This window comes from Xenopus tropicalis, chromosome 10 (assembly GCF_000004195.4).
Source record: "Xenopus tropicalis strain Nigerian chromosome 10, UCB_Xtro_10.0, whole genome shotgun sequence".
NCBI lineage: Eukaryota > Metazoa > Chordata > Amphibia > Anura > Pipidae > Xenopus > Xenopus tropicalis.
The window spans coordinates 41002018-41146196 of NC_030686.2; the positions used below are offsets into that span (position 1 = coordinate 41002018).

At 43.0% G+C, this 144179-nt stretch overlaps 5 protein-coding genes across 9 annotated transcripts; 3 read left to right on the plus strand and 2 right to left on the minus strand.

Annotated features, from left to right (window-relative positions):
* Positions 1-5805: 5805 nt before the first annotated feature.
* zhx3 (zinc fingers and homeoboxes 3) lies at positions 5806-27604 on the minus strand. The gene is given in 3 exon segments (NM_001006838.1): positions 5806-6323; positions 11095-14030; positions 27507-27604. Coding segments are annotated over 2 exon segments (2787 nt in total). The 5' UTR covers positions 13881-14030; positions 27507-27604; the 3' UTR covers positions 5806-6322.
* Positions 27605-33959: 6355 nt separating this feature from the next.
* rab5if (RAB5 interacting factor) lies at positions 33960-39444 on the plus strand. The gene is given in 4 exon segments (NM_001016462.2): positions 33960-34097; positions 37404-37507; positions 38204-38333; positions 38643-39444. Coding segments are annotated over 4 exon segments (387 nt in total). The 5' UTR covers positions 33960-33986; the 3' UTR covers positions 38685-39444.
* A 3819-nt stretch (positions 39445-43263) lies between these two features.
* Positions 43264-58418, plus strand: ggt7 (gamma-glutamyltransferase 7). Its single transcript, XM_031894650.1, has 15 exons — positions 43264-43462; positions 47620-47846; positions 49443-49594; positions 50291-50408; positions 50505-50572; positions 51092-51165; positions 52479-52672; positions 53587-53674; positions 53943-54070; positions 54260-54348; positions 54489-54641; positions 55325-55442; positions 55723-55860; positions 56253-56352; positions 56857-58418. The coding sequence occupies exons 1-15, from the start codon at positions 43306-43308 to the stop codon at positions 57018-57020; spliced, it is 1968 nt and encodes a 655-aa protein (XP_031750510.1). The 5' UTR covers positions 43264-43305; the 3' UTR covers positions 57021-58418.
* A 6609-nt stretch (positions 58419-65027) lies between these two features.
* Positions 65028-83653, plus strand: ncoa6 (nuclear receptor coactivator 6). Of its 4 annotated transcripts, none has more exons than XM_004918530.4 (15): positions 65028-65192; positions 66987-67105; positions 67206-67466; positions 67595-67750; positions 67836-67955; positions 68816-68944; positions 69181-69987; positions 70284-70430; positions 70784-71849; positions 73027-73136; positions 74903-77635; positions 77843-77911; positions 78112-78139; positions 78515-78636; positions 81358-83653. In XM_004918530.4, exons 3-15 carry the CDS (start codon positions 67241-67243, stop codon positions 81402-81404), a joined length of 5760 nt encoding a protein of 1919 aa, XP_004918587.2. In that variant the 5' UTR covers positions 65028-65192; positions 66987-67105; positions 67206-67240; the 3' UTR covers positions 81405-83653. The 4 variants fall into 4 exon arrangements, with proteins under 4 accessions (XP_004918587.2, XP_002932921.3, XP_012808163.2 ...); XM_002932875.5 differs by having other exon boundaries at positions 69184-69987; positions 70781-71849; XM_012952709.3 differs by having other exon boundaries at positions 65029-65221; positions 70781-71849.
* Positions 83654-90275: 6622 nt separating this feature from the next.
* Positions 90276-108965, minus strand: tp53inp2 (tumor protein p53 inducible nuclear protein 2). 2 transcript variants are annotated; one of them, XM_002932876.5, is made up of 4 exons: positions 108805-108965; positions 96299-96568; positions 94427-94736; positions 90276-94070 (listed from the first exon to the last, which is right to left on the minus strand). In XM_002932876.5, the coding sequence occupies exons 2-4, from the start codon at positions 96414-96416 to the stop codon at positions 93821-93823; spliced, it is 678 nt and encodes a 225-aa protein (XP_002932922.1). In that variant the 5' UTR covers positions 96417-96568; positions 108805-108965; the 3' UTR covers positions 90276-93820. The 2 variants fall into 2 exon arrangements, with proteins under 2 accessions (XP_002932922.1, XP_004918585.1); XM_004918528.4 differs by having other exon boundaries at positions 94427-94559; positions 108805-108962.
* Positions 108966-144179: the final 35214 nt, after the last annotated feature.

The following is a 144179-nucleotide window of genomic DNA, read 5'->3' on the forward strand; positions in this document are numbered from 1 at the left end:
GCAGGGGAGATGGGACTAAAACACTGATGTTAAAACTTGTAACAAATACTCCACAGTTACAGACAGCATGCAGGAACTACATAACCCACAATGCATTGGACTATGATGTTTCTTTACTTATTGACATCACATGTGCAGGGAATTGTGGGATTGGGAGGATGCAGGCTGAAGGCAGGCTGAGGACAATCAACTACTGATCTATTTTATTTGAGTCACAAAGTAGGCAGCCAGATCAGCAGGAGAACAGGGGGGGCGGGGCTTAGGTAACTGTTCCCAACCATATTATAACATTGAAAAGGCTGGATATTTTTTTAATTGATGTATATTGCAAAGGTGCTTTGAAATCATGTTTTTAAAAAGCTTAAGCTGTGTTTGGGTGGAGTTCCCCTTTAATCAGAAACATTTTTATGTTTTTTTAGGGCAAACTAAGGTTTTATAGTGATGATAACACATACAGCTGTTGTTCTTACTGCGAGAGAATAAAATTCTGTGTATGCAGATTTCCCCAAAGAGCCCCCCTGTGTTGGGTGGTCACTACTGCCCGGGCCTTGAGGGCAGTGCCCCCTTTGGCTGTAAGAGCAGTTCTTTGTTTTACTGTGCTGTGGAGAGATCGCTCTGTGCTCTCCCACCGGTAACTCCCTCTTGCTCCCATACTCCTTTATAACGTTCCCATGTAAAAGTCTACAAAAACTCTGTGGTTTGTTTGTCCATTGTTCAGACTCTAGGTGAGCTCAGAATCCTTGGAGCTCATGTCAAATAAACTTTGTCCTTCACCTCAAGTGGTCTCCGGTAACTAAACTTCCCCAACACTAGAAACATCAAAACTGTTCAGAAGTTGGCCCTCCAGTCTTCACCCTTCTTTATTCATGTTACCTGTGCCAACTCAAAATGTAACTGGATCAACTGGATCAGTTCAGTGCTGTATAACTGCCTGCGCCCTACCCTGCCTGCCCTATGCTGCCTGTGTGTGCCATACTCTGCCTGCCCTATAGTGCCTGTGTGTGCCATACTCTGCCTGTCCTATGCTGCCTGTGTGTGCCATACTCTGCCTGCCCTATAGTGCCTGTGTGTGCCATACGCTGCTTGCCCTATTCTGCCTGTGTGTGCCATACTCTGCCTGCCCTATGCTGCCTGCACGTGCCATACTCTGCCTGCCCTACGCTGCCTGCGTGTGCCATACTCTGCCTGCCCTATGCTGCCTCTGTGCCATACTCTGCCTGCCCTATGCTGCCTGTGTGTGCCATACTCTGCCTGTCCTATGCTGCCTATGTGTTCCATACTCTCCCTGCCCTATGCTGTCTGTAAGAGGTGAACCTGGCAGGGGTTTGTTCTGGGAGTTTGATAGCATTTGGAAATAGTCATTATATGGTCCCCAAGGTGTGTAACTATGGGTGTTGCTGTGCTATCCAAAGGGGAAGAGGAGGCATATGGATTTAAGGGCGTAATAAACTTCTTTTACATATAAGTGATGGGGGATATCCCTGCAGTGAACACCAACCATTTGGGTTTTTGCTGTGCTACCGCCATTAATGTGGGTATGGTCTTAAAAGCTTTTGTGATAACATGGGTGTGGTTTGAAGCGGGTGCAGTTTAAAAAAAGGGGAGTGGTCAAAACTGGCTTCCATTTTCAGGCCTCAACCAGGTAGGCTTGAAAAATCCTGGCCCTCGGTACCACAGAAGTTGGACAGCCCTGAGCTATATGATTAAGTCAAACCTGCACACTGGGGACCTTCAGCACAGGGAGTGGCATTAACTGCACCTAAATATTACAGAGGTAGGCCCCAAAAGAAGAACCAGGAAGGTGTGGTTAGTAGGTATGTAACTTTATCTGCATACATTCTGTTTGTAGCAGTTACTATAGCAGCCCTATCAGTGTTCTAGCCCTGCTTACGATACAAAATTCTTTGCCTGAACCCTCTTCTACTACCTAAACAGGCCCCAAAGTCTCATAAAATCCTATCTTTTACCACTGAAAGTTATGTCACTGAATGTGAACCTTTTCCCATGCACAGCACCATTTATTTGTAATAAACTGCTGAATATTCTCTGCTCCTGCTCATGAAAGCCGTCACCTTGTATCTTTAGGGTGAAGGCACACGGAGATACTAGTAGCAGCTACTTGTCATGGCTACTAAAATAGACAATGCTGATCGTTTACTGATAATTGTCTCTACATGTGTTTTAATAGAGGCAATTCTCTTTATGGAAGTGACTTTCATAAGATTGGTCTCTGCCAACTATTTCATGTTCAGAACATCCTCAGATTTGTTATTTTTAGGGCTTTATCCTACAATTTCAGTCTCAATGTTAGTTAGCAGCTTTTGAGAAAGTGGCGTGACGCCACGAAACGCATCAAGCGTATAATCCCCATTTTTGGGACACTCATATGTATTTTAAATGATTACAATAAACGGTGATTTTATGCAGCGATGTTTGGAGTTGCTCCGTGTATTTTGCTTTTCGATGGATCCTTGCTGTTTGGGTGTCAGCAACACGTCTGAGCATAAACAGAGCTGACCGGTAAGTGCTCCCGTGATATGTTTTTGCAGTCTGAATGCTAGTGTCAGATAGTTGCATGTAAACGTAAAACTGATATCCGAACGTTCGTCGGAAGACGACTAAAATCTGAACGTGTATGGCCACCTTAAGTGTTTCACCGACAGGCTCGCTATTTCCTGCTAATAAGTATATTGGCTGTACTGGGGGAATGTTAAAGCTGAATCATACAGGCAACAACGGAAAAGATGGGTTAATATATTGGGAAGAAACTCAACTATAATTCATATTAGACCAGTGTGTTTTGTTTTTTTACTCCAATAATCTTCTACCAGCTTTAGGTGCACTGGCATATTCACACTGTATCCCACTAACATCAATGATAGTACTGTTCTATAAAGTTTGTGTATGCAGGGACATGTTCTGGCCATGGATATAGGATGAAATCTGAACACACTGTACCTCAACAATCTAGTTGATGAGGTTTAGAATTAATATGTAGCCAGACCCAAAATAAGGACAGTCGTAGTGACACATGCTTAGAAAACTCTTTGTATGACCTTTATTACCCTTATCCAATCACTAAGCTAAGTATCTCTCTTTAATTTCAATATATCCATATTTTAGATAACGGAATATAATATTAACCCTTGGGATTCTTCTGTCTTATCTTGTGTTGCCCTTTCCAGATCTTAATGAGAGCAAACATCAACTATGGCCCTTAAGGTCCCCATACACGGGCCGATAGTAGCTGCCGATGTCGGTCCCTTGGACCGATTCTGCAGCTAATCGGCCCGTGTATGGGCACTTCCGACAGACCTGGCAGGTTAGGAAATCTAGTTGGATTGGGGACTGCATTGGCTCGTTGATGCGGTCCCCGTAGCGACTTTTCCTATGCCCGTCGTTATAATTCAATCGTTTGGCCCCAGAGCCAAACAATCAAATTACCCTGGATTCTCCCGATATCGCCCACTCGTAGGTGGGGATATCGGGAGAAGATCCACTCGCTTGGCGACATCGCCAAGCAAGCGGTTCTGCCCGTGTATGAGGACCTTCAGGCTGATGCCACACATGGCGTTTTTACGCTGCGTATTTTCTAATTCTCTCGGCGGCTGAAAAACGCACAAAATCATCATCCATAAAACTTGAAAAGACTCGAAGGAAACCACACTGCGTAAATACACTAGAAAACGCCTTACCACGGATTTTTCAAGCGTTTGCCGAAATGCGCCGTTATTTGCACTGCAATCTATTCCTATGTATTCACAAAAGCAGATGGAAACGGGATTTGCTACGTCACCAGTACTAGGCTGAAAAACGCCATAGTCAGGGGCTGTGTGGCTTGTGCAGCGTTTTTAGGCTGAGAAAATACGCAGCGTAAAAACGCCACGTGTGGCATCAGCCTTACTTATGCTCATAATTGAGAAGTATGATGTTGGCAGCTGCTGCAAAATGTAGCTTATAAAGCCTTGTTAGATTACTGATATTAGTTTGACTGGCAGTGACATTACAGGTATAGTAACAGATCCAATAACATATAGGCATCATGTCAGTGTGCTTCAAAGATGCCAGTCATACTTCAGACTCATGCTATCCTTGCTGGTGCTAGACTCTGGCTCTTCCTTGAGGCCACTGCCTGTGCTTTCACACATTAAGATGCTGGTAAGCTGCTCCCTCTGCCTCCAAATGCACATGGCTGTGATGCCTGTAAACCAGAAGTCGCAAGATATAAACTCCTGTCCAGGTTCCTGTTCTGTTTTTCCTAGTAGCAAACCTCTGTCCATGTTGTCCGCTAGGCTCTCAGGTCCACAAACCTAGCACGCTCAAGCCATGCTTTCTACCTGTCGGAGAAGTCCATCCTCTGCTGAACAAGGTGCTGTGACGACTATTTAACTGATCAGAGTCACTACACCGGAATACCATGTAGACCAACATATTCATTGATCCAATATACCAGTGCTGTCCAACTGGCGGCCCGCGACCCCCCTCTGTGTGGCCCCCCACTTGTCTGGCTGCTTTGATGGCTTACTCTTGTGTAAGCTTTAAATGCTATCAGTACTGTGATTAACTGGCCCCCCTGCATGGTTCTCACCTCAGATTCAGGCTGAAATCCCCCTGTATTGTTTAAATATGTAATCCCCTGTGTTGTTCACACCTTTTAATCTCTGCATTGTTCACCCCCTGCAGTGTTCACACCTCAGGCTCAGGCTGTAATCACCCATATTGTTCCCCTGTTCACACCTCAGGAGCAGTAGAAACCCACAAATAATCCCTGCACACTACAAAAAGAACATATACTGAGGTGGTACTGCAATTAAAAAGTTTAATATATAGTTATTGTGCAGACTGTAGGAGCAGTGCCAGCATTGTGTCACTGTAGGCTGCCTGTGTGTGCCATACACACAGGCATCATAGGGCAAGCAGAGTATGGCACACACAGGTAGGGAAGGCAGAGTATGGCACACACAGGCAGGGTAGGGAAGGCAGAGTATGGCACACACAGGCCAAGTATGGCACAAACCAGCCAAGAATGGCAAGCACAGTGAAAGTATGGCACATGCAGGCAGGGTAGGGCAGGCAGAGAATGGCACACGCAGGCAGGGTAGGGCAGGAAGAATATGGCACACACAGGCCAAGTATGGCACAAACCAGCCAAGTATGGCACACACAGGCAGGGTAGGGAAGGCAGAGTATGGCACACACAGGCAGGGTAGGGAAGGCAGAGTATGGCACACACAGGCAGGGTAGGGCAGGCAGAGTATGGCAGGTTTTTGCTGTCCTACAACCATTAATATGGGTATGGTCATGTGATAACATGGGTGTGGTTTCAAGTGGGTGCGGTTTCAAAAAGGGGCGTATTTAAAACTGGCTTCCATTATCGGCCCTCCACCACGTAGGTCGGAAAAATTCCGGCCCTTGGTACCACAGAAGTTGGACAGCACTGCAATATACAATATGATGTAGGTGCTGAAAGACACTGGACTGAAGGTCCCCATACACGGGCCGATTGTAGCTGCTGCTATGGGTCCCTTGGACCGATTCGGCAGATTATCAGCCCGAGTAGGGGCAGAAACGTGGGTCCTACCCGACCGATATCTGGCCTGAAATTGGCAATCTCGCCAAGTGATCGAATCTTCGCGTGTATGGGGACTTTTAGAATATCAGACACAACTTTATCTTTACAGTAAGGATAAGCTTCTCAACAGAAGCTTGCCAACCCCTTTCCAGTAACGGTCTTCTCTGCCGTCAGCAGTTCTATTCTGGTTTTAGTTCTGCCCATAAACGACAAAAACACTGAAGCTCTAAAAGAAGATTTCATTTCTCTTTACTCGTTTACCTACATTTTATGTCCAGTGGCAAAATAGCAAGGGGAAAAAAAACCTTTATTATTTATAACCAGTTAGTCCAAACAATATTTTTCACTAGAAAGTTTTGTAGTAAATTACTAGGGCATGAATACTAAATTTATTTTTTTTTGTAAGTCTGTAACTGTTATATAAATAAGCTTCTGTACCAATACAATACCTTGAACGAGAAATGGAAATTTGGAAAATTACAAAGCACAAGGATCACATGTCATCTGAAAAAAGTAGAGTCTGATAACTTTATACACTCGCTGAAAAGTCTTTTGCAGTAAGAACTTGGCTCGAGGCAATGAGTGCCCAAAATCCCTTTGCACATTGCCAGAATGCTTCTGTCTTTCCATTATTCTTCAATCCAGTTGTGCAGTACAAAATGAGCACTCTGTGTCGACGATCATCCCATAACAGATAGGATGTAGAGTAAATATGGTGCCATGTCTTGATTCATTTATTTTCAGTCTGCCTCTGAAAAAGAAATATATACTTCGTTTTTTGGGTTTTGTTTTTTTTTTTTTTTTACAATCTCTGGACATTTCCCAAAATAAAAACTATTTTTTACTATTTAATATACTTACATTTGATGCAAAGTGCTGCTTAAGAACTTGTCCAACTGCTTAGAAGCTAACTGTCGCAAATATCTTTTCACTCATCAGGCACATACTGTAGCTCTTTAAAAACAGACTATTTGCTGCACTGTAATATCACTGACATTCCTACCGGCACCGGGGAAGAAGTTACACGCTGACCCCTCTCTTTCCGCAGAATGCCCAATGAAAAGACATTATTTAATTGAACGTTATTTATCTATTGTACTGATCAGGGAAGTGCCAACCGTATATTCATTTATATTTTCACATCTGCATTTGTTTCACATTTAAGTGAGCTCTCCAGCTTTTTGCTTACATTTGTATATTTGCACAATAACAGGGATTTGTAGTTCAAAAAAACAAAAAATCAGTAACAAAAGTGTACCAGTTCAATGTTGACAAGTGCAAAGTTATAATTAATAGAAATAATATACATTTGAGTTATACACTAAATGGTAGTATTTTGGGGGGATCCTTAAAGGAGACATATCCTATAAAAATTATGAATGTACCAGGGAATTATACTCCTCTAGATATAGAAGGATTGTGCTTAAAAAAGTTGTGTTTCTGACTGATTTATTGAGAAATTCCACAAAAACCCCACTAGCCCCGCCCATCTGTTCCACTTCCTGCTGGCTGAATTCTCTGGATGAGCTGGGGAGCCGGCGGCCCTCCGTACCCTGCACTGTAGGATAGGAACCAATCAGCAGCTAGGCTGACCTGATAGGGAACTAAAGCCTGTCTTTGCTTGTGTGAGTGCAGGGCTGTGATTGGCTCTCCCCCTCCTACTGTGCTTCTGGCAGGGACCGTTAGGACACGCCCACTCTTCATTTCAAACTCGGACAGAGAAGTGACAGGATCTATAGGGAGCTCCAATAAAGGGGCCATTGTTACAGATAGGATTAATGTTTAGCCCAAAGGGAAACCAGCACCGGATATTATTCATAATTGCCTACAAAATTACCTTTTTTTCCCATTTATCCAATATGTCTCCTTTAATGGAGAAGGATCTGGGGTTTTTTGTAGATAACAAGTTGTGTAATTCCAGGCAGTGTCATTCTGTGGCTACTAAAGCAAAAAAGAGTGCTGTCTTGTATAAAAAAAGGGCATTGACTCGGGATAAAAACATAATGTTGCCCCTTTATAGGTCCCTGGTAAGGCCTCACCGTGAGTATGCGGTGCAGTTATGGGCTCCAGTCCTTAAGAAGGATATTAATGAGCTGGAGAGAGTGCAGAAACTGCAACTAAACTGGTAAAGGGGATGGAAGGGTTAAACTATGAGGTTAGACTGTCAGGGTTGGGGTTTTCTTCTATGGAAGAGAGGCGCTTTTGAGGGGACATGATTACTCTGTACAAGTACATTAGAGGGGATTATAGGCAGATAGGGGGTGTTATTTTTTCCCATATAAACGCAACCAGAGGCCCCCCCTTTAGATTAGAGGAACGGAGATTCCATTTGAAGCAGCGTAGGGGGTTCCTCACGGTGAGGGCAGTGAGGTTGGGGAATGCCCTTCCTAGTGATGTGGTAATGACAGATTCTGTTAGTGCCTATAAGAGGGGCCTGGATGAGTTCTTGAACAATCAGAATATCCAAGGCTATTGTGATACTAATATCTACAGTTAGTATTAGTGGTTGTATATATAGTTTATGTATGTGAGTGTATAGATAGGTAAGTATAGGTTGTGTGTGCTGGGTTTACTTGGAAGGTTTGAACCTGATGGTCTTTTTTCAACCCTATGTAACTATGTAAGTTTGGGATTGGACTATGGATTTCCATGTGCCTAATTGCAGAAAACTAAAGGTCTGGATGCTGGTTTTTCCCGACCACAATAAAGTTTAAGGAAAGGTACTTTTGCAATTATTTAACATTGTAACACTAATCAGAAAGGTCTATGTAAATACAGCCATAACCACTTACAGAAACGCTGCACTGAGCCCTCTATCAAAAGAAACACAGGATTTCTTTCTTCTTTCGTGTGAACATATTCTTCGGTATCGGACTTTTCTCTTGGAAAAATCCTTAATCCCCAGGCCAGAGCCTGTGCAGCTCTCTCCTCTCTCCCTTCTCCTTTTTTGTAAACATGTTCTTAGGGTATCTGACTTCCTCTCTCAGAAGTCCTTCATTTCTGGGGCCAGAGTCTGCACAGTTCTCTCCTCTCTCCTGCTCCCCACTCTCAAAAGAATTCATAAAACGCACGCCCCCCCTCCCTTAGGAATGTGAGCTATAACAGCTAGAGCTGCAGCAGGAAGCTACAGGGAGACCAAGCTAAAATGGCAGCTGCTATCTTAAACAAACAGAGGGAGCTTCTAGGGCTCTTTACTCAGGTGTAGTAATGCTTTCTGTAGAATAAATATATTGTTCTAGGTGTCGCTAATGTGGCGAATCTATTGGCAGTAAAATGCCAAAATGACTTTCCCTTCTCCTTTATATACAACATACAAACTATACCTGCTGCATAGTTATTTATCAGTGTATGGCAAACCAGGATGACTTGCTTTGAGTAAAAAAAATAGTAAACAAGAAATCTGTTTTTCATGAAACTTCAAGGGCACGTGCAGTCCAATTTGTGTGCCAGCTATTTCATGCAAAAAGTTTTATTGCCGCGTACGGGAAGTGTTGCAAAAATTTGAAGCAGAGAAAATATTTGTTGAAGGTTGGAAAGACTCTTTAGGCCCTGTTGTACCAGTTATTATACAGGAGAAAACCTTGTCCGGTATAGAGCTGGCGTTACATATATCTGAAATCTATTTAAAAACAAGCAGTTTGTTCTTCTGAGCGAGTCGGCTAACTAGGCAACAGATACATAGCTTGGGCTGGACAAGTAGGAAAGTTGTTGGTTACTGTGGGGAGTAGAGAGTGTAAATATTTACCATACAAGTCCCAGAAAAACAAACCGGGGCTACACAGCAGGGTATTTATATAAACTATAGTAGGGTTTCTGTAGCAAACACCCCAGCTGTACCAGTGCAGGAATGGCTGCCCCCGGGGCTACACAGCAGGGTATTTATATAAACTATAGTAGGGTTTCTGTAGCAAACACCCCAGCTGTACCAGTGCAGGAATGGCTGCCCCCGGGGCTACACAGCGGGGTATTTATATAAATTATATTAGTGTTTCTGTAGCAAACACATAACTTTTAGGGCTGTGGCACACGGGTAGATTAGTCGACCGCAACAAATCTCCGTTATCGCAAGCGACTAATCTCCCCGCAATGCCATCCTACCGGCTAGAATGTAAATCGGTGGTGGGATGGCATACGCGGCGCCACAATTTGTCGAAGTTGCCTTGACAGGTAACTTTGCGCCAATTTACATTCTAGCCGGTGGGATGGCACTGCGGGTAGATTAGTCACTGCCCTAAAGGTCCCATAACCTCACACAATAATGTGCTGCTCTTCCATGGATATGAATGAGCTTATTTCCACAAGGTTATCCGTAGCAGCAATCCCCATATGTTTCCATGTACCCAGCAGTAACTGTGCTGCAAGGGAATCTGCTCAAAACGCGACTCTGGCCTCACATGGTGTAAAGCTGACGTGCAAGTTCCAGCAGACAAGCACGAGCATCACTGGACAGAATATGGTGACTACACCCAAGCAACAAACATTTACCCACAAGCTAACTGGCTGATTTAAGAACAACCTACTACTGTGTGAAGAACATCAAAGCGCCAATACTGATGAAATTCTACAAAATGGCAATCCTATGAATCTGAAGGTGTGAATGTGATTTCAGAACTACAACACAACTGCAGAATGGCATTATACATTTTAAATTACAGGGATTCGCCACCCGTACACTTTTTATGAAATAAATGTAAGAAGTATGAAGTAAATTCTAAGAAAACTTTCCTAAATACATTCATTAAAAATGTTTAGTGCTTTATTTACTACTCATACATTGCATCATTAGTCAGCTCTCCCCCTGCCAATACTCCAATTGCCTTGAAAGTTCTGTAATTAAGAGACTGGCTAAGCAGGAGAATAACACGTGTGCAAAGGACTGTGGGAACCCGAGTTTGGCTGCTGATGAGTTAATTACTGAGAATAGCACAAACAGACAAACTGCTTCACAAATCATATTTACATGTAACTTTAAAAACACTATGAAAAAAAAAATTATCTATGGGAGATGGTCTTCCCGTAATTCAGAGCTTTCTGGATAACGGATTTCCAGATAACTAATCCTATACCTGTATTCTATGCACATGCCCCATGAGAAGCAAAAGGTATGTTCTGTGGCACATAAATGATACTTGTTGGTTATGTTTCTATTCAGAGCAGCGGTTCTCAACCTGTGGGTCGGGACCCCTTTGGGGGTCGAACAACCATCTCACAGGGGTCGCCTAAGACTATCGGAAAACACATATTTACGATGGTCTTAGGAATAATTCCACAACATGAGGAACTGTATATTAAAGGGTTGCGGCATTTGGAAGGTTGAGAACCACCGATTCAGAGCATATCCTATGCACCTCTGGTCTGCCACTGAAACTGCTGGTTGCATCTTGTTTTCCAGCACAGGTTAGCAGCACAAAAACTTAAATCCATGCTACACAAGCCTGTTACCAAATGCCACATATGATACAAATGCAAACTGTGTGTATGCCTGTGAGCCCTGCCTGCTCAGGAAGAGAAGGGCTACTTACCAAGTTGACTGCTGTTCCGTGCTGGACTGCTGCTCTAACTGGACTGCTGCTGTGTGTGGTTCCGGTGCTGCTGGCTCCCAGGATTCGCTATTTTCGGACATTTCAGAAACCCCGTCGTAAGTTTCCATCTGGGCTACTGCCTTGTCGCCAATATCAGAGTGCAGTCCCTCGCCACCTGCCTCTGACACAGCACGGGCTTCTTCCTCCATCTTGTGTGCAAACCAAGACTTCACCTCTTCGGCAGTCAATCCCGTCTGCTCACAAAGTCCATCGAGGTCACAATCATAAACCAAGTGATGCTGGCTGTAATAGTCCAAAAGCGGCTGACAGGAAACAGGCTTTAATTGTGCCATGCCTCTTTTGTACCGGTCATACCATCGCAATTGTCCATTTTTAAAGGAATACCGGCAATCCCCAAACCAACGCACAACGTCCGTTCTTGACAGTCCTGTTTGTTCAATAATATGATCGTATTCGTCATTAGTTGGCCACTGTGTCTGGATAAACATATGCTTCAAAATTTCCCTCTGCTGAGGAGTCTTTTTAATATGCCTGATTTTGGGGGACGGAACCGCAGCGCTCTCCACATCGAAACTCATGCTGTTGTCATTTTCACTGGACATCTCCGCGCAGTCATTGGACTCCGTTACTCGGAGATCCTTAAGATTTATTTTGATCGGATTTACTTTTCTCTCACTAGGGATGTGAACTATGCTCTCTGCCGGCGGTGACCCAATGTTCTCGGAAATAATCAGTTCATCAGCGGAATCCTCAATTTCGTCAAAATCCTGATCCCCTATTTTTGCTTTTTTATTTTCTTCAGCCACCCTTTTGCGCTTTTCGGCGAACCAGCTGTCAATTTCCCGCCGGGTCATTTTTGTCTCACTCCTTAAACGGTTTACCTCTTCCACAGTGGGAAAGCTGCTTTGGAAGAAGCTTTTCTCCAGAGCCCGAACCTGTTCAGGAGCCCTTTCCTTGTATTTTGGAGTAAAGTCTGGCGTTGGATTCCAGGAGTGCCTCCTCGTTGTGTGCGATGAAGCGGAAGCATGTGTTTGTAGTGCCAAATCGTGCTCTTTTAACATGGAATAAGTAATGTCTGCAGAGGTATCGAGCATACTACTGCTACTGTCAATCGCATTTGTTGCCTTGTTGCGCCAGTGATATCTCTTATCACTAAACCATTTCCTAACATCCCTTGTGTTGAGTCCTGTAATTTTTGTTAACCTGGCAACTTCCCCGTGTGACGGAAACTGACTCCTGTAAAAACTATTTTTCAAAGCGGTCAACTGCTGTCTGGATTTTTTGGACCTGTTACTGGTGGAGTCATACAGGCTTTGTGACAACATGGTTGGCGATGTTGGTGTTACAGGGCGAGTGGAACCAACAACACGTATAGCTGGAGATGAAGACATGGTCTGCGTAGTGGCCTGATGTGATGGGATGTTTGTCATACTGAGCGATACAGCTGTGCTGGCTGCTTGAATCCCATTTGGAATGATAGGTTGGGTTACAAGTAAGCCACTTGCTCCTTGGGGTTGGTTAACAATGTGACCGGGCAAAGATGCCTGAATAAGAGGCTGAACATGATTGGTATTTGTAACAAGTGGAGCATTAAGAACAGTTATCGTTGGTTGAGGCATGGGCTGTGGGATGGACTGGATGATTGTATTAAACATTTTTTTCCTGGAATCTTCAATTTCTTCAGGTGTCCAGCTGATACCCTGTTTTAACCTCTGGGCGGTAAACCAGATTTTTATTTGCTCTTCCGGATATTTTGTGACCACTGTTAAATAGCAAAGCTCGGCCTTTGTGGGATAAGGAAACTTGTTGAAAGAGTTTTTCAGGAAACAGTTGGAATCCATGGAAACATTATAGGTTGGAATGCTGCTTAGGGGAATCATTACTTTAGGGAGGTTTTTGGCTGTAGGTGGCTGCGTAATATGATGGGACTTTGGGGCAACATATGGTTTAGTCAGAACTGGAGAGATTAAGGTTGGGAGTTTGGGCTGCATTACCGACTGTGAGGGGTCTATGGACAGCAGTTGGGTGACCCCTGTTTGCAGAAGTGGAACAGTCCCTATGATTGATCCATTCACAACTGGAGAAGAACCGACAACTTTGTTGATTACTTTGTTGCCCGGTAGCAAACCATTGCTAGACAGAAGGTGGGGCTTTTTCTCCACTTCTTCCGACAAATGATTAGAATCTTTCATCGCAATTATTTTTTTCGTCTCGGGCTTGTTTTTCCTAATCTTCATTATAGGCGTTTTTGTAATGGAAATTTCAGAAAACTCGTCAACACCTTGTTCAGGAAGATGCTGAGCCATGATTGAGTCCGTGTTATGGTCGGTGAGGCTTTGCTCAACAATAGTGTAACTCTCATGCTTTGCCACGCTCCAAGTCAGGTTCGACTCCAGGTGACTTTCAGCATTGTGACCTTCCAGTTCTTTATAGTCCTTTACAAGGAAGCTGCATGCAATACAGACATAAGAAGGATCTTCTTTGAATCCAGTGTGTTTTGAAAGCATGTGTTCGATAAACGGCTTTGTGTCGTGAGAACCAAAATTACAGTATTTACAAAAATACTTGTCCCCATCAACATTTTCATGTCCATTAGACTGTACCACATTACTGCTTTCACTCAGATCTAAAGCTTGCAGAATCTCTTGGTCTTCTTGCTTGGCAGATTTCTCTTTGCATTCTTCAGAAATGTCTGTGCCTCTATCAGGCGCTAGAGTCTTTAGAGGTATCATACACGGAGTGGTAGATTTACGTTTGCTGGCCATGACTGATGCTGAGCCAGCAAATTAATTCTTGATAGCAAGCTGATGTCCCCCAGTTTCAGACAGGACACAATTCCAGCTGGTCTGTGAAGCATTAGGTGATTCGGTTAAAGTATGACTTGTGCCCAGGCTTCAACTCTGCCCAATTCAAGCCTAAGTGGAAAAAAAAATGAAGTTATTATCCAGATAAAAACCAAAATGAGAGAATACTTTCCTAAGTTCACATTCCCTTTTTGTTTTTCTTTATAAGGAACTGACTTGTGTTCTAACAGTTAAATTGAGAGAGGTTTACTGGGCAAGTTTTAGTATCGATGACCTATAAATAAAATGTTTAATGGCCATCCAAAATGAAAATTTTTTTCAACATACATAAAAAAAAATCGTTTTTTCAAGTTAAATGTTAATGTAATTGCAATTAAAAGGAGTATCTGTTATTCCTCTCTGTCCCATCTTTCTTTTTTCTTGCAATTATGGAAACAGTATTTTTATTTTAAAAAAAGAAGCATCATCTGGGAAAACTGCTGTAGCACGCAGGGCTGGACCGACAGCAAAGCCACCACAGAAGAGCTGTAAATTTCAAAAGCAATTGGAAAGAGAAGAATATTTTAGTCTGTGCCGCTGGCGACACTTGCAAAATAAAAATTCATTTTTGTAAAACTATCCGTACATTTGACTAAATTAAAAAGAGGCCCAAGGAAGAAGGCCAAGCATCCAGAACACTGAGTTCCACCATCAACACCGCTTGGAGCAAAATAAAGAGCGGTTATGTGCTAGCATCTACACAGTGTGCCCTGAGAACAAAAATGTCCTCAGAACAACTAATGAGGAACAGTAGGTTATAAGGTGGTCATTCTTTCATATCCACTAACAATATTAGCAGCAATGCATAACTGGGCTTTAATTACATCTTATTTGGGATCAAGTACAAGTTACTGTTTTATTATTACAGAGAAAAGGGAATCATTTAACCATTAAATAAACCCAATAGGGCTGTTCTGCCCCCAATAAGGGATAATTATATCTTAGTTGGGATCAAGTACAGGTACTGTTTTATTATTACAGAGAAAAGGGAATCATTTAACCATGAAATAAACCCAATAGGGCTGTTCTGCCCCAATAAGGGGTAATTATATCTTAGTTGGGATCAAGTACAGGTACTGTTTTATTATTACAGAGAAAAGGGAATCATTTAACCATGAAATAAACCCAATAGGCCTGTTCTGCCCCCAATAAGGGGTAATTATATCTTAGTTGGAATCAAGTACAGGTACTGTTTTATTATTACAGAGAAAAGGGAATAATTTAACCATGAAATAAACCCAATAGGGCTGTTCTGCCCCAATAAGGGGTAATTATATCTTAGTTGGGATCAAGTACAGGTACTGTTTTATTATTACAGAGAAAAGGGAATCATTTAACCATGAAATAAACCCAATAGGCCTGTTCTGCCCCCAATAAGGGGCAATTATATCTTAGTTGGAATCAAGAACAGGTACTGTTTTGTTATTACAGGGAAAAATGAATCATTATTTAAAATTGAATTATTTGCTTATAATGGAGTCTATGTAAGACGGCCTTTCCGTAATTTGGAACTTTCTGGATAACAGGTTTCTGCATAAGGGATCCCATACCTGTATTGATTACACTACAGGTGAGGACTCCAATATCCAAAGTCTTGCAAACGTGTGCCGATATGGTCAACTCTGCGGACAATTTAAAGGCTTCTGAACATGCTTATAAACTTCATACTCTCCAATATTGTTCCTACCGCACTGGAAATCCTTCAACATTTTCTAATATCTCTGCCTGGAAACCATTCAGCAAGCAAGTCTGACTTTCCATACAGCCATGTTTTCCTTAAGGGGAGTTCAGACAAATCTATCTCATGACTCATGCGAGAGTATTGCGGAAGGTGGGGGGGGGGGACCACACAAAAAAGCCCTTCTCGTAAAAGCATATTAAACCTCCATAAACACCTAAGAATACCCCAACTGCATGGGTCAGTGGGACCCTAGCAACTAGGTAACAGTTTAAAATCCGGAGTAGGAGGTTGCACATTTATTTAAAAAGAAAAAAAAAAAAAAAGGGAACGTTTCCACTTAATACTGTTCAATAATTTAAGCTGTCTGCAGTGCCAATATCTACGTATATCTAGTACAGGTATAGCAGCTGTTATCCAGAATGCACGGGACCAAGGGTATTCCGGTTAAGGGGTCTTTCCGTAATTTGGATCTTCATACCTTAAGTCTACTAAGAAATCAATAAAGCATTAATTAAACCCAATATTTTACATCCAGTAAGGATTAATTCTATCTTAGTTGGGATCAAATACAAAGCACGGTTTTATTTTTACAGAGAAAAGGAAATCAATTTTAAAAATCTGAATTATTTGATTAAAATGGGGTCTATGGGAGACAGGCTTTCCGTAATTTGGATCTTTCTGGATATTGGGTTTCCAGATAAGGGATCCAATACCTGTATAAATAAATCTAAAGCAACTGGACTTGTTAAGTCCAGTTGCTTTAGATTTATTTATACTAGATATACCATAACCTGGATGAATGAAAATCTTCATAGTCATATCTACATCTGTATCTTCAGTTGAGTTTCCTGCCGTAGGCAGCCGTCCACCCACTATTCAATCAGGGGTGCAGTACCCATCGAAGAGTGAAAAACTCCATCCTCACGTCATTAGAGACATAAATACTGGACAAGTAATAGATTTTGGGTTTTTTGGCTACTATGTGCAGGGTGGCAGTGGTTAAAAGCAAAGGAAAACCAATTCAAATTGAAACCAGAGGGTGGCTCTTTCACTAAACACTCACTTTGATTTAAAGGAAATCAAGCCTGAGGGAATGAAAAATCTGAGCTGTCAATCATATATTGCCTGCCCCGCCTCTATGCTTCAGGCATAGAGGCATGATTGACAGCTCAGATTTTTTAACTGCAATTACTATAATTTTCCATTCAGAACTTCCTAGATATCACCTAGATGGCAAATGGATAAGATTTTAGGGTGATAAAAAACATGCAGCATTCACAAAATGGCGCCGGCCTGATGGCTGTGACTGTAAACTCCAAGACTGAACGGAAAAAATTAAATAATTTAAACATCATAGAAAAGGATTTTGAATTATTTCATAGGGTGACAGGTCCCCTTTAAAAAAAAAAAAAAAAAAAAATTAATCTGATGTTGCAGCCTAAAACTGTCTCTGTTCCAGCAAGGCAGAATTCAGCCATTTTGCTTTCCAGACATTACTGCCACAATTACTCATGTGATTGGGCTGCACACTGGCCATATAATGTAGGGAACGCCTCTTGCTGTTGATTGCTTTGCGTGGTATTCACCGTAGGAGAACATTTAACGGGGTCTTCACATGGTGCACTCTGTTTTTGCAAAAGGCCGAGGCTTCTGGGACCCCCAGAATGAATACTTAACCAACAGATAGTATATATAATGTTGTGACCTATTAAAGAATCTCGCCAAACTGGAACATATATATCAGTAAATATTGCCTTTTTACATCCTTTCCCTTGAGCCGCCATTTAGTGATGGGCTGTGTGCCCCCTCAGAGATCAGCTGACAGGAAATAATGCCGCTCTAACTGTAACAGGAAGTAGTGTGGAAGCAAAAGGCACAACTCTGCCCATTCATTGGCTGATGGGGCCTAGCATATATGTGTGGCATGGCATGTATAAAATAGCAATTTTCTATTTAGGATTAGCCAATGGCACATACTACTAAAATAGTATATTTTTATGAAAATGGTTTATTGAGATGAAGCAGGGTTTTACATATGAGCTGTTTATGCAATATATTTTTAGAGAGACCTACATTGTTTGGGGGGGGGGGGGGGTATGCCATTAAATCATTCAGTGCAAAAGTTTCATGTTGCTGAATTTAAAGTCATTGCACATAAAAAGCTGTATAATAAAAGTCCTTAAAAATTACACATGAAACCCAAATTTTTTTAATGAAATCATCCATCCATATAAATGGGTTTAAAAATCTGAGCTGTCAATCATATATTGCCTGCCCCACCTCTATGCCTCAGATTTTTAAACCCGTTTATATGTTTTTATATGTTTTATAACCCGTTTATATTTTTAAACCCGTTTTTGTATGGATGATTTCATTAAAAAAAAAAAAAATAATTCAGCAACATGAAACTTTTGCACTGAATGATTTAATGGCAAAGCAGTAGCTAACTTGGATAAGAGTAAGGCAAGAAATGTCTTTTTTTTTTTTTGGCTCTGAATGAAGCTTTTGGACGCCAGCAACAGCAGCACCAACAAAGGTCCGTGACAGGGTTAACAAAAAGCTGCTATAAAAAAGGCTGGGGGATGGGACGCATGGATGGGGTAAATTTACAGCACTAACGATCTTTCCCACGCAATTTATGGAGGGAAGAGGTTTAACCCCTATATAATAGTTATACATAATTTCGGTTAACGTAAAGCGCTGCGCTAAACACACACACTGGGACCCCAATATAAGGAAATTCCACCAGGATTTGAGAGTTTTCTAAGGCAGGGCGACTGACAACGCACACATGATTAATCATCAGGTTTCCCAACTGTGGAAAGTCAAAGCCAATTTACCCAGCAGTCAGGCAGTAGCTGAACCAAAGATTAGAAGAATAGGAAAGAGCTTGCACTTTTTGGAAAATAAAATATTTACTTTTGCTTTTACTAGTTGCATTTTTGCACTTGCGACGGCAGTTTGTGTCCTGGTACGCACAGCTATATCCTTTACAAGGGGTGGTTAACGTGTAGTATTTTATAAAATGGACAAGTATATATTTTTTTTAGTTTTTAAAATGATCTGCATTCCTTTTCTAACTCTTTCCAGCTTTCACGGGGGTCACTGACCCCAGTAGCCAAAGAACTATTGCTCAGTGAGACTAGAATTTTATTACTTATCTTTTTATTCAGGCCCTCCTCTATTCATAGTCCTGTCTCTTTCAAACAAAGGCCTGGTTGCTAGATTAAATGGGACCCTAGCAACCAGCTGATGAAATTCTGGAGCGCTGTTGAACAAAAAGCTACATAATTAAACACAAATTAAAGAAAAAAAGTAGGAATGCACCGAACCCAGTTTTTTGAGTTCGGCCAACCCCCCGAATCTACCTCGATAGATTTGGCCGAATACTGAACCTGAATCCTTCCTAATTAGCTTATGCTAATTAGGATCTGGAAAGGTTAAAAATAGCAGAAATCTCCCCCTAACATTTAACACTTTCTAATGCTAATTAGCATATGCTAATTTATGCTAATATATGCTAATTGTGATTCGCCCAAACCCTGCCTAAAAATACTAATTGCAAATTGTCTCAGAGTAGCATTCTCAACATCATTCTGAAAGTTAAATTTAAAGGTGAACAGTAATAAGTAAAACAGCAGCACTGGCTTGCTTTATGGCAAGGATTCAAGTTAAGCAACGTAGGATCCAACCAAGCACTTTACCAGGCACAAAGGGCAGAAATGATTTTAGAAAGACAAAGATAAACTGGTAAATAAAATGGATGATGCACACCGACAGAAACCTTGGTCATTTTTTATTTTGCTTTACACAAAAAAAGTCTGCATTTCCATCTGACTGCAAAGATCGAACAAGAAAAATATGATAAAACCAATACACACTGCACACATCTAAAAATTAAGTGAAGTTCACCTAAAAACTTAACCTAAATCCTTATTACTAGGATTAAGGTGGAACTACAGTCCCAAAACAACTAATACAGGTAGGGAACCCGTTATCCATAAAGTTCCGATTTATGGAAAGCCCATTTCCCATAGACTCCATTATACACAAATAATTCTACTTTTTAAAAGAGATTTATTTTTTTCTCTGCAATAATGCAACAGTTCCTTGTACCTGATCCAAACTAAGATATGATTAATCCTTATTAGAAGCAAAACAATTCTGTTGGGTTTAATTAATGATTAAATGCTTTTTTAGTAGACTTGAGGTACGGAGAACTAAATTACGGAAAGACCCCTTATCCAGAAAACTCCATTTCCCCAGAATTCTGGATGACAGGTTCCCTACCTGTATATAAATAAGGAACCTTGACAATGCTATGATAATGCTGCAACACAAAAACAAAAAAGCATCATCTCCGCATATTCAACTTGCCTCAAACCCCCATTATAATCACATGTAAGAGAGAGAAGAGGCTTTTGCCCATGCTCAGTGAGAACCTACAGTGGCCCAGATTCTGTGCTGCCAATTCAATCAGGGGACTGACCAAGCAGAAACATCTCACATTTCAGTAGTGAGCAACAGAGGGTGAAACCTTCCCTGGCACTGCTCTGGTTCATTATCTAAAATACGCTTTATTTTACAATAATCTGATCAATTCTAAAGTAGCACAGACTCCCTGTAGGTACATAATTAGTAGGTATGTGTTCCACTGTGTAGTAAAGACTTTTATTTTTTTTACCATGTGTCTAAACACAGGCCTGAGAAACAGCCCCTCCTATCGTAACCGTCTGTGTCTGCAACTAGAGTCACTGAGTCTGGGTGCTGACCCATAGTGAATTTCTGCGTGAAAATGCTTTGTGTCCAAAACGGCTCCGTCTGTCTGCACCCAGGCCGACACAGCTACTGAGTGCAGACAAAGGAGACAGTAAATGCCATGTGTTGCTTAGTCTCAAATAGAAAAAGTTTTCTTGAGTTGGAAGACTACAATTATTCACCTAGATAAAGTATTTCTTAAAAAAAAGAAAAAACATGGCGTAAACGTAAACTCTTTCTCTCTCTCATATTATATATAACTGATACTACTGCATCAATTAATGCTTCAGTTTACAGCAGGGTTGCCCAAAAGGCAGATCACATACTAACTGTAGATGGCCAAAGTCCAGAATGGTCTACATAATTTTTTTTATAATCTCTAGGCATTTACCATCATTAAGATTCTGAGTAGCCTGGCAACTAGGTATTTAAAGACAATAATATGTTTTCTTTAATGTAATTCACCAGTTACATTACCATTTGTAACAAGGTGGTAGAGCCCTAAGGGATGCTTTTACTAAAAGTAGACCCAACAGACTGGAAAGTCTGCAATTGAACTACAGAACAAAAGTAATTATTTCATTGCTTATCCTTATTTATTTGGTATGGTTTTAATTGCTTGCCTTACTTATCTACCGATTTCAAGCCTGCAACTGAAAAACCTGTTTTTATCATTTATATTCCACTGTTTAGTTTTTTCTTTTCAGAAATACTCCTATTCATCTTTCATATTGCTGCCTGGTTGCTAGGGTGATTAAGACCTAACAACCAGATAACCATTAAAATGTCAAGCCTGAAAGCTGCAGAGCAAAAATAAAATAAAATGAGAGATGATTTGTTTTATCATTGTTCCTACAAGTAACCGGGAGTTTTTCAAGAGACGTTTTGCTCCATCCAGTTGCTGTTATTCCAACAAGCGAACACAAAAGCAATATGCTAAAGAGCGCTCGCCCATCGGGCTGGAGCGAAAAGACATTCATTCGACCTATTCACTTGCTGATCACTAGTCCAACTGCATACTGTTTTGGAGCTGGAGGCCGCCCCTCCATTCCTGATCCAAAACTATGAATGAAAAAAAAAAATCAATCTGCATGGTCAGATGCCTGCAAGTGAGCAGAGGGCAGCGAAGCGTGCGTAAGAGATTACCCACAGAGTCAGCCTCCATGGCCAGAAAAGAATGAGGTGGAACAGATTGAGGCCAGCAGACACTGGAGCACTCTGGGGCCCACATTACAATGGCGGCAAAAAACACCGGCCCATTAAACACAAACAAAAAACACATCAAAATTTTATGGAATCAGCAGAGAAAAAGTGTCTTCTGCTCCGATGTAGCTAAATGTGCAGAAAAAAAACTTTACCTTATAATATAGATAAAACATACCAAGCGGTTTCTCAAATTACTACCTAAATAGATAGTAAGCTCTTTGAAGCAGATGGCTCTGTTTGGCAATTAACATCTACTCCTTTGTCTATATGCTGCAAATTACACCCTAATTAGTCTTCAGTCTGCCGGCCCCGTTGTACCTGTACTTGATCCCAACTAAGATATAATTACCCCTTATTGGGGGCAGAACAGCCCTATTGGGTTTATTTAATGGTTAAATGATTCCCTTTTCTCTGTAATAATAAAACAGTACCTGTACTTGATCCCAACTAAGATTATAATTACCCCTTATTGGGGGCAGAACAGCCCTATTGGGTTTATTTCATGGTTAAATGATTCCCTTTTCTCTGTAATAATAAAACAGTACCTGTACTTGATCCCAACTAAGATATAATTACCCCTTATTGGGGCAGAACAGCCCTATTGGGTTTATTTAATGGTTAAATGATTCCCTTTTCTCTGTAATAATAAAACAGTACCTGTACTTGATCCCAACTAAGATATAATTACCCCTTATTGGGGGCAGAACAGCCCTATTGGGTTTATTTAATGGTTAAATGATTCCCTTTTCTCTGTAATAATAAAACAGTACCTGTACTTGATCCCAACTAAGATATAATTACCCCTTATTGGGGGCAGAACAGCCCTATTGGGTTTATTTAATGGTTAAATGATTCCCTTTTCTCTGTAATAATAAAACAGTACCTGTACTTGATCCCAACTAAGATATAATTACCCCTTATTGGGGACAAAACAGCCCTATTGGGTTTAATTAATGGTTAAATGATTCCCTTTTCTCTGTAATAATAAAACAGTACCTGTACTTGATCCCAACTAAGATATAATTACCCCTTATTGGGGGCAGAACAGCCCTATTGGGTTTATTTAATGGTTAAATGATTCCCTTTTCTCTGTAATAAAACAGTACCTGTACTTGATCCCAACTAAGATATAATTACCCCTTATTGGGGGCAGAACAGCCCTATTGGGTTTATTTCATGGTTAAATGATTCCCTTTTCTCTGTAATAATAAAACAGTACCTGTACTTGATCCCAACTAAGATATAATTACCCCTTATTGGGGGCAGAACAGCCCTATTGGGTTTATTTCATGGTTAAATGATTCCCTTTTCTCTGTAATAATAAAACAGTACCTGTACTTGATCCCAACTAAGATATAATTACCCCTTATTGGGGACAAAACAGCCCTATTGGGTTTAATTAATGGTTAAATGATTCCCTTTTCTCTGTAATAATAAAACAGTACCTGTACTTGATCCCAACTAAGATATAATTACCCCTTATTGGGGGCAGAACAGCCCTATTGGGTTTATTTAATGGTTAAATGATTCCCTTTTCTCTGTAATAATAAAACAGTACCTGTACTTGATCCCAACTAAGATATAATTACCCCTTATTGGGGGCAGAACAGCCCTATTGGGTTTATTTCATGGTTAAATGATTCCCTTTTCTCTGTAATAATAAAACAGTACCTGTACTTGATCCCAACTAAGATATAATTACCCCTTATTGGGGGCAGAACAGCCCTATTGGGTTTATTTCATGGTTAAATGATTCCCTTTTCTCTGTAATAATAAAACAGTACCTGTACTTGATCCCAACTAAGATATAATTACCCCTTATTGGGGGCAGAACAGCCCTATTGGGTTTATTTAATGGTTAAATGATTCCCTTTTCTCTGTAATAATAAAACAGTACCTGTACTTGATCCCAACTAAGATATAATTACCCCTTATTGGGGGCAGAACAGCCCTATTGGGTTTATTTAATGGTTAAATGATTACCTTTTCTCTGTAATAATAAAACATTATCTGTACTTGATCCCAACTAAGATATAATTACCCCTTATCGGGTGCAAAACAGCCCTATTGGGTTTATTCAATGTTTAAATGATTTTAAGCAGACTTAAGGTGGCCATACACGCACCGATATTATCGTACGAAACCTCGTTTCGTACGATAATCGGTGCGTGTATGGCATGTCGGCGAGTCGACCGATATCGCAGGAAGCTGCCGATATCGGACGACTCGCCGATCGGACAAGTTTGAAAATTTTGATCGGGCGCCATAGAAGGCGCCTGACCAAAATTCTCCCTTCAGAGCTGAATCGGCAGAAGGAGGTAGAAATCCTATTGTTTCTACCTCGTTACCTGCCGATTCAGCCCTGAATGGTGTGTGGCGGATCTTACGATGTTTCGTGCGACCGATGGTCGTAAGAAACATCGTCAGATCGCCACGTGTATGGCCACCTTCAAGGTATGGAGAGCCATACCTGTACTTTAATCCCCTGGGGGTTCTGAGGTCAATTCTGACATGGACACTAGACAAGGAGACCTTAGATAAAAGATCAACTGAGGTTACAGATAAGGCAGGGAGGGTGTAAAATGATGACCAATGCCTGTAACTGATACATAAATGCACTGGTATAATATAAACTATATTAACACAGCTGTTAAATTCACCAAATTAAAAAAGGATTAATTTACGCAGCTTTTATTTAATGTGAATGTTTATAGCCAGTTTTAGAGAACTCCCACCCTCACCTTAGCCCTGCTGAAGTCGGCAATTCCCTCACACCTCAGTCTATTCATCACATGAGCACACCCAACCAAATAAAGGCACCGCTAACAGACAGCCATTTTGTCCAGCTGACCTGTCCAGGCAATCAGACTCTCATTCCATGTTGTTAACCTTTTTAAACACAATGCCAAACCGTGCTGACCAGATGTAACGTACATAGTAGCCAATATTTCAACAATACAAAAAACTTTGTAGTAACTTCTCTCCTACATACACAATTACCGGTATGGGATCCATTATCCGGAAACATGTTATCCAGAAAGTTCCAAATTACAGGAATGCTGTCTCCCATATACTGCATTATAAGCAAATAATTGTAATTAAAAAAAAAAAAAAAAAAAAAAAAGATTTCCTTTCTCTCTTTAATAATAAAACAGTACTTTGTACATGATCCCAACTAAAATGTAATTCTTCTTATTGAAGGCAAAACAATTATATTGTGTTTAATTAAAGTTTAAATGATTTTTTAGTACAGGTATAGGACCCGTTATCCAGAAGGCTCGGGACCAAGGGTATTCTGGATAAGGGATCTTAACGTAATTTGGATCTCCATACCTTAGGTCTGCTAAAAAAATCAATAAAACATTAACCCCAATAGGATTGTTTTGCATCCAATAAGAATTATTTATATCTTAGTTGGGATCAAGTACAGGTACTGTTTTATTATTACAGAGAAAAGGGAATCATTTAACCATTAAATAAACCCAATAGGGCTGTTCTGCCCCAATAAGGGGTAATTATATCTTAGTTGGGATCAAGTACAGGTACTGTTTTATTATTACAGAGAAAACGGAATCATTTAACCATTAAATAAACCCAATAGGGCTGTTCTGCCCCAATAAGGGGTAATTATATCTTAGTTGGGATCAAGTACAGGTACTGTTATTATTACAGAGAAAAGGGAATAATTTAACCATTAAATAAACCCAATAGGGCTGTTCTGCCCCCAATAAGGGGTAATTATATCTTAGTTGGGATCAAGTACAGGTACTGTTTTATTATTACAGAGAAAAGGGAATCATTTAACCATTAAATAAACCCAATAGGGCTGTTCTACCCCAATAAGGGGTAATTATATCTTAGTTGGGATCAAGTACAGGTACTGTTTTATTACTACAGAGAAAAAGGAAATCAATTCTTAATTATTTGATTTAAATGGAGTCTATGGGAGAAGGGCTTACCGTAATTTGGAGCTTCTGGATAACGGGTTTCCGGAGAAGGGAATTACAGAAAGGTCCCTTATCAGGAAACCCCCATGTCCTGGAATGTAGATTATAGGTCCCATACCTGAGCACTGCTTACAAATTCTTATGGAAATGAAAAGAAACAAACTGGACCTACTGAAAGCTTATTATGCAGCTAATGCACCCAGTTCCCAACACAAGAGCCATAATAATGAACCCTAACACACAGCCACATTGCAACTAGTAAGGAAGTTTTAGACAGGCAGCTGCACGAATGAGAAAACCTTTCCATGCAATTTTAACACTGAGTTTTCCTGTCTGTTTAAAAGGATGATTTCATCAAAAGCCAATTTGCCAGTAGATATCGGCCAGGTCACAACAGAACAGAGGGCCCCAGGGCGGAAGCTACATAGGCAGCATGTTACCCATATTTGTTGCTGGTGGGGGCGCGGGGGGGTTAAAATAACAAACCCGCCCTTCAGCTTGCTTCAAAAGCGCCTTTCCTTACACTGGGGGGGGGGGGGGGGGGGGCGGCTCCCCTTAACCAGTCATGTCTCCACCAAAGCAACTCTTCAATAGCATGAGGCAGCTCCAACCCTCACCCAGTGGGTGTCCCCTCAAGGCAGCACCCACCCTCACCCAGTGGGGCATCCCCTCAGAGCAGCTCCAACCCTCACCCAGTGGGTGTCCCCTCAAGGCAGCACCCACCCTCACCCAGTGGGGCATCCCCTCAGAGCAGCTCCAACCCTCACCCAGTGGGTGTCCCCTCAGAGCAGCTCCAACCCTCACCCAGTGGGTGTCCCCTCAGAGCAGCTCCAACCCTCACCCAGTGGGTGTCCCCTCAGAGCAGCTCCAACCCTCACCCAGTGGGTGTCCCCTCAGAGCAGCTCCAACCCTCACCCAGTGGGTGTCCCCTCAGAGCAGCTCCAACCCTCACCCAGTGGGTGACCCCTCAAGGCAGCACCCACCCTCACCCAGTGGGTGTCCCCTCAGAGCAGCTCCAACCCTCACCCAGTGGGTGTCCCCTCAGATCAGCACCCTCCCTCACCCAGTGGGTGCCCCAGGGCAGCCCCTCTCTCACCCAGTGGGTGCCCCAGGGCAGCCCCTCTCTCACCCAGTGGGTGCCCCAGGGCAGCCCCTCTCTCACCCAGTGGGTGCCCCAGGGAAGCCCCTCTCTCACCCAGTGGGTGCCCCAGGGAAGCCCCTCTCTCACCCAGTGGGTGCCCCAGGGAAGCCCCTCTCTCACCCAGTGGGTGCCCCAGGGAAGCCCCTCTCTCACCCAGTGGGTGCCCCAGGGAAGCCCCTCTCTCACCCAGTGGGTGCCCCAGGGAAGCCCCTCTCTCACCCAGTGGGTTCCCCAGGGCAGCCCCTCTCTCACCCAGTGGGTGCCCCAGGGCAGCCCCTCTCTCACCCAGTGGGTGCCCCAGGGAAGCCCCTCTCTCACCCAGTGGGTGCCCCAGGGAAGCCCCTCTCTCACCCAGTGGGTGCCCCAGGGAAGCCCCTCTCTCACCCAGTGGGTGCCCCAGGGAAGCCCCTCTCTCACCCAGTGGGTGCCCCAGGGAAGCCCCTCTCTCACCCAGTGGGTGCCCCAGGGAAGCCCCTCTCTCACCCAGTGGGTTCCCCAGGGCAGCCCCTCTCTCACCCAGTGGGTGCCCCAGGGCAGCCCCTCTCTCACCCAGTGGGTGCCCCAGGGAAGCCCCTCTCTCACCCAGTGGGTGCCCCAGGGCAGCCCCGTATGACAGAGCGGTTGGTGCCATTACAATGAGAGAGCCCCACGCGGTGCCGCACAAACTCCCCCAGGGGAGCCCCCCCCCCTCTCTCTCCCAGTTACACACAGTAACTTCCCCACAGTAATACTCAGTAACACTATAGTGGCGTGTTTTCCCCAAGCCCTGCAGGCTACCCCGCCATACGCCCCACCCCCAGGACCCATGTACTTACCTCTTCCCGGTTCCCTAAGCCGCCTGTCCCCCCCACTCTCAAACGTTTCAGGCCCCGGGAGGAGGCGGAGCCGCTTCAGCTTGGCTGTGAGAATCCCATCTCCAAACGCCGATTGGCCGCTCTATACCCACGTGACGAGCTCTGGGCTCAAGGCTGGACAAACACAGTCCTACCCAACCGAGGCCGCGGAATGGGCTCCATGTGAGTGAGCAAAGGGCGGGGCTAAAGAAGCACCACAAGCGGCCTTCACTGCGCAAGTGCAAAACACACGCATAGAACTGATAGTTCCTATTCTTTTACTGTTATACTGCCCCCCAGCGGCCAAACATTAGTGGAAACCAAAAACGGCTGTTTGGCTTCAGTGCAGCTCCCAGTAAAGAAAATCCCCTGAGAGAAAAAAACACTGGTCTTGAGTATTCTCTGCCTTAGAGGGGGCCAAACAAACATTCAAAAAGTACCATGTCATTTCAGTATATGGTTATGGTAGGCATCATCTTCTGTGATGGGCCCTAAAGAAGATTCAAGGGGATATTTGGAGAAAATATTCATTTTTTTAATTATTTTGCTTTCTGGTTAGTAGCTGTCCATAAGGGCATTTAAGCAGCTACCAGGTTGCTAGGGCCCAAATTACCTTAGCAACCAGGGACTGAATGAGACACTGGAATTTGAATAGGATAGCACCTGAATAGAAACATAAGTAATAAAAAGTACATATACCAATTAAATCGTAGCCTCACAGAGTGATCATTTTTTGGCTGCTGGAATCAGGCACCCCCCATTTAAAAGCTGGAAAGAGTCAGAAGAAGGCAAATACAAAAATAAAAATGAAGACCAATTGAAAAGTTGGCCATTCTATAACATATATTATTATATTCCGACACTCATAAAGGGTAGAGTACGCATGCTTGGGGGAGGGGGTTGGGCGGTGGGGGAACAAGGCAGTGGCCCTTTGGGGGGGGGGGCCCTGGGGCATCAGCCAGTCCAACCATGTGTACCTGTGAGCCAAAACCAGGACTCAGGGCCACTGCTCCCTATAAGCAGAGTATGCAGTCTGCATAGGGCACCAACTCCCAGGGGGGCACTATCACAGCTGCTCAAAAAATAGTTTTTATATATTATAACATACCCCCCAACACTGTCCTGCCGGTTTTTATAGCGCATCCCGCTGTCCCGGATAGTTCAATCAATATATGGGGGCAATTGGGGGCACTTACTATGGGGGCATTGTCTATGGGGGCTATTGGGGGCACTTACTATGGGGGCATTGTCTATGGGGGCTATTGGGGGCACTTACTATGGGGGCAATTGGGGGCACTTACTATGGGGGCATTGTCTATGGGGGCATTGTCTATGGGGGCTATTGGGAGCACTTACTATGGAGGCATTGTCTATGGGGGCTATTGGGGGCACTTACTATGGGGGCATTGTCTATGGGGGATATTGGGGGCACTGTGTGTGGGGCCCCTATAGTAGGTGTTTTTTTTTTAGTTTTACTTCCGTAATATTTGGCGGAGGGGGCACAAAAGTAAATTTCTGCTTAGGGCACCCATTTGGCCAGCAGCGGCCCTGCCAGGACTGCACAGCCAGTGGCCACCATATTTGATCATGTCACTTTCTGCTTTAGGCTCCACAGCGGTGGTGACTGACTAGAAGGATGCTGGCTAAGTGCAGGGCCAGCTCAGTTATCAGTACACAGGGGCCTTTTTACTGATTGCTGCTGTGGAGTCTTCACAAACATGGCCGCTGCCAACCCCTTGCCCCTTGTTGATGTGGTTGGGAGCCGAATATAGGGGCTTATGGTTTAAAAATGACTTTAGTTTCCCTTTAAAGATATTTCTAAAGGAGATATTTCTAAATGAGACAAGCAGGTGATTTTATATACATTACCCAAGCCTATGTAAGCTCTTTTGGGCAGGGCCCTCTTCACCTCTTGTATCGGTTATTGATTGCTTTATATGTTACTCTGTATGTCCAATGTATGTAACCCACTTATTGTACAGCGCTGCGGGATATGTTGGCGCTTTATAAATAAATGTTAATGTAATGTAATGTAATGTATATTTCTTACCGTTCATCCCCTGGGGAGCAGCTTTTCCCATCCCCCATCTCCCTGCCAGCTATGGGAGGTGCTCAGTCAGCTTGTGCGGCAGACCGCTGGATGTGTACTGAGCCCCTGGAAAGGCCAATAATGAGGCTGAGTAGTCATTTCCTGACTAAACACGCTGATTTATGTGTGAAATGAACTTGTTAGCTGGAAAGCTGTAGAAGCTGTGTTTGAAAAACAAATCTAAGCAATGATATATATATATATATATGTAAGGTGCCATAGGCAGTCACTATTTATTGGGGACTGTGTTTGGGCCTCTGAAATGCAAGGGCCTATTTTGAATACCAGTTAAATCATGTAAGGCAATTGCATGACTATATGGGTCCAGGTACACCTTACGTCTACTAAAAATCATATACAGTAAATGTGAAATAAACCCAATAGGACTGTTCTGCCCCCAATAAGGGGTAATTATATCTTAGTTGGGATCAAGTACAGGTACTGTTTTATTATTACAGAGAAAAGGGAATCATTTAACCATTAAATAAACCCAATAGGGCTGTTCTGCCCCCAATAAGGGGTAATTATATCTTAGTTGGGATCAAGTACAGGTACTGTTTTATTATTACAGAGAAAAGGGAATCATTTAACCATTAAATAAACCCAATAGGGCTGTTCTGCCCCCAATAAGGGGTAATTATATATTAGTTGGGATCAAGTACAGGTACTGTTTTATTATTATAGAGAAAAGGGAATCATTTAACCATTAAATAAACCCAATAGGACTGTTCTGCCCCCAATAAGGGGTAATTATATATTAGTTGGGATCAAGTACAGGTACTGTTTTATTATTACAGAGAAAAGGGAATCATTTAACCATTAAATAAACCCAATAGGACTGTTCTGCCCCCAATAAGGGGTAATTATATCTTAGTTGGGATCAAGTACAGGTACTGTTTTATTATTACAGAGAAAAGGGAATCATTTAACCATTAAATAAACCCAATAGGGCTGTTCTGCCCCCAATAAGGGGTAATTATATCTTAGTTGGGATCAAGTAAGGTACTGTTTTATTATTACAGAGAAAAAGGAATAATTTTTAAAAATGAGAATTATTTGCTTATAATGGAGTCTATAGGAGATGGCCTTTACGTAATTTGGAACTTTCTGGATAATGGGTTTCCGGATAAGGGGTCCTATACCTGTAATACAGAGCTGTCAATCCCCCTATTGTTTCTGGAGTTACCCGTTTTTGAAGGTTCTCCTCCATTTTCCTGTCCCCCAACAGCATCCTCCTGATTGCAGTGAATTTCACAGGTAGATTTTTTTCGGCTTCAGCAGCGATTTTGCGCATTTGTGTGACGTCTGTGACATCATTTACGGCAGCGTTGGGCCAAGTCGGCCAGGCGCCCTAGACCAGACATCCACGTTTTTGAAAGGGCTGTACAGGCTAGGTCAGTGGGACACCCCGCTGTCCCAGACCCACTGCTTGCCCTGTGGGGACATTAAATGGTGGAAGCCGCAGGCACAAGGAAGAGGAAACACACGGTGTGGGGCAGGAAGTACATGTTGGGGAGGAGGGTTAGCAATGGTGTAGGGGGCCTCTGTGGCTGGGGTGGTAGGTCCTCGAGGTGGCAGCCCCCATGCACTCATGACAACTCAGTTCGACATTTAATAAAATCATATTCTAAGATGGTGTTGGTTTTACTATATTCACTTTTCAAGCTGATTCATTGCTCCACAGGCCTGGGCCTGAGTGGGGGGGGGGGGAAGAAGAGAGGGAACATGTGGTGCGGGCCACAGTCGAACAAACTTATTATTCCTACTTCCTGAGGCCCCCAGCACCATTCCCCTTTCATCTGGACAGACATGACAGTCTTCCATGTTTCCTGTGGCCCTCCTGGCTCTTCTGCCTGCCTGCACCCACATAAGTGGCACACACTTTCGCCAGGGGGGCATCAGCATACCCAACAACAAATAAGTGTATACCCCACACTGTATCCAGTGTCGTAGTGCGAGTCATATCCCAGCATGAGCACTAATCTCACTGGGTAATAGATTACTTTATTTTAGAAAAGATATGCATGTATAGAAATCCCATATCTGGAAACCCATTATCCAGAAAGCTCTGAATTACGGAAAATGAATTTCCCATAGAGTCCATCGTAATCAAATAATTCTCATTTTTAAAAATGATTTCCGATCTCGTTATAATATTAAAACAGCACCTTGTACTTCTTGATGGTAACTGAGCTGCATGAATTTATATTGGGGCAAAACAATCCTATTGAGTTTATTTCATGATTAAATGATTTTTAGCAGACTCAAATTATAGAGATCCAACTTACAGAAAGATCCCCTTATCCAAAAAACGCAGGTCCCAGGCATTCTGGCTAGTAGATCCCATACCTGTAACATCCACATATAGGAAAGTACATATTATACTACAAGACACATACTGCCTCTATAGGGGTATACATATCATAAATTGACCTTGTGGTCTTTTCAAACATAAGGCTGTTCAGCTGGCCATTCATTATGAAATCTACATGTTTGGGCTGATCATGCAAAGGGCTGGCAGAAACCTCTCAGATAACACGCCAATATGATTCTCGCCCAATGGGATTTTCTAATGTTTTGTGCAGGGGGGGCTACTGCCATCTTGTATCAGGCTCCCATGTGGTCCCTGTGCTGATTTAAGCTTGGTGTGTGCATAGTAGAGAAGTCTGCAAAAAAGCCCTAATGTGCTGCCGATGGCAGTGGCAGAGATACCAGTGGGAGCCAAAAAAAGATGGCAGTGGTGCCCTCTGCACAAAAGGTTTGAAAATCGTGTTTGGTGAGAACCATATAGGCTTAATAGAGGTCCTCAGTCGCAGGTTGGGGGGAGGACCACCTCCCAACTGTCCCATTTTAACAGGTCAGCCTGCAGTCCCGGATACTTACTGAAAAGTCCTTCATTTCCCTACAATGTTTCTCAAACTTAATTAAATAAGTAGCTTTTGGCAGAGCCCAGAATACTCAACACCTGCACTGAGATACAATTGTAACTAATAAGCTAAACAGGTCTTTTGGGGAAACTGAGACTTGCAGCTAAGGCTGATGCCACACGTGGTGTTTTATCGCTGCGTTTTTTCTCAGCCTAAAAACGCCGCACAAGCCACACAGCCCCTGACTATGGCGTTTTTCAGCCTAGTACTGGTGATGTAGCAAATCCCGTTTCCATGGTGTTAATAGTGTGAAATAGCAAAAAACACTGCGTATTTCCGCTAGGTCTGGCATCTGCCTTTGTGTATACATAGGAATAGCTTGCTGTGCAAATTTCGGCCAATGCTTGAAAAATCCGCGCTAAGGCGTTTTCTAGCGTATTTCCACATTGTTTGGTTTGCTTCGAGTCTTTTGAAGTTATTTCTATGGATGATGATATCGGGCGTTTTTCAGCCGCTGAGAAAATTAGAAAATACGCAGCGTAAAAACGCCAAGTGTGGCATCAGCCTTAAGGGGCGTGACCCACACGGAGATTAGTCGTCGTGCGACAAATCTTTGTTGTCGCGGGCGGCTGATCTCCCCGCAAAGCCATCCCACCGGCTAGAATGTAAATCGCCAGTGGGATGGCATACATAGTGCCACGATTCGCCAAAGTTGCCTTGAGAGGAAACTTCTGTGAATTCTGCAAATCGTGGCGCTGCGTATGCCATCCCACTGGCAATTTATATTCTAGTTTGTGGGATGGCATTTCGGGGAGATTAGTTGCCCGCGGCAACAAATCTCCCTGTGTGTTACGGCCCTAAAGGGCAATTTCACCTTCATAACCGTAATAACACATAAAACAGGACCCCAAAACCCCCAGAAACGTGTTTAAACTGTAAATATCCTGCCAAGTGGTAGTGGTATTTAGGAATTGTGGTTGCAAAAATAGGCATTTCTTTTTGTCCCTCTTTACATTTTATGTTGGGAGGTATGCCCTGCCAAAATATAAAACACATTTTACATTGACATCATATATATATTTTACAATGATTTTTTTTTTCTTGTCCTTTATTTTGGGCTCAGTGACGTGAAACAGCGACACCGTGCGGATAATTCGACGATTTGCACTTTCCATTATATTTTACAGCAAATCTGTCTTGAGAATTTCACTTTCAAAACACTTCAGTTTTGGCACTTTCCCTATCGGAGGGGACTTATAAATCTTCCCGAAGATAGTTCACAGTCTCCTCCCCCTACAGCGTCCCCTCACATGTGACCGTTACGTTCTACAGCACTGTGGAAGCTGACGTAGAATGCGCTGCGACGCTTTGACAGTGCGTCGACGTCACATCCGGAGTGTGCTTGCTTGTGCTATCGTCAGCTAAGCAGCCACTTGTGATCTTAGGGGAAAAGGTCCCGGAGCAGCTGTGAGGCTCAGCCCCATATCGGTTCCTTCTATCGGCAGGATGAGTAGCGGCAAGCGGAAAGAAGAGCAGCCCGTGTCCAACGGGGGAGTGAAGGTGAAGGGGCCCCTGTGGAGCAAAGCCCTGCGGGGACACTCTACATGGGAGGACAAGGTAATGGCACAGGACGGGTAGAAGCGCTCATACCTAGCTGATAAACTTCCTTGGTTGTGGGATGGTGGGAGTTTTAGACGAACATGAACTATGAGACACATGGAGAATGAATTCACATTGTTGTAATTGGGAATCACTCTCTTTACTGCAGTGCTGTGATTAATGCCTTTGCCCTGCATGATTGGTGCAATATCCTTTTACTATAAGCAAATCCGGGGCAACTGGCTGTATTTCTAGCCATGGCTGTGATCCCAAGGCACATTGCAGCTTGAGAGGATTAAGCCAAGCCAGTGGCACAGGCATGTATGTAGGTTTATGGCACAGGCATGTATGTAGGTTTATGGCACAGGCATGTATGTAGGTTTATGGCACAGGCATGTATGTAGGTTTATGGCACAGGCATGTATGTAGGTTTATGGCACAGGCATGTATGTAGGTTTATGGCACAGGCATGTATGTAGGGTTATGGCACAGGCATGTATGTAGGTTTATGGCACAGGCATGTATGTAGGTTTATGGCACAGGCATGTATGTAGGTTTATGGCACAGGCATGTATGTAGGGTTATGGCACAGGCATGTATGTAGGTTTATGGCACAGGCATGTATGTAGGTTTATGGCACAGGCATGTATGTAGGGTTATGGCACAGGCATGTATGTAGGTTTATGGCACAGGCATGTATGTAGGTTTATGGCACAGGCATGTATGTAGGTTTATGGCACAGGCATATATGTAGGTTTATGGCACAGGCATGTATGTAGGTTTATGGCACAGGCATATATGTAGGTTTATGGCACAGGCATATATATGTAGGTTCATGGCACAGGCATGTATGTAGGTTTATGGCACAGGCAGATATGTAGGTTTATGGCACAGGCAGATATGTAGGTTTATGGCACAGGCAGATATGTAGGTTTATGGCACAGGCATGTATGTAGGTTTATGGCACAGGCATGTATGTAGGTTTATGGCACAGGCATGTATGTAGGTTTATGGCACAGGCATGTATGTAGGTTTATGGCACAGGCATATATATGTAGGTTTATGGCACAGGCATGTATGTAGGTTCATGGCACAGGCATATATGTAGGTTTATGGCACAGGCATATATGTAGGTTTATGGCACAGGCAGATATGTAGGTTTATGGCACAGGTATATATGTAGGTTTATGGCACAGGCATGTATGTAGGTTTATGGCACAGGCATGTATGTAGGTTTATGGCACAGGCATGTATGTAGGTTTATGGCACAGGCATGTATGTAGGTTTATGGCACAGGCATGTATGTAGGTTTATGGCACAGGCATGTATGTAGGTTTATGGCACAGGCATGTATGTAGGTTTATGGCACAGGCATGTATGTAGGGTTATGGCACAGGCATGTATGTAGGTTTATGGCACAGGCATGTATGTAGGTTTATGGCACAGGCATGTATGTAGGTTTATGGCACAGGCATGTATGTAGGGTTATGGCACAGGCATGTATGTAGGTTTATGGCACAGGCATGTATGTAGGTTTATGGCACAGGCATGTATGTAGGGTTATGGCACAGGCATGTATGTAGGTTTATGGCACAGGCATGTATGTAGGTTTATGGCACAGGCATGTATGTAGGTTTATGGCACAGGCATATATGTAGGTTTATGGCACAGGCATGTATGTAGGTTTATGGCACAGGCATATATGTAGGTTTATGGCACAGGCATATATATGTAGGTTTATGGCACAGGCATGTATGTAGGTTTATGGCACAGGCAGATATGTAGGTTTATGGCACAGGCAGATATGTAGGTTTATGGCACAGGCAGATATGTAGGTTTATGGCACAGGCATGTATGTAGGTTTATGGCACAGGCATGTATGTAGGTTTATGGCACAGGCATGTATGTAGGTTTATGGCACAGGCATGTATGTAGGTTTATGGCACAGGCATATATATGTAGGTTTATGGCACAGGCATGTATGTAGGTTCATGGCACAGGCATATATGTAGGTTTATGGCACAGGCATATATGTAGGTTTATGGCACAGGCAGATATGTAGGTTTATGGCACAGGTATATATGTAGGTTTATGGCACAGGCATGTATGTAGGTTTATGGCACAGGCATGTATGTAGGTTTATGGCACAGGCATGTATGTAGGTTTATGGCACAGGCATGTATGTAGGTTTATGGCACAGGCATGTATGTAGGTTTATGGCACAGGCATGTATGTAGGTTTATGGCACAGGCATGTATGTAGGTTTATGGCACAGGCATGTATGTAGGTTTATGGCACAGGCATGTATGTAGGTTTATGGCACAGGCATGTATATAGGTTTATGGCACAGGCATGTATATAGGTTTATGGCACAGGTATATATATATAATTGTATATGGCAGGGTTAGGGCTAGACAGAGTTTATTAACAGACTATAGAGCCGGGGTGCCCAGACTTTAGCCATGAAGGTTCTGCTTTAGTGTATTTAATTGAACTAATCCTATTACTAATTTATATGAAATCAATATGATAGCTGGGCTGATGGGACTGTGTGGCTACCAGTGGGCTGTTGGGTGCTACCAGTAGGTCACTATCTACCCTTTAGTTACCCCTGCCGTCCAGGAACTGAATGTGTCCATAGTTGGATATAATATCCAGTAAATATAATAATTCCTATCGATAATGAGCTCTAAATATTGCACATGCTCTTACAGCTAAAGCTTCTTAACCCAGATTAGGGATTAGTCTGGCTGTGAATGCTGACTGTGTGTGTTGGGCCTGCCTTGCAACACCTGTGCCGGCACTAGGCTGCAGAGTCACAGCTCTCCCCCCTCCTTCCCCTATCCACTTCATGATAATAATTTGTTTGGCCTGGGGTCAGCCAGCTGCTATTCTGCTGTAGACTAGGAGTTCCTATTTTAACTACAAAGAGTTAACTGACACCTTTGTTTTTGTGTATGAGTAAGAGCCCTGTTTCACTTTAAATACATACAGTCCTGGCATTCGCCCCCTGCCTGCATCCTTCTCTAGCCCACACAAGTCCCTCATGTCCCCCCACTCCCTGCCTGCAGGTAGGAGAGGGGGGGGGGATTTATTTGCAACTGTGAAGGAAGCAGACCCCCATGGCCCCCATGTGACTGCATGGATAGGGATAGCCTTACATTGGGGCCTCACTGGGGCTTGGAATGATAAATAATCTCAGTAACCATGGTCCCTCAACTGGATAGTTATCACACAGTTAATCCCATTATTATGGTTCTATTTCTATTAATTCAAGGAACTGTCAGATCCACTTTCTTACCATCAATATCTGTCTCTTTACAGGACGAGTTCCTTGATGTGATCTACTGGTTCCGACAGATTTTGGCGATTATTCTGGGGGTGATATGGGGCGTTGTCCCTTTGAAGGGTTTCATCGGAATTATTATGTAAGTATTTTTATGTCGGTGATACTGTCCTGGAGTTTCCATATAGTTGGGCAGGTATTCTCTAGCATCTGTCCCCTGAAAAGGTGGTATAATGAGTTTAAAAGCTTCATGTTTGTTTTATGTGTGGTAACTGCCATACAGATAGACCTATGAAAATGTCACTTAGCAAAACAAACAAAAAAAAATGGAGTAAAAAAAGGCAACAATCAGGTGTTAGAAAATGACAGCCCCCGGCATCCCGCACCAACTCAGCTGTAAGGGATGCTGGGAGCGATAATCCTGTTTCATGAAAAATCTGTTCTTGCTATTTTATAATCGATACAGGGAATCTGAACCTTCTCCATGTTTGCTCCTTTACGAGGTAGATCATTAAATTACCAGTATACCAACCTCTCTCTTCCTTTTGTTGTGACTGTTTTGTTAGTACAGGTCTATTATAAAGAGGGATTATCTGTACATTGGGAATATGATTATCTTCCTCGCAAGGACCAAACAGGGAGGAGCTTCATTCTCCCTGTTTAAGAGATAACAAAAACATAGATACGCCATCATTAAAACAATAGATGTTCAGAGCAAGCTTAACGGAAAAAGGGGGGTGTTTTCCCTTTGTTTCCTCTGACAATAATGAAACCTGCATAATAACTACATGTTCACTCATGCTTTCAGAATGACTTATATCTCTGCTTTCTTCCCTAGTTTTTGCGTGATCAATGCCGGCGCACTCTACCTGTATTTCAGCAGCTTTCAGCAAGTAGACGAGGAAGAGTATGGAGGAACGTGGGAGCTAACAAAGGAAGGATTTATGACGTCATTTGCACTCTTTATGGTACCAATATTGTTTTTTTGCTAATCATTATTTTATGGTTGCTATTAAAGGAATACTGTCATGGGAGAACATGTTTTTTTCAAAACACATCAGTTAATAGAGCTTCTCCAGCAGAATCCTGCATTGGAATCTGTTTTTCAAAAGAGCAAATCGCTTTATTTTATATTTAATTTTGAAATTTGACATAGGGCTAAACATTTAGACATTAGTTTCCCAGGTGCCCTCAGTCATGTGACTTGTGCTCTGATAAACTTCAGGCACTTAATACTGAATGCTTCTAACACCCCATCATTTATTTTCCTTTTTCAGGTGGTCTGGATCATTTTCTACACTGCAATCCACTATGATTGACGATGATTTTATTTCCCCTTTGCCAAAATTTCCCAACATTTGTTTTACGGACCCGTTTCTTTTTTTCTCTTTTTTTTTTTTTTTTTTTTTTTTTTTTTAATGAAACTAAAATGAAGCCTGGAGGAGTTGGACTGTTTATTTAACAGCATTAAGCACAGGACTGAACCTTCATGGGAACTGTGGCTGGCAGGGTCTTGTGTTTTTTTTACTGAGGGGATTAAAATCCTTTTCTTTTTTTACACCTGGAAACATGCTGTTAGCGTTTGCCATTGATTGGACCCCCGTTATCTTATACCATAACATGAGACCTTGATCACCAGTCTCTCTCGTCTTCCTCGTAATTGTCCATCTGTCCGGGAGCAAGCAGCCAACCCACTGTCCTACAAATAACTCTGCTGCTACACCCTTACTGGACCAACAATAGAACGTCACTACACGGGAGCCTTGGCACGGCAGCTATATTGGAAATAGGCAGCAGAAAATCCCCAAAGGGCTCTGATTCTAATAATTGCTTGAAATGACCTTCTGTGGTTAATAAGAGGAGGGCTGCAGTTCTGTTACATCCTATCACACTTTCTAACCATTCAGCTGTAGAATTATCTACAGCCACAAGCTATGAGTGATGCAGCTGTCCCTCCTGGCACGGAAGGGGTAAACTTGAACCTGACTTGTTTCTCACTTCAAGCTACACAGTATTTAAACAAAAGTAGTATTTAAGCTGATGTGAATGTGTTTTACAATTAAAGTTCTGATTTATTGAGTCGTCTTCTCCTCCTCTTCTTCATACTCAGAACTTGGAATTCAACTTAATACTGGTCATATAGAATAATATGCATTAAGGCAACGGCATATGTATTGGTTCCATGGCTTTTAGACTCCCAGGCAATTTATAAGCTTCACAGGTAGACCCATTTGTTAGATCCAGGTTTTGATACTATGCCATGTTCTGCCCCCATGATTCCAGACGATTTCCATTAGAAATCACAAGCAATATACAGTGCATTTGCACCCCCACGTACCTGACAAAGCTATTAATTGCCTGCAAAATACCCCTAAATGTGCAATTTCCCTTACCCACAACTTACCTGCTTGCACTGCTTACCTTTGACTTATAGCTGTCTAAAGCCAAGGAAATACCTTTGGGCAGTTTGGACAATACCAAAATAACTGGGACAGCATCTCTTGTGTGGGAGACTAAAATCAACACTGGTAAACTTTATCAACTAATAACTTTATCAACTAATAACTTTATCAACTAATAACTTTATCAACCATTGTTGTGCTAAAGTCACAGATATTCCTCTGTACAAAACCCACCCCTTTCTGGTCCTGCATTTGCACAGGTCCCTAAATAAATACATCCATCCCATAATAAGTATGTTGTCATGGTTGCAGAGATAACAAATAAACATTTAACCCTAAATTAGTCTTACTGGCTTCCAGGCTGTGCCCAGTGCATCAAGCTTCAGTAGAAGGACCGCCGCACTTGTCTAGGTTACTGGGACAGAAGACACTAGAAGAACAACTGGGAAAGTTGATTAGATGTAACTAAAGCTCATTCGAAACTAAACCCTAAAAATAAATATGGCTAGGAATGCCATATTTTATATACAGAACTTATTAAACCAGCCCAAAGGTTCAGTATCTCTATCTTAGTAATGATCCAGTACTTCAAAGTGGTCACAAGGGGGGTCAGCATACTGGAATATGTTAGAAGTGTCAGTGACACTGCACATGCTCAGTGTGCTCCGAGCATCTGTTGAAAAGCTAAGCTTAGGCTGGCAAATTATAGAGGGTGATGCTACAGGGCTTTATATTGGTACATTTTTTTATTTTATACATACAGTATATTGTGTGTCAGTCCCTAAGCTCAGGTAACTAGAGCAGCCCAGACCATATACAGTGAATCGGCAGAAAAGAAGATGGGGGCATCTATAGAGGGACAGATCTTCATTGCGTAAAGGGCTACGATTGCCTTGGGCTGGTACAGAAGCCCAAAACATAATGAACAAAATTTCTAGCCTATTTCTGTAGTTAAGCTTTAGTTCTCCTTTAAGACAAACAACTGCCATTGCTGTTTGCGTTGATGAAGGTGGTCTCCATAGAACTGCACCCCTTGTGTTTATGGGAAGAACAGATAAACCTTCCTTAAGGGCTCTGGCACACGGGGAGATTAGTCGCCCGCGACAAATCTCCCTTGTCACGGGCGACTAATCTCCCCGAGTTGCCATGACCCGCCATCCCACTGGCGAACAATGTAAGTCGCCGGTGGGATGGCACACGCGGTGGCGCGATTTCGCGCAAATCGCCGAAAAAGACTCGCTAGTCTTTTCCGGCGATTTCCCGAAATTGCCCCGCCGCGTCTGCCATCCCACCGGCGACATACATTGTCGGCGATGGGAAGGCATCTCGGGGAGATTAGTCGCCCGCGAACAGGGAGTTTTGCCGCGGGCGACTAATCTCCCCGTGTGCCAGAGCCCTAACTGATGCCCATCGGCGTTGGAAGAGGTTAAGCAGATGGCTTATAATGTGGATTTTGAAAAAGAATAAAATGTAACTGGCAAGCCTTTTAATTAATCTGGGTGCGGCTCAACAATTTGGCGATCGTGTTACGGTTGAACTTTATTTTACCCAGCGGAGAGAAACCTCTTACATAAACTCTGATACTCTCCTTACTGATTATTAGATCAAATTAGGACTGGTTTTTTATTTATCACTTAGTACTTAACATTCCTGAGCATCTGGGGAGGTAAGAAATCCCTGGGACTATATAGGAATGTTCTGAATGACTTATTACAAGGTTTATTTTCCCTTTACATACAAACACGCAGATACATTTAAAAAATAAGCTCAGGGGTTTTCAGAAGCCTTGTAAGAAACATAAAAGTGATTTTACAGCACAGTTTATGCTGCTGGCTATGCTGTCAAAGAATCCTTTTGAGGTGCATATATAACAAAGGATATGAAATGGCTTGTTTTGATGCACAGAACTGCCAACAGCTCTGCCCTTACAACTAAAGCAAAGCTCTCACGTTGTACATCCAGCCATCTTGGGTGGTGATCCTGTAGCTGCTTCTCAACCTGTTGGTGAGGAGGCTATTATCCCCCCCACTGCTACTGTAGGCACCATCTCTCCCTACTATACCTGCTATCCCACAGCCCCAGTCCCTTCCCAGTGGCTATTATCCCACTGCTACTATAGGCACCATCTCTCCCTACTATACCTGCTATCCCACAGCCCCAGGCCATTCCCAGAGGCTATTATCCCCCCACTGCTACTATAGGCACCATCTCTCCCTACTATACCTGCTATCCCACAGCCCCAGTCCCTTCCCAGAGGCTATTATCCCCCCACTGCTACTATAGGCACCATCTCTCCCTACTATACCTGCTATCCCACAGCCCCAGTCCCTTCCCAGAAGCTATTATCCCCCCACTGCTACTATAGGCACCATCTCTCCCTACTATACCTGCTATCCCACAGCCCCAGTCCCTTCCCAGAGGCTATTATCCCCCCACTGCTACTATAGGCACCATCTCTCCCTACTATACCTGCTATCCCACAGCCCCAGTCCCTTCCCAGAGGCTATTATCCCACTGCTACTATAGGCACCATCTCTCCCTACTATACCTGCTATCCCACAGCCCCAGTCCCTTCCCAGAGGCTATTATCCCCCCACTGCTACTATAGGCACCATCTCTCCCTACTATACCTGCTATCCCACAGCCCCAGTCCATTCCCAGAGGCTATTATCCCACTGCTACTATAGGCACCATCTCTCCCTACTATACCTGCTATCCCACAGCCCCAGTCCCTTCCCAGAGGCTATTATCCCCCCACTGCTACTATAGGCACCATTTCTCCCTACTATACATGCTATTCCACAGCCACAATCCAATTTCTAGTATAAATAATGTAAACAATAATATATAGGTAAGAGGCCATAGAATCTGTATTTTACATCAGGAAGTATATGTTTTTCATAATACATAACATGACATCATTAACCACTGCTCATAAGGATATATATTATAGGATATTTATATGTGTGCATTACAAATAAATTTAAGGTAAATGACTGGATTTTCCCCAGCACTTCCTTTCTACAACTGGGTCCCATGCAGGTCCCAGGGCTGTTCCCCTTAGAATTCCCAATAACAAGTCTGCCCCCTTCTACCTGTGCCTAATATCAGTCTATTTAGTAACAGCTGCAAATGAACAACATGCTGTAGGTAGGATTAAGGTTATCCTTTCTGCCTTTGCAGTATTGCTTATGTGCTTTTCTTTTTTACATCATTATAACTTAAATGTTGAATAAATACAAGGCAGCAGCTTACTAAGGGGTTACACACACACATTCAGTATGAATATATACATAAACTCAGAGCTATAGGCTCTGCCTGACCAGGCCAGTGATATATATATCAATAAATACGGTATATATAAAATATATATAGGTACTATACACCAAGATCCATCCTGCCCTAAATGCCACCTGTCTGTCGAATGACGTCACACCCAATCCCCCTCTGGCCAGCTCCAGGGCTGGATCCAAGCCACGCCCCTGGGATCTGTCAGCCCAGCCCCCAAACCGTGTTGGTGACGCCACAACCTGGAGAGATGGCGGAGCAGGGTTCGGGCCGTTCCTTGGGCTCCTATTCTCCCGTGGATTATATGAGCATTACCAGTTTCCCCCGTTTGCCCGAGGAGGAGACCGGGGGAGAGCAGGGCCCTCGGGCTGGAGAGGAGGATACGTTCCTGGGGGAGCATGACTCGGGTAACCCACCGTATAGCGAAACTGCATGTCTGGGGGGGGGATTGTTTGGGCTGTGATCCCTATCCGCCTGGCCATGTGTGCCCCACACAGTGTCATCTGTCCCTAATCTCTCCATCTGGGTACCATGGCAGCCCTGCATCCTCCCTTCCTGGGTACCATAGCAGCCCTGCATCCTTCCATCCTGGGTACCATGACAGCCCTGCATCCTTCCATCCTGGGTACCATGACAGCCCTGCATCCTCCCTTCCTGGGTACCATAGCAGCCCTGCATCCTTCCATCCTGGGTACCATGGCAGCCCTGCATCCTCCCTTCCTGGGTACCATGGCAGCCCTGCATCCTCCCATCCTGGGTACCATGGCAGCCCTGCATCCTCCCATCCTGGGTACCATGGCAGCCCTGCATCCTCCCATCCTGGGTACCATGGCAGCCCTGCATCCTCCCATCCTGGGTACCATGGCAGCCCTGCATCCTCCCATCCTGGGTACCATGGCAGCCCTGCATCCTTCCATCCTGGGTACCATGGCAGCCCTGCATCCTCACATCCTGGGTACCATGGCAGCCCTGCATCCTCCCATCCTGGGTACCATAGCAGCCCTGCATCCTTCCATCCTGGGTACCATGGCAGCCCTGCATCCTCTCATCCTGGGTACCATGGCAGCCCTGCATCCTCCCATCCTGGGTACCATAGCAGCCCTGCATCCTTCCATCCTGGGTACCATGGCAGCCCTGCATCCTCACATCCTGGGTACCATAGCAGCCCTGCATCCTCCCATCCTGGGTACCATAGCAGCCCTGCATCTTTCCATCCTGGGTACCATGGCAGCCCTGCATCCTCCCATCCTGGGTACCATGGCAGCCCTGCATCCTTCCATCCTGGGTACCATGGCAGCCCTGCATCCTCCCATCCTGGGTACCATAGCAGCCCTACATCCTCCCATCCTGGGTACCATGACAGCCCTGCATCCTTCCATCCTGGGTACCATGGCAGCCCTGCATCCTCCCATCCTGGGTACCATAGCAGCCCTGCATCCTTCCATCCTGGGTACCATGGCAGCCCTGCATCCTCCCATCCTGGGTACCATAGCAGCCCTGCATCCTCCCATCCTGGGTACCATGGCAGCCCTGCATCCTCTCATCCTGGGTACCATGGCAGCCCTGCATCCTTCCATCCTGGGTACCACTGTATAGCGCTTCATCCTGGGCACCAGTACATTATTCTGTTTCAGCCCCAAATAAAAGTATATCCTTTCATCCTTGGTACCACGGCACCCCCTCCTCCCAGTACATCCCTTACTCATGTATTAGTCATTCCATTCATACTACTGATTAGTAGGGCTTCTCTACCTGCCAACGCTTCCTTATGTCTTTTCTTGAGTATCAGTGGGTACCTTTATCCTCCTGAGTACCAGTGCATGCCCTAATGCAGTGCACCAAGCCATCCCTCCATTCTTTGTGGTAACAAGGTATCCCTCAATTCTCTTGAGTACTAAGACACCAGTATATACAAGTTAGCAGTGCAGTTATTCCATCACAGAATAGTACTCGTTTATCCCTCTATCCTCATGGCCAGTGCACCCCTCCATCCTGGGTACCAAACCATTGGTTCATCCTCAATATCAGTACATCTCTTGATCTTCCTTGTTAGAAGAACATCTTTCCATCCTCTATAGTACCAGTGTGTCATTCTTTTCCCTCCCTCCAGAGATACTAGTGCCTGTACCACTGCAGTTCTCCATCCTGGGACAGCAATGCATTTTTTCTGGGTAGCACTGCAACACTCCTGGGTACAGGTGTATCTTTCAGTTCTGGGTATTATTGCATCCATCCATTTTCGGTATTAACCTCTCCATCCTGGGTACCAGTGCATCACATCCTCTTGGATAATAGTGCATCTATCAAAAGTACCAGTGTGCCCCACCATCCCACCTTGCTATGACATCACTTAGAGGTACCAGTGGATCTCTCCATCCTGAGAAACCATATATTCCTTCTCCATGGGAACCATTGCATCGCTTATTCTTGGGTATCAGTGAATGCATCCATTCATGTTGGGTATCACTGCATCCCTTAGTCCTTGGAACTAAAACAGTCCTTCAACTGGGTACTGGTGCATCCATCATGAACACTAATGCATTGCTTAATCCTGGGTACCACTGCATCCCCCTCTATTGATTTCCTGTGCATCCTTCCATTGCTGATTACCAATGTATTATTCCAGCCAGAAGTGAATCCATCATCGCTACCATCCCTCCATCCTGAGAAACACTCTGTGCCTAACGTTTGTGAACCAGTTCATCACTTTGAACTAAAATGCATTGTATTTATTTTGGTCATCCACATCCAGTGCATTCATCAATCCTGGTTATAAGGATTTCCTTCCATGCCGAGAATCACACGATCCATTCACCAGTGCACCCCCCATCTGGTCGTGTGCATTACACAAGCAATGTGATGTCTGATCTGATTAAACTCTCTGTATAGCCTTATAAAATATAGCAAATTGTATATTAATGATATACACTTATCTTAAGGAATAATGTGCATTTTTGTAACATATAAGGGTAGGAGAGGTAATAGGGGTTCTGTGACCATATAAAGGCACAAAGAGTTATACAGGGAACTCTGAGTATCACTCATGTATTATAAGGGATAATGTACCCCCTACTGTAAATGATAAGGATATTAGCAGTCCCTGAGGGGTTCTGTGCCCATATAAAGGCACAAGGCTGCAGGCTGAGTTATACAGGGAACTCTGAGTATCACTCATGTATTATAAGGGATAATGTACCCCCTACTGTAAATAATAAGGATATTAGCAGTCACTGAGGGGTTCTGTGCCCATATAAAGGCACAAGGCTGCAGGCTGAGTTATACAGGGAACTCTGAGTATCACTCATGGATTATAAGGGATAATGTACCCCCTACTGTAAATGATAAGGATATTAGCAGTCCCTGAGGGGTTCTGTGCCCATATAAAGGCACAAGGCTGCAGGCTGAGTTATACAGGGAACTCTGAGTATCACTCATGTATTATAAGGGATAATGTACCCCCTACTGTAAATAATAAGGATATTAGCAGTCACTGAGGGGTTCTGTGCCCATATAAAGGCACAAGGCTGCAGGCTGAGTTATACAGGGAACTCTGAGTATCACTCATGGATTATAAGGGATAATGTACCCCCTACTGTAAATTATAAGGATATTAGCAGTCACTGAGGGGTTCTGTGCCCATATAAAGGCACAAGGCTGCAGGCTGAGTTATACAGGGAACTCTGAGTATCACTCATGTATTATAAGGGATAATGTACCCCCTACTGTAAATGATAAGGATATTAGAAGTCACTGAGGGGTTCTGTGACCATATAAAGGCACAAGGCTGAAGGCTGAGTTATACAGGGAACTCTGAGTATCACTCATGTATTATAAGGGATAATGTACCCCCTACTGTAAATGATAAGGATATTAGAAGTCACTGAGGGGTTCTTTAACCATATAAAGGCAAAAGCCCAAAGGGCTGAGTTATACAGGTCAGTGAACATTGAGTTATACTCATGTAGCATAAAACCATAATGTATGCTCCCTGATCTGTGTATAATCTAGATACAAGCTGTACCAAACACACTGAATACAATATGAGATTACATGAGACTAGTACACAAGCCAATCACTGCAGACTAAAAGCAGAATTCTGGCAGAGATTGTAGAAAAAAGAAATCCGATACTCCCCTGTGCTCCTGTATTAGTCTTAAGGCTTTCAGCTTTAATCTTACAAAGTGTTCCATGTATAGAAGCACCTGTGGCTGGGAAAGGTCACTTGCACTGACTGCCTATAACCTGCTATGAATAGGGGACGTGTTCATTGGGTTCCTTGAATGGATTAGGGGCTCATCCTACAGGAGAATACCTACAGGAATTTGGAAGCTGGTTCTTAAAACGTAGAAACTAAAGAAAGAAAGAAATCCATTAGACTAGTGAGCTCGCATCTGTGACGCCTCAGCTGCTGCTGAACTACAACTCCATTCTCTAATTTTTAGATTTTTTTCTTATTGCTCACCCAGTTGGAGGTGGATCCACTATTATTTTATATCAAAGTGATTTTAGCATCATTGTACATTGGAAGTTTATACTAAGCCGCTTTCTGCTTCTTCCCTCCCAGACCCCGACGCTTTCCTGAAATCAGCCCGCCTACAGCGGCTTCCTTCTTCCTCCTCTGAAATGGGGAGCCAGGATGCCTCACCCCTCCGAGAGACCGTCAAGGACCCTTTCAGCTCAGACTGCAGTTGTAGACAGGATAGCCTTACCGTTATCATTACGGCTTGCGTGACTTTTGCTCTTGGGGTTACCATAGCACTTATCATGCAGATCTATTTTGGAGATCCACAGGTGAGAACACATGAAATGGGGACGCAAGGGTCTTTACATAGGTGTGTTGTGTTTATGTGTATATGTCACCGAGGGGTTCTGTGACCATAGAAAGCCACAAAGCTGAGTTATACAGGGACCTCTGAGTATCACTCATGTATTATAAGGGATAATGTACCCCCTACTGTAAATGATAAGGATATTAGCAGTCACTGAGGGGTTCTGTGACCATATAAAGGCACAAGGCTGCAGGCTGAGTTATACAGGGAACTCTGAGTATCACTCATGTATTATAAGGGATAATGTACCCCCTACTGTAAATGATAAGGATATTAGCAGTCACTGAGGGGTTCTGTGCCCATATAAAGGCACAAGGCTGCAGGCTGAGTTATACAGGGAACTCTGAGTATCACTCATGTATTATAAGGGATAATGTACCCCCTACTGTAAATGATAAGGATATTAGCAGTCACTGAGGGGTTCTGTGCCCATATAAAGGCTCAAGGCTGCAGGCTGAGTTATACAGGGAACTCTGAGTATCACTCATGTATTATAAGGGATAATGTACCCCCTACTGTAAATGATAAGGATATTAGAAGTCACTGAGGGGTTCTGTGCCCATATAAAGGCACAAGGCTGCAGGCTGAGTTATACAGGGTCTCTAAAGAAAGCGGCTCACAAAGCACCATGGTCAGCCAGAAAATGGATAAAACTCGAACTTTATTTACATTCTTAAAAACCCAGAACGCCTGACGCGTTTCGTGCGTACCCGCACATAGGCAATGCCTCCAAGCACCCGAACCAAATTTCGGCATCAGTGAGTGTGTGTGTATATTTATGTGATCTTCACTGCATGTGTACTAGCATTTGAAATATTTGGCGAGGGACCTGGGGTATATACACCCAGGTCAACACCTGTTTTAGGTAAAGATTTTTGTCTCTGACTTTGATCTCTTTTGTAAATTGTCAAGTTAGACTGTGTTAGCACACTATATATATATATAAATTTTATTGAATTGGGTGTATTCTTTGAGGATTTAGTGAGTTATACAGGGAACTCTAAATATCACTCATGTATTATTATAAAAAATATTTCACTGGAAAGTTATGTAACCCTAAATATAAGGGAAGTCATAAGCTGAGATGTACAGGCCATTAGGGCAAAGACACATGGGGTGATTAGTTGATCGTGGTAACTAATTACAGTGACTTTCCTTCCACAGAGTACTGTATAAGTTGCGTGCAAATTTTCACTGAATGGATTAGTCACCACAGGTGTCTTCGCCCTTAAGCTACAAAAGTCTTAATATTGTTATAATATTCTTTAACACTGCCAGCAGAGGGGGTATAATATGATTATTATTATTGGCATCCATGGTGTACTTTGGTGTATTATCACCTTGGCAGATGTAAGTTGTAGAATTGTATGGGGTCTTGACTTGCTTATTGAGCCTGTAAATGCCAGAGATAGAAATTTGTATCAGAAGGTCCATATGCTCTTCCTCGATCAGCTGCCTGAGTTTTGTGCATTCTGCCAGACCTTTTCTATATATTTTTGTTTCATATATTCTATTATTCTATTCTGTATATATATATATTAGTGCCTTCTTCTTCCAGATCTTCCACCAAGGGGCAGTGGTGAGTGATGCTTCCAGATGTACTGCTCTGGGCATAGAGGTATTAGAGAAAAGGGGCAGCTCCGTTGATGCCGCCATAGTGACTACCCTTTGTCTTGGAATTGTCAATCCTCACACATCTGGTATTGGAGGGTGAGTACAGAACTCAAGACTTGCAGACAGTAAACAAGACATTCTAGCTGATATCACTGTTAAATGGGAACTCTTCTATACAAAAATTTGTCAAAGAGCCTCACACAACACAGAAACCCCTAATATGACTGTAATCTGTTACCCTAAAAAGTATGAATAAATATACTAAAATCCAGCTGCAAAACATATCTTCTCATGCTGTATCATTTGAAATCCTGTGAGGGGAGGAGGGACTAAAACACTGATGTTACAAATTGTATCAACTTCTCCACAGCTTACAGACAGCATGCAGGAACTACATAACCCACAATGCATTGCACTGGGATGTTCCTTTCCTTATTGACATCACGTGTGCAGGGAATTGTGGGATTGGGAAGGTGCAGGCTGAAGGCCGGCTGAGGACAGGCGACTACTGTTACATTTTATTTGAATCTCAAAGTAGTCAGCCAGATCAGCAGGGGAACAGGGGGCGGGGCTTGGGGAACTGTTCAAACCTATATTATTACATTAAAAATCAAGGCTGCATATTTTGTATATTGCAAAGTTGCTTTAAATTCTGTTCACATAAGTTGTGTTTGGGTGGAGTTCCCCTTTAAATGAACATGCCTTCGTTTGCTGCCACAATATATTAAGAGTTGAGTACCGTACTTGTTATGTATTTAATTATTTACAATGCTAGTTTATTGTCAATAACAGAGGCGGAGTGATGCTTATTCATGACATCAGAAACAACATATCAAATGTTATTGATTTCCGAGAGACAGCTCCGGCTTCTATCCATGAAGAGCTGGTGAGACACTACTGGAAGGAGAGGGTAAGGGTCTGTTGTGTATATATGTAGGGGTTAATCTCGCTGGGTATCGTTTGGACTGGCAAGCCAAATCTTATGCTCGTACCTTTTCATTTCCAGCCTGGAATTTTGGTTGGAGTTCCTGGAATGCTGAAAGGCCTCTCAAAAGCCCATGAGATGTATGGGAAGTGAGTACATTGTACACTTACATTGGCAGTTTACTTTTAAATTCATTTTTAGTATGATGTAGAGAATGCAATTTGCAATTGTTCATTTTCTATCCTTGGCAATTTTTATATTATTCGGCTTTTTGTTCAGCAGCTCTCCAGTGTGAAATTTCAGGAGCTATCTGGTTGCTAGGGTTCAATGTAGCCAAGCAACCAGGCAGTGATTTGAAAGAGAGACAGGAACCTAAATAGAAAGATAAGAAATAAAAAGTAACAATTACAATAAAATTGTAGCCTCACAAAGGAATCGATTTTTGGCTGCAGGGGTCAGTGACCCCCATTTGAAATCTGGAAAGAGTTAGAAAAAGAAGGCAAATAATTGAAAAACTATAACAAATGAAGACCAATTGAAAGGTTGCTAAGAATATGCCATTCTATAACATACTAAAAGTTAGAACGTGAACCACCCCTTTAATGAGGCTGACCATTACTGACACTGGCTGATTGTAACACTGAGTCTTATTAATCCTTCTCTTCCAGACTTCCGTGGCAAGAAGTAATTTCTATGGCAGCTGAAGTGGCACACGGGGGTTTCAATGTGACCCACGATTTGGGTAAGGAAAATATTTTAGCTTCCCGTCCTTAGGGATAAACTAACTAAAGTAAAGTAAAGTGCATGTTACTGCTCTAAAATAACAGAAGAGCTAGCCCTCATGGTAGTTACCCTTCTGCTTGCTTTTTGGAATAATTCTCCAATACTACAGAAAGGCACAGTCGTATTGGTCAGGGAGGTAGGCAGACCTGTACCCTGATTTGCCCAGAGAAACAATCTGTGACTGAGATTCAAAATAAGCCCTGACATTCCAAGTACCCAGAGTCCCAAACAGCCCCCCCCAGCCCAATAAATAGTGACTGTCTATGGCACCTTACAGCAGCCCCTCTGGCATTTGCCTGAACCCACAGATTGCCAGTCTGGGCCTGGGTCCTGGCATTCCAAGTACCCAGAGGCCCAAACAGCCCCCCCAGCCCAATAAATAGTGAGTGTCTATGGCATCTTACAGCAGCCCCTCTGGCATTTGCCTGAACCCACAGATTGCCAGTCTGGGCCTGGGTCCTGGCATTCCAAGTACCCAGAGGCCCAAACAGCCCCCCAGCCCAATAAATAGTGAGTGTCTATGGCATCTTACAGCAGCCCCTCTGGCATTTGCCTGAACCCACAGATTGCCAGTCTGGGCCTGGGCCCTGACATTCCAAGTACCCAGAGTCCCAAACAGCCCCCACCAGCCCAATAAATAGTGACTGTCTATGGCATCTTACAGCAGCCCCTCTGGCATTTGCCTGAACCCACAGATTGCCAGTCTGGGCCTGGGTCCTGGCATTCCAAGTACCCAGAGGCCCAAACAGCCCCCCCAGCCCAATAAATAGTGAGTGTCTATGGCATCTTACAGCAGCCCCTCTGGCATTTGCCTGAACCCACAGATTGCCAGTCTGGGCCTGGGTCCTGGCATTCCAAGTACCCAGAGGCCCAAACAGCCCCCCCAGCCCAATAAATAGTGAGTGTCTATGGCACCTTACAGCAGCCCCTCTGGCATTTGCCAGAACCCACAGATTGCCAGTCTGGGTCTGACAATCAGACCACAAAACAATGTTCAACACCACTGAAAGCCCTTAGGTGTGTTCAGGGCCATATTAATACAGAGGTGCTGTCTATCAGGGGATGGCCCTGAGGTGTCTCTATAAAAAATTCAACCAATCTTAACACTGGACACTTCTGACTAAACTTGGTGGTGGAGCTAAGGGGAGGGGTAGGGTTACCACTCACAAGATCAGTTATGTGTATGCTGACCCGCGTCAGCCATTGTGGGGTCGGGTTGGGTCACTTTAATGAATGGAGACAGTATTGAAACGTTAATGGACTTTTTTTCAGCTGAGGCAATAAATGAGTCCAGGGGCCAGACTTTCTCAAACACCTTCTTGGAGACCTTTCTACCAGATGACAAACCGCTTATGGCAGAAACGTTCATCCGGAGGCCGGACTTAGCAGCCATTTTGTATGCTGTAGCAAAAGGAGGGATAGAAGCTTTCTATAGCAGCAACCTGACACAGGAAATGGTCTCAGAGGTGGGTGGGACAAAATGGCCGCTTTTTTATTTACTTCTTGCTTCAGTGCAAGCACTGTTCCTTTTCCCCAGATGCTTTATTTTCTTTTTTACACAAAAAACAACAATTTGGGACATAAAAGGGTATTTCCCAGTTTATTTTAAATTTCCTAGTATTCTAGGATTCAATGTTTGATTAACCTTTACTGTTGCTAAGGGTCTTATAACTCTTAAAAGGGTCCTAAAGAAGTAGTTCACTTTTAAGTTTGTTCTTAGTATGTTATAGAATGGACAGCCCTTACCAACTTTTCAGTTGGTCTTCATTTATTAATGAATAATTTATAATAATTTGCCTTGCTCTTCTGTTTCATTCCAGCTGGCAAATAGGGGTTACTGACAGACCCTTTGCTGTTCAAGTCTTTCATTTAAACTACTGCCTGGTTGCTGGGGAATTTTGGACCTAGCAACCAGACAGCTGCTGAAATTCCAAACTGGAGAGCTGCTGAACTAAATGCTAAATAAGACAAATGAATAATGATTTTTTTTTTTAATAAAATAAAGACCAAGTGCAAATTGTCTCAGAATATAATGCTCTATACCTTACTTAACGTTAATTGGTGAACCATCCCTTTAAAGGAATTATAGCAATCACAGAAGGGGGGCCATCCTATTAATGAAGACTTGGCTAAAGTGATTAAATATTGATATACTGATAACATCTGCCAGTCTTTTCAAGTCATTATAATTGCAATTAAAGGGGAACTAAACCCCAAAAAAGAATTAATTTATATGTTTGTTTCTGAGATATTAGCAGCTTTATACTGCCAGTTAGGGTGAGAGAAATGGTGCATGGGTCATACAATTTCCAACCACCCCTAACCAAATATTATGGCGTATGCTGTATTACTTTCTAATGTAGTCATGTTTTATCTTTAGGTAAATGCATATGGGGGTGTCCTGGCAGAAGAGGATTTCAGCAACTACAGTGTTCTAGTAGAGAAACCAATGCAGACCGTTTACCAAGGTATCCACTATGCCAATTCATGATTGTGACAAAACCCATTGGGCCGTAGATATTAGTTTGTAATCTGCACTGGCTTTGAAGGGGAATGTATGCCTAATGTGAATTTGTAATAGGGAAATATTATTTACTGCTTTCATATAGCGCGTGACTGAAAGGGTTTACAAGAAGCAGCAGTGATATAAAGCCATTTGGCAAGTTTGTCACATGATTCGTATTTATCATATTATGGAAGAAAAAGAAGGTAACTTATTGCTGTTTCACCCAACAGGCCACCTTGTGTTTGCACCACCAGCTCCAAATGCCGGCCTCGCCCTGATAACGGCCCTCAACATCTTAGAAGGGGCAAACCTGACCAAGCAGACTCCCCGTGCAAGTGCCCTTCACTGGATAGCTGAGGTGACATAAGGGAAGTTGCCTCTAGGGTAGGAGCGGCCATGGGGCTGGGGAGGTGGGGGGGTCACAAATACAGTGCCGAACCATAATGTAGGCAGGAGTGAAATATGTGCAGTCATAGATCACAATCACAGAGTTTTGGGCTATGTTTGAGAGCAAAAGTTCATTTCTTCCTGTTTCTGATTTGTACAGACCCTCAAAATTGCCCTTGCCACAGCTAGCACTCTGGGGGACCCCACACATGACCCCTCAATGCCCGGCTTTGTGAAGGAGATGCTGAGGTGAGTGTTTCTACATAGTTAGAAATATTGTGGGCCCGGCCATGGCTGGAAGGCTAAATAACAGTAAAAAGACCACTGACTGGGCTTCCCTGAATTGGGTCCTGGAATTCTGAATAACAGCTTAAATTCTTTTCTCTCAGAGAGTCTGAGATCAATTTCCTCCGTCAGCGCATCAACGAGTCCCATGCCGCCCCCACAGAACATTACATGCCCTTCTACAACCTGGAAACCGGATCTGCTTCCAGCCAGGCCTTAGTGGTCGGACCAGATGATTTCATTGTGGCTGTGGTGAGGTGGGTACATTGCTTTGCTGGTCCTTTTTTATTGTATGAGGGGGGATAAAGCATGTCCTGTATTTTGATCTCTTGATTTTAGTAGGCCCAAATGAGCTAACAGTAATAGAGAGAAATATGAGGAAATTTATAAGTCTTAACACAATGGGTTGTCTCTTATGGAGAAGACACACTGACCTGGAGGCAAAACTTTTATGGTTTTAGCTCACTGAGGGTAGGGTTGCTGCCTTTTTTGTGATGTAATACTGAGCTTTTGGTGAGGAAGTAGTAGATGATGTCAAATGGGCGGGGAAATGGATGAACTTGGCAGGAAAATGGGCAGGGCATAGGTGGGACTGTCCTTATAAGTGGGTATCCAGCAGTGGACAAGGTCAAGGAAGGGAGGGATTTATAGGGTATTACAAATTTGTAATTCTGGCCCTAGCTGGAGATTTACCATCTGGGCGGCAAGTGAGGGATGTCTAACACATTGGCCGCAGTGATTTTAGGTTTCCTTGCCCTTTAATTTTGTGAATATTTCATGTAAACAGCACATTTCATTCACTGCCATAAAGCATCTACAGGAAGTTATAGATATGGCAGCTTCTATTTCTAGAGAGGAAAACAACAATTACCCAGTTGGGAGATACTGTATCTGTTTTATTGCATGGGTTTTATAATAAATGCTACTTCTTTCTATACAGTTCCCTGAATCGTCCTTTTGGCAGTGGAATTATGACATCCTCCGGCATCCTTCTTAACAGCCAAATCCTTGATTTTTTCTGGAGCAACAGAAGCAACAGAACCTCATTTCCCAGCCCTGTAAGCCCCTTTTTTACCTTGCCCTTTGCCTACCCCTATTTTTTTCTTGTAGAAGGCTCGCACAATGGATTATTATTATTATTCAAAGTCCTTTATTCTCTATCAAAACTTTAAAACCACCCTAGTTCTGGCCCTGATTCAAGGATAAATATACACTATAAAAAATAGGGTTTACAATCACTTAATTTAGTATGAATGTTTATTAAAACATATAATTGTCATTTTGTATGCATAGGGAGTCCTATATAGATGCTCTAAATGTGTATATATGTTTCTGCAGAGTAATACAGTTGAACCAGGAAAAAGGCCTCTGTCCTTCCTGCTTCCCACAGTGGTACGGCCAGCTCATGGTCTGTGTGGGACCTACCTCTCACTTGGGGGGTCAAATGGGGACCGTGCTTTGACTGGGATTACTCAGGTAAGTTGGGCACAGATATTTTAAGCAGGAATAATTCTCCTTTGTTTGGACATGGTGCAGTTAGGGATGTTATTTGTGGTGGATACATTTTTACTATCAAATCAAAATGTTCTAGGTCTTCCATGCAGCTCTTATCAATAATTTCCTACTTGTGACTCTTTTACAGCCATGGCTGCTATTAGCCTACCATGGCCACATGTTGCCGGTAGCCTGCAGGTTCCAATTGCTGCTGGCAGCCTATAGAGCTTACTTATTGGAAGCAACTTATAGTGCCATCTGAGTGGCTGAAGTTAGCATGTCATTCCCAATTTATGATGGAACCATTGTGGCTGTATTGTATTTTTACATAGTATTATTACAAACTGTACCTCTTTCTGTCACCTCTGCCCCAGGTCCTGCTTAATGTCTTGTCCTTTAACAAGAACCTGAGCGACAGCGTATCCAATGGGAGGCTTCACCCTGACCTGCAGACCAGTCTTCTGGAAGTTGATGGTAAGAAGCCATTGGACTCCCCCTGTTATAGCTTTTTGTAGGGGAAGGTCCTCCAAGACCTTCACCCATTTTGAAAGGAGTCAGGAAATCGCAGTAATAGGTCAGACGGGGTCAACTTTTTGCCCATTCTTCACAGAATGGTTTGATATTATCAACCCAGCCAGTGGCTGTACACAATGGATCACTGCCCCAATTTGACCACCTACATGCATAGCCAAATCAGGCTGATTTTTGTGGGCCCCTGACATACAGGCTTATACAGGCCCATCAGTAGAGAACCACATCAACTCGCCGATGCGGTCCCTGACCAACAGAATTTTTAAACATGCCAATAAATATCTGCCCAATTTTTAATTTTCTATCGGAAAGGATGTCGGGGAACTCCCATACAGGGGCTGATAAATTTCCCTCTCACTCTGAAGGGGCCCATTCAGCAGCTATAATGTACCGGTGTATGGCCAGTTTAACTTCAATCTAAAAATCTCTTTCTCCTTTGCTCCTCAGGAGACTTCCCAGAGAACGATACCCTGGGCCTGGAATCCAAGGGCCATCTCCTCCGGAAGATACCAATTTTGTCCTTAGTTCATGGTTCACGGAGGAGCAACGACCTCATTATCGGAATAAAGGACCCACGCAGCAAAGACGCTGGAGCATCCACTATCTTGTAGATCCTTGCAAGGTGCACCTACATGCACCATTCTGAAATGCACCCGTTTTTGGGAAGCTCACCTGGCTTATCGGAGGCACTTAATTAAAGGAACAAACCACCATAAATACCAGGGATTGGGTTGTGCAGAAACACAGTATGCTAAAGGAAAATGTCTTTGATTCAATTTCTCCTAGCATAGCAATTTGTCTCAGTAACACCACCTTGATTAAATAATACAGACTTATCTTGATAAAGAAAAATCAGTTGTGACCGAACACATGGAAGAGGCTGTGGTTTTCTGTCCTTAGAGTTCTAGGCTATTGGTGGACTACAAATTCCAAATTGCCCAGGTTAGTGAGCGCTGAGAGATGGCGATTGATATATTATTTTCCAGACCTTAGTTGATGTTGATTGCTACTTTTATTCTCAAATCTGACATTTTACATCACTATAGTAACTGCTGCTCTCTGAAAGTAGATATTTTTTCCCCATTTTTCTCTTTCTATTCTAAAACTCAGCGTACATTTTCCCTTAAGGTGGCCATACAAGGGCAGATTCAAACTGCCATTTTGGACCCTACAGACTGATTTGGCAGCTTATCTGCCTATGTACAGGGACCTACACCAGGCTTACCCGACCAATATCTGGCCAAATATCAGGCAGATGTCGACCGGGCAGGTTTGATTTTCCTGTCGGACCGAGGACCGAATCAGCTCACTTTACAGTCCTCGCCCTGACGGCTTGTATACCAATTGGTGCCCCATTGTTGAAAGATCCACTCGTTTTGGGATCACCCCAAACAAGCGGAACTTATAATGTATGGCCAGCTTAAGATCAGAATGGACCAACATGATGGTTGCAAGAGTCTATAGTTACATGGGGTGCTCACAGGAAAATGTTTCCTTGTTTATATTGCATTGGTCATAAATACATGTTATTACACTATTACTACATTAGTAAAATTGGGCATAGTTGATAGTGACAAGATTTAAAAAGCATTGCCTTCTTCAAGAGCTATTTAAATTCCCAAAATCCAGTGCTCTTTGTGAGATATGTCTCCTTGTGGTTGGAGACTTTGGAGACAAAAAGAAAAGGGCAAGTCACCTTTTTGCCTGTGTAACCTGTGGAAGGAACCACGGACCATGCCTCATTCTGTAAGTATTGTACGGGTAGGAAACGTATCTGCATCATGTAGAATATTTCGTGCCAAATGTATACTTAGCATGAGTCCAGACTGTGCTATTTGTCTTGATCCTGCTGTGATACAGAACTGATTTACTAAGAAACATTTCACTTTTGGCCCAGGGCAGAGACTGCCGACGTCTCTAAATGTGACTGTCATTTTGCCTTTTAATAGCAGCAAGTCTGTGATTCACAAACTGCATTTGAAAATAAAATGAATTTCCTGATTCGAGGACACTGCTGTCACGTTTTTGGTTTTGTTTTGCTTTAGTGACATATTTAGTAGATACACAAATGGAAACTACTACAAATACAAAGCAGCGCTGAATTTCTTTAAACAGAAACCAAAAACACCTTAGAGGTCAAGTATAAAATCAGCCCCCATCCATACACACTTATACAAAACAAGATGGAAACAATAAACATAGATCTCTTTTCTTTTGTTACAATCTGCAAATAGCTGCATAATTGTGCTCATTTTAAAACCTTGAGCCTTTTTGTGCCAATCTTAAGTTTGATGGTTGTGCCTACATTTGAACTTATAAATAAAAACAAAGAAGGCTTGCAAATGAGGACCAGCAAGTATAGGGGGCAGTGAAATGTGTCTGATAAGCAGTTTCAGTATATGTTTATTAAAAAGTGTAATCCTAAAGTTAGGGGGGCCCTATAATCATGCTGCTATGGGGCCGGTAATGGTTTGTTACACCACTCACACCTCTCCCCGTCTCCCATAGTAATAGGTCTGTCTCTTGCTGTCAGTAATGTGCCCCCAAACCTGACTTACGTCATTAAAACACATAGAATCGTCACCCAAAGTCCTCTGATAATATCCAGAACAATTCAGCAGGGGGCAAGACAGGGCCAGGAGAAAGACAAATGCAAGATCCAAGATGCCCCTGGATCACTTTAGATTGGGGTTGGTATATCTGCTACAGGCACTGACAGCCGGCACCGGATTTCAAATCCGGGCGCCCCTAGGCCGCCCCCCATTTGCGCCCTGCCACCCCCTGCGCATGCGCAAACAAATTCACCTCTCCCGACGCAATCGCGCATGTGCAGGCAATTCAACTCCCATACGGAGCAGTGGGGAGAAGTCCGTTGCTCCGTATGGGAGCGAAATGTCACAATTTTGTTGCGGCGGGCAGCCCTAAATTTCTGCCGCCCTAGGCCCGGGCCTTTGTGGCCTCGCCACAAATCTGGGCCTGCTGACAGCTGAATAGTGCAGAACTAAAAGGCATGTAAGTGAACACTCCTTACACCAGGCTTCCCCAACCTTTCTTACTCGTGAGCCACAGTCAAATGTAAAAGACTTGGGGAGCAACACAAGCACCATAAACGTTCATGGAGGTGCCAAATAAGGGCTAAGATTGGCTATTAGGCAGCCTCTATGCACCCTATCAGCTTACAGGGGCTTTATTTGGTAGGAAATCTTGTTTTTATTCAACCAAAACTAGCCCCCAAGTCAGGAATTCAAAAATAACTCCCTGGTTTGGGGGCACTGAGAGCAACATCCAAGGGGTTGGGGAGCAACATGTTGCCCCTGAGACACTGGTTGGGGATCACTGTCTTACACTATAGGCACAAGATACACCTAAATGCACCTCCTGTATTTAGCAGTATTTTGTTGGGTGCTCAGATCTCCTTATCAAATATATTCTAATGTTCAGAATAAAAAAACTGTGAACCAAATATTGACGTTTGCACATTATTTTTTCAAAGCTGGACATCTATACGACCTGGGTGGAAAACTGAACTTTGACAAAGGCAACTGTAAAGAAAGTTCCATGTTTAGAGTTATGTTCAGTGCAGCTACCTGCGTGCAGTTTATTCAGGGATATCAGGTTTAAATGTTTATATAGAAGAACCTACAGAATCTTATCATGAAACCCTACTATAGTTTATATAAATACCCTGCTGTGTAGCCCCGGGGGCAGCCATTCCTGCACTGGTACAGCTGGGGTGTTTGCTACAGAAACCCTACTATAGTTTATATAAATACCCTGCTGTGTTGCCCCGGGGGCAGCCATTCCTGCACCGGTACAGCTGGGGTGTTTGCTACAGAAACCCTACTATAGTTTATATAAATAAGCTGCTGTGTAGCCCCGGGGGCAGCCATTCCTGCACTGGTACAGCTGGGGTGTTTGCTACAGAAACCCTACTATAGTTTATATAAATACCCCGCTGTGTAGCCCCGGGGGCAGCCATTCCTGCACTGGTACAGCTGGGGTGTTTGCTACAGAAACCCTACTATAGTTTATATAAATACCCTGCTGTGTAGCCCCGGGGGCAGCCATTCCTGCACTGGTACAGCTGGGGTGTTTGCTACAGAAACCCTACTATAGTTTATATAAATACCCTGTTGTGTAGCCCCGGGGGCAGCCATTCCTGCACCGGTACAGCTGGGGTGTTTGCTACAGAAACCCTACTACAGTTTATATAAATACCCCGCTGTGTAGCCCCGGGGGCAGCCATTCCTGCACTGGTACAGCTGGGGTGTTTGCTACAGAAACCCTACTATAGTTTATATAAATAAGCTGCTGTGTAGCCCCGGGGGCAGCCATTCCTGCACTGGTACAGCTGGGGTGTTTGCTACAGAAACCCTACTATAGTTTATATAAATACCCCCGCTGTGTAGCCCCGGGGGCAGCCATTCCTGCACTGGTAACAGCTGGGGTGTTTGCTACAGAAACCCTACTATAGTTTATATAAATACCCCGCTGTGTAGCCCGGGGGCAGCCATTCCTGCACCGGTACAGCTGGGGTGTTTGCTACAGAAACCCTACTATAGTTTATATAAATAAGCTGCTGTGTAGCCCCGGGGGCAGCCATTCCTGCACTGGTACAGCTGGGGTGTTTGCTACAGAAACCCTACTATAGTTTATATAAATAAGCTGCTGTGTAGCCCCGGGGGCAGCCATTCCTGCACTGGTACAGCTGGGGTGTTTGCTACAGAAACCCTACTATAGTTTATATAAATAAGCTGCTGTGTAGCCCCGGGGGCAGCCGTTCCTGCACTGGTACAGCTGGGGTGTTTGCTACAGAAACCCTACTATAGTTTATATAAATAAGCTGCTGTGTAGCCCCGGGGGCAGCCATTCCTGCACTGGTACAGCTGGGGTGTTTGCTACAGAAACCCTACTATAGTTTATATAAATAAGCTGCTGTGTAGCCCCGGGGGCAGCCATTCCTGCACTGGTACAGCTGGGGTGTTTGCTACAGAAACCCTACTATAGTTTATATACAGTGGTGTGAAAAACTATTTGCCCCCTTCCTGATTTCTTATTCTTTTGCATGTTTGTCACACTTAAATGTTTCTGCTCATCAAAAACCGTTAACTATTAGTCAAAGATAACATAATTGAACACAAAATGCAGTTTTTAAATGAAGGTTTACGTTATTAAGGGAGAAAAAAAACTCCAAATCTACATGGCCCTGTGTGAAAAAGTGATTGCCCCCCTTGTTAAAAAATGACTTAACTGTGGTTTATCAATTTCAATTTTCAATTTCAATATCAATTTCTGTAGTCACCCCCAGGCCTGATTACTGCCACACCTGTTTCAATCAAGAAATCACTTAAATTGGAGCTACCTGACACAGAGAAGTAGACCAAAAGCACCTCAAAAGCTAGACATCATGCCAACATCCAAAGAAATGCAGGAACAAATGAGAACAAAAGTAATTGAGATCTATCAGTCTGGTAAAGGTTATAAAGCCATTTATAAAGCTTTGGGACTCCAGCGAACCACAGTGGCAAAAACATGGAACAGTGGTGAACCTTCCCAGGAGTGGCCGGCCGACCAAAATTACCCCAAGAGCGCAGAGACAACTCATCCGAGAGGCAACAAAAGACCCCAGGACAACATCTAAAGAACTGCAGGCCTCACTTGCCTCAATTAAGGTCAGTGTTCACGACTCCACCATAAGAAAGAGACTGGGCAAAAACGGCCTGCATGGCAGATTTCCAAGGCGCAAACCACTTTTAAGCAAAAAGAACATTATGGCTCGTCTCAATTTTGCTAAAAAACATCTCAATGATTGCCAAGACTTTTGAGAAAATACCTTGTGGACCGACGAGACAAAAGTTGAACTTTTTGGAAGGTGCGTGTCCCGTTACATCTGGCGTAAAAGTAACACAGCATTTCAGAAAAAGAACATCATACCAACAGTAAAATATGGTGGCGGTAGTGTGATGGTCTGGGGTTGTTTTGCTGCTTCAGGACCTGGACGGCTAGCTGTGATAGATGGAACCATGAATTCTACTGTCTACCAAAAAATCCTGAAGGAGAATGTCCGTCCATCTGTTCGTCAACTCAAGCTGAAGCGATCTTGGGTGCTGCAGCAGGACAATGACCCAAAACACACCAGCAAATCCACCTCTGAATGGCTGAAGAAAAACAAAATGAAGACTTTGGAGTGGCCTAGTCAAAGTCCTGACCTGAATCCTATTGAGATGTTGTGGCATGACCTTAAAAAGGCGGTTCATGCTAGAAAACCCTCAAATAAAGCTGAATTACAACAATTCTGCAAAGATGAGTGGGCCAAAATTCCTCCAGAGCGCTGTAAAAGACTCGTTGCAAGTTATCGCAAACGCTTGATTGCAGTTATTGCTGCTAAGGGTGGCCCAACCAGTTATTAGGTTCAGGGGGCAATTACTTTTTCACAGAGGGCCATGTAGGTTTGGATTTTTTTTCTCCCTAAATAATAAAAACCCTCATTTAAAAACTGCATTTTGTGTTTACTTGTGTTATCTTTGACTAATAGTTAAATGTGTTTGATGATCAGAAACATTTTGTGTGACAAACATGCAAAAGAATAAGAAATCAGGAAGGGGGCAAATAGTTTTTCACACCACTGTAAATACCCCGCTGTGTAGCCCCGGGGGCAGCCATTCCTGCACTGGTACAGCTGGGGTGTTTGCTACAGAAACCCTACTATAGTTTATATAAATACCCCGCTGTGTAGCCCCGGGGGCAGCCATTCCTGCACCAGTACAGCTGGGGTGTTTGCTACAGAAACCCTACTATAGTCTATATAAATACCCCGCTGTGTAGCCCCGGGGGCAGCCATTCCTGCACTGGTACAGCTGGGGTGTTTGCTACAGAAACCCTACTATAGTTTATATAAATACCCCGCTGTGTAGCCCCGGGGGCAGCCATTCCTGCACCGGTACAGCTGGGGTGTTTGCTACAGAAACCCTACTATAGTTTATATAAATACCCTGCTGTGTAGCCCCGGGGGCAGCCATTCCTGCACTGGTACAGCTGGGGTGTTTGCTACAGAAACCCTACTATAGTTTATATAAATACCCCGCTGTGTAGCCCCGGGGGCAGCCATTCCTGCACTGGTACAGCTGGGGTGTTTGCTACAGAAACCCTACTATAGTTTATATAAATACCCCGCTGTGTAGCCCCGAGGGCAGCCATTCCTGCACTGGTACAGCTGGGGTGTTTGCTACAGAAACCCTACTATAGTTTATATAAATACCCCCGCTGTGTAGCCCCGGGGGCAGCCATTCCTGCACTGGTACAGCTGGGGTGTTTGCTACAGAAACCCTACTATAGTTTATATAAATACCCCCGCTGTGTAGCCCGGGGGCAGCCATTCCTGCACTGGTACAGCTGGGGTGTTTGCTACAGAAACCCTACTATAGTTTATATAAATACCCCGCTGTGTAGCCCTGGGGGCAGCCATTCCTGCACTGGTACAGCTGGGGTGTTTGCTACAGAAACCCTACTATAGTTTATATAAATACCCCGCTGTGTAGCCCCGGGGGCAGCCATTCCTGCACTGGTACAGCTGGGGTGTTTGCTACAGAAACCCTACTATAGTTTATATAAATACCCCGCTGTGTAGCCCCGGGGGCAGCCATTCCTGCACTGGTACAGCTGGGGTGTTTGCTACAGAAACCCTACTATAGTTTATATAAATACCCCGCTGTGTAGCCCGGGGGCAGACATTCAAGCTGGAAAAAAGGAGAAAAGGCACAGGTTACATAGCGAATAACAGATAAGCTCTGTAGAATATAATGGGGCTTTATCTGTTATCTGCTATGAGCCTCTGCCTTTTCTCCTTTAGGGCTCTGGCACACGGGGAGATTAGTCGCCCGCGACAAATCTCCCTGTTCGCGGGCGACTAATCTCCCCGAGTTGCCATCCCACCGGCGAACATGTAAGTCGCCGGTGGCACACGCGGCGGCGCGATTTCGGCAAATGCAGTACATTATATCTTAATTATTTTTATACACTTTCATTTCTTGGTGTTACTGTTCCTTTAAGAGCTATAACTCTCAGCATTCCTTCATGCCGTTTGCTGGATCTATTAACCAGAAACCCATCTCTGGAATGTTTTACAACATGTGCTGTTTCACACAGAGCCCTATGGTTGCAAAAATGTTTCAATAATTTTTCTCTCTGAAATAATAAAGCAGAACAATAAACTTCAAAGAAAATAATCTGCATAAATCCATTTTGGTGGTTTTTTTTAAAAAAAAATGTCTTTTTTAGCAGCCTTAAAAAAAAAACCACCAGAAAGGACCCTTATCCATAAAAGCCAACTTCCCAAGCCTGAAGGCTGTATTAGCAGAACATCCCAAGCGCTAAACTATAAAACATCCCTAAAGCTGTGGGACAGGTGTCTCTGTCCCTGTCATGGAGGTCAGACGGTGTCAGCATCCCCTCCACACTGAAACACTTCCTTTCATTGCGCACAACCTCGCCCATTTTCTGGCAAGTCCCGCCCACTTTCTGGCAAGCCGTAGCCCTGCCTAGCACGGAACTACCCCCGTACTCCTCTCCTGGGCTCAGCCGCACTGACGTCACGCCTCTCGCCAATCCATTGGTCGGGCGGACTCTACCATTTTGACAGGGGTGTACGCAAGCGCGGCTTCCTTGCAGTTTAGTGCTTATTGTGAGGTCAACACCCCCCTGCCGCTTGCAGCTAGTGGTACGGGCTGGGCCTCGTTGCTGTTCGTTGTTCCCGGGAGCGGAAGGAACCAAGTGTCCGGTGCGAGGTGAGGGGGGTGCACAATAATGAGAATGGGTATGTTTGTTATATGCATGCATAACTGGGCCTGTATGGCGAAATGTAAACATTGTAACTGTGCATTTGGTCTTATATCTGCCATTAACACCTATTCGTACCTACTGGGTAGCTGGAGTCCTATGCACTGCAAATGTCTGCTTGCATAATAGACAGTGTGTGTAATGAAGGCATTTTACTTACCCTTTAATGTTTCTTTATAGTGGGATTTAGGTACTGTGGGGCTGCACTAGCCCTTATGTTACAACCCTCTAGTGTAATTTATATTTGATATTGACATCCATCATATAGATATAGGCATTATGGTTGAACGTGATGGACGTATGTCTTTTTTCAACCCAACTTACTATGTTACTATCATTAGGGTGTGCTTATTTACAAGGACATATTTAACTGTAAGCCCCATCAGCATTGTGATATAAGTGAGATATAAGGACCCAGTGGCTTTATTAATGTCCCCCCTATCCTATCCTTTTCACCCTGTGGCTGGTGAGGGCTGCTGGGATATGCAGCAAAGGGTTGGGTGCTGTTTATAGGGCTAGAGCATCAGGCTTTACACCACATATTGCTTAATAAAGTGCTGCATAACGTGTTGGCGCTTTATAAGTAAATGATGATGATGTCTCCAGATCCATAGAAGTGGCAGGTATAGAAGGTCCCACCAATTTGCCTTCCCTCTTTCAGTGCTACGGGGGCTGTGAGTGACCAGTTATGGACTTGATAAGAAGGTAGGCAGCAGGCACATCTTTGCTAAACTATATAATAATGGTGCTTAGTTGTCACCCCTGTGTCATCAGGTAGATAATGACCCAGGCCTGGGTTTATTTAACCTTCTTCTCCTTTACAACAATGGCAAGTTTACAGATTTATGAAAACGTTCATCCTGCGATTGTTCCAAGAATGGCTAGGAACTTATGTTGCTCAACATCATGGTCTTCAAGGAATATCTAAGCCAATCATCATGCATCCCCAGTCTCACCCAAACTGCCCTTTAGGCTGGGCAAGGCAGGGGCTAATGTGATGAGCTGGTATAGTTACTGATGTACTGATATTAGGTTTTAGTTTGAGGATTTGGAAGAAGTCAAAGCATTAAGTATCTTAAAGAGGTGAAATATTAAATATAAGAAGGTTGCTAGGCTAGGGCTGGAGGGGGTCGATATGACAATAACGAGACACGACTAAGGCAAAGTTGATGCACTCTGAATTGTACAAGTATTTGAATTGCATTTATAAATATTTGTCATTTCAGTTCACATCCATAGCCAACAGCATATGCTTACGTACCAATGACTAGCATATGTTTAGCCAGTGATGTTGTAAGCTCAGAGTGCCTTCAGTGAAGGTCGTCCTATCCTCAGAATATACCAAAAAGTCTTTCCTTTTGTTTTTCTCCCAAATACCCTTGAGATAACTGGTTATCTGGACATGCATGCTATGATCTGCTTGTTTAGCGCTAACCCCATGGATATTTGTCCAAATCACATGATTAGTCTCCGCCTGGGTAATGTTGAGGCCTGTATAGACCTATTGGGAATGGACCAAGGTGGTCAGTTTTTTCAGCTAACCCAGTTAATATCTGTCTGTCTGGCCAAATTGCATAATACTCAGTGGCCATTGTTTAAACACTAAGGGCAGTGCAATTTACAGCTGAGATGGAAGGGGGAAGCAATTAGCCCTCCATAGACTTTTGTGGTTATCACCAGTGAAGGGGGGGGTAAATTTTTTTCTTCACTCGTATCTAAGTTATTTATAATTTTCTCAACAGGCTAACAAATTGGAGATCCTGGTAGTGGAAATAACTGAAGATGCCTGCCTCTGCCATTCATCTGACAAAATCAGACGGTGTAGAAACGTAGGAAAAGGGAAGAACTTGGAACATTATTGGTAAGGGAACTGCAAATCCAGGTTGTACGTTTGTACATTTATTTTTTATAGATATGAGCTCTGACATTTTGTGTGTTGTGTTTTTTTGACTCCTCAACAGAGTGTCATTGTCACAGAGTTGGAAGACACACGGTCATGGCCTCCCACTACCTTCCTGACCCAGGAGAGCCCCAGACCAGACCTCCTGCGTCCCCTTCACAACCGCAAGATGGAGACACCGACTCCGGAATAGAAGATGAGCTCAGATTAGAAGAAGCAGACTCTACCATTTTCTTGGCTTTCAAGGGAGATATTGGAGACACTGATTTCCAGCAAAAGCTAGACAAGATTTTGAATACTGTTCCAAGCCTCGTTAGCATGGGTATAGTAATCAACTTATTCAGGGGCATGGGGGGTGGGGGGGGCAAATACATGATCTCCCTGGGTTTCCCTGTGCTAGTCGGTAACATGCAAACAAACTCATTCAAATTGCATGTCCTCCCTGTGTAGAGTCCGACCAGCTGAGAGTTCAGAAGGTGGAGCCATGGAACAGCGTCAGGGTAACGTTCAACATCCCAAGGGAAGCGGCTGAGCGGCTGCGCCTCCTCGCTCAGAGTAACAACCAGCAACTACGGGACCTAGGAATTCTGTCTGTCCAAATTGAAGGTATAACCGTATTGCTTCTGCCCTTGTTTTTTGTCTTTTTATAATTGGTCCTTTGCATATTTCCTTACGCTGAAATATATTTTAGGGGAAGGTGCAATAAACCTCGCCTTGCCCCATCGGGCACAGGACATACGGATGAATGGTCCAGTGGCAGCAAACAGTGCTATGAGACTAGATGGCAATTTTGCAATGCAAGGCGGAACGGGTAGGTCAGAGCTCTTTAAACATTTTGGGTTCAGGCCCCCCTTCCTGTTTCAACATTTGGTCAGACCACTTTGGTTTATAGGAAGGTGAAATGGTCTTTAACGGCCGTTCTTATAGTTCCCAAGATAGTAAATAAACCATATTTTGACCTTAAGGTGAAGACCCCTCCTTTTCCACTGCTTTGGGCCCCCTAACTTGGGAACTACTGGGGTAGGTGATAGAATATCCCCTTCCTTGCACTTAAATGAAGCATCTGGCGCACACACAGCCACACCCCTAGCTTTTGAAATGGTATAATATATATCTAGTATAAATAAATTTAAAGCAACTGGACTTGTTTAGTAATCATTGAAGACGTTTCACTACTCATCCGGATGAGTAGTGAAACGTCTTCAATGATTACTAAACAAGTCCAGTTGCTTTAAATTTATTTATACTAGATATACCATGACCTGGATGAATGAAAATCTTCATAGACAGGTATAATATATAAATACCAGGTATATCGGTAAGTTCTGTTCCATCTTCAGATGTATTAGTATAGCTGGGAATCTGAATTGCTTTATCTAGACATTTACCCCTTTAGTTGGTTGGTAACTGGTTGACAGGGTTCTAAAACACCTGGAGCGCTAAAGTTAAACATTCTGGTACCAAGTGGTCTGTAACTGTTGTTTATCCACCATCTGTGGTAGAGGTTCTAGCTGAGCAAGGGGTTGGCTCAGTGAATGCATTGCTACCTTGCAGTTATAGGGGCATTGAGTCTGATTCAAACTTGGGCACTGTCTACAATGGGTAAGCATGTTCTCCATTTGTCTTCCTTCTTGATCCACCAAAATATTCCCTTTTTTTTTTATTGCCTAGGCATCATCCGGATGAACAACCCTTCCATGGCTATGATGTCTCAGGGTGCTCATGTCTCTTCTGCCATGATGACTCCTGGTGGAAGCAATGAACTTATGCCAAGAACACCCAGGCCTCCCTCTCAGCAAGGTACACATAGGATCAGGGTTGGAACCCCCTTGCTATACATATTTATTGGGTTGTGTTTATTTGTATTTCTTGGTTTTATTATTATTGTAGATAGCACTGGGATCTCCCTGCTATTGAACAACAGGGAACTAAGGCTGGTGCTACCTGCTAAGTGACTAGTCATTAAGTGGCTGGATCTTTCCCAGTGAGTTCTCTGTGGAACAAGATGGCTTCATATTATTCTTTTTATCCCCCAGCAGATACAATCGATCCTCTTGTGTCCGGCTTGAATGTCCAGCAATCGAATCACCCATCTGGTTCCTTGGGTCACCAGATCCATCCCATGCAGAATGTGGTTGCCAACCGACCCATGAATTCGGCCAACTTCCAGCAGTTTCAACAGCAGACTCGGCTTCCCCAACATGCCCAGGTCTCCCAAGGGATGCGCCAGTCCTTTGCCGGTCCATCACAAGTTCCAATACCACCCGGCTGGAACCAGCTTGCTTCAGGGGCTCTGCAGCCTCCTCCTGCCCAAACAGCCATTGGGACACTAAACCAGGGATGGAAGAAGTCTCCAATGAACACAGGTCCAGTCCAACAACAGCAGTTCCCTCAAAGGCCTTCATTAGCCACAGTGCAGACGCCATCCCACCCCCCTCCTCCATATCCATTTGGAAGCCAGCAAGCCACGCAGACTCACACCAGTTTTCCTTCTATGGCCAACCCAAACCAGTTCAGTGGCCCACCAGGGAAGCCTCTGCAGGGGGGGCCATCTAGGGTCACCACACCTCTGCAGCAGCCTCATCTTAGCAAGTCTCCTGCTTCATCTCCATCGTCATCCTTTCAGCAGGGCTCTCCGGCCTCTTCCCCTACTGTGAACCAAGTACAGCAACAGGCCATGGGGCCACGCTCAGGGCAGGCCACACCTATGCCACAAGGTTTCCAGCAGCAGCCAGTCAGCTCACCCAGCCGTGGTGGGATGATAACACAGGGAACTGCTGCCGGGGGCTTCATGATGCAGCAGGCACCGCAACAAAATCAGGGGCCGCAGACTATTCATGCAGGTAAGTGCTTTCTGGTTGGGTGCTCTGTTAGGACCAGAACGTGTGGTAGGGATGGAGGAGATGTATTCTACCAGCTGAATATTTTCCATCCGTAGTAGTGAAAGTATTATAGTCGGGCAGGAGCGCCTCCTGTTGGTTAGAAAACATTATATAATAACATTTCATACTTAAGTTGTATTAATTCTAAATCTGTAAATCTCACAATGAAATCTGTCACTACACTCTCCAGGCCTCTGTACATTAAATGTAGGAGTAAAATGTTTTAACTACAGCTCCTTTTGCTTTATTTTTTTTAGGAGTTACCAAGCGCCTCCCCCCAGGTTTCCAAGCAGGTCAAGGAAATGCTAACTTTCTGCAAGGCCAGACCCCACCTAGCGCAGCAGGATCACCTTCTAATGGGCCAGGGCTGCAGCAACAAGGCAGTACAAGTGGACAAGCAACAGGTACACAATATTAGCTGGAGGTTCTGGTCACAAGCCCTTGTGGCTTAGGCCCTGTGACATTTAAAAAATAATTCTAGAAAATTCTACCATCTTTAGATAGGGTGGCATGTAGCTGTTCTTATGCTTGCTGTGAGTGGCACTTATACATATACCCTGAACATATATAATAGCCCACAGCAAAGAGATAGAGGGAAAGCACTGTGTAGGGGCTCCCTCTAGTGGTAAGAAATAGTATAACATAGTCATGGGAAGGATAGTACAGCTAATAGCTTTGTCACTTTTTGCTTTAATTAATATATAATATAGTGCTATAGAGTGATTCTGCATTTTATCTTTTTATCCATGTCCAGTAGGGGGCTCAGTGAATGGATCCTCGCACAGTCAGATGCAGGTGTCGCATGGTGGTCCAAATGTAATGCAGAACAACCTGATGGGAATTCACAGCAACCTGAATAACCAGCAGGCTGGCGGCAGTGTAGTGAACCAGGTGAACATGGCCAGCCTGCATGGACAAAACCAGCAAGCCAATCAGTCGCATCTACTCAGCATGCAACAGCAAATCATCTCTTCCCAAGGCCAGATGGTGAACCTTCAGGGGCAGGCCCCTCTAAACACACAGGCTCAGCAGCTGGTACTCTCTCGGAACCAGCTCATGCCCCAGGGACAGATGATGGGCACATCTCCGGGCCAAAATATGGGGCAAGCACCTCAGCGCATGACCCCACCCAAACAAATGCTACAGTCACACAACCAGATGATGACACCCCAGGGTCAGAGCATGATGCAGCAGATGGAGCAGATTATACAGGGTAATAAGCAAGGATTTAATGCACAGAGCCCAGCAGGGGTTATGGGAGGACCCAATCAGATTATAAGGGGAGCAAACGCTGGACTGCAGAATGCCATGGTGCAGTTCCCTGGACAGGTTTCTCAGCAAGGGGCTGTAAATAACAGTTCCCAGGGGGTGAACATGCAAGGACAAGTACTTAGAGCCCCAGTTCCGGGGCAACACTTGCAACAAACACATGGAGATGGTGTGGCACAGCCTGGCAGTGATCTAAACTCCTTACTTCCTGATCTTTCCATGCCACCAACTGGCAACATGGCACCACAGCACATGCAGGGCATGCCAGGGGGTTCTGGGCCAGGGCAGCATTTTCCAGGTCATGGGCTACCCTTCGGCTCGCCATTTGGCCAAGGGGGAAATGGAAATCAGATGGGGTGTGGCCAGAACCCGTCCTTTCCTCTTAATAAGGATGTGACACTGACCAGCCCTTTACTGGTGAACCTGCTGCAGAGTGATATCTCGGCTGGGCACTTTGGGGTTAACAACAAGTCAAACAATAACACTCCGGCCAAACCCAAGAAGAAGAAGCCACCAAGGAAGAAGAAGAACCAGCAGAGCGAGGAACAAATGAGGTGGGTGCGATACTATATCTAGTAGGGATGCACTGAATCAAGGATTTGGCTGGATCCTATCACTTTTTGCAGATTCATATTTGGACCTAATCCTCTGTTTTCAAAAATCTGAACCTGAGAGTTGGACAACTGACAGTTTTTTAGGCAAATCTTTTGGTTTCGTTATTCAGCCAAATTATAAAATGATAGATTTAGTGCATCCCTAATCACCAGCATACACAGTGACTCCTCCCTTTCCCAGTACAAATTCCCTTCTCTTTATTTTCTTATATAGAGAGTACACTGGGTATGTGGCTTTTTTGCCTGCACAACAGCTGCCATGTTCTTTCTCTTAACATGTAGTCCCATTGGCAGTAGAGAATATTTTGTTGTTGCTATAGCAACACTTAATTGATCCCTTCTTGTTATAGTTCTTCTATAATACAGGTATGGGACCTGTTATCCAGAATACTCGGGACCTGGGGTTTTCCAGATAAGGGATCTTTCCGTAATTTGGATCTCCACAACTTAAGTCAACATATAAATCAGTTAAAGATTGAATAAACCCAATAGGCTTGTTTTGCCTCCAATAAGGATTAATTATATCTCAGTTGGGATCAAGTACAGGTACTGTTTTATTATTACAGAGAAAAGGGAATCATTTAACCATTAAATAAACCCAATAGGGCTGTTCTGCCCCCAATAAGGGGTAATTATATCTTAGTTGGGATCAAGTACAGGTACTGTTTTATTATTACAGAGAAAAGGGAACCATTTAACCATTAAATAAACCCAATAGGGCTGTTCTGCCCCCAATAAGGGGTAATTATATCTTAGTTGGGATCAAGTAAAAGGTACTGTTATATTATTACAGAGAAAAGGGAATCATTTAACCATTAAATAAACCCAATAGGGCTGTTCTGCCCCCAATAAGGGGTAATTATATCTTAGTTGGGATCAAGTAAAAGGTACTGTTTTATTACAGAGAAAAAGGAAATAATATTCAAAAATTAGCATTATTTGCTTATAATGGAGTCTATGGGAGATGGCCATTCCGTAATTCTGAACTTTCTGGATAACAGGCATATATATGTGTATAAGCCCTGGGTTTATATATATATATATATATATATATATATATATATATATATATATATATATATAATATATTTTACTGTTTTAATATCTTTTTTTCCAGTGCCCCTGAACCTCGCATGGAAGACCCAGACCCCTTGGGGATAGGAGGGGAACAAGGAGGTGCTGTGGAAACTGCACAGAAACTCTCTGAATTTCCCAACAGGCCAGCAGGTGAGAACCTACATCCTTCTATCTGTGATAATGCCCCAAAGTTGTTTATCATTCCATTTTTATAATGCAGCAATGGTTATTATCTGTCCCTGCCTGTCTGCTGTAGTTGCTGATGCCTTGTTAGGTCGATTTACACTTAGAAAGGCTGCTGGGTTACTGCGAACCCCCCAGGATTCAATATGGAGTTTAGTGAGATCCTAGTACTTTCTGTAGGATTTGGCTGAACTGAATCCCATCCCTAAGCAGCGGTTACACCATTGCTGTAGTGAGGCTTAAGTTGGCCTTTAGCTGGACATACACATTAGGAGGTGGGGCTTAGGGAACTCTTCCAAACCATATTATTACATTAACAATCATGAAAAGGCTGCATATTTTTTAATTGATGTATATTGCAAAGTTGCTTGAAATGATGTTAACTTTTCAAAAAGCTGTTGTGTGTGGGTGAAGTTCCCCTTTAATATTGTTCCCACAGAACTCGTGGATTAGCGAATATTAAACGGATTTAAACTTAAATTCTACACGAAATGCTCTTTTGCCCATTTTTGAATTTTTGTACTATGACAAACAAAACTTGAGCAAACTTGGATTCCTTAAAGAATTTGTACACAATTGGGCGATTGTTAAGCTCTTTGTATGTCATTGTCCAGTGTGTGTGGGTTTGGAGCAAGCTGCTGTAATCTCCTCTCTCCCAGCAGTTTGTTCCTTTCTCACACTTTATATGAAATTTCAGCAAATGTAAATACTCCATAAATATAACTTTATAAAGTAATCTGCACAGAAACCATTAATTGTGCTTATCTGCAAGATTTTTTGACAGTTTTGGAGGAATATTGATTTGAAACAGAACATAAATATCAAAATATACCCAAACCCAGGGCTTATTTGTGCCCTGGGTACCCCTGGAACTATAGCGGGGTGACTGTTACCCCAATGTTTCTATATATCTGTAACCTTGTTATGGGCTAAGGGGGCCCAGCCTGAAGGCCAGTTAGGGGGAGATTTGGGGTGAGTGCTTATTTGTGCCCTGGGTACCCCTGGAACTATCGCAGGGTGACTGTTACCCCAATGTTTCTATATATCTGTAACCTTGTTATGAGCTAAGGGGGCCCAGCCTGAAGGCCAGCTAGGGGGGGATTTGGGGTGAGTGCTTATTTGTGCCCTGGGTACCCCTGGAACAATAGCAGGGTGACTGTTACCCCAATGTTTCTATATATCTGTAACCTTGTTATGGGCTAAGGGGGCCCAGCCTGAAGGCCAGTTAGGGGGGGATTTGGGGTGAGTGCTTATTTGTGCCCTGGGTACCCCTGGAACTATAGCGGGGTGACTATTACCCCAATGTTTCTATATATTTGTAACCTTGTTATGGGCTAAGGGGGCCCAGCCTGAAGGCCAGTTAGGGGGGGATTTGGGGTGAGTGCTTATTTGTGCCCTGGGTACCCCTGGAACTATCGCAGGGTGACTGTTACCCCAATGTTTCTATATATCTGTAACCTTGTTATGGGCTAAGGGGGCCCAGCCTGAAGGCCAGCTAGGGGGGGATTTGGGGTGAGTGCTTATTTGTGCCCTGGGTACCCCTGGAACTATAGCAGGGTGACTGTTACCCCAATGTTTCTATATATCTGTAACTTTGTTATGAGCTCAGGGGGCCCAGCTTGAAGGCCAGTTAATGTTTGATTTGGGTTCTGTGTTAATTTGCCACTGGATAGGCTTAAAAGAATAAGAGGGGTGACTATTGGTTAAATATATCTATATTTTTGTTTTTTTAGGGTTTCCACCTCAGCCAGTTGAGCAAAGGTCCTTACAGCAGATCCCTTCTCAGTTAATGCAACAGTTGGGGCAGCAGGCACAAGGCCAGGGGGGGCAACAACCAACTCCTCCTCAGCAAATGATGATGATGCTGATGATGCAACAACAGGACCAAAAGTCTGTGAGGCTTCCTGGGCCACAAGGAGAATTTAACCGCCGCCCATCTCTGAATTCGGAAGCTCAGAGGATGCCTATGCAGCCTGGGGGCAATATGCCTGTTATGGTGAATGTGCACGGCTCTGGCTCGATTCCACCGTCTCCAGACAAGCAAAGGATCCCTATGGCGCCTAATGTGTCTTTGGGAAATAATGGAAGGAAGATGGGATTCCCAGATAGCGGGAATCAGTCAGGGTCACCACTGGGCGAGGCGCCTGCGACATCTTCTCTGACTGATATTCCAGATCAGACAGCAGCTACTGGGCAGCAGAACAACATGCCCTCTCACTTGCTACTTTCCCAGAATCAGCTGATGATGCCTGGGAACAAATCAGGAAATCTTTCCTCTATGACTTTATCTCAAGGGGCCAATCCCCAGCAGCAGCAACATGCCAACTCCATGCCTGGACCTCATGGGCATCACTTTCCGAGTGTGCAAACTCCATCGCAGACATCCAGACCAAAGACTCCAAACAGAGCAAGCCCGAGACCTTACTACCCTCAAACTCCCAATAATCGTCCTCCAAGTACAGAGCCTTCTGAGATCAGCCTGTCTCCAGAAAGACTGAACGCCTCCATTGCAGGCCTTTTTCCCCCTCAGATAAATATTCCATTGCCTCCCAGGCCTACACTAAACAGAGGTTTTGATCAGCAAGGGTTAAATCCAACAACCTTGAAGGCCATTGGACAAGCTCCTCCTGGACTGACTGTAAACAATCCAACTGGTTTTCTCCCATCACACAACATAGTGGCAGGGAAACAGACTGGCAATGCTGGGAACAAACGAGCAAGTCCTAGCAACAGTAGGCGATCAAGCCCTGCTTCTAGTCGCAAAACAACCCCAAGCCCTGGCAGGCAGAACCTAAAGGCCAACAAGTTTGTGCTTGGGCCACAACAAAACCCTGCAATGCTGCACAACCTGGAGATGCAAAGAAATGCAATGCAGGCTCAAGCTTCAATGCAGTCCCTAGTCCCTGGACCTCCAGTTGGTCCATATCCACCAGTTTCTATTCCAGCCACGTGCGGTTTAACGGAAGAGACTAAAGATAGCTCAGCAATCACGCAGGAGGCAGACAGCCAGGCAATGCAAGTTGCCTTTAAGGAGCAAACTGAGGCAGAACTTAAAGCTATGGTTCAGCAAGAACTGAAGACCACTTCTGAAGAGATGTCCAGAAAAGAACTCCATCCCATGGACCCCTGTAAACCTTCCCCTGCAGAAGAGATCAAGCCTATGGTCTCGCCAGCTATGAGAGATGCACCTACGTCTCTGAGTCAGCTGTTGGATCACTCAGCTGCTTCCAGTCTTAAGTCCTCGGTAGTACCTATAACCGAATCACCTCCTTTACAGCTGCTTTCAGATGATCCCAAAATTTCTGACATTCCTCCTGTACCAGAAGATACCAGTAACAATAATGAAGTGGTATCCACACCTAATCCGCTTTTACAAATTGGACCACATGCAGCTCAACCGAAAACAGACGCCATGGAGCCCAGTACAAATGTTTCTCTGAACCTTCCATCTTCTGCAATGAAACGGCCAGCTGGCCAGACATCTGTTTCCAGCTCAGTGTCTCAGAGCCAGATAACTGTTTTTGTCACTTCAAACCCCATCACAACCTCCTCTACCACAACTGGCCCCATGACTTCCCACGTGCAGCAGCAATCGTTAATGCCAACTGTGGTTAATGTGCAGAATATGGGCAACAAGGTCATCGTGTCCGAAGGGCAGCAGGCTTCCCAGTCGACTGCGCGCCCTCAGTTTATCACTCCTGTTTTCTTTAATTCTCCTTCCATCATACAAGTTATGAAGGGATCACAACAAGGGAATATGCCAGTTTCCACTTCAGCATCCAGTTCAAACTTGGCTCCTCAGTCTGTGGCAGTAGTGGGGTCTTTACATATTCCACAGAATATTCAGTTTTCTGCTGGACCACCTTCTTCAACTCCACCTTCTAGTGCTGTCACCAGTATGCAAACAACTCGACCGGTCCTAGTTACCCCTCCTCAGAACACTGCACATCCTGCTCAGTCTCCATCTGTTGTTCCACCACCAACACCCTTTAAAGAGAGCAACAAAGAAGATATTAGTTCTAATTTGGGTGTAGCATCTGAAGAATGCCCTCCAGGACCTTCAAAGCCCATGGTTTCTCCTCCCAGCGATAGCGTAAGGAACTCTACGGCATCATCCAAGGGTCAGCCCAAGGTGGACCAGACTGAGCAGCTTATGTTCACTACGGTCAATAAGAATGTGACTGGTGGCATTCTAAAAGACAGTTTGGAAACAAACAAAGATGAACTTGGAGATGGAGACAAAACTCCCCCATTAGCCAACTTGGCTACTACTGATCCAGAGGTCACCACTGCAATCTCTTCTGACTCTTTATGTCCTCAAAACCCCAGTTCTAAAGAAGGGGTGCCTGCTCCATCTGCTGCTCAGTCATCAATCCATGGGGAGTTCAAGCATGTAGGGAACACTGTACCAGAGAAAAATGATACCACCTTGGATAATGTTTCGGCAGAAACCACACAAGAAACAGGTATGTACTCGACTGTGTACTAGACTAGCCTCCAGCATTTTTATTGTCCATTTTATAGAGATGCCCATCCCACTGGCACCCTAGTGTGAGAAAGGTTACAGTGTGCTAGTTTACTATTCGTTTTCATTTGTACCCCAGCCAGCCTGCAGAATCATGTTACCCCTCCCCACCCTAATATAATAATAATATTATGTTTTGCATGTTAAGCCTCCTCCAAAAGTTCGAGACAAGAAGAACGACCTGCAAGCAACAAGGAGAGCGCTCCAGAAAAACCTGGTGATTTCCTTTAATATCTGAAATTTTTTTCTTCTTTCCTGTATCATATACCTTTCTCTCTTACTGCTGTGTTCATGATAAGCACGAGAGACATTTTTGTTTTGGTCACTCCCCCTATAGCAAAAGTCACTCCCACATTTTCTGTGCCACAATGTTAGATTGACAAACATCAAGGGTTAACAGACTATTTTCTCTTGCAGGGGATGATCCCCAGGATATCCCAGAAAGGTAAGTCATATTTTATTTTACCATCCGCTTACACGGATATTGTAGTTCTTATAATGGGATTTCAATGTGATCTGTGGGATTTTTCTTGACTAGTTCTGCCCATTGGAAAATTTGCTTTATGAATAGACAGGGTTATGCAGCCTTCTATTTGTGCCAACACCCCCAAGGAAAAATGTAGGCCTTTTAGGCCTCACCACTGCCACAGTGGACAGATCTCATTGTGCCATAGGTCAGATCACTTTGGTTTAATATAAGTGAGTATAAACATGAACTGGCAAGTTCACGTATATACAGATTGTTTCCTGTGCTGGTCCGCTTTCTTTCGTTTGCTTCTGCTCATACATTGCTTTTGCACTTTTTACCCACAAACCACAGTGAAGCAACAGAGAGGCCGAAACCTTTGAGCCGGAGAAACTCCAAGATGGAGGAGCCCCCAGAGGCGTTGGAAAGTGGACAGCGCAAGCGCTCGGCCCGTCCTGGCTCCGCCTCTTCGAAAGGTGAGTGGATAGGTTCCATAAAAAACGAATGTCTTGGTATGATATGTATAAACCAGGGATCTTGTTTTCAGACTTGAGCTCCCATCACACTCCCTTGAGCAGAAGGCGGGGCTTAGCAGCAGTGGCATAGCCATAGTATAAAGATTATAATTTGAAATGCCAGCCATGGTGAGCACAGCCGGCACTACACAGTGTTTTACCACCGGGAAGCCTACAGTGGTACTTGCTGTATCTGTGGCACTGAATGGGTTAGAAAATATTTCCCAAATAATATTAAAGACACCTAGAAATGTATGTACAGGTATGGGACCCATTATCCAGAATGCTCGGGGCCTGGGGTTTTCTGGATAAGGGATCTTTCCATAATTCGGATCTCCTACCTTAAGTCTACTAATAAAATTATTTAAACAGTAATTAAACCCAATAGGATTGTTTTGGCTCCAATAAGGATTAATTATATCTTAGTTGGGATCAAGTACAGGTACTGTTTTATTATTACAGAGAAAAGGGAATCATTTAACCATTAAATAAACCCAATAGGGCTGTTCTGCCCCCAATAAGGGGTAATTATATCTTAGTTGGGATCAAGTACAGGTACTGTTTTATTATTACAGAGAAAAGGGAATCATTTAACCATTAAATAAACCCAATAGGGCTGTTCTGCCCCCAATAAGGGGTAATTATATCTTAGTTGGGATCAAGTACAGGTACTGTTTTATTATTAGAGAGAAAAAGGAAATAATTTTTAAAAACGTGAATTATTTGATTAAAATGAAGACTATGGGAGATGGCCTTTCCGTAATTTGGAACTTTCTGGATAATGGGTTTCTGGAAAAGGGGTCCAATACCTGTACTGCCTATGACTGCATGTCTATAAGGACCGACAGGGAGAATATCTTTGCAGCATACACTCCAGCAATGTAACATTTACAGCTTTTGTCTGTGGGCCAACATCCAGAGAGATATTTTCTTTGGCACAGACTCTTCCTTCTGTAATGATTAAAGGATAACCATCATCCAAATACAAAAGCCCTTGTTTCTGTATTTAAATCAAGTACAATAAACTTTTAATTTTGTTTCGGTGATGGTTTTTGGCAGTTATGGAAATGTCACTTTCTCAATTACACTGTAATTAGTAATAATATCCCATACAGGTAACGGAGTAATTGTTCTGCTTGTTATGGCCAGGATCTTTGTATATTTAACCACTTCAGTGTAAAGGGTCAGTGCAGGCAACCCTGCTGCTGAGCATAGGGTACTGACCTGCACTTGGGGTAAAATAACTGCAAGACTGCAGTCTACTTTAGTGATATGGGGCCGGACTGAAACGCACAGGTTTGGGCTGGGGAAACACATCTTCAGTTGGTCACAGGTGGGTACCGGGCTATGCTCTGTATAATAATGACAGTGCACTGGGTTGGGAGAGGGTGGACTAGAGTCAGGTGCAGGTTGGCTTTTTGTTGAACCACATATCGTTAGTTAGTATGACTTTTGGGCTTGGCCTAAAGGTGCCCATACATGTTAAGATCCGATCGCTTGGCGACGTTGACAAGCGAGCGGATCTTCTCCCGATATCCCCACCTACGGGTGGCCCTGGGGTCAAACGATCAAATTCTAACAGCTGCAATGGCACAATCAGTTCGGGGACCGCATCAACAAGCCGATACGGTCCCCAATCCGACTAAAGGAGGCCACACGTGGCGATTTTCGATCTTTCGTGCGACCATCGTTCCAACCCTCCACTGACGTTCAGGGCTGAATCATCAGATATGGAGGTAGAAACAAAAGGATTTCTACCTCCTTCTGCCGATTCAGCCCTGAAGGCAGATTTTGCTCAGGCACCTTCAATGGCGCCCAATCAAAATCTTCTAACCCGCCCAATTGGCGTGTCGACCGATATCACCAGCCTTCTGCAATATCGGTCGCCTTGGCGAGTCGCCATACACGCACCTCATTTCGTACGATATTATCGGTACGTGTATGGCCAGCTTGAATCTTTTAACCTGCCCGATCGATATCTGGCCAATTTCAGGGCATGCCCGTCGTTTCTGCCCCTACATGGGCCAATAAGCTGCCTAATCGGTCCAAGGGACCCATATCAACAGCTACAATCGGCTTGTGTATGGCCACCTTAACAATGAGCCTCTGAGATCACAGCCGCTTACCCACAAGACAAATGCCACTTGCCCCCCCCTTCTCTCCCAATAGACCTGCATAGGCACCCATTATGATGCAGTCTTTGCGATCAGCCGGATTTGGCTCAGAATGTAGGTGTATGGCCAGTGTATGCCAGTGGTTGATTTAACAGTGAGAGATAAGAAATGGTAGCAATGGTAGAGAAATCAGAATAGAGGTTTGTGACTGCTCCATGTGAGAACTTTCCATTTAATAACACTCTGACGGGCGGACATGGACATTTCGATCACTTCTGTTTCCTGTTAGAGAACAGCAATGGTCAGACTGCCCCTTGTGCCGTTGTCATAACACTTATGGTGAAAAAAATGATGTAATGAAAGGGGTTAATTATGTGATACTGGTGCTGCTTTCCATTCACATTAAAGGTCTTTTTGTCCTAAGTGTCCCTATAAGCTAAATAAGACTGAATGCTGGAGGGCAGGGGCACTCCAGTGCTGAATTCAAATGAATAAAATGTGTTACTGGTCTATTAAACTCATGATGTGACAATATAAATCCCTTATATCTGTATTTTCTGTGTTTCAGAATCCGGAGCTAGTCCCACCCAGCCCAAACGAAGGAAATCCAAGTAGAATTTTTTCAAGTTTGCACCAAATCCAGGATTCGGTTTTGGGAATTGCCCGTGTCCCCCAGCACTTTCCCTCCCTCCCCCAAAATTGGCTGAATTAGCCAAAACCAAACTCTTAATGTCATGTGACTTTTAACCCACCGAAGGCAGTGCATTTTTATTCAGTTTTTCTTCAGTTTTTCTTCCCCCTCAAATTTGGTTCGAGATGCGGCTGAACCTTTCGTGTAGGATCTGATTTTCGGCCGAATTTAAAATTGATGAACTTGGTGCATCCCAAATTTTTTTTCTCTTTAAACTTCGGACAGATATGTAAAATGACTGCTTGCTCTGAGAGAGCTCTATTTTTTTACCAGCGGGAGATTAAATGGTTGTACAGTTTTATCGGCTTTTTTTTTCTGATTTGAAGGAGAAATACTTTTTTTTTTTTTTTTAATTATTCATTTTTAATCGTCATTAAACCACTTGTGGAATACCAGGAGTTAATAAGAAGAGAAAATATACCTTGTTTATAATGAGACTTCATCTTCCATTTATTAATGTTTGCCTCAGATCTTTGGTAAATTGGCCGGCTAAGCTGGCCACACACTGGCAGATCAAAGGTGCAAACTTGGCCGCTGCAGCTTATTGCCCCCAATTGAACTTTGAAAATCCCATTGGATTAGGGCCACGTTGGTGCATTTATCCAGTCCAGAGTATGTTTGTAGGCCACTTTATGGTCCAATCGTTGGAGATTAAATCAGACAGAGATTTGGCCAACCATGTGGAGCTAAATTCAGGTGGAGATGTTTATGGTGAGATACTAATTGTAGCTGCCAATATCGGTCCCTTGGACCGATTCAGCAGCTTAACGGCCCATGTAGGGGCAGAAACGAGGGGCCTGCCCGACCGATATCTGGCCTGAAATTGGCCAGATATTGATCGGCCAGGTTAAAAGATTCAGTCGGATCGGGGGCCGCATCGGCTTGTTGATGCGGTCCCCGAACTGACTGCCCCATTGCCGCCAATATAATTTGATCTAATTAACCTACACGCTCCCCTTGGCGACCTCTCCAAGCGAGTGAATCTTAACCAGGACCTTAAGTTCCTGGGAGTTGAAGATCGCAAAAGCTGTAAGTGGACCAACACTCGTTTAAGTTGGCCGTACATGGTGATATATGGTAATTTCATGAGGTCGCCCCAATGAGCATATCTCTCTCCATGTATTTAGGTGCCCATACACAGGCTGATTGTAGCTGCTATCGATCCCTTGGACCGATTCAGCAGCCTATCGGCCCGTGTAGGGGCAGGAACGAGGGGCATGCCCGACCGATATCTGACCTGAAATTGGCCAGATATCGATCGGGCAGGTTAAAAGATTTAGTTGGATTGGGGACCACATTGGCTCATTTATGCGGTCCCGAACCAACTGCCCCATTGGCGCCAATATAATTTGATCGTTTGGCCCCAGGGACATTAGCCAACATTTTCCCCCGATATCGCCCACCCGTAGGTGGGGATATTGGGATAAGATCCGCTCGCTTGGCGACCTCGTGTATGGCCACCTTTACCAGCTTAAATCAGTCTTGGTCCATTTGTAGCCTTTCAAGACACTGATCTACAACTCCCAGGATCTTTACTTAGAGATGTTGATCTACAGCTCCCAGCATCTCATCACCAACAGCAGAAAGATGTCAGGGTGATAACTGTAGTTAGCAGCATCTTCAGGACCAAAACTTTCCCAATCCTTGTCTGAATAGCAGTAGGTAATTGTCTGTACAGAACCGATTTAAAGGGGAAGTATAAGGATGAGCAGTTCCCTTTTATGGTGAAGAATAAATGGAAGATAAACGCCGTATTCTGGGTATATTTTGCACTTTTAAAGAGCCAACAACACATTGAACGCTCTTGAATGCTTTATTTTTAATGTGAATTTCTTAAGTAATGAGATTGACAGCCCTGTCATTTTGCTTTTTAAAATCCACCACATGAAGTCACAAGGGGGAGAACTACTAAGCTATGAAATTAGTGGATTAACTGAAAAAAAACAAATATGAAGTGGTTCCATTGTCTTTTTTTTTTTTGTGAAAAATTTACCAGATGTAAAAACTCCACTTATTTTGTGTTTGTTGAAGTACTGTATTTATATAGAAGAGTAATGACTATGGCAGCGGATTAGGAGACGTAAATGTTGTAAATACTGTTAACAATCGTACGGTTAATTTGTTGTAGAATTGGACCAGTGGACAAGTTTGTAATAAATATATGGACGTTTTACATTTGTGCATATTGGTTTAATTTCCTTAAATATTTTGCAACTGGACTTTCTTCACTGGTGGGGGGGGGGAGGGGAGAGTTTAAAGGAGAACTAAAGCCCAAGAAAATATAGCTAGATATGATAGTTTTTATCTTCGATCTTATTAGGCCATCTTTTGATTGTCAGTGACCCTGCACATGCTCAGTGTGTCTAGCTGAGATGCTCTGACTGGGGGGGGGGGGGGGTCCCTAAGCTATGGGTGACTTGAAATCTGCCCAGAGCATTTGCAGTGAATCAGCACGAAAATAAGATGGGGGAGGTATTGGGGCATCTTGAGAGGCACAGATTTTCACTATTAAAGGGCTGTAGTGGCCTTTGCAGGGCAGTCATTTGGAACCATGGGGCCCCACACTAGTAAGTTTACAGGGCCTTACATTTTAACCTCTTGGACACCCCTGGGTGTAGGGACCTGCCAAATACAACTGCCCACCAATGGAGAAAAAAAGGCACTGCATGCTTGGCCACACCTCTGATCCACCTAATTCACACCCCACCCCATTATGCTTAACCAAACCACACAAAGCCCATCCCCCTTTGCAGCCTACCAATTGTGTTTTTAGATCTCTTAAGCTGGCCATAAACACACCAATGATATGGCGGAATTGATGAGACGACGGTTATCGCAAAGGCTGCGGATATCGGTCATCTCGTCGATCGGCCATGTTAAAAGATTTTGATTGGGCGCCCAAACAAAATCTGCGTCAGGGCTGAATTGGCAGGTGGAGGTAGAATTCCTATTGTTCTACCTCCACATCTGATTGTTCAGCCCTGAACGTCACTGGGGGGTAAACGATCGGTCGCAGAAAAGATCAGAATTGCTACGTGTATGGCCACCTTTAGGACCCCTGCCTGCAATAACCCCATAAGGTCGGCCCTAGTAGAGAAGCCCAAACATAAGGTTTGGGTAGTGTAGTTCTCCTTTAATACCAGATTTAATTTGGGGTTTGGCCAGATCCAAGACTTTTTCTGCAGGATTCCGAACCAAAACCAAACCCATAATCATGTGTGACTTTAGGACATGCAATGACATAGGTGCTCTTTTTAACCCTTCCTTACCCTAATTTCGATTCGGGATTTGTCCGAATCCCTATATATGTGAAATAAACCCTTTCATTCACGAAAAAAGAACCAAGACAAAACAATACTTGAAATAATTTTTTAATCCTTTGTGTTTTCTCCTTTTATAATTTTTTTTTTGTTCAGTTAAAGACAAACATTACAGTTCAACAGCCCCTCTCAAACGAAATACAAATAAAATGTCAACGCACACAGCCACACCAAAATAATTTATCTGTACTCAGTCTGAAACACGGACACAACTGTTAATATACCCACAAGAGATTATGCATCATCTTACGCACGCTAAGAGCTAACACACTATATTTAGAATTAAATTCCATCCCCTCTTTAGGAGGGAGCTAAGTGTCACTAAAAACCTGGACTCGACCAGAGGGGTCGACTTTTTCTCCCTTCCAGTGGACGAAAAGTTTGCGTGTACGCTGCGCAACAGATACTCCAACACGAACCCCTTTTCCGAGCAAGAGGGTCACTGCCCAGGTACAAAAGCACCGCTGTTGGTGCCATTGCAAATACAGCGTCACAGGGCACCCCCCTCTGCTCAGAAGGGACAAATTCTTATCAGATAGGAAAAACAAAAATATCTCATAGTAAGGCATATGATGGGTTAAAGCAGGGGCGTGGTTGCTATGTAGGTCAGACACACCCCTGGGTTAAAGGCTTCGCCTTATGACGCAAAATTTTCGATTTTATTAATTGCATTACATATTGATAACTATTGTTTTACATACAAGCAAACACTAGAGAAGGTGAAGGGACAGTATATATATGTATATATATTCATTTATATTGTGTCAGGGTTACTTTAACCATTTGAAGTCGTATATCATTACTTCCTTTTACAAACAGATAAAATCCCTCTCCGACAGGGCGAACGAACAGTCAATGTGTGTGCCACATACCGCCAATGCGCTCTACAGCGTGCTTCTACACTTCTAACTGCTAATAAGCCACGCAGCATGCCGATTCTTTATGCATTTGGTTATAGATATGGGCTTGCAAAGCTACAGTTACGCCACATTTACAACAATTTGCGGCTGTCACTGGCCAAATAACCTCATCCCTTCTCTTTTTCCCTTGCCAGTAGAGGCCTGGTATGGTTTGCTGGCAGAATCTATGATAGTATTTATCTTTTTAATGGGTGGGCTAGCCAGTATGTGTTATAGAACTACACTAACACACTCTTCTCATATCCAAATAAAAGACTAATTAGCAATTCAGATACAATTTGGGGCACGCGTCCTTTGTTAATTAATTTGCGATGCAGGGAATGGCTTTAACTGTTTAAATGGGATGGGAGGCAACCCAATATCAATATTTTCAGCCTGGGCTTGTCCTGCCCAACCATACAAGTGGGATATAATAGCAGTTTAGAGTTTCTTTACCCACTAGCGGTGACTGGTTTTTCTACCGTATCAAAAATAAACTTGGAAAACTATTAAAGTCTCCTTTCTTAAATGGAAAATATTCCCAGTTGTGTTTATTTTACATGTATATTCCTAGGTTCAAATAGTCAATATAATAATTTGTTAATTTATTCAAGTGGGAGATGCCATATTGCATTCTCCTTCTATAGCTACAGCAACCATCCTTATGGAAAATCTGAGTTTGCCAAATGGGTGGATCTTAACCAGATTTGGGCACCAACAGGCTAAACCAAACCGGGTTGATTCAGGCCGTGGGCCAACAATCAGATTATAATGGGGGGCTTACATTCATCCATCACAAGGGGACTGCATCAGTGCGCCAATGTAGTCCTCGCCCAATGGGATTTTCAAACCTGGTATCTAGATAACGGACAGGCAAGCCATTGGAAAGGCCCTATACATGGTCCAATAGCTGTTGAGACGATCTGAAGGGACCAAGTCGACAGCTTTTATTGGGCCATGTATAGCTAGCTTAACCTAGGGGAAATAACCTGATAGCTTCTTGCCTATATCTCTACATGCAACGCTTAGTGCATGTAGTCCATTTTTAAAAAAAAAACCCATACAGCAATATTTACAAACCCCGCAGCGATGTGCAGGTCAGTAAAAACTCAACCCCTACCCAACCCTAACTTGCAAAATGTTGTCATTGTAGGGTTTCATGGGTTTTGGGTCAACCTGCACATTACTGGAACCCTGGGATAATTTGGTGCCTTTTTTCTTTAAAAGGGTGGTTTAGCTTTTAGTATGATCTAGAACATCCTATTCCGGGCAACTTTGCAATTCATCTTCATTATTTACTTTTCATAGTTTTTCAATAGTTTGCAGTCTTATACAGCTTTCAAATGGGAGTCACCGACCACTGGCAGCGAAAAAAAACTAGCTCTGTGCTTACAATTTTTTTATTCCTTATCTGTTCATATTCCAGTCTCTCATTCACCCCACTGCATGGTTGCTTAGGTAAACAAGACCTTAGCAACCAGACAGCTGCTGAAATTCCAAACTGGAAAGCTGCTAAATAGAGGACAGACCTATTATATTAGCTAATAGAGAAATTAACAATATCAACAAAGCACTCTGCTAAAATGTGTTGGTGCCGTATAAAACAGCTACAGGCTTCACACAGAACCAGGACCCTTTAACGCTGACTTGCAGAAATCCTAATATCCAAACTGAACTGCCTTATAAACCTGTGACTTATAACCCATGCAAAAATTAATTCTTAAAAGGCACATGCATTTCATATGTGGCAATTTAATATATATAACATATATAGTCTATTCTTTGTATTGCTACAACAGAATTTCCTGTCCAAAGAGGGCTTTCACTGTGTTTAGATAAATATTAGACATTATATGCATCTCTATATATACAAATCATTTTTTTTAAAAGAAATTTTATTTTCTGTCTGCTTTAAAGTCTCATGTTAGCAGAAATCTTTAGAGCCAAGCGTCAAGAATCGTGGAGCATACATTAATAATAATAAAAAACAGCATCCAAAGTAAGACATAAGCATTAAAGTGGTAGCGCTACCAGGCAGGGATTAATCGCTGTGCTCAGAAGCAACGAATACTGTGCAGATGTTTGTTTAAAAGCACCACAAATTCAGTCGTAAGGGCAATAGCAACATGACTACCTGTGCTGCAGGCTATTTCAATACTGTGATTATAGGAGCATTTGGTACCTCTGCCGGGGCCTGTCACAAGGTGTTTATATGGGATTTTCCTTCCTGTTTTGGCTTCAATGAATAATAGGTGAGTAGGTGGAGCCAACTTTTGAGAAAACACGGACCGACAGCTGGAATTAACTAGTGCAAAAATAAAATCGGTTGGTTCCTTTGGCAAAACACACCTAAAGCTCAATCAGAGAAAGCCAACTGCTTCTGCCGAAAACGTAATACTAAGCTGTTAGCCCATAAACTGTGACCCTTGAAAGCACATTTTTAGTCATAAGGCTGATGCCACACGTGGCGTTTTTACGCTGTGTTTTTTTCTCAGCCTCAAAACGCCGCACAAGCCACACAGCCCCTGACTATGGTGTTTTTTAGCCTAGTACTGGTGACGTAGCAAATCCCGTTTCCATGGTGCTAATAGTGCGAAATAGTAAAAAATGTCCGCTAGGTCTGGCAGCTGCCTTTGTGTATACATAGGAATAGCTTGCTGTGCAAATACTGATGTATTTCGGCCAACGCTTGAAAAATCCGTGCTAAGGTGTTTTCTAGCGTATTTCCGCATTGTGTGGTTTGCTTCGAGTCTTTTCAAGTTATTTCTATGGATGATGATATTGGGCGAGAATTAGAAAATACGCAGCGTAAAAATGCCACGTGTGGCATCAGCCTAAAGCTACCAAAATTCGTTTATATTAAGGGAAATAACAATGAGGCCTCAGCATCGTAGCTTATAAAACAGACACATTTAACACAAGACAGTCAAAGAATATACATTGTTATCAATTCCTTATTTGAGTTCAGTTCCCCTTTAGAATGAAGGTGGCCATACAAGGGCCAATGAAAGCTGCCGAAAGTCGGAAGTTTATTGGCCCATGTATAGGGCCCTCCGTTGGGCCTACTTGATTGAAAATCTGGCAGATATTGATCAGGAAGCTTTAAAAGTCCTGTCAGGGTGAGGGCCGCATCTGCATTTTTATGCTGTCCTTGCCCTGACCGGCTGCCTTCCTGTAGTTGTGATCCAATCATTTGGCCTAAGAGCCAAAAAGATCATAACTGGCATATAACTATCAGTGAATATTTCCCTTTTACAGCTTTTACCTTGAGCCGCCATTTTGTGAGGTTCTGCTCCCCCCTGAACTTTTGACAGGAAAACAAATGCAGGCTCTTACTGTAACAGGAAGAAGTGTGGCCTCTGGCCATTCATTGGCTGAGGTAATGTTAGTGCTCTTAGTTTGTGTGTGACCACAGTGCCCCATAGTAGCCGGAGGGAACACCTTAGTACAGGGGTAGCCAGACTTTTTTCCTTCGCGATCGACTGATGACCGCGGAATACGGAAGTGCAGTGTAGTACACATTCACGCAGCACTTCCGCATCCCCAGCTTCATCGCGGTCCACCAGAAATCCATGGGGGATCGACTGGTGGACTGCGATGGACGTATTGGCCACCCCTACCTTAGTGCTTAAAGTGGACCTGTCACCCAGACACAAAATCTGTATAATAAAAGCCCTTTTCAAATTAAACATGAAACCCAAAATCATTTATTTATTACCACATCCATACCCATTATAAAAGCATTTAAAAATCCCAGCTGTCAATCATATATTGCCTGCCCCGCCTCTATGCCTTAGGCATAGGGGTGGGGCAGACAGTTACTTTCACTTTCAATTGAGAACTTTTTAGATGTTACTGCACTTCTCACATTCCCCCTCCCTCCTCACCATGTAATTATGTAACCAGTGCATGGACATGGGTATCAGGTCCCCCCATACTGGCACATAAACAAAATATAGGCAGGATGCAATGCCTGGTTTGATAACAGTGTCCACAAAATGGCCCCTGCCTGCTTGCTGCAATTATGAATTCCAAGGCTGAAGAAAATAAGATTAAAATAATTTATATAGTGTAAGTTAAGTTTATTTTGCTTGACAAACACAATAGAAAACAATTTGGAATTATTTCTTAAGGTGACAGGTCCCCTTTAAAACTGCCATTTTAGGAATCATAGGATTCACAGTGCACACAAACAAGCCAAGGCACCTATACATGCTAGGCCCCATCAACCAATGAATGGACAGAGTTACTGCATTATTTCTGGTCATGTGATCTCTGACAGAGCACACAGCCCATCACAAAATGGCAGCTCAAGAGAAAAGATGCAAAAGGGCAATATTTACGGATATATATATTCCAGTTTGCCAAGATTCTTTAATAGGTCACTTAACATAATATAAACTGTATTATAAATCCTGGAACAGGATTTGCAAGTGTGTGACAATTACATTAACCTTTATGTTTGGTAAATTATAAATAACTGAAATTAGGAGGGAAAAGCAAAACAGCTCCCTACAATGACATGGATCTCCATTAAGCTTCCAGTGCCAACATTTGCTTTTCTTGCTCACCAGGGTAACCTTCCACCAAATCCTGCTTCTCTCCCAACAGGCACCTTGAATCTATTACAGGCTGCAGCAACAATCTGTACTTGCATCTGTTGTAAATTTGAGCAAGAGAGTTGTTGTTATAATGCAATATTATAGCAAACAAAGAAAAGGCAGGGATGGGGCTGTGATTCTTTAGTGCAAAACTATATTTTAACCACTTAAGTGCCAGAGTGCTACAGAGCTTTGTGGCACTGGAAGAGGTAACAGCCCAAGCAAGGTATAATAAAATGGTTTGCTGTTTTAAAAAAAAAAAAAAGGTTTATTATTTTTGTCACATTCTCCTGCAAATATTAACTATGCACCCCCGCTATAATACGCTGGGGTTTTTTTTTACTAAGACTGGGCAAAAGTGCCTCTCTGCAGTAACCAGAAGCAACCAATCAGGAATTAGCTTTGATCCATCTGCTATAATGATGTGGGGCTGGCCTGATGCCCTCAAGTTGGACGGGTTTGGGATAAAGACGGCACATCAATATGGGGCATGGGATGCTTTTTACCAACCACAGAGCAGAATAAATTGACATTTCACTGCTGCCGATTACCCCATACCTGTTCATTGGTAGAACTGTGTGGTGCTAAGCCCGTCTCCCTCTGATGTAATTTCTTATGTCACCCTAGGGAGTGGGTCACCATGGGTATAAAAAAGCTCCTTCTCAGGTTGGGTTAGAGCCGGTGCAGGTCAACAAATTCCAAAACATTATTAGTCTGCTACAGGCAGAATACTAAAAGCAAATGTGTGATTGGTTGCTGTGGGTTATGGCAGTAAGACACTCTTATCTAGTAATGGTAAATTACCCCCCCTGTGTTGCATAACCCTCTCAGCGGCAGAAGCTGGCTGGCAAGATATCTGTCGCTGAAAGGGTTAACATCAAGTACAGCCAGCAAATCCTTAATAAAAATCAATTTCATAATTGAAAATTGCTTAAAATAACAATAAAATGCATCTACAGAAAAACAACAAACTATTTTTTTGTGTTTAAAGAATTTCAGATAGTGTCCCTGAGTCCACACTGGTGTTTGAATTCTCCCATGCATGCACTAAAACCTCTTTAAAAAAGAAAAAAAAAAAAAAGACTTCAAATCTGAAGCATTCACGGTTAAAAAAAAAATAAAATCCCACAGTCCATTCATCCTGTACCTACAAAGCAGCAGAGCCACTAACAGTATCACACTTGTCGTGCACAAAATAAACTCCAGTCGTCAGAAATGCGATCATCAGAGTGTTCACACATGCTTTTTTGTCTTTTTTTTTTTAAAGTGTGTTTAAAATATTTACACGCTGTTAATGAAAGTTACTATTGTAAGCACCGTTTAGTTTCGTGATATATACAGGTAAGTTGGATTACTAGAGCTTGTGTAAAGCAAGGCTGGAATTCTTGGGACATTGTGCAGAGGAAAATGACATCTACATTTGCCAAAAAAACATGTAAGGGTGAAATTTGTTAAGAAGGGCCCCCAGGCAAAGCAGGAAGGCTGGACCCCCCAAACTATGTAAAAAGTGAGAAGACTAGGGGTGACTAGACAGGTCACCCTTTAATACCTGCAACATAAAATCTGCATGGTGCATGGATGAAATCCGCAATATAAATACTGTAGCTTGCACTGATTTTTAGGCAGCCATGAAAATGCATATTTATCAGCCATGTAGCATGTAAATTTCATTTGTGGCTTCTATTAAAGGGGAAGGTGTTAGTCCTAAGGATGCCCACTCTACAGCCCTCAGCAACCATAGCTTTGGCCCTTTATGGCTACAACCAGCCAATGACAGCCAAAGCATTTCAGAAGCACAGATACTGCAAACCTCAGCATCTCCTGATTACAGCTGGAGGGCCTAAAGATGGATACCCCGATATAAATACTTAAAACACATTATCTTAACATACAACTCTTACAAAGCATATTTTCTGGCTATAGCACCCCAGCCTTCTCTGTCTTGTACGCAAACTGGCCTGCTACAGCCATCTCAATATGGTGGAATTTCACTTTGTTAGGTAGGGAAGGGTTAATAATCTCAGTGGTTTTTCCATACTGAATCACAGAATCATGTTAGCTGGATAATCTGCAGTCAGGAGATCACACTGTACTAAATCCAGCACAGAACCTATCCTGATTATGTGCAGGCCGGTGGGCCACATTCAGTTGGATACATTTCTAGGGCTGTCTGCAGGCAGAAGGTCAAAATACATTGCAGAGAGATTCAGTGATTCATGTTCTGGTAGGTAGTCACTTTGCATTATTCAGTAGCCCACCACTCTCATATCCCTGATGATTTAAAGGGACTTGCAATGCTCCTATACAAATCTCCAGTAATCCCAACCCCAAACAGGGCTGCTGTATTAGTCTGAAAGTTATAAATCTCAGTCGCTTTATATCCTGCCACTAGCAACCAAAACATCTAGAATGCATAAAAGTGTTGACTGAAAATAGTCTCTAATTAAAGGGAAAATATATCCAATGAACAACCAGGATGTATTTTCCATGTAATATTTCGTAGAGTTTAAAGGTACAGCAGCTCCCATTGTACAAGCGCAGAAAAGATGGCAGCACGGCCAAAATAAAGTGTAACTGATGGGTGGTTAGAAAATTGCCTTTCTTTGTCCTTTAAAATCAATGTCAAACTGTTTACAGCAACCCTGCCCACCCATGTTACTCCGATTCCTATTTGCATCACTGATTTAAACCCCCACACCCTGTTATACCTCTCTTCCCAGAATTCCATTCCCTCCTGACTAACCCTTCAGCCAACTTCCGCCTGCCCTCTTCAACCTGCGTCCCCTGTTCAGCTAATAAGGAGCATTGCAAGCCCCTCTAAATTAAAAAAAGGTCTGACGAGCTTAACAGGCTCCACAGTGGTTTCCAACCACAAAATAGTTGGCATGAGTACAACCATTTTGTTCACCCACTATATCATGCTGGTTACTGAAATTCAGAGAATTTAGAAAGAGAGGGGAAAAAAAAAGACATTTGGGGGGAAATGACCACTGTTTTGCTCAGTGGGGAGCTGTTAAAAATGTACATAGCACCTTTTTCCTGGTAACAATTAACAATGCAACTAACCAGACCCATAATAAAAACAAATATATTAAAAAAAGAAAACTAGCTCGGTCTTAGCTCTGCCCCTCAGGAGGTAAAGGGTACAGGTAACCAGAAAAGGGGATCGCTGGATATTTAGATGGGCAGACTACAAGGTACTGTACAATGCTGACTCTTCAAAGGCAGTCTGGAAGCTATAGAAATTCCGGGGTGATCAGATGACTTCTTCTTTTCTAGGGGCTCAGAGGTCTTTCCCAATCAAGTGGTTAAGTCCTCTGCACCCTTGCCAAGGGGCTTCCAGCATTCCTTCTGTACTGGGGTGTGTTTATAACCAAGGAACTGGGGGGGGAAAGACGAATTTGCTTTGATTTTAAAAGACAGGGGAGTAGAAGCCAGAGAGGTTGATGCCAACCCAACAGACAGAAGAGGAAGAATTTGGGTGGAGATAATGCCCGCTTTTATGTAAACAGCAGATGGATCAGTAGTTGCACTGGCGCTGTCTGGGCTGGCACAGGAAACTGCGGTGCCGTGTCATAGAGCGTCCTTGAATCTCCCGTGCCAGGTTCTGTCGCTGCAAGCTCTTTCGGCTTATTTTGCGCCTGTCCACATGAGCCTTGGCACGTTGGATCCGGGAGGCCTGGCCTACTTTACCCAAGATAGCAGCTTTGGCAGACATCGAGGTGGCGTGGTGAGGGGTGCGTCGTTCCACTCTTGTTTTAGATGGGGACCTGTGGAGATGGCAAGAATTATTTTTGAGTACCCTTTCACATACAGTATGAACCCACTATTACCACACATTTACACCTTATTCAATCAGAAGATCTATGACCCCAGCTCTGTGCCCATCATTCACTGATTTCCCTAAAATCCCAAAAAATATTGAATGTTTCACTGCAACTATACAATTCACAGTGATTTGGACCATAATCTACAGTTGCCAACCTCACCACTTATCCCTCGCTCACTGCCTCCTTTTAACAGACTTCAAGCAAACTCACTGGATACTTTGAAGATAATCTTGCTCTACATTTAAAAATAGTTATTAGAAGAATACTTCAGCCTGGTATTTCGCTTTACTCCTTACCTGTCTCTGGGTGCTTCCCGGGTGTCCTCTTCCACCACGATGCTCCCATTGGTGATATAGACAGACATGCTGGGGTGCTCAATAAGCAGATCTTCAAGAGGACTTGTCCCCAACTCGTCTTGCCCAGGTGCCTCTGCAGTGAAACAGGGGGGAGGGGTAACGAACCAGCTCTCGTCCATAGACTGGGGAGGGTGGGGTGGGATGGACCAGCCAATCCTGTCAGCCAGGGAGTGGGGCAGTGGGCTGGGGGTGGCATCATCCTCCTGCTCCTGTGCCACTTCATCCCCGCTTGAGTTTAAATCATAGCTCTCTGAAATTTGTGGGAAACAATACAGGAAAGGCAAATCCATGCCAAGGTAGGGTATGGGGGGGGGGCACACACATACAATGCCAGGTAGAGGAGAGGGAAGAGGAGAAACGATGGGGAAGGAGTTATTAGTTTACTATAAATCACTAATGCTATCATTATGGGGGCATTAACTTCACTGCTGGATGGAACCAGAACCAAATATATACAGTAGCAGGCATAATATCCCAGCATGCTGGCTTGTATTTCAGATATAGACTAGCAGTCAGGATATTGCATGCTTAGGTGACAATCCAGTGATTTAGCCCCTAAGGCTGGCATCCATTAACAACATGCAGTAAGTCTGAAAATGCCACTTCCTAAGATCTACCTTTATACATAACTTGTAAACGACACCACAAATATTCTCTATATTAATTGGGATTGTAGAGACCGACCCTAAAATCATTGGGGCCTGTTCATGGCACCTACCCATAGCTTGAAAATTGAATGAAAGTGAATGAAATGCAAAGTACGTTTAGGAGTCGGTTTATTTAGGCAAATCTTTTGTAGAGCATTTGGTACTTGGCTGAATCCAGAAATCATAGATTTGGTGCATCCCTAACAAACAGAAGCAGCAGCCCCACAGGTAGAGAATTCTTGCAGATTAGCCAGGGGGAAGCAGACCCTGCAGCTGTTATAGGGGGCTATTGGGGCACTGACTGATAATAAATGGTTATGAAATGTATTTATTCTCAAAGTTTAGGGGGGGCTTGAAATGATTTTGCTGTGTTGCCCAGGAACATCTAGTTTCATAACCACTGAAATTGTAGTTAAGAAGAGATGAGACAAGCAGTTAAATTAGGGCAAGATTGCTGTAGTATAGCAAGATGGCACCAGTAAGGCAATATGGGCAAAATGCAATTGTTGAAAAGCAACTCCCATCCTCCACCAACAGGCAAGGGTTACCGACCTACTCCTACTATACATAAATAATGCAGCTGCTTTGCCCAGGGGCCCTACCACTTTGCAGGTATGTATAAAGTCAGTAGACCAGTTATAGCCATTCTTTTAAAAGTAAGTCTGCCTGGAAACTGGAGACTGACAATTCTCCTTCGTTGCCCCTTATAACATTTTTCCACAGCACGATATTAAGTATCTGTACAGGCTCACACAACGTCCAGAGCTAAATTTAAAGCAGAACTGTTTGTTGGCCCATGAGTGTTTGGAGATACTGAATGCCTGACATTCTAACAAGGAGGAGTGACTACATAGCAGGAGCTCTCAACCTGTGGCTCTCCAGCTTCTGTACAACTACAACTCCCAGAAATATCTACAGGCTTGAATGTTGTCATTCTGCTGACAGAGATGGCAGCTTCCATTTGCCACCTGGACATGCCATTTAACATCAGGAGTGTCAACTGCAGAAGTGTCACACAATGGACATCTCTGATATACCTATTTTTTCTCCTACCACCTAATAAGGCTACACCCTTCCTGTATCGATAGGATGCTGGGAGTTGTCATTACACAATCACTTATGTACCACAGGTCAATGAAGCAGACTTGAAGGTGTATGGGCTCACCTGGGATATCGATGATGAGCCAGCCATCATCCTCTTCCTCAGAGATGATAGGCTTGGGCTCATTGGTATTGCTGGAAGGTACATCGCTAAAAAAGAGCCGGGTTAAACGCTGGAACATGATTGGAGTGTCTTCTGGGGATTGCTGGGACTTCTAAGTGCGGAAGATAGTGGGCTGTAAACAAGAGGGTGGTGAGACCTGAAACGGTCAGCAGAGGCCGGCAGAGCGATATGTAAACATCAGGCTTCTATATGACTTGGTCGAAAATAGCCCTGGAGAGAAACAAAATGCAACAACTTAACTCTTGCTTTTTCCACCGCCTGCGTTCCATACAACCCCCACATGAAACATTAGATCCTTCAAAATTTCCCTGCTTCCCAACCCCTGTAACCTCCAGTATGCAGTAGCGCGAAATGGAAGATTCCAATAATGTGTATGACAAATACACAGAGAATGAATGTTTCTGGGTTTTGCAAACACCAGTATATGCCCTCATACTGTACTGCCTATAACTATATTTTCTTATAAAATTAACAGAAGCAACATGGCAGCTCCCACCCACTCTTGTGTATATAAATATATATTTATATGTACACACAAAAACTCGGAGGAGGAATAGTCTGTGTGCACTCTGTAAGGGAAATTCTAGCTCCCATCCATGTATATGTTTTGTACTAACAAGTTGAGTCCTTACATCTATTTAAAGGCCTGTGTTCATCGCCTCTCTTTAAAAAGCATTCAGTATCAAAATAGAACCCAAAACACTTTTGAATTATGATTACATGACAAGAGAAGTTAACAGTGTTAACTTGACTTGGGCCCTAGTATCCCAGTCTCTTCCCTGATGCCAATATTTCAAGTGGGTGGTAAAATTTAGAGTGGGTGTACACATCACCTGCATGTCAGATGCCTTGCTCTCTTTAACTGCCACAAGCATCTGCAATATGCCATAGACAGTCACTATTTAGTAGGCTGGTCGGGCCTCTATGTACATAGAATGCCAGGACCTATTTTGAATCCCAGTTCAGACCTGGATAAGGGAGATCATGGCAGTTCCCCTGTCTTATTATCAGGAGCCCGAGTTGGAGGGATGGGGGGAAGGAACACATACATGCTTAAAAAAAAAAAAAGCTGCCCATCAATGTAAATTCTTATTAAAAAATAAATAAAATAAAGCAGAGCCCTGACATGGGGCTGTATTTGCATCCAAACCAATATGTGTGGCTGGGATCCATACCAATAAGTGTGACTGGGATCACAGCTGCCTGTTTGTTTGGTTTGACAGCATCCCTCAAATGATACAATAATTCAGAACGAGGTGCATATCCATTTTGGTATCAAATACCAGTCATCATTTCTGAGAGATTTCTCAAACCTGTATTGTCAGAATTTAAGTCAGGTGATGCTGACTTTGGACAAAAAAACAAAGAACCTTTTTGAAATAGTTAAATTTGCATTGCAAATTTAGCAACGCAAAGCAAAAAAAGAAAAAAAAACCCCACTTCATACATAATTACCATTGTCCTTGCTACTTATATGATTTCCAAGTAAGGAATGTGTCCTAATGATAGGGCTGTAGTTAATTATTGGATATATTAACCTCTGGCACACTTAGGATAACAGCCAGCAAACTGGGTCAGGATTTGGTGGTTATGGATAATTAGGTTTAGCTAATGCTGGAATTAAGAGAACCCAAAAAGAGCAATAAGTAATGAAATGATCTTAAATAATAATAGTAATAAATAATAACAATATATTTCAAAGTCCCTATTGAGAGAAAACTTGTACTAAAATGAAGGCCAGATTGCCTAAACTATAGCCATCTAAAACAAATAACAGGACATTATTCATTACAATTTATAATATCCTTATCATTTACAGTAAGGGGGGCATTATCCCTTATAATACATAATACTCAGAGTTCCCTGTATAACTCAGCCTGCAGCCTTGTGCCTTTATATGGTCACAGAACCCCTCAGTGACTTCTAATATCCTTATCATTTACAGTAGGGGGTACATTATCCCTTATAATACATGAGTGATACTCAGAGTTCCCTGTATAACTCAGCCTGCAGCCTTGTGCCTTTATATGGGCACAGAACCCCTCAGCGACTGCTAATATCCTTATCATTTACAGTAGGGGGTACATTATCCCTTATAATACATGAGTGATACTCAGAGTTCCCTGTATAACTCAGCCTGCAGCCTTGTGCCTTTATATGGGCACAGAACCCCTCAGTGACTTCTAATATCCTTATCATTTACAGTAGGGGGTACATTATCCCTTATAATACATGAGTGATACTCAGAGTTCCCTGTATAACTCAGCCTGTAGCCTTGTGCCTTTATATGGGCACAGAACCCCTCAGTGACTGCTAATATCCTTATCATTTACAGTAGGGGGTACATTATCCCTTATAATACATGAGTGATACTCAGAGTTCCCTGTATAACTCTGCCTGCAGCCTTGTGCCTTTATATGGGCACAGAACCCCTCAGTGACTGCTAATATCCTTATCATTTACAGTAGGGGGTACATTATCCCTTATAATACATGAGTGATACTCAGAGTTCCCTGTATAACTCAGCCTGCAGCCTTGTGCCTTTATATGGGCACAGAAGCCCTCAGTGACTTCTAATATCCTTATCATTTACAGTAGGACATATATTATTCCCTATATACACATTATTAGCTTAAAGTCCTCCGCCACAGTGCAGAATCTGCCATAGGTTACAATATGTTTCTTATGTTTTCATTGTGCCCTGAGCTTTGGCCACTTATAGGAACTGCATTTAGGATTGCATATAGGAACAGCAATGCCTTATATTTAGGCCATACAGCAAACCTTGTTAATCTCCTTACAGCTTGACCTTCTGGGACTCAAGGAACACAAAAAATAATGATCTGTTTCTTCCCTAAGGAACATATGAAAGGCAGAGGCTTCTCCTGTTCGATTTTGTGACTGCTTTGTTAAAATGGCTGCCGTTCTGCTAATGAGGCCTGCCTTGTGACTCACACTGAGGGGTTAACCAGCCGTGCAACTGTGGTCATCTGACCCTTAAGCCTCAGGCACTCAGTACAGCCTGCTCACTGATCTCACCTTACACACAAACACACACGCACTGACACAAGTACACAGACATGCCAATGCTTGCCACCTGTGACATCCAGCTGATGGGGGGAGGGGAAGGTTTAAAAACATTTTGGGTTCAACTTCATTGTGACCCAGGCCTTGTCATTTACCAGCGATGCACAAACCCCTTGGGACAATCACAGTCAGAAGGGGAGATATGTATGTGACAATGCAATTATCACAGGTGCATGAAAAAAAGAAATTACCACACAACTAATCAGGAGTGAAAAAATTGTCATCAATCATGTGGTAATAATTGCTTTAAAAAGTGTGAGTGAGGCCTAACTTATAGCAAGGAATTAACAGCAATGTGCAATTAGACTTACACAAGCAAAGGTCAAAGGCAATGGCGTACCTAAACACACCACATTCCAGGTTCAAAGACCCACAATCCCCAGGGTATAGAGTGCACACTTCTCTTCAGCACATTGGGTTTCCCATTAACTAGGCAATGTGATAAAAGGCACAAAGTTTGACCAGGTCAAGTAGCCCAATAACAAATTTGCTTCCAAGTAAATGCTACTTGGCGACTGTTTGCCAGGAGTTACTAGGCCAGAAGCAAAGGTTGTGCCTTTTATTACAGTACCCCATAAACTTTTGACACTACAATGGCTTTATGATGCTTGTTAGTGTCCTGATTTAGCCACCAGGAGGTGCTGTTTTATTATAGCCTTAAGATGAAATTACCTCACCAGAGCAGTCATACAAACATGGCTCCCTGAAGAGAAATAACCTATGCCAATAGAGCTCACTAATAAACTACAGAAACTAAAGGCTAACCCTACATATAAATATATTTGTTTTCCATTAAATAATGCATAATTGTTGACTGGAGAATTGTAAAATCCACAGGCCAGGCAGGAAACATTTCCAGGATATAACTTTAAAGAAATGCAGCGTGCAAGCGGTTCTAAAAGAGCTGTCAGTTATGCACGCAAACAGAACTAACTGTCGTACACATGCAGGTCTGGACTAGGCTTCAAAATAGTAGGCCCTGGCATTATAAGTACACAGCAGCCTACCAAAGGCCCAATAAATAGTGACTGTCTATGGCATCTAACAGCCCCTCTGGCATTTGCCAGAACCCACAGATTGACAGTCCAGTCCCTGAGTTAGTGAACACAAGCACCCAGCAACTGGGTACCCTAGATACTAACATCACCCTGAGCACCCAAAGCAGGAGTACACTCAGAGGGGTACGTGTGGATGTGGTATACATATAAAGAGAACTCGGACACCTGTGGAGCTGGTGAAACACACAAATACATGTCTATGAATAGAAATAGAATGCAAAGCCAGTGTGTGTATGTATATATATTATATATACACACACACACACACAAACACATATATACAAATGCTGAGCAGAGGTACACACAAACAAAAGGGATGCAGAACAGATGTACACACATACAAAAGGGATGCAGAGCAGATGTACACTAATAAGACAAAAGGAAGCAAACCTGCTTAGAACAAACAATGGCACCCAAGAGCCACAAAGACTAGCAGGCACAATTAAAATGGTATTGCAAAAACACTGTGAAAATTGTGGCATATAAATAACGACCATGCAGATGGTTCTGAGGAAAGGTGGTGTACATGGAGATGGACCTGAGAAACCATGCAGTACACACAGATAGATCTGACCAAGGATACACAAGTGTGGATGGGAGTGGAGATGACATACTAATAGAAATACCTGAGTATCGATGTTGTATGTGCAAATAGACCTAGACCTATTTGAAGCTACGTGTGCAGCGGGATGTTCCCTCAGCAAACACCTGTTAATCCTGAATGTGCAGAGACGCATTCCCATGCAAAGACAACCTGCGTGCTTGTTTTGAAATATGATAATGGCAATATTTGCTGCTAGGTTTGTTTGCACTATCATATTATACCAACAAGCATATTCAGGTCCTAGCCCTCAAGGTGCACACATAGAGGAAAGTAGAGAAGTATAGGAACAGGGCACAGACAAATAGTGAATAGGCACTCTTTGTACCTTGATGGTAAGCTCTGTGGGTCAGCCCTGCCTTTTTTGCCATTTGTATCCATGTACTCTATAAGTTAGGCTGTTGTGCCACTTCTCCAAGGCCTTAAATGTACAGGCTGCAATTTGTTATGCACCCCATGGTCTTTTACTAAGTAGCCTATCCCCTTAAAGATGGCCATACATGGGCCCATAAAAGCTGACAACTGGAAGCCTATCTGCCCATGTATGAGGCCTTTAGATGGGCCTAACCAACCATTATCTGGCCCAAAACTGTCCAGATGCTGATCAGGCAGATTAAGAAATGGGATGAGTAGCGCATCAGCTTTTTGATGTGGTTTGTGTCCCCACAGCCTGTCTCCCATCAATGTGATCCAATCGTTTGGTCCCAGGGTTACATCAACGTATGGCCAGACTCCAACTTGAGAGAAGTCACAAATAATAAAACCACTTAATGACAGACCACAATGACTCAAGTGAGATTGGTGGGAATTTACATTTAAATTGTTTAAAAACAGAGTAAAAAAATAAATATCACTCATGAAGTCATATTAGGAAGCAGTCAGTTGTCACAACATTAGGTGCAGAACATTCTGTACAGAAGGGGGAGGGCAGCAGAGACCTATGAACTGTTCCCAGTCTGGCATCATGAAAATGAACCCACTGCCCTCTCCTCCAGAACAGAGTATCAGACTGTAAAGCTGGCGTCATGTAGATTAATTGCTTGCAAGTCTCCTGACAAGGGCAAGCATAATACATGGCTTTGATGGCCCATTAGGTGGGAACAATGTTATATCTACATACTATGATTGTCCTTATTTGTTGGTTGTTGGGCATATTCTTAAGCCACCATAAATAAGTATCCCTAATGTAACAGTTTCTGTGTATTTTTAACCAGGGTAAGGGAAACTAGGGAGGGGAAAGTTGTGTGGGGGGAGGGGGGTAGTGGGCTGAGCTAAGAATTTGCTCTGTAAGCCAGTTGTTCCAGACTTTCTCATGTTGTTATTTACCAAAACTGTAAGGTTTTTCCATTTCTAGACCCCACCAAAGTCTGATTTCTTGTAAAGTTTTGGGCATCCAGGTCCATCTTTTAGCTATAAGACATTGAATTGCTAAGCACAATTGTACACTGAAGCAGTATTCACTATTGGTAGAGCTGGTATTTCATAACTTATCTGAAAATTTTGTCTTCCCCATTCTTCCATTGCTGGTCAGCCAAGTTACGCTCTAATCTCACGAACCATGCCCTCAGCCTGCCCAGTTTCACCACCGATCTGCCCAATCCTAGCTCCCATAACAGATTCCTTCCTCTGATATCACCACTCCTTGACATCACAGCCCCATGCCCTTAACATTACCAATTGCTAATTCTTACCAGTAAAGGTGGCACCCATAGCTGTATCACCATATCATTACAGGAAATTTTTGACTCACAATATACAGTAGAAACCAGTGCATTCTGAATGAGACATAATTAATAGCACTGTAGCATATGACAGATAAAACCTCAGTTCCTGTTATTGTTTTGATAATATCTGGCAACCCCTAAGATTACTTAACAGCAGCCCAGAACACTGAGCATGTGCAATGCCAGGGACACACAAAAGATGACCTAACAAGATCAAAGATGGGCACAACCTAGAAGGCCTGGATCATTACTAAAACAGGGCTGCTGGCTTCTTGGCTAGTAGAGAGAGTTTAGTATATTTAATACAGCAATTCTACCCTTAGTCATATTTAGGCTTTAGTTCTCCTGAAATAGGTTATATCCACATATCGGCAAATCAAAACTGCCAATGTTTTATGTACCCTTATTACCGTACACACAACTGCATATAAATACAGAAGTACAACCAAACCCGTTGGTAGCATATACAAGGCTATTGCTTGTGGACAGTTCAAGGTCACAGTTGCAGAGCACCAAAAGTCTGGCACAGAATCCGTGCATGATTCTGTTGCAGGTCAACACCTTAACCCCACCCATCATTATCAATGTACTGCAAACATCACATCCATAGTAACCGCTTACCAACAAAAGGAACCAAGGACCTAACGTGCCAATATTTATAAGATAAATGCACAGAAAGAAAGCAAAAACAAAACAAACATATACAAAACCCACATATAACTGTACAGCTCCAGCTCCTTTTAGGGGTTAATTTGAAGAGTTATTTGTAAAATACACACAGCTTACAAGCTTACAAGGGTATTAGTATATAGATGCTCAGTCACCCTCCTCTAGATGAAAGCATTCCTGACATCTATAGCGTAGAGGAAGTTACATATATGTTCCTACATAAGGGAATAGGACGATTGTGCCATATGAGGATTAACCGTCCAGCTTCCAGCTTGCCATCCTGGCCCGAGAATTACTTTGTGCAAAACTGTTTTTATTAAGGAGCGCAGCCAGAGGATCGGAGTTATCCTGAGCACACCCTGTCGGTTCATCGGAGGACATCAAGAACGTGACAAGCAATATTCTCAGCGCAGTCAACATACGTAACTGGATTCTCCTTTTAGTGATGTACAGGGGTCAATATAATGTTCTACAAAAGGAATCCCACTATTACAGCTTACTAATAATTGTCCTGGTGTTCCATATAAACTATTTTATAGCCCGTCTTCCTGATCCATATAACCCTCCCTATTAGTCTTCCTATTGCTCTATATAGCTCTCCCTAAAACTTCTCCTATTGCTCCATATAACCTTCTGTATAAGGCTTTCTATTGCTCCATATACCCCCCTATAAATCTTCCTATTGTTCCATATACCCCTCCCTATAACTCCTCCTATTGCTCCATATACCCCTGCCTATAACTCATCCTATTGCTCTTTATATCCCCCCATAACTCCTCCTATTGCTCCATATAATCTTACCTTTAACCCTCCCTATAACTCCTCCTATTGCTCCATATAACCCTCCCTATAACTCCCCCTATTGCTCCATATACCCCTCCCTATAACTCCTCCTATTGCTCCATATACCCCTCCCTATAACTCCTCCTATTGCTCCATATACCCCTCCCTATAACTCCTCCTATTGCTCCATATACCCCTCCCTATAACTCCTCCTACTGCTCCATATACCCCTCCCTATAACTCTTCCTATTGCTACTTATAACCCTCCCTAATCCTCCTCCTATTGCTCCATATAACCCTCCCTATAATACCTCCTATTGCTCCATATACCCCTCCCTATAACTCCTTCTATCGCTCCATATACCCCTCCCTATAACTCCTCCTATCGCTTCATATACCCCTCCATATAACTCCTCCTATTGCTCCATATACCCCTCCCTATAACTCCTCCTATCTCTCCATATACCCCTCCCTATAACTTCTCCTATTGCTCCATATAACCCTCCCTATAACCCCTCCTATTGCTCCATATACCCCTCCCTATAACTCCTATTATTGCTCCATATACCCCTCCCTATAACTCCTCCTATTGCTCCATATAACCCTCCCTATTACTCCTCCTATTGCTCCATATAACCCTCCCTATAACCCCTCCTATTGCTCCATATAACCCTCCCTATAACTCCTCCTATTGCTCCATATCACCCTCCCTATAACCCCTCCTATTGCTCCATATAACCCTCCCTATAACTCCTCCTATTGCTCCATATCACCCTCCCTATAACTCCTCCTATTGCTCCATATAACCCTCCCTATAACCCCTCCTATTGCTCCATATAACCCTCCCTATAACTCCTCCTATTGCTCCATATCACCCTCCCTATAACTCCTCCTATTGCTCCATATAACCCTCCCTATAACCCCTCCTATTGCTCCATATAACCCTCCCTATAACCCCTCCTATTGCTCCATATAACCCTCCCTATAACTCCTCCTATTGCTCCATATCACCCTCCCTATAACTCCTCCTATTGCTCCATATCACCCTCCCTATAACTCCTCCTATTGCTCCATATAACCCTCCCTATAACTCCTCCTATTGCTCCATATAACCCTCCCTATAACTCCTCATATTGCTCCATATCACCCTCCCTATAACTCCTCCTATTGCTCCATATCACCCTCCCTATAACTCCTCCTATTGCTCCATATACCCCTCCCTATAACTCCTCCTATTGCTCCATATACCCCTCCCTATAACTCCTCCTATTGCTCCATATAACCCTCCCTATAACCCCTCCTATTGCTCCATATAACCCTCCCTATAACCCCATCTATTGCTCCATATAACCCTCCCTATAACTCCTCCTATTGCTCCATATCACCCTCCCTATAACTCCTATTACTGTGGCAAATAACCTTCCCTGCAATTCCACCTACTGCTCCTTCATATTCCTTCATATAACCCCCCTTAACCCCTCCTATTGATAAGGAGGAAACACTGAAATATTTTCAGTGTTTTTGAAGTTATTCGCATGGATTTTCTACTGAAAGCAACATCTGTCTGACCTTTGCTATTCTCTGTACTGCTGGTTCAGACTTTTAAAACAATGGAGAACAATCCACCTACTTATCAGATCTCCCTTCAGTTCCTTGGCTAGAGAAGAACTGAAATCTGCTACATTGTTTCAAGAGTCAGATCCAGAGAAGAAAAAAAGAAAATCTGCTTGCAGCTGCAATCACATTTACAAATAACTTTAAAGACATTGACATTTTTTAAAAAATATGTCATGGAAAATTGTTTGGAATTATATTTTGTTTCAATACCCTCTAAAAGGGGTCATGGAAAATTACAGCCCGGTAGAGGACAAACTAGGAAGCAGACGGAACATCCACCTATTAGCTGGCAGTCTGAGATGCAGTAATTAAATGCCAACTGGGACAGCGGTATTAAATAGCTGTTTGTGGCCCCGCTGACAGGAAAGGCTGTTCCGGAATAGCAGGGCGCTGCTACCTTTATAGGACCCAAGGTTAGCACCGGGCACCGTTCCACACCAGAGACACCTGCCATTAATGTACATTTCCAAAGAAGGACTGAATTTTCAGGCACAATCCTCCTCTTCTGTGCCACCTCCCTCCCCCAACACCTCCCCTCGGCCTCGGTGTATTTACTAGAGAGGGATTATCCATCTGCATATTGATAGTCATGGGGACGCGCCTAGGGAATCAGCCGAGGAGTTATGGTATTTGTGTCAGGATTTAAACAGATGCTTCACCGGCAGGCAAACCCACAATCCCGAATTAGACTATTTTATCCCTTGAACTGTGATACTGATGAAACCTCTTCTCTGTGTAGAATCAACATATATATATATATATTTGGCTTCAATGCAAAGAAATGCAAAGAATAATCCTCCTCAGCATAATTGTATAGGTGGGAGCTGCTGTAATGTGGCACTGCAGTACAAGGTGACAGCTTACTGGGAACATTCCTATTCTCTATATATTTATTTTTACCTATGGGTGGGAGCTACCATATTGTTTCCCTTATGCTATATATTGTACCCAGAATATATATACTATGTAAATTTGTGTGTGTATATATATATATCAATATATAAACACAAATATAATGGGAAATAATGTTTTACCCATAACCCCATACTTCCCTGTAAATTCAGGGCAAATAAATGGTACAGCAGAGCTCCTAGTCATACATAGGTTATGGTTTTAGCTTTAACCCCTTAGGAACCCTGCAACATCTATATACAATGGAAGGTAATCACAGCAGCAAAGCTGAGATGAGTTAAAATGGAAGAGGGAGAAGAATCAAAATACCCAGAAAAGGGTAAACCTTTTAAAAAAATAAATATATAAAAATATGAGAGAATAAGGTGCCATGGGCAGAAGAGATGATGAAACAAGCAAGCAATCTAGAGCAATGAAACAGGAAGAAAAGAGCATAGGGGCAGACATGTACAGAGACCCGTTAAAAAAATAGATGTACAGAGGCGGAAAGGGGGAGGGAAAAAGAAAAGCAGGGAGGACTCGGAGTAGAGGAGAGAGCGACAGAGCAACGAGAGGTGGGGGAAGGGAGGAATGGAGAGAAAGGATAAATACAAGGAACTAGATCCAGGAGACAGAGGACAGAACCAGCTGAAGTGAAGGACAAACGGAAAGGGAGACAGAAGTGGGAAAGTGTAACAGATGGGGGGGGGGGGGGGTGAATTAAAGGGGATTAGGAGGAATGATGAAAATTTAAAGAAAAGGAAAGAAAAGAAAGGGAACACTTTAAAAGGTATAGCCTCCTCTATGTGTTTTTAATGATGGATGAGGAAGGCCCAAAGGAGCCATTGCTGAATTACAATTCCCAGCATCATTCTACCTGGCAATTTAGGGGATGCTGGGAGCTGTAGTGTAAGAACAGCAGAAGAGATGAAGGCTCTGTGATAAGGAAACAAGGTGCATACCTTATAAGCCCATTAAAGGCCCCCCATCTCAGTCTTGCTCTCCCCTTGTTACCAGATGTCCCCTTTTGTCCCCGAGAGGTGCCCTTTAACCCTTCTGAAGCTGGGCACTGTTTAGTGTAATGTGGAGGGGGGGGGGGGGGATTTGGAGACAGGCCTTTATTATTCAGGCTGAAAATATTCCTAATTTCCTTGAACCCTCCCCCTCAGTGCACATCTGTGAGTACGAGTGACAATTCCTTTGTCAGTAAATTAGCAATAGAAAGCCCCTGATGTCCAGTAGTGAATTTGTGCAAGAAAAACAGAATCCATATGCCCTCTGGCCTATAGGGCTGGGGGGCTCCACCCTTGTATCATTAGCTGATAGGGGGGGACATATACATGTCAAAAGGGGAAGGGTGGGGTGCAAAATATGCTTTATATTAAACACAAGTAGCTTCCATTATATACTGCATTACCTGCCAAGCATTTTTCTGCTGCTGTCCTGATCACAAGAGCTTACAATCGAGGAGTTACGAAAATACTATGCGTAGATTCTAGGCCACTTTATATATAAATATAACCTGATTGTCCCTGAAGAAGCGTTGAATTTACAGTAGCGCTACCCCACAGCTTTAACTCTGTTGGTGAATGCCGGTTACGCACGGAGAGGGTTAATACAACCCATTCACGTAAAGCTAGCGCTGGCAAAATGATGTCACGCGTACATTGATCTCTACAACTGTACCCACGTGTACATTGTGCGCGTATATATACACATATACACACATATATATATATATAGGTACATACATACAGGCAAACAGGTCAGTAATAGTACACAGCAGCTATACCCATCAGGTAGGTGTCTATATTCAGATATCTATATACAAATATACAACATATATCGGTGATTATTGATAACTGGGGGTTCATGCAAGATAACAGTATATACTTGATACATACAGAAGGTATAAATACAACAGCCAGTAGGTAGGTTTCTATCCTGTTACAGGGTGACAGAGGTAAGTGGCACAACTGGGGCAGACCAACAGCCAAGTACAAGGGGTATACCTACCTTCCTCTGCAGCAGATCCAAGTCAGGAGACAGAAGCCCAGCCTGAGGTAGGTACAGCACTGTATACAGAGCAAGCTCTGCCGGCTCATCTCATTGCTCAATCGGTAGAACACTTGCAACAGCTGACAGTTACATCACAACAGCCCAGCCCCGCCTCCCTTCGCTCTGACCTCATAGTCCCCCCCAGCTGCTTCCATTGGAAGGGGCGGCAACTAACTCGCCGCGGGGCGTGGCTTTGGGGATCTGGTGACGTCATCGATTGCAAGCCTGGATCGGGGAGGTTAGGGAGCGGAGAGAATGCAAATGTATATTCTGTGACTGGATATTAGCAGAAAATAAATGTCACTTTATTTTCATGTATGTAATACAATTTCATTAAAGCATATACACTATAGTGCCCCCCCTCCCCTTACTCTCCATAGCCCATACCCTCAGTCACCCCCATTTTGCTGTGCTGCAGTCTTGTCATTCTTACATTATTTCTCCCTCCAAGCTGAAGTGTCGTATTCTGGCCCCCCTGCAACCACAAAGCACAATCATTGTGACAATGGAGTTTTATGCCTGTGATATCCTAATCTGTTTGCTAAAGGGCTTGTAGTAGCCATCTGCAGTCTGTCACTGTAACCATGGCCTGGTTGCTAGGGTCACTGGGGCTTCAGGACAAATATAGATATTAAAAAAAAAAAGACCAAACTGAAAAACGAGTACAGGTATGGGATTCCTTATCCGGAAACCCGTTATCCAGAAAACTACGAATTACGGAAAGCCCATCTCCCATAGACTCAATTTTAATCAAATAATTCCGAATTTTAAAACTGATTTCCTTTTTCTCTGTAGAAATAAAACAGTACCTGTACTTGATCCCAACTAAGATATAATTACCCCTTATTGGGGGCAGAACAGCCCTATTGGGTTTATTTAATGGTTAAATGATTCCCTTTTCTCTGTAATAATAAAACAGTACCTGTACTTGATCCCAACTAAGATATAATTACCCCTTATTGGGGGCAGAACAGCCCTATTGGGTTTATTTAATGGTTAAATGATTCCCTTTTCTCTGTAATAATAAAACAGTACCTGTACTTGATCCCAACTAAGATATAATTACCCCTTATTGGGGGCAGAACAGCCCTATTGGGTTTATTTCATGGTTAAATGATTCCCTTTTCTCTGTAATAATAAAACAGTACCTTGTACTTGATCCCAACTAAGATATAATTACCCCTTATTGGGGCAGAACAGCCCTATTGGGTTTATTTCATGGTTAAATGATTCCCTTTTCTCTGTAATAATAAAACAGTACCTGTAACTAAACTCCCAACTCCCAACTAAAATATAAATAATCCTTATTTGATGCAAAACAATCCTAGTGGGTTTAATTAATGTTTTATTGATTTTTTAGTAGACTTAAGGTATGGAGATCCAAATTACTGAAAGACCCCTTATCCGGAATTCCTTTGATCCCGAGCATTCTGCATAATGGGTCCTATACCTGTACCAACTGCAAATTGTATTAAAATGCAATGGCTACTCTACATCATTCCAAGAATGAATCATTCTATGGCTAAAGGTGGCCATACACGGGCAGATTTAAGCTACCGATTTGGGTTTTTTAGACAGTTTTGGCAACAAATCTTCCCGTGTATGGGGCCCTCTGACAGACCCCCCAACCGATATCTGGCCAAAAATCATCCAGATGTTGATTGGGCAGGCTTGATTTTATCATCAGATCAAGAACTGCATTAGCTGATTTATGTGGTCCTCACTCTGATGGGGGCAATGCCCGTCGTTGTAATTTAATCATTGGCCCTAGGTGGGCCTCGCTAAACGAGCACATCTTATGGTGTATGGACTTCTTAACTGCAGATGGTTTTCAATTTTTATGGTTTAGTGATGCATGAAGAATATTTATCAACCCAAGACCAACAGTAACCTGGCCTAACCCAACCCACATGCCCAATCCACTACTCCAAGTTATACACCTGCTTCTGACCCGACACTTTCTCTGAAGTTATCAGAGGGTCAAGGGCAAATGTGAGTATATAAACATGCCCTGCCCCATCAGCAGTGGGGTTGACCTGGGGTTGAGAGATCAGGGCGCACACAGGCTGGTGCCGAATATGGTCCATCACCTGCCTGCGGTCAGCGCTGGGCCAAGCTGGCTGGGCACCCAAGGCATCCTGGCTGGCCTCCCTGCTCCCCCGCACTTGAGTGTGCATGCGTGAACAAACATAGGGGAGGGCCTTCCTCTGAGGGCAGTGGCCTATTTCAGGTCACCGGGCCACAAAATAGCAATAAAATTGAAGGTTTACATTTAGTCATTTTTTTTTTTTGCTGGAGATCAATGACCCCCACAGGGCCGGAACTAGGGGTAGGCAGAAGAGGCAGCTGCCTAAGGTGCAACACTTGGGGGGCACCAGGCAGGAGCCTCTCCTGCCTACCCCTATTACGTGATCAGTTTTGTGTCGCGGCGCTTTGCGCAATGTAGGTGCGGGGGCGAGGTAGCCGACCAGGTTGCCTTGCCCGCCCCTGGTCCCCCAGCAACTAAACAGCATTTTCATCTGCAGGGTGGAAAGAGATAAAATTGGGGCAACTATTTAAAAACCGTACAGCGCTGCGGAATATGTTGGCGCTTTATAAATAAATGTTAATGTAATGTAATGTAAAAACCACATAAATCCCCCCATCTATCTATCATCTATCTATCTATCTATCTATCTATCTATCTATCTATTATCTATCTATCTATCTATCTATCTATCTATCTACCATCTATCATCTATATATCTATCTATCATCTATCTATCTATCTATCTATCTATTGATTAATTTCTCTCAATATCTGTTTAATTCTGTACCTTTATGTCTATCAATGCATCTCTAATTACCTATCTCTCCATGTATCAACCTGTCTCTATCTTGGACCCATGACTACTAGTTGCCTGTGAAATACACACAACACTAGTAAATATTGCTATATATATATACAGGAATGTTTGAATGCTGTAAACCTTGAAGACAATATTATTAGAAAGTATTACAAATATGAGCATGAATGAAAGCTATGGCAGGGTAACTATCCACTGGAGAAAGATTATCTTACTATTAAAAATTTATTCAGCATAGTGTTTTAGTGTATATTGTATGTCTAGGTATACAAGAATGCCTTAGAGCAGTGTTTTTCAACCTTTTTTGGGCAAAGGCACACTTGTTTCATGAAAAAAATCACGAGGCACACCACCATTAGAAAATGTTAAAAAATTTAACTCTGTGCCCAGCAGCAGTGCCCCCCTAGTACACTGGTGCCCAGCAGCAGTGCCCCCCTAGTACATTGGTGCCCAGCAGCAGTGCACCCCTAGTACATTGGTGCCAAGAGCAGTGCCCCCCTAGTACACTGGTGCCCAGCAGCAGTGCCCCCCTAGTACATTGGTGCCAAGAGCAGTGCCCCCCTAGTACATTGGTGCCCAGCAGCAGTGCCCCCCTAGTACATTGGTGCCAAGAGCAGTGCCCCCCTAGTACATTGGTGCCCAGCAGCAGTGCCCCCCAGTACATTGGTGCCAAGAGCCAGCCCCCCTAGTACATTGGTGCCCAGCAGCAGTGCCCCCATAAGTCAGTGTGCCCCGTGGCCCCCCCTAATACATTGGTGCCCAGCAGCATTTTACTCTTCGGCGGCTTCAGCAGCATCTTCCCCTCACGCGCGCCGCCTCTGCACTTCTGCCTACACGCGACCGCACACAGGCCCTTTTATAACGTTGCGCCCCGTGCGTACTGACGTCACCCGTACACACGGGGCGCAACCAATGACAGGGCCCGGATTTTTTTTTTAAAGTAAAAATTGTGGCCCTGCCTACGGCACACCAGGCAACAGCTCGCGGCACACTAGTGTGCCGCGGAACAGTGGTTGAAAAACGCTGCCTTAGAGACACAACAAGAGGATTCTGGGAAATTGAAAATTACTGTAAAATCAATTTACACCACCATGAATAGAAGTCAGTGGGCCCCGGGGCAGCTGCAGATGGCTACCGATCTACCCACAGTGACAGTTCTTGTATTCTGCGCTATTTGGGTGCTATAACTACCTGCATTCCACAGCAGCTGGCCAAGGGCCAAACGATCAGATTAGGCCGCTACTGGGCAGCTCAAGTTAGCTGTATCGAGAAAAGATCTGCTCATATGGCAACTTTGCCAAGCAAGTGGATCTTAAGGTGTATGGCTAACTTAACTCCAGTATATAGACTCTTCCTGATTGGGGAGGCAGTGACAGTTGGTCTCACTTGGCTTTGTGTTGTTGGAGAAGCAGCATTATATGGCTATGGATTGCCTATTGCTGGGGCATTTAATCAGATGCAACGCTACATGATATCCTTGTGCATTCAACTACCTATAACTACCTTTAATTATGTAGGGGGTAATACTCTGAGACAACAATTGGTCTTCATTTTTTTTATCATTTATAGCTTTTTAATTGTTTCTATTTTTGCTCAGCAGCATTTCAGTTTGGAATTTCAGCAGCTATCTGGTAGTTGGGGTCCAAATTACCTTAGCAACCAGAAAAAGATTTGATTGAGAATCTGGTATATGAATAGGAGAGAACTTGAATAGAAAAATAAGCTATAAAAAGTAACGATAACAATAAAACTGTAGCCTCCCAGAGGAATAGTTCTTTTGGCTGCTGGGGGGGTCAGTGAGCCCCATTTGAAAGCTGATAAGAATTAAAAGAAGAAGGCAAATAATACAAACACTATAAAATAAATAAATAATGAAGATCAATTGAAATGTTTTTTAAAATTGGCCATTCTGCAACATACTAAGGGCCTGATTCACTAAAGGGCGATAAAATGTGCGCTATTTTTATTGTGCGCTAAATTTTTTACCGCGTCTTAATTTTGGCGATTCACTATAAGCATACTCGCGCTTTTTTACGCGCGATATTGCATGCGTTATTTCACTCGCGAAAAGACTATTTCAATGCGGTATTTGCCGGTACATGCGCTAAATTACGCGAATAATCGCTGCATATGAATGGTAGCATAGAAATAGTGTATAAAAATTGTTGCCGCATATAAATGGTGTATATAAATATTAGCCACATATAAATGGTAGCATATAAATGGTAGCATATAAATAGTAGATGCTTATGAATAGTAGCCACTAGTGATGAGCAAATGTGTTCTGGTTTCTTTAGTGAAAAATTAGCAAATCTTTCGAAAGATCCACGAAACGGCAAAAATGTTGTGCGGGCAAAAAAATTGTTGCTGTGACTATTATTTTTTGACGCTTGTATCAATTTTTGGATGTGCGGTGAATTTTTGCGTGGCGATTTTTTTATGCGTTTTGCCATTGGCGGATTGTTTTGCGAAATGCATGAAAAAATCCGTCGCAAAAAAATTCAACGCACGTCCAAAACTTCGCTGCGAATCCATGCCTGGCGAAACATTTCATCACTTGTAGCCAAATAGAAATAGTTGTGCAAATGAACGCACGCCATGTTAGCCATACACGCCAATACTTGCAGAAAATTACTGCATTAAAAATGAACATTTCGCTGCAAACTGGCGGCTGCGTCACTCTAGGGGAAACACAGACTTGAATAAATAACACTGTAAGTCCATTTTTTATTGCAAAAAATCATTTACTGTACTTTTGTATAATTTTTCGCCTGCCTGTAGTAGGTGTTAATTTTCGCATAGCCGAATGCGATATTTAGCGCGCAAAAGTTATAGTGAATCATGCGATTGTATTCTTTTCAGCGCGGAAATTAACGCAAAACGGTAAAACTAGTGCGAGACGCACACGATAATACTATGGTGAATCGCGCGCAAATTATTTTGCGTTTTTTAACACGAAAAAGCGTGCGATAATTTTTATCGCCCTTTAGTGAATCAGGTCCTAAGAGTTAATTTAAAGATGAACCCACTCCCTTATGTTACAGCAAGCAGTCAGAGGCTTATGGAGTGTAGTAAATTCCGCAGTGAGGGTGCAGCACTGAAGAGGCCTTGATGGCATGAAGAGTGGATTTGGAAAATGCACAAGTTTTTGTACAAGCTTATTGGGGGCTAATACAATATGTGGAGCTGATAAATGCTTTTATTTGACGACAAAGCTCGTTAGGGGGGAAAAAAGACAACAAAGGCCCTGAATATGGTGCAGGCATCACTTGTTACCCATGCACAGGGCCCATCACTCACGGGGCGCCAGATGGCAATGCTGCTCACTGAAGGGAGATTCACTCACTGAATGCCGATTGTACTGCTGCCTGTTACTTATAAGCTGCTTGTAGTTCTATTGTCTCTGTGTAACAGGGATGGGGATCCTATGACAAACTTTGCTTGTGCACAAATGTGTTACCTAGTGCTTTGTCTTTTCTACTTATATTATCACCTCAACTTTCCCTTTTTTTAAAAAATTCTATAAAATGTTTAATATCGTTTTCTGCTAGTAAGTATAACCAGTTTTATGTAATGGCACATTCTAAAACTGCCGCGATTCCAGTTTCATGAAATATAAGTTGGATATATCGATTTGTTTAAGTGGGCCCCGGAACTTGTGGGCCCCAGACCCAATCCCTGTGGGCTTTTCGGGACGCTTCTGCCAATCTTACCGCTAAATGTTTTTTCTGTCTTGTTTAGTTGTGGGTAGGAGGCTACTTTACTAAATAAGGCCCAGTGTATTTTTAATTGAAGAGGTTTACCAACCATCTATATCCAATAAGAGGTTACTTCCAGCCAAAAGGTTTTGATTTTAGGACATAGCCAAAAGCTGTGTAAGAGATCCACCTTAGGGATCTGGCAGCAACAACACCTGTCCGAGGGGAGACCACCCATCTTTAATCAAGTTTCAGGGGTTAAATATGAGTTAAAACTGCTGATCAGCTGTTTTTCCTAGCTAAGCTTTCTTATCTCAGTCACTCTGCTAATAAACACCACTAGGACAATGACACAGAGGTGACTGTGTCTTTAAAGCACAGGTGAAAAAATGATCATGTTACTTTCTATAACTTATTTTTTCTATTCAGATCCTCTCCTATTCATGTATCAGTCTCATATAGCAGTCCACTCCCTGGTTGCTAAGGTAATTTGGACCCTAGCAACCAGATAGCTGCTGAAATGCCAAACTGGAGAGCAGCCCAACAAAAATTGAAATAATTGGAAAAACTACAAATATAAAATGAAGATCAATTGCAAATTATCTCAGAATGTTAATATCTATATCATACTAACAGTTAACTCAAAGGCGGACATGAAACAGTCCCTTGTGCCATAACCTATGGTAAAAAAAATGGTCAAATGTTGTGGCATGGTGCTCTCTGTCACTGCCCCATGTCAGCCAAGCTGCTTGCTATTATATAATGGTGGTAGGAAGCAGGGCAGGAATTAGGGGTACAAAGAAGAGGCCTACTCCTAGTTCAGGGTCCTATAAATCTTGGAGGATCGTTAGATGCCCTCCAGCCCACCGCTGGATACTCGCGGCTAAATCCGGCAATAGAGCTGAAGGAGAGGGGTAATAGGGTTCTTCTGCGATTGGAGCAGCAGTTCCCACACTGTGGGAAGCCATTTCATGAGGAACTGGTCAGTAAGCGCCTCTTGGTCCCTGCCAGGGAGAGTATCTGGGAACATAAAGGCAGTCAGTATACGAAGTTAAAGTCACCCTTAAGAAAAATTACTGGTCTTCAATCATGTGTCCTGCACTCACAGAACAGCAGGCACGCCAAAAATGCACACGGACTTCTATGTAGGTGAAAGGACATCCAGTGCTTTTGGCTATCTGTGTGTATATAGCCTTGTGTCACGGAACCCAAACAAGACTGGAAATTCCTAAGTGACAGGACTGCTGTCCCCAGTGACATTACTGCATGAAAGTTCTGCATAACTGCTGTAAATCACTGGCCCTTATTTACTGTACCAGTTGCCCCTTAGAATCCTGCAATATATATATTTCTGGTTGCTATGGGTTACTAGACCTGGGAAAACTTTACAGGGCTCATTTAAGTCAGTACAGGTAGTGAGCAAAGTGCAATTTCAAGCACAATCAATGTCAATTTCCACACTTCAGCGTTTTCACAGATTTCCAGCATTACTGCTGTCACAAGGAGGGGACGCACTTTGCCCAGTAGCACTGCACATACCACAATTATACGACAAAATTTGCATTTTGTTGCAAATGAGCTGCAATTGCATGGAAATCCAGCTGACGTTGTTTCCAGTGTTCATTGTGTAAATGATGTCTGTGCTCAGTTCTTAAGGCCCAAGGGTTCCCCTGCGTCAGTTGGCACAGCAGCACTCAATTCCAAACTGAAGGCAGGAGTGGCGCTGAACGCAACTATACAGCAGTGAAAGGTGCCCATTTTGTCACAAGTGCCCTTAACAAAAGTGGTTTTATGCACAAATGACTGTAAAAAATGGCCAAGTGCCTTATTGGGCCATTAATGCTATGGTTGCCACCTTATTAAAAGCAGAATAACAGTCAGGGCAGGCCAGTGATGTGAAGGGTGGGTTTAAGAAAACAATGGGAGAAATATAGTGAGGGGTTAAATGGGGCAATCTGATGTAGTTATGCATGGGTTGGTAATTTCCCACCCAGTACCTAGCCCTAACCTGCCCCATCTTTAACCTGTACATCACTGGTGGGGGCAGTAAACAGCAGTGCTTTGTTGATCCAAACCATCAGCACCTGGGGTGGAACCCAACCCGGACCCACAACCCATATTTCTACCTGCTTCGGCCCACTACCTGACCCCCAACCCAATCCATGACCATTAAACAGGAAGTGCTGTTGCTGCAAACCAGAAGTGACATCATCAGAAATGGGCGTGGGTAGAAAAAAACATGTAAAAATGTTCAAAGGATTAATAATTATATAATATAACATAAGACAGGCAGACCTGCTTTTCTTGTGGGTACCCGACCCGCTGAAGGACTCTGGGGGCCCCCAAGTTTCACTAGCAAGAGATGTAACAATTATTTAGAGCAATGAGACAGGCAGTTATGTGTAGGAGCTATATCCATACATTACAGTTGCTCCGTTCTAGAATATATTTGACACACATTATACACATATCTATTTCCACACACACTTTAGATGTCTGTTTCTTGTCTTGGTGTCTTCCCCAGCCTCCATCTTTTTTTTTTTTTTTCTTGTTTTCTATTGTGGTGTCTAACACAATGGAAATAACAAACAATATCCACATTTGCTTACGTAATATGTTTATGACCTCCCTGTGTGGAGGAGACTTCATTCCTTATCCCCAGACCTGTTTGTGACTGATACAGGAATGTGCCTCCTTCCCTGAGAGGTTCCTACTAATTATACACTATAACAATATACAATACACACCCGCAGGAGAAATCCACTGCCATGACCAGGTCCAACCCATTGGCTCGATCACATTAGTAAACACATTTGTCATGGAATGTTAACAAGTGCCAACCAACTTTTTCTTTCCTGCTGACAACTCCCAGCAACCTTAAACTGTAATACTTGAATATGTGGATTCTTGTCATAGCGCAATATCACAATATTATTGTTAGGATTAGCTGCGCTGATTTCATAGAGAGAGAATTATAATAACATTACAGTACAGATGTAAGGATGGGGGCAAATCAGGGCCTGGTGGAGAGCTGCCTAGTATGAAGAGTGGGGTTTGAGAGATTAGGGGGCCATTTACAAACATTCCGATTTGTACAACATTTTTGTAATGTCATACAAATGACAGCATCAAACAAACCCGAAAAACTCTAAAACCACAAAGCAAAACAAGATCTTCCAGTTGTAAAAGGGACATCTACCCTTGACTTCTACATGTTCTCGACATGTTTCAGATGGCGCATTTTTGTTTTCAGATTTGTTGCGGTTTTGTCACATAATAGATCGCCAAAATATTGCGTTGTTTGTGACAAAATCATATTTTGTCGACAAAAAAACCTGAATCGTGAAAAAAACCAAGCGTACAAGTAAGTGGAAAACTTCAAGAAAATGCCCTTAGAGCTTTTAGAAACATGCTCTCCCCCCCTTGTATAGATCTTTTCCAGAATTGGCCATCACAACTGACCTATGCTGTGTCCTTTCTCAAGGAAATATTCAGCTCCAGTTGTTATCTTTAATCATGTGTATTTCTCTTGTGCTTTTTTTGGCCTACATAAATCAAACCCGTTGGCATTTTAGCAGGTAGATGGCATTGTTTGTTTCACATTTGGTATGATAAGAAAGCTAAGCAAACCATTGGCAGCAACTCCACAGCATTTTATAATGTAGATATATGAAATAAAATAAAAATTCCCAGAACTTCCCAGATTGTAAGCTCTATGGTGGGGCAGAGATCTCGTTGCTCTTGTCTCTTTATGCTTAGCACTCTTTAGTTAACTGTACTTTGTCTCAGTGTCCCTAAACCAGGTAGTTATTTTTGAATTCCTGACTTGGGGGGAAGTTTTAGTTGAATAAAAACAAGATTTCCTACCAAATAAAGCCCCTGTAAGCTGATAGGGTGCATAGAGGCCCCGAATAGCCAATCACAGCCCTTATTTGGCTCCCCCATGAACTTTTATGGTGCTTGTGTTGCTCCCCAAGTCTTTTTACATTTGACTGTGTCTCATGAGTAAGAAAGGTTCCCTGGTATAGAATGTCATATTCCTAGCAACTTTGCAATTGGTCTTCATCATTTATTGTTTTACTTTTTTTTAATTTGCCTTCTTCTTCTATATCTTTTCAGCTTTCAAATGAGGGTCACTGACCCCGCCAGCCAATAAACTATTGTTCTGTGAGGCTGCAATTTTATTGTTATTGTAAAGGTGGCCATACACACTGAGATCCGCTTGTTTGACAAGGTTGCCAAAGGAGCTGATCTTCTCCCGATGTGTCCACCTAAAGTGGGCTATATAAGGCTAAATCAATCATTTGGCCCTAGTGCCAAACGATCAAATTAAAACAGCGGGTAACAAGTCAATGCGGTCCTCAGCCCCATGGTGTTAATGCCCGCCATTTTCATTTGATTGTGTAGGCCAGATATCAGTTGGTAGGCCCAGGGCCACCATAAGAAATCACAGGGCCCCTCACAACAAAATTTTCTGAGCCCCCCCACAGGGCCCCTCCCCCAATGGCGCCTCCCATCCGTACAAAGGACACACAGACATAAAAAGTATCAGGGCCCCCCTAACACAGTGCCCCCCTAACACTATGCTGGCCAGGGCCCCATACACAGTGCCCCCAATAGCCCCCATACACAGTGCCCCCATTCTGAGGCCATTGCGACTCCTTAGTGTTGGTGACAGTGAGGAAAATGCCCCTGGCACCCAGCTGGGCGCCTCCCACTCACCCCGGGGTGCATCCGTGGGGTGCCTCATATTGGCAGCTGAAATCTGCCACCTTTACTTTTTATTCCTTATCTTTCTATTCAGCCCCTCTCCTATTCATATTCCAGTCTCTCATTTAAACCAATGCCTGGTTGCTAAGGAAAAAAAGGCTCTAACAACCAGATAGCTGCTAAAATTCCAAAATGAACAAAGAGCTTCATATCTGTAAAACCACAAAAAAGAAAACCAACTGCAAATTGTCTGAGAATATCAAGGTCTACTAAACATAAACTAAAAGTTAATTTAAAAGTGAACAACCCGTTTAATCTATCATTGTGTTGTACAGCACTGCATACATAAACAGGAATATAGGAAATTGAAAGAAAACAGGTATATATTTCAAAAGGGTGAATATATAAGATGACAGTCTCTCTTTAAACAGGACAATAACATTTAAAAAACTTGATCTTAGCTAGTGTCATCACAATAATTACAGATTATTGGATTGATTCCTATATTATTGACTTGATTACATGCCATTAGTATATCACGGTATGCTGCGTAACCTGAATCAGCGGTGATTCATAGCCAGTGTTTGCCAGACATAAACAGGGCTGGGAATGTACTGTTAAATATATCCACCAATGGGATCATAGGTACACTGATTTATATATAGTCACACATAAGTATGCACTAGAATAGGGCTCCCCTAGCTACAATCTGGTGAGATTGCCACTGTTCAACTAAGAACTCTGGGACTTTGTAAGCCAGGCTCCCAAAATCAGAGGGCCCAGGCCGGCCGGAATTGGGGTGGACCAGTGATGAAGAATATTCAAACTTGTTATAGGATCAGATGGACAGCCCTGACACAGCGGTGACTTGTAGGGAGGTGGAAGGGTATCCCTAAACATAGAGTGCTCCCAGTAGGTAACATAGTAACATAGTAAGTTAGGTTGAAAAAAGACATATGTCCATCATGTTCAACCATAATGCCTATATATAACCTGCCTAACTGCTATTTGATCCAGAGGAAGGCAAAAAACCCACCTGAAGCCTCTCTAATTTGCCGCAGAGGGGAAAAAATTCCTTCCTGACTCCAAGATGGCAATGGAACCAGCTTGTTTGATAGACTTTATAGCACTTACACTTACCAAAAAACTTTGGTATCCATAGGATGTGGCTAAATTTGTGTTTATATTGTGTACTAGTGTGTCATAGAATATACATGAAATATTAATAACCCTTTATCAGATGACGTGTTACAGGCAGTACATATTTCCTGCCAGCTGCTCTTGCCACACCGGCTTCTACCTGCCTGGCAGGCCAGACCTGCTTTCTGCTAATCTCATTTTCACAATTCTAGGGACCAGAAAATGGCACACAATTTCTTCTTAACTATATGTAACTTTTAAGCCACAGGTTTTACCAATCTTAAACTGCCCTCTTCATCTCCTGTATTGATTATTGGCTGCTTTGTATGTAACTCTGTATGTTTAGTGTATATAACCCGTTATTGTACAGCGCTACAAAATATGTTGGTGCTTTATAAACAATAATAATAATTCTGACATGCAATGCCCCCTTTTCTTAATATAATCACATTTATGTAATTTCTGTTACATCTAAACCAGTATAGCCCCAACTATTGTTTCAAATGACCCCCAAATGACTCCTCCTATTGCTCCATATACCCCTCCCTATAACTCCTCCTATTGCTCCATATACCCCTCCCTTTAACTCCTCCTATTGCTCCATATACCCCTCCCTATAACTCCCCCTATTGCTCCATATACCCCTCCCTATAACTCCTCCTATTGCTCCATATACCCCTCCCTATAACTCTTCCTATTGCTCCATATACCCCTCCCTATAACTCCTCCTATTGCTCCATATACCCCTCCCTATAACTCTTCCTATTGCTCCATATACCCCTCCCTATAACTCCTCCTATTGCTCCATATACCCCTCCCTATAACTCCTCCTATTGCTCCATATACCCCTCCCTATAACTCTTCCTATTGCTCCATATACCCCTCCCTATAACTCCCCCTATTGCTCCATATACCCATCCCTATAACTCCTCCTATTGCTCCATATACCCCTCCCTATAACTCCTCCTATTGCTCCATATACCCCTCCCTATAACTCCCCCTATTGCTTCATATACCCCTCCCTATAACTCCCCCTATTGCTTCATATACCCCTCCCTATAACTCCTCCTATTGCTCCATATACCCCTCCCTATAACTCCTCCCATTCCTCCATATACCCCTCCCTATAACTCCTCCCATTCCTCCATATACCCCTCCCTATAACTCCTCCCATTCCTCCATATACCCCTCCCTATAACTCCTCCTATTGCTCCATATACCCCTCCCTATAACTCCCCCTATTGCTTCATATACCCCTCCCTATAACTCCCCCTATTGCTTCATATACCCCTCCCTATAACTCCTCCTATTGCTCCATATACCCCTCCCTATAACTCCTCCCATTACACCATATAACCCCCATAACTCCTCCCATTCCTCCATATAACCTTCCGTATAACACCTCCCATTGCTCAATATACTGTAACTTGTTACACCCCCCCTTGTTAAGATCTGTGTTATTTGTCAATTCTTAAAATAAACTGGGAAATTGAAAATACTCCTGTTAAAAAAAACAGCCACAACAGTGTTTTATAAAGGTAATCTCTTTATTTAGTAATTACCGGTAATCAATTTGTTTTGTACATTTACAAAAATAAAATAATAACGCCTATTTATAATCAGGGTGCAGCTTTCCTGGGGTGAAGGAGAAGTAACCGTGGCAGAAGACTGTATGCGCTTCCATCAGATTGCATGCTCTATTGAGCAAGGAGCTCTTTATCTTTTATATCAGTTATATTTTGTATGCAATTTGTATGTTAATGATAATAGCAGAAGCCTATCTGTCTCTATCAAATATTTAATAATACTCATAGAAAGATTTACTGTTCAGCAACAATGCAGTGTCATTGCATAATAGAAGGGTGTTGTCTAAAGTTTTTTCATAAGCCGAGCAGATGATTAAAGGACTGCTGGAGGAAATATGACTGAAAATTGCCCAGTTAATTAGTGTTCTGCTGAACTATGGAACAGTCACTCCTATTAAATTCATTACTGGGCTGTTATTCAGCAACAGCTCAAAGCTGAACATGGATCCATATAGCAGTGGCATACAATACAATAACAACCACAAACAGATCTCTTTAGTATGTACGTCATCTTGAGGTTTATTTCATCTCACTTTCATAATAAACACCTTTACTGTGTATTGGATTATTCTCTTGTGGCCCAGCAGATGGCGACAGAGTACTACTGCTTTTACAAACGGAAGGATTTGGTTTTAGAGCTGCCATCTGACCAGTAAACATTAGGCTCTATGTCAGTGATATTAATAAGCAAGAGACTTGATCAAAATAGTATCTATTTTTACTTTGGCAAACCTATACATTTAAACCCTATATATATATATATATATATAAAGATATATCTCAAATCATTCTTGTGTTACTCTCAGTAACAAATGATTCATGTGTCAGTGGATTTCTACTGTAAACAAATGACAGTTTATATAAATATCACAGTAATTGATCACACTCTGATCCAACTAATTTCTTGAGCTATTGCCATCCTACTCTACTCCCAAGCTGCCATTAGCCCTAAATCTGTCCCACTGTTGAGTTAAAGACTCCGTGACTCTGTAAAATACCAAGCCAAGGCCAGAGCCAGTATTAATGTACTAAGCCAGTAAATTTGTAATATCTAGTATTCCACCCCTGGCATGTCTCTGATCTGCCCTCCCCTCTGAACTACCCTTCTAGCCCACAGATTGCTGCTCAACTCAGATGATTAACCTTTACATCATAGACTGTAAGCTCTATGGGGCAGGGACCTCCTTCCTACTGTGTCTCATACCACATGGCACTTATTCCCTGTGTATTTATACTAATTTATTGTATTTATTATAACTCCCTGTGTGTAACTGTGTATATTGTAAGATTGTACCCTTGTGGCGCTTTATAAATAAAGTTATACATACATACATACATCATGGACTGCACCCCCCCATGGGCCTATCCTCATTCCAGCCAGCATAGTAAGTTACAAAAGGTGGCAACTAACATACTAAGCCACAGCCTGTGGCAGACTGGAGCACCCAGGACCCACCACACTACATCCCATCCCCTGTGCCAAATACTGACTGATGTAGCCAGGGCAGTGGGAGAAAACCCAGTCCAACCATGGCCACAGCCCCAATTCCAGTTATGCCCAGACATGCCCCCTGATCCCCCCCAACCCCAGTCCACTTTGGGGTCCACAATTCTGGACTTTCCTATTGAATTCCAAACATTTGAAGGTAATGTGCTGGAGTGAAAGGATCCCTGCCCCTCTCCATGTAAGCTGCAATGATACAACCATCTGTTTCGGCCTCTCGTTACCAAATGTATAAGGGCTCATTTGGGCAAATTTGCACCTCATCAGTAACCCATAGCTATTTTCTCAGCCTGCTGCAGGTAGAACAATTAAAACAAATATCTGATTGGCTGCCATTCGTTACTGCTCAGGCACAAATGTTCCCAGTTTTTATAAATGACCCCCAGTGAGCACTATAAAAGTGCAGGGGCGCCACCAACTGAAGCAAATGGAACACTGCAGCTCACCCCAAAAATGTAAAGCCCAATTTACAGGTCTTCCAGTGTCATTCAGTACATAATAATACATCTTAACTTTATAGTCAGCTTTCCCTTTAATCCAACCAACCAAACACCGGTAATGAGAAGATCCTGTCATTTATATTTTATGGGCTGAGAACAAAGAACATAGATTTATTTGTTTGCATATTTAAGGAAAGCATAGGAGCCCGAGATCTTTCCCCAATTGGGGACACTTTAAATATATAATCCTATTTTGTTAGTAATTATTTGCAGGTAATTGATCAATTGCCTAAGACTTAAACAATGTTTCACCTTTGAAGAACGGAACTTATTTTTTAAGTCTAAGCAGTCTTTCCAGAACAAAGCAACTGGAAAAGCCGATGAGTCACAACAATAATTGCATTAGTAAGGGATTAATTTAGGCAGGAGTGGTGCTAATTTATTATTATGGGCGACTGCTTCATTACTGGAATAAAAAAAAAAAGCAACACGGCTGTTCCTGCGATGCACCAACATTAAAGGGGAACTTGCACGTGCTAATTGTGTATCATTTAGTTTTTAACAATGTTTAGATGTAAACCTAGCGCTGTCAGAGCTAGTCCAATTAACCGTAATCGTTCAGATCTAAATCTAGTTCCGGTATGTGATCCATTATACAGAAACCTGTTATAAGATATAATTACCCCTGAATGGGGGCAGAACAGCCCTATTGGGTTTATTTAATGGTTAAATGATTCCCTTTTCTCTGTAATAATAAAACAGTACCTGTACTTGATCCCATCTAAGATATAATTACCCCTTATTGGGGCAGAACAGCCCTATTGGGTTTATTTAATGGTTAAATGATTCCCTTTTCTCTGTAATAATAAAACAGTACCTGTATTTGATCCCAACTAAGATATAATTACCCCTTATTGGGGCAGAACAGCCCTATTGGGTTTATTTCATGGTTAAATGATTTCCCTTTTTTCTGTAATAATAAAACAGTACCTGTACTTGATCCCAACTAAGATATAATTACCCCTTATTGGGGGCAGAACAGCCCTATTGGGTTTATTTAATGGTTAAATGATTCCCTTTTCTCAGCAATAATAAAACAGTACCTGTACTTGATCCCAACTAAGATATAATTACCCCTTATTGGGGGCAGAACAGCCCTATTGGGTTTATTTCATGGTTAAATGATTTCCCTTTTTTCTGTAATAATAAAACAGTACCTGTACTTGATCCCAACTAAGATATAATTACCCCTTATTGGGGGCAGAACAGCCCTATTGGGTTTATTTAATGGTTAAATGATTCCCTTTTCTCTGTAATAATAAAACAGTACCTGTACTTGATCCCAACTAAGATATAATTACCCCTTATTGGGGGCAGAACAGCCCTATTGGGTTTATTTAATGGTTAAATGATTCCCTTTTCTCAGCAATAATAAAACAGTACCTGTACTTGATCCCAACTAAGATATAATTACCCCTTATTGGGGGCAGAACAGCCCTATTGGGTTTATTTAATGGTTAAATGATTCCCTTTTCTCAGCAATAATAAAACAGTACCTGTACTTGATCCCAACTAAGATATAATTACCCCTTATTGGGGGCAGAACAGCCCTATTGGGTTTATTTAATGGTTAAATGATTCCCTTTTCTCTGTAATAATAAAACAGTACCTGTATTTGATCCCAGCTAAGATATAATTACCCCTTATTGGGGACAGAACAGTCCTATTGGGTTTATTTCATGTTTAAATCATTTTTAAGTAGACTGAAGGTATGGAGATCCAAATTACAGAAAGATTCCTTATCTGGAAAACCCTAGGTCCCAAGCATTCTGGATAACAGCTCCCATACCTGTACTGTATGAGCTTGCCCTGGCATCATGCAATTAGTTTCCCCCACTTGCTCCTACTGCCTGTCCTACTAGCGAAGAATAACTGACAGTAGTTCTTCCTCCCATTCATCACAATGATTTATAGCTATGGCCAACCATCCAAGCTAGGGTGGCACAGGTCTTTAATAGATTTTAATTAGTATCTATGCCACAGTGGGAATGCTGTAGCAATGGGTACAAGCTTTGTCTTGTTCCAAAATGTCAGCCATTTTTCTAACCTGGGCTGCTTAGTGATGTTTCTACTATCCACAGCAGGCATTTGCAATCTTGACTCTCCATCTGCTGATTATAATTTGATTGCAAAGTGCTTGTGATAGAATTAAATGTCACTCTCAAGTCACATTCATGAGATTGAGATGCCAAAGCAGCACTTATCCTCCTCTATGGCTAGGATTCAAGCTATCATTATAGTTAGAGATCTCCATTGTTTGTAGAGTAGGTGCAGCAAACCCATTGGTATAGCCTGTTGGAGCCCTAACTGCAGTTTCAGGATTTCTTGTTATCTTATACAAAGTTTATGGGACCCTAAAAACAACATTATTGGGCTCCTACAAAAAGAACAGGGAAGGGAAAATGATCACAATTGTAGCGTTTATGTGGTCAGCGTGATGCATATATGTGTCTTAAATGAACAGATAATATATGTTTAATAAGTTAAATAGCCGACTGGCAATCTGTGAATTCTGCAAATGCTAGAGGGGCTGCTATTTTGAATCCCAGTCCCAGTTTGGCATGAACCCATTCAGCTATGTAGGGTCGGACTGGGCCGCCGGAACATGGGGAAAAACCCTGTGGGCCCCGGCCTCCCAGATCCAACCCTTGCTCCCCCGGCTGACGGTGTTCCTTCCCTTGATGAGTTAAACTAAGGATGTTGGGTGGGTGCCCCTGCGGGGGGGGGGGTAAGGGGGTGCATTTGGGACCCCTAGGGGGTGTGGCCCCGGTGGACCCTGCAGCTATGCTAAGGTAGAAAAATATATTTATTTTTTACACAGATATACCAGATTTCACAGATTGAAAGAAGTCATGTTTCCCAGCATCCTTAGGTCAATAGAGTAATAAAAAATACACTTCCACCAGGTTGATATTTAATGATAAAATAGCACCTTCCAGTGTAGTGATGGTCAACAAAAAAATCCAGCTGCACCTTATATACTTATATACCTGTACAACCTCACTTTGTGGTAATCTTGATATATAATTGTAATCCTGATATGAATCATATGTTTTTTTCATTATGCCAAAACAGTTTTTGGGTGCAGATGCCCTTTTAAACTGGAAAATATTGGGATGATCATATTAATGTAGGTAGAAGAGAGTGCCCACGACGCAGACACTGCTGCTAGCCCGCTGTTAATCAGAGCGCATTCTAATTAAGCTGAGATAAGGATTAAACTCTGTTATGTACCACTGAATGGCTCCAGATGCCGAAGCGTTCGGCAAGTTAACACCTTCTCGTCCATTATCTCCATAGGGAGGGGGCAGGTGTGAAAAAGAGCTGGGTATCTGCAATATGTTATGGTCTGCACAGAATTACACAATTTCCCATATTAACTGCTGCTTAGTCATTAATATCCACTCAATATTGTTGCCTGTGTTACTCTGTAGTTTAACCCTCCCTATGCCTCCACTATCGTTCCATAGCTATAATTGCTCCATATATGTTTCCCTATAACACTCCATGTTATTCCACCTATAACTCCACCAATCTTACCATAAAGTACTCATTGCTCCATATAACCCCTTTGGAATACCTTCTCTTCCTATATCCCCCACCCATTTCTCCACATAACCTTTCCCTACTTATCCTTATGCTCCATCAGTTCCCTTGGTTCCATCTACCAGATGTGTCTAATCGATAGTCCCAGACCACATTCATTGTGCACTGTTTGTTGTATATATTCTTCCCATCCATGTGTTTGATGTCTCTAATAAGCACAGTATATTTTCTTGCTGCCACAAAGGAATACCCCGCTGGTTCTGCTTACGCTGAGGTCTTATACACTGACAATCAATCCCCCACTGTTAAGAAATATGCTATTTCATATATCTCAGCATCAACTGGAAGTCTCCATAGATCGCCTTATGAGATGCCTTTTACTCTTTTTTGCTATATTTTTTTTATACACCTTTGTTTAAGAATCATTTCATAAAAGGCACCACTTCCCCTTTAACTCAGTATGAAATCCTCTTTGTACTGTTCCCTGCCAAAAGGTGGTATGAACACATCCAAAGAAGAAAAGTCCCTATTAACTTGAGTTCAACCCGATCTCCTTATAAGCAAGCATACACACCGCACAAGCCAGTGCCTCAGGAACTCCATATATAATTCATTTCTGTGTTACTCGAATCTGCTGTGTTTATCCTGGAACTATCCATGGTACAGTAATATTTATTAAGGATTTGTACTATGAATTACAAGTCTGTGCAATTTATTGGGAACTATGATGAAATAATTGCTTTTATTGCCATTAGCATGGTGCCTATAGTAGCAGTGGGAGGATAGCCTCTGGGAAGGGACTGGGGCTGTGGGATAGCAGGTATAGTAGGGAGAGATGGTGCCTATAGTAGCAGTGGGAGGATAGCCTCTGGGAAGGGACTGGGGCTGTGGGATAGCAGGTATAGTAGGGAGAGATGGTGCCTATAGTAGCAGTGGGGGGATAATAGCCTCTGGGAAGGGACTGGGGCTGTGGGATAGCAGGTATAGTAGGGAGAGATGGTGCCTATAGTAGCAGTGGGAGGATAGCCTCTGGGAAGGGACTGGGGCTGTGGGATAGCAGGTATAGTAGGGAGAGATGGTGCCTATAGTAGCAGTGGGAGGATAGCCTCTGGGAAGGGACTGGGGCTGTGGGATAGCAGGTATAGTAGGGAGAGATGGTGCCTATAGTAGCAGTGGGGGGATAATAGCCTCTGGGAAGGGACTGGGGCTGTGGGATAGCAGGTATAGTAGGGAGAGATGGTGCCTATAGTAGCAGTGGGGATAATAGCCTCTGGGAAGGGACTGGGGCTGTGGGATAGCAGGTATAGTAGGGAGAGATGGTGCCTATAGTAGCAGTGGGGGGATAATAGCCTCTGGGAAGGGACTGGGGCTGCGGGATAGCAGGTATAGTAGGGAGAGATGGTGCCTATAGTAGCAGTGGGATAATAGCCTCTGGGAAGGGACTGGGGCTGTGGGATAGCAGGTATAGTAGGGAGAGATGGTGCCTATAGTAGCAGTGGGGGGATAATAGCCTCTGGGAAGGGACTGTGGCTGTGGGATAGCAGGTATAGTAGGGAGAGATGGTGCCTATAGTAGCAGTGGGGGGATAATAGCCTCTGGGAAGGGACTGGGGCTGTGGGATAGCAGGTATAGTAGGGAGAGATTGTGCCTATAGTAGCAGTGGGGGGATAATAGCCTCTGGGAAGGGACTGTGGCTGTGGGATAACAGGTATAGTAGGGAGAGATGGTGCCTATAGTAGCAGTGGGGGGGGGATAATAGCCTCTGGGAAGGGACTGGGGCTGTGGGATAGCAGGTATAGTGGGGAGAGATGGTGCCTACAGTAGCAGTGGGGGGATAATAGCCTCTGGGAAGGGACTGGGGCTGTGGGATAGCAGGTATAGTAGGGAGAGATGGTGCCTACAGTAGCAGTGGGGGGATAATAGCCTCTGGGAAGGGACTGGGGCTGTGGGATAGCAGGTATAGTAGGGAGAGATGGTGCCTATAGTAGCATTGCAATACCTTGGCAATATTGTTTGCTAATATCTATTGCACTGCAGGCAATCTATATGGTTATTCTTAAACTCCAATTAGCCTGGGAGACTGAGAGAGATATTTTAGTAACTGTCTAAGAGCCATGTTATTGGCAGTCGTGTTTAATAGCAGGCGCAGAATCACTACTGAACACACAGCAGAACCAAAATCGTGTTCTTAAGAGCATATCACATACCAACAATAAATAGCCAAGACAAGATTATAAAACATTTTAAACACAGTTTTATAAGCATCTTTTTTTATTTTGTACGGCACGAAGGCTAAATCCATATTGTCTCCAATTCCTTTAGAAATATGTTTCCTATGGCTAAACAAAAACATTCTTCCCATGGGCCATGAACACACAGAGAAGGACACTGAATCACATATTTATTCCTACCCCAAGGTCCTTCTGCCAAACTACAGCAACATTCTGTATATTCCAAATGGTTTCCTTATATTCACCAGAAAAGTTTGCCTTATCAGTTTTACAGGCCTTTTATATACATGCAACGTTATATATTGAGATAGAAAGCTCTTTGTTATGGAGCAATATGAGGTTATAGGGAGGGTTATATGGAGCAGTAGGAGGAGTTATAGGGGTTATATGGAGCAATAGGAGGAGTTATAGGGAGGGGTATATGGAGCAATAGGAGGAGTTATAGGGAGGGGTATAAGGAGCAATAGGAGGAGTTATATGGAGGGTTATATGGAGCAATAGGGGGAGTAATAGGGAGGATTATATGGAGCAGTAGGAGGAGTTATAGGGGTTATATGGAGCAATAGGAGGAGTTATAGGGAGGGTTATATAGAGCAAGAGGAGGAGTTATAGGGAGGGTTATATGGAGCAATAGGGGGAGTTATAGGGGTTATATGGAGCAATAGGAGGAGTTATAGGGAGGGGTATATGGAGCAATAGGAGGAGTTATAGGGTGGGGTATATGGAGCAATAGGAGGAGTTATAGGGAGGGGTATATGGAGCAATAGGGGGAGTTATAGGGGTTAAATGGAGCAGTAGGAGGAGTTATAGGGGTTATATGGAGCAATAGGAGGAGTTATAGGGAGGGTTATATAGAGCAAGAGGAGGAGTTATAGGGAGGGTTATATGGAGCAATAGGGGGAATTATAGGGGTTATATGGAGCAATAGGGGGAGTAATAGGGAGGATTATATGGAGCAGTAGGAGGAGTTATAGGGGTTATATGGAGCAATAGGAGGAGTTATAGGGAGGGTTATATAGAGCAATAGGGGGAGTTATAGGGGTTATATGGAGCAATAGGAGGAGTTATAGGGAGGGTTATAAAGAGCAAGAGGAGGAGTTATAGGGAGGGTTATATGGAGCAATAGGGGGAGTTTTAGGGGTTATATGGAGCAATAGGAGGAGTTATAGGGAGGGGTATATGGAGCAATAGGAGGAGTTATAGGGAGGGGTATATGGTGCAATAGGGGGAGTAATAGGGAGGATTATATGGAGCAATAGGAGGAGTTATAGGGGTTATATGGAGCAATAGGAGGAGTTATAGGGAGGGTTATATAGAGCAAGAGGAGGAGTTATAGGGAGGGTTATATAGAGCAATAGGGGGAGTTATAGGGGTTATATGGAGCAATAGGAGTAGTTATAGGGATGGAATTGTGGGAAAAGCTGCTTTCATAAACCTACCTGCATTTATAAAGTCCCCAAATTTCATCCTCTGTATTTACCCAAAATCTCACTCCTATTGGTGCTTAGGCTGGCCCCTGTTCAAGCATCAGGTTCCCATAGGGAAAGCAGCCTACTATTTTTCTCACCCATATATATATATATAGGATGAGACTCTACAAAGTAATAGGATCATTTGTATGGAGCCAAGGGAGGCATTAAATACATTTAAAGTCCACCTCTAAATTCCATATAGGAAAAGCCTCCTTTTCCTTCCGCCGATGCAATGAAAGAGTCAAGGTGGTAGGAATAGCACTGCGTGTCTCTTTCTGTGGTCCTCTAATAATAACCTATTCAGGAATGATCAAATCACTATCAGTATAGGCTTTCACGGACGGTCACATGATGCTTTATAACCAGAGCGCAGCTTTTAAACAATAAACAATATCATATATTCAGCCTGTGAAGAGCCCGTCTGGAGACGATCTATATCAGAATAGCCTAAAGTCTTCCTGATCTTATTGAGCTACAATGCCCACCATTCTGCGGGTTTGTAGTTCGACAACATCTGGAAAGGCAATATGTTTTTATAATACCAGAGTTCCTCGTTCAAACAAAAAAAATAAATCCACACTACTGTGCACAGCTCTGATGGAGCCAAGATAATCCCAGGATTTGCCTGATCATTTTACAAAAAGTTCAGCAAGTGTTCCCTCCCCCTAAATTTTCTGCATGGAAATAATTAAATACTAGGAACTCTCATTACATGTATCCATTCACATTATTTTATCTGGAAGGTGTTAATGTGGCTGTGCGTGCTTGTGTATTAACCCACCCCAGATGTTATACGGTACGGTGATAAGATTAGGTTCTGGAATTCGAGTAAAAATGGGTCCTAGATCAACAAAAGTAACACGATTCAGGATTCCCGGTCAATTACATCATTGCTACCTAACACACACATAGGTCAGGCTGTATCAGGTCGGAAGATCTCCTTAAGGGCAGCCACACATGGAGAAGAGATGTCCTCTTTAGCAGGAAAAGGAGACCTCGGTTGGTGGTTTGGAGAATATGGCACTTGCCTACTAAAAAGTTCCCTAACGCCCTGTCGGAACCTCAAATCTCGGGCGCTGTAGATGACCACATTCCAGCAGCTGTTGGAGGTAAGGATCCAGAATGCATAAAAAGAGAATTCACACCATTGGTATCCCATGACATTGCCCACTACAAACACTGCAATGGGGCTGAAGGAGGCGGAGAAGGCGAAAGTGACAATGCCGATGGTCTTGGCCGCAGTTATGTCTGAAAATGAAACTTTGCTGCTAGTGCTCTGGGCATCTCCCTTCAGTTGCTTCCTTGTCTTGCAGTACTGCCTGATGGCTGCAAAGGTGATAAAATTAATTGCAAATGTACCACCCAAGAGAGAAAAATCAAACACAGGGAAGATGAGCATGATGTTCAAGCTGGGGTCATTGGGCTGGTCAGTTGTGAATACATAGTTACACATCTTGCTGCAGGTGTTGTATTCCAGATTTATGTCCTGACTGAAGAACATTGGCATCAAGGCTAACACAAAACTGAAAACCCAGGAGAAGGCAATGAGACAACAAGTTCTCCTTCTGGTGACCACAATCCTCTTATGAAGTGGTCTCAAAACAGCAATGCTCCTCTCAACGGACAGCAGGAAGATGGTAGAAATTGAGACAAAGGTGCAGCCAGCAAAGAGAGGACCCATGATAAAACAGGGAGCAATGGAATTGAGTACAGAGGGGTCTCTGCCTTCTTCTACACCATATAGAATATGGATCATCTCTCTGTATACTGAATATGGTATTACTAGCAAACCAACAGCCAAGTCGGCAAGTGCCAGAGATGCCTTTAGGAAATCTTGGGATGCCCTAAACAGCTTGTTTCTTAGGAAAACAAGAAAAGTGACCACATTGCCTACTGTGATGGTCAAAATGAGCAAAACCATAAGGGAGATCTTTAAGGTGTCACCGAGAAGAGACTGGTTGCAGAAACTGCAGTTCCGAGTGGAAGAAGTGTTGCCAAGCATTGGAAAAGGTTAAGAAATTCCACTCAGAGTAGAAAATCCATCATGAAATCTCTCTGGCTTCTGTGTAGTGCCTATAGATATTCAAAGAAAAACATGAATAACATAGCAAAGAAAGATCTCCCAATGTCCCATCAGCCCAGCACATTGTACAGCAAAGCATCCTTCCAGAGGTAAATATTTTGAGCTGACAGCAAACAAGGACATTTCTGAGTCAAACTGAAAGCAATACAAACACCACAGGCAGATAAGAGGCTTTTGGAGATGTTGAGCGCAATCACTGTTTCAAGAGAATAATTAGCCCAGTTCCTTCCCATAGAACAAGGGAATGGTGGAGTGTTTGCTTTAGGCAGAAACTAAAGCCAAAAAAACAATAGAGCTCAAATAAACAGAACTTACCGGCTGGAAGGGTATACTGCCACTATGAAGTGGAGGATGTGGTGCAGAGGAGAGAAGTGTTGCCTTAATTCGAACAGAAAGGGGAGACTGAAAATGTCATTTCTCTTTCCCTCCTCTTTAAATCTTAACTGCCCCCCCTTCACCCTCCTTTCTCTCCTCCCTCTGTCTATCCTTAGTGCTCCCGTTACATTAAACGGGTTAAGAGTTGTACGGTAGCATGACAGCCCTTTAAACAGAAACCTCATGTGCAATGGCAACCTGAGGGTTAACGTAACAAGAACTGCGGAAAAAATGTTCTGCTTTTGACTATCACAGGATTCCAATACACAGGGATACACTATAGAACTACAGTTGCCAATTGCAACTGGGTTACTGTACATTGTACAGAGACGTCAACAGAAAAATGTAATAAATATATAAATTGCGCCCCTTTGCCTTCTATGAGAAGAGAGTGTAAATGACAGCACCTACGACTTTCACATGATTCCTGCCTGGGAACGTGTGTGAGCATGTATCCAGGTGACAATCTCCTAGATACCCGCAGTGCTTGTTAGATAGCAATGGGGACTATTGGTTGGCAATTGGTGTTGGATACCAGTAAGTCAGGCTTGCCCTAGGCCTATGGCGTATGGGGGGGTTGTATCAGGAATAGGTTAATGGTATAATATTTTATCTTTCTGTTAAATACAAGCATAGCTCTTTTATTGTGTGTCTTATCTCATATAAAGTGATTACCCATTAGTTAATGTGTGCTGTTACTATGTGTACATGTCTGTGTCTAAGTGCCAGCAATGCGTGCCTGTGTTAACGGTAGCAGGACACACTGTCATTGACTAAACGTAATAAAAAAAAGTATCAGAGTGTGACTTGTTGCACTGGAGTTTGCCTCATCTTATGTATATGCAGTACAGGATGTGGACAAAATATAATATAATGTATTTCTTACATGGTGATGGACAGCCATTTGCCCATAATATAGACTCGCAGAAATGCTGATCTATTTTGAGGAGAATTAAGTTGTATTTTGCCGGAAAGAGAGCTATCAGTTCTAGAGTGATGGTGGTGCGGCAGTGTTCCCCAACCAGTGGCTCAATGAACATGTTGCTCACCAACTCCTTTGATGTTGCTTCCAGTGGCCTCAAAGTAGGTGCCCATTTCTACATTTGTGGCTTGGAGGCAAGTTTTGGAAGCACAGAGACGCAGTTTTAATCCAAGAAGAGCCTCCTGCTGGCTAGCAGCCCACATGGGGCTACCCAATAGCCAATCACAGCCCTCATTTAGCATCCCTAAATAATTTTTTTTAATTTTTTTTTTTATCCTTGTGTGGCTTACAATTAGTTTTTACAAGTGAAAATGGTTGGGAATCCCTTTAGTGAGGGAACCTTCCTTCAGACATGTCTCTAAAAATGAGAACAATGATAATTCAATTTACATCTTGTGTTGGCCATAAGGGATGTTCCTCAAACCAAGACTAAAGACGTGTATTTTGTATATCAGGGTGTTATTATCTAAATATGTTTTGCGTTTTAGGTTAAAACAGACCATATTATTACGCAGACCATCACAGTTTCTTCATGTTGAGCTTTGGACACTTTCCATATAAACCCTGGGAAAACTGCACAGGTTCATTCACTGTGCCATACAACACATTTAATCAGGGGTCCGGAGATCATTACACCAGTGTTTGACTTCTTAGAATTATTATTCAACAAAAATACTTTACTGTAAAGCGTGGCCTTCTGAGTGACCGTACTTCTGGAAATGGCATCTCTCAATGGAGTACCAAGTTGTGAAGCTGTGTCAGATGCAGCAGTTTTATTATTTTGGACACAACTGATTTCAGCTTTCACCACTCTCTATGCTTGACTTTTCCAACCACAATTCAGCTGCCCAGATGCTGTCTTCAGGCAGTAACTTCCCTGTGTATCCCTTTGTTCCGAGGAGCCCAGTAACTTCTAAAAGACTTGCGTTTGGACCCATAATTCTATAGGGGGAAAAACTGTTGTAATTTTCGTTAATATTGATATGTTCTAGCCTCGTAGTAAAACACATTTTATTATTATTGAAGATCAGGAACGGTAGCGCATGAGATAAACAGGTGCCACACCGTCATTCTTGGTATTGGAGAGAACTGGCCGGATTTAACAAACAGACAAGTACAAAGGCTGGACTGATAAGCATTTTACCAACATCCGCCATTCTTTAATTCATAAGGGATAACCTTTGTTCCAGGGCAAAAAACATCTCTCTTATTTTACATCATCACCATGCTTGGCTCCAGGAAAATACTTGCATTCAGTAGCAAGGGCTGTTTTCTGCTGCAAGATGCAAGGATGCAACTGTTAATCAGTTAGGCATAACCTTGTAGATAAATACACAGGCAACAGACGAGCAGATTTATCAAAGGTACCAGTGAACAAAATATTTTTTATGATATAAATACATTTTGCCCTGTTTATAATCCTTTTCCAGCATTTTCTTCTGAATGAAAAGATGTTTTTTGAAAGTTTTCCCATATTGTAATGCTTGATTGATTAAGAACTTGAGACTTGCAATACTTTAGCTCATAGGATAGAATAGTTTTTGCCTGATAAAACAGTTTTCAAAGACAAAACAAATGGGGGTAGTTGGGAAAAGTCTTCGACTACTGTTATATTGACTACTGTATATTTGAGTCTCAAAGTAGTCAGCCAAATCAGTAGAAGAACAAGGGGGCAGGCTTAAGGTCCCCATACATCTTAAGATCCGCTCACTTGGCCATGTCGCCAAGAGAGTGGATCTTCTCCTGATATCCCCCACCTACCGGTGGCCGATATCGGGAGAATCCAGGCTAATCCGATTGTTGGGCCCTGAGGCCAAATGATCAAATTATAACGACGGGTATAGACAAAGTTGGTCTCGATCAGACAGGTTTAAAAATCTAGTCGGATCGGGGACTGCATCGCCTCGTTGATGCAGTCCCCGATCCGACTAGATTTGTAAACCTGCCCAATCGAGATCCAGCTGATTTCAGGCCAGATATCGGTCGGGCAGGCCTGTCGGTAGTGCCCATACATGGGCGGATTAGCTGCCGAATCGGTCTAAGGGACCCATATCGGCAGCTAGAATCGGCCCGTGTATGGGGATCTTAAGGTAACTGTTCCAAACCATATTATTACATTAAAAATCATGAAAAGGCTGAATATTTTTTAATTGATGTATATTGCAAAGTTTAAGTTGGGTTTGGGTGGAGTTCCCCTTTAAAGAGAACATGGTCAGCTTGTTAAAAAAATATGAGAGGTATTTCCAGTCTCCTAGGATAGGCAAGCTCTTGGTCACCTTGAAAAACTAGTTCTTAATGATCAACATAAAGGAATATCCAACCCTAAAAGTTATAATCAGTCAAAGGACAAGATCTGAAAGAAAAGTAATTTCTCAATTACAATTCAATGAAATCATCAAACAGTATTAACAGAAGACCAAATAATCAAGAATTATTTAAATACACAAGTAGAATGACTTACTTATCAGATCATTCTGAATGCTCTTCAGGATCAATGCTCCAGTGTTGGTCTCTTTGCCTCATTATCAATCCAATAAAGCGGCAGAAAAGTGAAGTTTCTCATTGTTAGGTAATTGAAAGAGCTAAAGAAAAAAAAAATCAATCAGTCCTTTTAAGTGAATAAGACAATTCAACGAGAAGAAAGTTTGCCGTTCATGAGTCACCCCAGCAAAAACGTATTCCTCAGAATCGATATCTTGATGGTACCAAAAAGGCTTGTGTTCTGCTCTGCACCAACGCTCAATAAGGGTTTTTGTGAACATTTGATCTTAATAGACTAATTATGTCAAGGAATATCCACTTGCATTAGGAATAGATGTTTACCCATTCATACAAATGTATGTGGGTGGCTAGTGGGGCTAAAATACATGACCTTATCATCCTTCTCACATTAGAACTAAAGGGGATTCAGTACTGGAGCTGAGATATGTTTGGAGAAGATGATGTCCCCCTGTGCTATCCCATGAAAAGTTGTAACTACCTTCCTTGTCCAGTTGAACGTCCCCCCAGTTTCCCTTGGTATTGAATTGGCCTTTTTGGAATGGACAACGCAAGGTGTTTTTTAAAAACATGGGTTTGATCTCAAATAATTCCAACAGAAGCATGGTGGCAACTACTGATACTACTAAGATAAGTGTGTTAGTATAAGAAGGAAGTTTGGAGTATTAGAGCTATCCCTGGCTATTTTCAACATGCCCAAAATGTTTCTCTCTCAATATTAGGGCTCATTCAGCTATTTCTACATCTGGGCAGAATCCCCTATCATTCCAGGGATGCAGCTGGCCGTGTATGAGATCTGTGGCTGATAGGTCTGCATAGGATGGGATGGGCATTGTTGGCCTGAGGGCTAAGTGATCAGATCTGCCTGATCTGACTTACGACTTGGATGGTCAAAATGCGAAAAACTATACGTAAAAATCCTGTTGAGGGGAGGAGAGCATCAACTTGTTGATACAATCCTCACCCCAGTGGCTTGCATCCCATCAATGTGATGAGGGCCAAACGATCAGATCAATCTGATATCTGTAACCTCAAGGTGGTCATATTCAGGAAAGATCTGCTCGTTTGGTGACCTGACACCAGCATATATTTCAATGTATAGCCAGCTTTAGTTAGGTTCTAAGTAAATAATCAGCATACCACACCACCCTTCAGCATTTTTCTGTGGTGGATATGGATATTTTAAACCAATCCACCCTGCCCAAGCACAGTTATGCCCATTCATGCTTTGTTCCAACCAAAACCGTGCCCACATTTAGTAAGCCCTGACTCTTCTTAGTTCCAAGATTCAACTAAATAGTAATCTATGGAATTGCTCCTGGTGCACAAATGTTTTAATGCATTAAAAGTGCAATTCGCTTGACGAATGTGAGTAGCAGCAATTGATGCAGTAAAACCCTGAAACTATTGCCAAGTCAAAGCTGTTGGTAATTCCAGAGTTCACTAGTGGCAGTACTAGTGTTTTTTTTTAGCTTGCTGCTCTTGTAAATAAGCCCAATGGATAATAGATATTATACATTTAAATATAAAACAGGTCAATGATAAAAATGTGCAGGCATAAACTCACCACCAGTGAAGATAAAGTACTTTTGTTCATAGTTGTATCACCTTGGATAATATGTTTTTACTTATTTTTTTTATTATACGTGCTGTGGTATAGGTGAAGACTAATAACATTCTCCCCAACTGGGACAGCCGTATATATATGTCAGCTATAACTCCATTCATGGTGGAGAGGGGGGACGGCAGTCACCACTTTGTATTGTATCACTTATAGAGAGCAGGTGTGATATTGCACTTTGGAGGTATGATGAGCATTTGTGTCTGAATTCATCCCAACATTATATCAGCAGAGCGGTATGAGCACATATAAGTCCATTTCTCCGTGGCTGCAGCAACCTGTTCAGCTTGATTTAACCCCTGCCTGTGATGTTCTAGAACCGTTCCGTTCCAATGGGATGGCACAGGTGATCACAGTTCTTTTTGTTACAGTGCCACAGCTCTGCTGATTTAATCATTTTAATGAATGCATGGGAGAGGTATTCAGTTCACCATGGATGATGGAACTAATTAGTAATTCCAGATTCACCCATTTCTCCTCTGTTACCTGGAAACAGAGTTTTAAATGGCATATAGTAGAGACAGGGGTCAGGTAGCCTGAACAACTCTCATTTTTAGTTTTATAATGATGCACATTGTAAACCAGCAGGTTATACTGACTGTACCCACTGTTGGACTAGTCTGTGGCTGAGATTCTAGCTATCTGTATAACAGAGCATTCTGTCACAGTGGCACAGATCCTATCTGATCCCCCCATTGCAAGCAGCAGTCCTGCCCTGCTTTATGGCTGAGATTCTAGCTATCTGTATAACAGAGCATTCTGTCACAGTGGCACAGCTCCTATCTGATCCCCCCATTGTAAGCAGCAGTCCTGCCCTGCTTTATGGCTGAGATTCTAGCTATCTGTATAACAGAGCATTCTGTCACAGTGGCACAGATCCTATCTGATCCCCCCATTGTAAGCAGCAGTCCTGCCCTGCTTTATGGCTGAGATTCTAGCTATCTGTATAACAGAGCATTCTGTCACAGTGGCACAGCTCCTATCTGATCCCCCCATTGTAAGCAGCAGTCCTGCCCTGCTTTAGGCTAATGTCACACAGCATGTATTCACGGCAAGCTGAAAAACGCTTGCTGAGAATATGCTCTTATGCTTGAAAATCACCATACCTGTGCCTGTACCTAGTAACACTGAATAATAATAGATAATAATAGATAAATACAAAGTATAACAATAAATACAAATTAATACAAGGTACAGTTGCAATAAGTTAAGGGTCAAAAACAAGAGGATGGAGGTCCCTGCCCCGTAGAGCTTCCCTTCAGGTCTGAGTGTGTATTTTTTGTTGGTCAGAAAACAGCCCCACATTAACTGATGTAAAAAAAATGTAAATAGAAAAATATATAAGTGCAGGCAATCACTTGGTATATGCTCAATGCTGGAACTGTACCAGGGGTATTGTTGGACAAAAAAAAAAATATGTTTCTTGTGCCTTGCATATCTGATTTTGGTTGATTTAGAACATCTGTGTTCCAGTCACATCAAGCTGCCGGCCAAGAATCGAGCTGGAAGTATCTTTTGATGCAGATAACCCACATGGCATTAATCCAAGCTTAACACACCGGGGAAGTGTTACATTTGCTTGCTCCAAAATCCTGCTACCATTTTCTACTCGCGAAATGTAAGCTCATGTCGTGCCCACATGTTGCATTTCTATTGTGGCATCGTGGGTAAAAAATTGCTCTGAATTCAAACACAGATAGTGAATGGTACTTGTGCCCATCCCCTGGCCAAGGGTAAAAGACGGTGCAGACTGTCTATTTTTCTTTCTTGGAAGGGGAGAAGTAGCTTTTTAAATCTATTCAATATACACTGGATATTAAGCCCCCAAAAGTTCAGGTGGGTGGAAGGAATAATTTATGAACCAATTTGTAGTTTACAGAAGTGGCTGTGGGAGGTAAATGCGACAAAGAACCTTAGGGGATATGTACCATAAATCATATTTGTATTTAACACTTAGCATGTTACAGCCATATTCGGGGACATTATGTAACAATAACCAGTAAGCAGTAAATGATATAAATGGGACTGTGCACCTCATGCTGTAGGTTTTAAGGATATTAGAAGTCACTAAGGGGTTCTGTGCCCATATAAAGGCACAAGGCTGCAGGCTGAGTTATACAGGGAACTCTGAGTATCACTCATGTATTATAAGGGATAATGTACCCCCTACTGTAAATGATAAGGATATTAGAAGTCACTGAGGGGTTCTGTGCCCATATAAAGGCACAAGGCTGCAGGCTGAGTTATACAGGGAACTCTGAGTATCACTCATGTATTATAAGGGATAATGTACCCCCTACTGTAAATGATAAGGATATTAGCAGTCATTGAGGGGTTCTGTGCCCATATAAAGGCACAAGGCTGCAGGCTGAGTTATACAGGGAACTCTGAGTATCACTCATGTATTATAAGGGGTAATGTACCCCCTACTGTAAATGATAAGGATATTAGCAGTCATTGAGGGGTTCTGTGCCCATATAAAGGCACAAGGCTGCAGGCTGAGTTATACAGGGAACTCTGAGTATCACTCATGTATTATAAGGCATAATGTACCCCCTTCTGTAAATGATAAGGATATTAGAAGTCACTGAGGGGTTTTGTGCCCATATAAAGGCACAAGGGTGCAGGCTGAGTTATACAGGGAACTCTGAGTATCACTCATGTATTATAAGGGATAATGTACCCCCTACTGTAAATGATAAGGATATTAGAAGTCACTGAGGGGTTTTGTGCCCATATAAAGGCACAAGGCTGCAGGCTGAGTTATACAGGGAACTCTGAGTATCATTCATGTATTATAAGGGGTAATGTACCCCCTACTGTAAATGATAAGGATATTAGCAGTCACTGAGGAGTTCTGTGCCCATATAAAGGCACAAGGCTGTAGGCTGAGTTATACAGGGAACTCTGAGTATCACTCATGTATTATAAGGGATAATGTACCCCCTACTGTAAATGATAAGGAAATTAGCAGTCACTGAGGGGTTCTGTGCCCATATAAAGGCACAAGGCTGCAGGCTGAGTTATACAGGGAACTCTGAGTATCACTCATGTATTATAAGGGATAATGTACCCCCTACTGTAAATGATAAGGATATTAGCAGTCACTGAGGGGTTCTGTGCCCATATAAAGGCACAAGGCTGCAGGCTGAGTTATACAGGGAACTCTGAGTATCACTCATGTATTATAAGGGATAATGTACCCCCTACTGTAAATGATAAGGAAATTAGCAGTCACTGAGGGGTTCTGTGCCCATATAAAGGCACAAGGCTGCAGGCTGAGTTATACAGGGAACTCTGAGTATCACTCATGTATTATAAGGGATAATGTACCCCCTACTGTAAATGATAAGGATATTAGCAGTCACTGAGGGGTTCTGTGCCCATATAAAGGCACAAGGCTGCAGGCTGAGTTATACAGGGAACTCTGAGTATCACTCATGTATTATAAGGGATAATGTATCCCCTATTATGAGTATCACTGAGGCATTATAAAGCAAAATAAAGTCATTTTGGAAATGAGGAATTGAAAAAGAACTGTTTTAATTACTTTTGGATTTCTTGATAAAGAGTTTTTCTCAGGTTCAATATAAGAAACATTACACTGCGTTTTAAAAAGAAACAGAGCTAAAGATGGAGAGGCCACATATAAAGCTAAATGCATGGATAATTAAGGGATAGCAATAAGATCCATGTTATTATAAAACATAAGAGATGAAAGAACATTTCTTTTTATTCTACTCTAATTATCTTGGCGATACAGCGTATTTATACATGCAAGTGCAGCACTGAAAGCTGAAATTACTATGCCTGAGGTAGGAATTACACCAAAAAAATCAAGATATCACGTTTGTTATATAGAGTGATTGTTTGTGGGGGGTTAAGAAAGCAAAGTGGCAATTACCTCTGTTGTGTTGATTGCAGATAGATTTCTTGAGCAGGGAAAGGAAAATCACAGGCCTCTATTTATAATGAACTACAGGTCGTACTTAGCCAGCCACTGTGGATCCTGGGAATTTCCGGACAGTTATTTAGCTACCTTAAAGGGGTAGCTGAACTTTAAATTAAGTTGTAAAAAGTAATGTTATGAGATAATCCACAAATCCTTTATTCTTGGTCTTTGTTTCCAATTATTTAGCTTTTCATTTAGATGCTGGTTGCTAGTTTCCAAATTACCCTAGTAACCAGATAGTGGTTTGAAGGAGAGACTGAAATCTAAAAAGGAGCGGGCCAGAATAGAAAGATAAGCAATAGAAAACAACAATGCTCCTAAGAATTGGACATTTTATAATATACAAAACAGTTACTTAAAGGTGAACTATCCCTCTAATTGGCCAATACAAATAAAAATTTCCTGCAGAATTGTGTTTGGCACAAGAGACTACCTATGCTGGCATAGCTTTATAGTATCTTTCTTCACAGGCTATGAGCAAACTTAGGGGGCTGTTCCTGCTGAATTGTGCTTAGTACAGGGGAATCCCTATGCTGCCATAGTTTTATGGTATTTCTCTGTACAGGCTATGAGCAAACTTAGGGGGCT

Coding starts and splice junctions, on each gene's coding strand:
- ggt7 (XM_031894650.1), top strand. CDS start 43,306: ATGGCGGAGCAGGGTTCGGGCCGTTCCTTGGGCTCCTATTCTCCCGTG. Junction 47,847..49,442: donor TCTATTTTGGAGATCCACAG/GTGAGAACACAT, acceptor TTCTTCTTCCAG/ATCTTCCACCAAGGGGCAGT. Junction 50,573..51,091: donor GCCCATGAGATGTATGGGAA/GTGAGTACATTG, acceptor CTTCTCTTCCAG/ACTTCCGTGGCAAGAAGTAA.
- ncoa6 (XM_012952709.3), top strand. CDS start 67,241: ATGGCCTCCCACTACCTTCCTGACCCAGGAGAGCCCCAGACCAGACCT. Junction 69,988..70,283: donor GCCGCAGACTATTCATGCAG/GTAAGTGCTTTC, acceptor TATTTTTTTTAG/GAGTTACCAAGCGCCTCCCC. Junction 70,431..70,780: donor TACAAGTGGACAAGCAACAG/GTACACAATATT, acceptor ATCCATGTCCAG/TAGGGGGCTCAGTGAATGGA.
- tp53inp2 (XM_002932876.5), bottom strand. CDS start 96,416: ATGTTCCAGCGTTTAACCCGGCTCTTTTTTAGCGATGTACCTTCCAGC. Junction 94,737..96,298: donor GCTCATCATCGATATCCCAG/GTGAGCCCATAC, acceptor CACAAATTTCAG/AGAGCTATGATTTAAACTCA. Junction 94,071..94,426: donor CGGGAAGCACCCAGAGACAG/GTAAGGAGTAAA, acceptor CCATCTCCACAG/GTCCCCATCTAAAACAAGAG.